The sequence below is a fragment of the Pithys albifrons genome, chromosome 22 (genome assembly GCF_047495875.1).
Source record: "Pithys albifrons albifrons isolate INPA30051 chromosome 22, PitAlb_v1, whole genome shotgun sequence".
In the NCBI taxonomy this organism is placed as follows: Eukaryota; Metazoa; Chordata; class Aves; order Passeriformes; family Thamnophilidae; genus Pithys; species Pithys albifrons.
Window position 1 is genome coordinate 1,741,725 of NC_092479.1, and position 143,005 is coordinate 1,884,729.

General features: G+C 49.0%; 1 protein-coding gene and 1 long non-coding RNA gene across 3 annotated transcripts; one reads left to right on the plus strand and one right to left on the minus strand.

The window, feature by feature from the left end:
• Nucleotides 1–17,015: 17,015 nt before the first annotated feature.
• Nucleotides 17,016–46,183, minus strand: LOC139682019 (uncharacterized). Of its 2 annotated transcripts, XR_011699586.1 has the most exons (7): nucleotides 45,999–46,183; nucleotides 43,230–43,358; nucleotides 36,993–37,084; nucleotides 28,309–28,394; nucleotides 26,203–26,303; nucleotides 24,535–24,674; nucleotides 17,016–19,107 (listed from the first exon to the last, which is right to left on the minus strand). It is a non-coding gene; the product is annotated as an uncharacterized lncRNA (long non-coding RNA). The 2 variants fall into 2 exon arrangements; XR_011699585.1 differs by lacking the exon at nucleotides 43,230–43,358.
• Nucleotides 46,184–54,448: 8,265 nt separating this feature from the next.
• On the plus strand, nucleotides 54,449–104,986 carry ZBTB40 (zinc finger and BTB domain containing 40). The gene is given in 29 exon segments (XM_071576012.1): nucleotides 54,449–55,178; nucleotides 55,771–55,805; nucleotides 55,807–55,899; nucleotides 60,519–60,546; nucleotides 62,117–62,344; nucleotides 62,858–62,921; nucleotides 62,923–62,998; nucleotides 78,667–78,809; nucleotides 78,811–78,839; nucleotides 81,216–81,290; nucleotides 81,293–81,377; nucleotides 91,102–91,161; nucleotides 91,163–91,265; nucleotides 93,095–93,174; nucleotides 93,176–93,230; nucleotides 94,432–94,600; nucleotides 98,711–98,749; nucleotides 98,752–99,108; nucleotides 99,426–99,499; nucleotides 99,604–99,793; nucleotides 100,578–100,709; nucleotides 100,712–100,738; nucleotides 101,159–101,373; nucleotides 102,182–102,227; nucleotides 102,804–102,893; nucleotides 103,894–103,939; nucleotides 103,941–104,061; nucleotides 104,794–104,868; nucleotides 104,870–104,986. Coding segments are annotated over 29 exon segments (3,582 nt in total).
• Nucleotides 104,987–143,005: the final 38,019 nt, after the last annotated feature.

The following is a 143,005-nucleotide window of genomic DNA, read 5'->3' on the forward strand; positions in this document are numbered from 1 at the left end:
TGGGCAGGGTGATTTGACCCTGGCTGCAGCTTTGCCCTTTGGCTCTGTGAAAGTTCTTCCTTGCCTTTCCAGAAATATTTCTCCAGCAGCAAGACAGGATCTAGTCACAAACTATGAAATATGGCAAATTGCTACCCAAATTGTGCCCCCAGATTGAAGCCGCTGCCATGAGAGACATTAGAAACATCTCACTTTGGGGCAGAGTCACAGTGGCCAGCAAAGTGTCAGCTCCCACCTGCATATGAGTTAAAGGCATAGGTGTGATGTATTCCCCAAAGGCTGTGATTCTCCTGTAAAATACAGCATCACTTAGTGCAGGACCTCTTTCCACTTGGAGCACAATGGGTTGCTCTGCAAAGCACCACTGCAAAGGCTGGGTGTGGAAAAACATCACCTGCCTGGCCGGGAAAGGCCCACATAGGTCTTCCTGCAACATTTGCAGATAGCAGCATTTTCTGGGCAGCAGCTGCCCTCCAAGGTGAGGATTTTTGTACACCTGCAAAACAACACTGTCTGCAGTTTAGGGGTTTGTCTGTTAAGGGCTTCTGAGATGGCAAAAAGTGGCTTTCTTGAGTGTGTTTCTCTGTGAGTTTCTGCATGTGACACGTTACTTTTTAGGAGCATGACACTGGCTTAGAGAAATGAATTGGTTGGAAACTGTCACCCCTCACTCCGAACTCCAAAACATGAGGCAAAGTCACCCTGAGTCTGGCTGGTCCCAGCAAGGTGGGTAACTCACCCTTGCCCAGAAGGAGTGTGGCATCTGCTCCCTGCGCTGAGAGACTGCTCTGCTCCAGACAGATCCTGTGTCTGGGACACAGGTTTCACAATCCTGCTTGGCAGATCTGGCTGCAGAGTTGCAAAACACGAAGCTGTGCATGGCAGTGACACTCTAGCAATTCATCTGAGAGCTGAGCTCATTTGCCAGGTCTGCCAGGCTTTCCAAAAGCACAAAGATGCTGATAAACAAGTGGTAAATCAGGAAAGTCCTTATTTCCTACTGAAACAGTGCAAAAACTGCAGCTACCACAATACCCCCAATATTGCGGATGTCAAGGCACGTGCAGGGTGCTGGGTGCTGGCACAGAGAGGGATGGATGGGGAGAGAAGGATCATTTTTCATTTTTCAATACACTTTTCATTAATAAGGCACCTGTGTGAGTGCACCTCAGACCCCCCTGCGGTGGGGAGGGGAGCAGTGCTGTGCTGGGTCGCTGTGCCAGCCCCTTTTCTCAGGCAGGACTGTCCTGGTCTAACATGGTCAGGAGCAATCCCACACAATTATTATGAGCAAGCACTGTTTTCCTTGGAAATAAAGGGCATTCTTTCAAAATATCCCATTTTTATGAAATATTGTTTTTTCTGCAGCCAAGTTCGATTGGGATTTTTTCAAAAATAATATGATTTTCTTTAATCTGAAACTCCCAGAAAACTCCATCAGTAAGAATGGAAAGGGCATGGAAAGAGCAACGTGTTTTCTTTTGACACAACAGTGCAATCAGACTCGGTGTGATGAGTAACCTTGGTTCATTGATCTGAGACCATGGCACAGGGTGCCCACAGAAGCTGGGGCTGCCCCATTCCTGGAATTGTTCAAGGCCAGGTTGGACAGGGCTTGCAGGACCTGGTCTAGTGGAAGGTTTCCCTGTCCATGGTCTGGGGGTGGAATGAGATGAGCTTTAAGGTTCCTTCCAGGACAAAACCATTCCATGGTTCTATATAGCAATAATACTATGACAGGGTAGGAGAAAAACACATTGGAAAAGCAAAATCCTTTGGAGCCAAAGCATCAGTACCCACTACAGCATGCCCAGCACTCTTGCCTAATGTACAGAAACTGGGTTAGGAACATCTCCCAGAAAAACAAAGTAGGAAAAGTTCTTTCTCCTGAGCAAACTTCTCTCCCACACAGGGAGGGACTATTAAACTATTAACTGCTTTTCCAACCACATTACAATGGCCAGTGTCTTTGGCATTAAAATCATCAGCCTGTGCTTTACATGGCATAGTTTACAGGCTGAACTTCAAAGGTCTTTGACTGGTCATTACAAAGTTCCCTAGAAAATTTTAGCATGTGAGCTCAGCATCAGCATCTCATACCAATAAACAAGCTCAGTTCTTGTGCTTTCCATTCCCAACACCGAGAGTGAGAACATCAGGGGTTTCTCTTTCCTATGAAAATTCCATAGACCAGCCAGGTGATTAATTTTCTGTTTTTGAGGAGAGCTTAGTCTGGCAAAGAGTTCAAGGCAGGAGCATTAGCAGAGCTCAGCTTCCGCTGAACCCCGGGAGAGATGGATGTACCTTATCCTGGGGCCCGCTCAGCTGGGAGGCAGCAGTGAAAGCAAAACAGGCTTCCTAACAGGAATTGCATCCTGAGTCATTACTTTCAGATACTTGAGTGCCAGCCAAGGACATACAGGGAGTGTGTCCCAGCACGAGCCCTGTTGATTTTATTGTCCTGTTATTCCACCATGTACAAGGTCACTGCCCAGGGTGCCGGGGGGTGTCTGGGGTGTTGTTTCTGCCCCTCTCATTGTTGCAAGTAGTCATCCTGAGGGAGTGGGGTAACAGCTTTATCCACGTGCTGGGATCACTGACCTGTGGGTCTGTGTAACACGATTTGATGAAAGAAAAACATACATTTTGCCAAGTCTTTTTGCACCATTTGGTCCTCATTGACAACTGCTGACTGCACCCCAATGAGCTACCAGTGCAGGTGGGTTGGCTGGTGGCAGCAGGTCACCATGGAGGAGCTCCTGCCTGCTGAGAGCAGGAGCTCTGAGTTCATGGGCAGCTGTTTGTGGCTTCTGTGTAAATCCAGGTATTGCTTCTAGGTCAACTGGGCTAAATCGGACAGTTGGGTCAGCAGCATAGGCTATGCCTGCCCAGCACAACCTCCTGCCCGGTCCCCACATCCAGTGCCTTGCCATCTCTTGGCCTCATGGTTAACACCAGGCACCCCACAGACCTCACAGGGACTGGAGGTCACGAGCATAATCCTGGATGCACCCCTTGTTCTGGCCTAGCCTTTTGCTGCTGTTGCAGCAGCAGGCACACTTCAAGTGTTTGTTATGGTCCAACACAACAACATGGCATGTCACCTCGTGGTCAAACGCTTATCTCCAAGGGGAACACATCTTCGCTTCATGCTGCTTGTCCCCTTTGTCCCTTTCTTTGCCCAATCCTTCTGAGCCTAAAGTACAGCAAATGCCTCTGCAGCAGCTTGGTGCATTTTTGCAGGGCCTGGGGAACTCCCTCCCCCTGCACCGCGGCCGCTGTGTGTAAGTGTTTTATTGTTTGCCTGTTGAGGTGTGAATGAAGTAATGGGCTTTCACTGTCACTTCATCCATCTCTGGCTGACAGCTTTGCTTAGACACATTGTTCTGTGCTGTATAAACCCTGTCACCCTGCCATCTCCAAACAGACAGCTTCCTCTGGGAAACTGTAATCAAGCCCTCCTGAGCACTCAGCTAGCACTGTCTGCGGCTCGTAAATCATGGCAACTTTCCTGGAAAATCACGAGAGGAGACAGAAGGAGCAACACGCACGCACCCCGCCGTAGGGTCCCAGGGCTGCTGGCAGGCGCCGTGGGCATCGGGGCTTTCCACGCAGTGGGGAAGCTTCGGCTGCTGCTGTGATCATGCCTGGTGGGGCACAAGGACCTCAGTGAGGTGAGGAAATATCTGCTAACCCCAGCATTGCACCAGTGCTTGCAACAGCTGGCACTGTCATAGCATCTCTGATGTGTTTGAGGTTGGACATGCCTATTTGGGGAGCCAGGGCTGATCCATTGGCAGTGGGGGATACTTGATGAGGGTCACCCATGGTTGCTGCACTCAGCCATTATATGGATGATACCATTCCCTTGGTGGTGTTGAGGTCTCCAGATACCAAGCAACAGCCTCACATCTCCAGGGAGGGATCACAAAGGTGGCCGGCTTGCTGCTGCTGAGTGCTCAGCCATCTTGGGGTGGTGGTGGGCACCCCTGAAGCCCCTACTCTGGAACAAGCATCCTCTGTGAAGTAAAATAGGAGTTAGCACCTGGCCTGCAAGATTCAACTGCCTCGGGATCATGGCTTCTCTCCTCCACTCTGTACTCTCCACTCATCAAGTCCCAGCTTCAAACTGCTCGGTTTGTGCATCACCCCAGGCCCCTGGCAAGCTGCCCCTGCCCAGGGCTCGCTGGTGCTCCTGGGAGCCCAACTGTCAGTGTGTCAGCAGCAGGGCTGCCGCATAAACCTCTCAGCACCGGGAGAACAACATGCAGGTCTTTTCTCCATCCACCTGGGTTTAACTACTATGTCAGGATGACAGACGGCTGCTCCTGTTAGTAACCTGTGCTTCTCAGCCAGTTATCTGGGGGATGATGCTCCTCCAGCCTGGGAGCTGGCAGGAGGTGACCTGGTCACTGCAATGAGTTGCCACCACCATCCCTGGAGCTGTGTAGGCACCAGTGTGGAACTGGTGTGTCCTGGTGGGCTGGGGTTGGGGAGAGGTGTTTGAGGGTTTTGCTCTCTCAATTGGACCCTTGTCCAGGGATACTTCAGCTGGAAAAAAAAATGCCTTGTGCTATTTCTCATATTTTATCAACTGGCTTGGGAATTCTATGCATGTGGGAACAGAAGCAGGGTAGGAATGACTGTTCCAGCACTGGCTGGAGAAGGACTGTCCTCCTACTGAAGGGACCAGACTCCTCACTTCCTGACAGACCTCTGTTGCTAACAATTTTGGACAATAACAAGCCTCTATGGACCAAAGTCCTTATTTCGCCCCTTTTATCCTGGAGTCCATCACCAGGTATCAAGCCTCCCTTTGCTTGAGTCCAAACCTGTGGCAAAGGCTCTGAGCTCCAGAAGAGAGATCAGCAGCTGCCTATTTTGCTGCTCTGGCTGTGTAGGAGACAAAGGTGAGTTGCTGGTCCAGCACAGTTGATGGGGAGGCATAGATTTGGCCTGGGATGATGGAGTGTTAAACACCAGCACACAGGAGGAGAGACAGGCCTGAGCAGAGCTGGGAGTCTCTATAAAATACAAGATGACTTCATGGCTCTTTTCAGAGCATGCAGCAGCAGCCTGAGGTTGAGCTGTAGCACAAAGCATTAACCTGGGATTAGGAGGAGAGTAACAATTGCCAGCCAGCATTGTCATCCCTCAGTATGACAGATGCTCACAGACTTTGCGGGTATGGTCCTGGAGGATGGACTGGTGGGGCTGGTGTGTGTGTGTGGGGAGAGGCAGCGAGCCTGGGCCCCGAATTCCCAGCCCAATTCAGGAAACCATCAGCATGATATGCAGCCCTAATTTGGGGAATAAACTTAACAAATAATTCAAACATAAATTTGCTCTTGCTGATTTTGGGCTTTGCACACATTCACTGAGTGGACATGTTCCCCTGGGGCCCCAGACTGAGCTCTGCACTGTCTCTGATTTATAAGGTCCTCTTGGACATGCTAAATATAGTATTAAGGGTAATAAATGTAGATCACTTTCTTAAATATTCTGTGATTTATGCCCAGGCTCCTTCCCTGAGAGCTGGGCTCATAAATCCTCTGCACAGATCTGTCGTGGGGGGCACTTTCCTTGGGTGGGTTGGAGAGTTAAGAAGCAGGCAGGGAGCAGCAAGCATGAAGGGGAGCAGGAGAGAAAAGCCAAGATGAAGAGGGTCAGAGAGAAAGTGCAGGAAGCTGTGGGGAAGGAGGGGGGGTTCCCATTGCCCTTTTGTTGGTGTCTGTGGCACCCTCTGTTGGGCAGCAGGATGCTGTGATGCTTCTGCTGTGGATGTCTCCTCTGTGGCAGGCAGTATGGCTCTAAAGGACTCTATGGGAAGGGTCCTGAAGCTCTGGGCATTGCTCTGTGGGTAAGACAATGCTGCTCAGGTTTGCAGGTTTGCTTGGCTGAACATCTTCCTTTGCTGACTTAAAACCAGTCATATCCTACAGGCATGGGCTTCCCTTCTCCATGAAGCACCCACATGAAGATTAAACAGGGAAGATGCTGATATGAAGGCTGGAGGATGTGCTGGAAGACTCTGGAGCCCAGCTGAAGGGAATGGAAAGTGGCTTACCTACATCCAGCTGTGCATAGCCTGGGAATGGATGTCCCTGGGGATGCTCAGAACAGGTCTCCACCCCTCCCCTGGGGACCATGTTGAGACCTGCACAGTACCATGTCCTCTGCAAGATGGGGCATCTTCCAGAGCCTGGCAGAGACATTAACCCCATCACAGGTTGGAGACAAGGAATGCTACAGGAAAGGGCTGAGGGGTGTGGAAGAAAATGAGAAGATGCTTTCCCTGCAGGGCTGTGTCAGGGGCTTTCTCAGTTGAGTTACTTTCTTCTTCATACTTCCCTTGATACTTGTGTCTATTGATCCAGTCCTTCCTCACTGCCCTCCCTTCCCACCCTGGCCACCTCTTTTCCCTCATTTTAAGTGTGATTCCCTCCCCTTTGTTCTTCATACTCTTCTGGCAAGGTCCAGACACCTGCACACCAGCTTGTCACAGACCTTCACTCTCCTCCCAACCGACTGCTGACTTTCTCTTCCCACTGCTTTCTCTAGTGCCCATTCTCCATCATCATCGTGGAGCACATCAGCTTATCACCCTGGCCTCTCCCTCCCACAGAACCATCCTCTCCAAAGCTGTTGCTGCAGCTTAATCACTCTCCGGGCAGTAGGGGGATTAGCAGCTAAAATCGTGTCTCTCCCCAGGAAGCCAGGCTACCCTTGTAGTTACTTCCCACTCCACCCTCATCCTCAGCCCAGGATGAGCTCTGCTGTCCAATAGGACAGCAATGATGCAGGATGATGGAAAGGGTTGCAAGTTCAGAGGAGGAACCTCTGGGCCAAATAGGAAGGGGACCTGTTTGAAAGAGCGTCCCAAAGGGAGGAGAAAAGGGAAAAAATGGAAGAAGTAAAAAAATAAAGCTGTGGATTGACATCAGTGTGCCCTGCCGAGAAAGGCTCATTTGTGATTGCGGACTGTGCTTCCCGAGGAGGACAAGAGGGTGATTTATCCACAGGAACAAGGGATGGGTCAGACAGGGAGAGATGTGAAACGCAGATTTGGTCATAGAAAATGGTCTGGCCAGCCCTCGGCACAACAAGGAGGGCTGTTGTGGGAGACAGGAGTAGGCAGCCCCATTTTTTGGAGGTGATTGCCCCAGTTTGCCTCCTTAGTACATTGCAAGGATAATCCCAGTATGTGGCTCCACCACCACTCACCCCCAGGCACAGCAGGAGGGCTTGAGCAGGGCCAGAGCTGTAATGACCCTATTCTGCATTGCAGATTTCCAGGAAAAATCCATCATGATTAACACATGAATTTGTCACAATCTAGACTTTCATGACAAAAAACATGACTTTTTGGGTTTTCTCACAACAAGTCATGTTCTTTGTAATCTAATAAGCACTGCTCCCCCACAATCCTTCGCAAACTGAGCTCTGTTTGGTTCCCGGGTCGTTACAGATGGGAAAATGACCAGAGCTGTGAAACATTTTCATGCCATTTGTCAAGTTTTATTAAATGGCTTGGAATATTTTTATTACCAAACAAGGGTTTCTCAGTGGGGCTGGGGATGCCACATGGGTCCTGCTCCATCTCCAGGGTTTTTGTGTGTTTTATGTGACTCTTTTTCTCCTTTTTGCCCCCACAAACAGCCTTAGGGAGAATCTGAGATTTCTCAGCACTTTTGTGTCAAGTGGGGGGAAATCTAGAGGAGCATTTGTATGTGGTCGCGTGAGGTATTTCAGTGCAAAAACATGGACTGAAAATGACAGCAAACAGGCAGTGAGGTACAAAGGCTGTTAAACTATTTCTCCATTACTGGGAAGAGAGAAAAACACCCTACACAGATTTGTTGCCGTTGGTATCAGCAGGGCTGTAAGAAGCTCCCTCGGATGAGGATGGGACACGCAGGTCACATTACTAATATGACACATATCCCCTCCTTCCCTGGCCATCCATTCCCTCTGCTATGCCATTTCATGCCTTGCCACACCATCCCGCCCTATCTTATCCACCTGTTTCTCAGTGCTGGCCTCCTTGTTCCTTTCTTGCAATTAGTTTCTAAAGTCAGTGCAGGGATTCTTGCATGGAGAACACATTCTGTCCAGTCAGAAAGTCTTTTGATCTTAATTCTTACAATGACAGTCAGAAAGAAGAGGCAGAGTAACGTTTTATACGAGCAGACAGTGATACGAGAAGGGTGAACATTTTAAACTAACAGGAGAGATTTAGATTAGATGTGAATGAAGAAATTCTACCCTGTGAAGGCGGTGAGGCCCTGGCACAGGGTGCCCAGAGAGGCTGTGGCTGCCCCATCCCTGAGAGTGTCCAAGGGCAGGTTAGACAGGGCTTGAAGAAACCTGGGCCAGTGGAAGGTGTCTCTGCCCATGGGAGGAAGGGGTGAATTTTAAGGTCCCTTCAACTCAAACCACTCTGGGATTCTGTGAATAATATGAAATCCTTGAAGCTGGTATGAAGTGTACAGTAACAAGCTGGTCTCACATCACAGAATCTATGTGATCAGAGGTTATTTTTAATCCACACCACAGAAAGCCTGTGCACAGTTTAGCTATTTGTTGCAGAAACTTCAGGGATTTGGCAGAGAATAAGAGGGATACAGCTTGGAAAGACCCTTCTGCCACAGGGCTTTGTCATGAGAGGTGGGAAGTCCCTGCTACAAGAAACCATTGCAGTCAGGTTTTGCCTGGGAGACAAAAATGCTTTGGCCAGACTTTAATGGCCAGGCAGAAGGATAGGGGTTATCCTGGGACAGACTGTCCATGCCTATCAGGCCAGGCAAAGCACAGCCAGACCCCCAGCTGACATGGGTGTCTGCAGCACCTCTGTTTCTGTGTCCTGGGCAGTGATGAGTGGGTCAGAATTTAATAGTAAAAGTTCATTTTCCTATCTCTGGGGAATTTTCTTCATGTGATGACAGCAGGGCTGGGCTCTGCCTGGACTGGTACCAGTCCAGATAGACTGAAAGGATGAAGGTGTAGTGTGCACTGGAGTGCAGACAAGGGATCACAGAGGGTCAGAGGACTGTCCGCAAAAAATGGCCCTGCACGTGTGGTATCAAAGCCAGACCTCTGCTCAGTTCCTGTGCCTTAGGGCAGTGCTTTGTCCCAAGCATTTTGCCATGCTAAATTCTGCAGTACCTTGAAGACTGAGGACTCTGTCAGATTAACTCCGAAATCAATAACCAGTAATCCTGTCTGATAATCCAGGGTCTGTATCACGATGACCCTGAGCCTCAAGGGCCAGGAGTGTGATTTGGATAAAGTGATGCTGTGCACAGTGCTGATGGAAACAAGCTGGCTGCTGGAACTCTGCTCATCAGATGCTGAATGTGTTGTGAGCTGTGCAATGAGATTCTTTATCCAGAAACAACATTTTCTTCTGTGCAAGCCTCAAAACAATCATCTCTGTGTGGTTTGCACTCCCCTGCTCAGCAAAGAGCAACACATCCTCCAGCTAACCCATGAATAAGGATGAAACACTTGAATTTATGAAAGTCTCTGTAGATTGGGAGACAGTTTATGGAACCAGATGCAGTATGATATGGGAGTCTGCATGCTAGTTTGCTCAGCAGAAGAAACCAGTAGGGAAATTCAGGCTAGTCTCATAGTGCAATGCAGTTTTTTATCTTACAGATGTTACCCTCCCATCACAGACATATAAAAAGGATCCAGGAAAACCCAGGGAATGGGCTTCTTCCAGTGAATGGCTTCAGGTAGATGGATGGGAAAAAAATTACCAAGTCCTATTTTAGGATTTTTGTCCAGAGTCTTTGACTGTTTCCTAGGTTAAGGTTGATGCTGGGAACACGGCCCAGCTGTGGAGTTCACAGAGTCACAGACGTAGGACACCAAATCCCCCTGGAGCCATGTCCAGTCTCCCTTCCTGCTGCCTGAAGCAGTGATGGATCTCCAAGAGGTCAGTGAATTGTACTGAGTCCAAGCACCTTCTACTCACTTCTCTGCCTTAGATGCTGCATTTTCCTGAGCTGGAGATTGCCTGGTTCTGCCTCAACAAACCAGCTTGCATTTTTGTAGCTGTTTGCTATGTGTTTTCATTTTACAAATTAATATAATTTCTTCCTGTCCTTAGTATTAAGCATAGTCAGCTACTTGCAACTTCACCGACACCATTCGGTGTTGGCAGTGTGTCAGGTTCTCTTCATTTTTCTTTATCAGGATAGTAGCTTCTCTCAGCAGATATGAGTGTGGCCAACTTGCCTGTTTCCCTTCTAATCAGTATCATTTGCTTCTAATCTTATAGGGGTAGTTTCAGGGCTGTTGCTTAAACCACTTCTGTTGTCTTTTATGGTAAGAGAGCAATAAATGTCCAGGCTTCCCTGACAGAAGCCTGAGTACCTGGTTCACTACAACTGTAGTAGTGATGATCTTTCATGACCACTTGTAAGGTGATCCCAAAAGGTACAGTTACAGAAAGCAGAGTCCTGACTCATTCAGTGCCTTTCCTGATGGCTGTTCAGGTTCTCATGAGCCTGACAGTGGTTTGGTGCATGCAGCACCGACACTCCCCTGCTGACGCAGGACATGCTGCCTCCTACCCTGTTGCCATGTAAGTTCTTGGGCTTTTAACTTTTTTCTTTTTATCAGCTCCTGTTTTACACTCAGTAGTAGCATTGGGAAACACAGATATTTCCGTAGGATGACAGCTCTGCCGTCTTGTTTGGGAAGGCAGAGGTATTTTATTGGGAAAGGTGCTGAAAGCTGTCTAAAGGGGCTGCATGCAAGAGAAAACAGAAATTTCCTAGACTGGTACAGCAATGCCTGGGGAAATGTTCCACCAGAAACCCAGGATCTCAACAGGGTTTGTGGATGGAGGCTCAAGGTCTCCACATCAGCCTCCCACCAGCAGCAGGACTGTCTCCAGCACTGGCTGGGGGTGACCATGGCTTTGCCTAGCTGAGACCTGGAAAACTCCTGCACCTCTCTGGGGATGCACTTCCCAGGGCATGGGAAAGAAGACTTTTTCACTGCCCTGCCTGGCCCTACCCAGCCCCAGTATGGAGCTATTGCCTTGGTGCCATCAGTCTGGCTCTGTGCTCTGTGAAACTGCCCCATCAGTGGTTGCTGCAGTTCCCACTAGGGTGAAGTGGATCTGCCTGTTCTGCCATCCAGTGCCTGGGCTGGTGAGAGCTCAGAGGAGACCCTGGAGCCAAGATGACCAGGCACCAGCCCTTGAATATCCCTGTGGCAGGCTCCCAGGGACCCCACAACTGCCACTTGAATGAGTAGAGGTGATTTATGCTGACTTTTCATTTTGTTGTTTAGTAAATCAGGAACTTGGAAATCAGAGTGGTTTCTTGTGTGAGCCTCACTAACGGCCGAGGTTATCACAACAGCTATAAATCCCCCACAATTCTGGATGGGAAATCTCATTATTTCTCCTCTCTCCTCCCCTCCCTGGGCCATGAGACCTGGCAGAGCCATGGGAGAGAGGAGTTGATTTAATCTAGCTCTGGCTAAAGTGAACAACCATGAATCATCATCTTCTGGAGACCCTCTCTTTCACTGAGCCTTGACTCCCAGGGAAGCTGCTGGCTGGTCTGGGAGCAGGAACTGGCTCCACGGCCAGAGCAGAGTGAGGTGAGACATTTTCTGTCCTGGCAAGGCTGGTTGCCATGTAAGAGAGGTGGTAGGAACAATGCTCTTTTACTTGCCTTGACCCCTACTGCATGCGCTCTGGGGACACAGAATGGCCAAGAGAAAGGGTGGACAATGATACTCGACAACCACCATGAGCATGTCTTTTAGGACAGGATAAGGCTGTAAAAGGCCTTCAGCCAGCTCAGATATGAGGAAAACCCCTCATCAACAAAGACAGACCCAAAGGGAATTCCTCTCCTCCCTTCTGCTGCCTCCCCATCTCTCTCTGCACCATGGAGGAGAGTGTATCCTCACCACCCTGCCCCATGGGTCCCACACTCCTGATGCCTGCGCTCCTCCTCCTGCATTCCCTGGCTCTTGGTGTTGCCAACTGGCATATGGGGAGGACATCTTCCTCCTTGCCAGCAGCCCAAGGGAATCAGACAATTTATGACATTCTCTTGCACTTGGGAACCTTCTTGACAAGTTGCACATGTCCATGTGAGGCCTTCTGAGTTGGTACATCTTGTACGAATTGCTGCTAAACCAAGGACAGTGCATCAGCAAGTCCCAGAGCATCTTCTGTGATTCACTTCCTGACACCTTATTTTTGGGTAACAGAAGTGGGTGAAGTGGAGGATACCAAATTGTGTGGGTATCCCCATCCCAACATCTCCTCCTCGCCTGCTCACCGCACCAAACCACCCTTCCTCCTGGTCTCTTTGGTGGACTCCACTGCTGCCTCCCCCAGCCTTTCTGCCTCTCTGCCCCCATATCCCAAGGGGCAAGAGAGGACTGCAGGGAAGGCACTGCTCGGGAGGAGGGCACCCTGCTGGCTCATGTGATGGCTTTATAAGGTATTACAGATTCAACCCATTCCCATCCCTGCTGCGTCTTACCGTTTCCCTGGTTATTTTTGGTTGTTACTGAGCACAGATCTTCCTGTGCATACTTCTGTTAGTAGTTCAGTCACTTCATTCTTATTTTTCTACCCAAGTCTTGGATGCATCATCGAGGCTCAATGACTTACTGCTCTTCAGGATGTTAATTTATTCTACCATCTTCTTCTGACACTCTCGTTGCTCATTTGAAAACCTGAAATGAGCTGACCCAGCATAGCTCTCTATCCCCATCCTCTGTGGGCCTGAACCATCTGAAGAAACCCCTCAGCTTCCTGTTGCTACTTTTTGCCATCAGCCTCTGTTTCTCTCCCAGGTTTCCATCGACTCACAAACATCAGATTTGATGTATTTTTAGGTCTTTTCATTGCTTACTTTTGTACCTTTTTATTTTATAACATTTTTTGCCATTTGCTGTGATGAAATCTCATCCTAATTCCCTTGTTAGGTAATCCCTGGCATGCTCTGCCTCAATTGCCTGTATTAAGGCTGGATTTCCGTTTTCTGAAGTGCCCCATTCTGCTCAAATACATAATGAAACCCTGTCACTTCAGCAAATGCTGTTGATTTTCTTTCCCACATGGACCTTTCTGCTTTTTCTCTTAAGTTGTGAGGCCTTCAAAGCTTCACTGATGGGCACATACACAGCCTCCATATCAAAGCTATGGCCTGAAATTAATTTGCCTTTAAGGCCTTTTATGACCTCTCCTCATTTATTTATTTTGAGGTACGTTCCCACTTTCTAACACTGAGCAGCCTCCAGCGGTTTTGGAGGCAGCCTTCCCCCAATGACTCTGGCTAATTGCGTGATAATCACTGAAAGTTAATAGCTTCACCACTGACAGCATCTTGACGTAAAACCTCCATGCAACTTTGGGGCACAAATGGCAAGATACCTATTAGAAAACCCCAAATAAACAACCCAGGCACTACCTGTAACTGTGTGTGTTGTTGTCGGGTTCATATCAACCTGAACTGGGACCCAAATCTTTCCTAGAGCACTTGCAGTTACTATGGGAAAAATGTCAATTTTAAAAACAGATATTACAGTCAGTTTTGAGGGACACAGAAGCATAATTAAGAATTCAAAGTAGTTTTGTCAGATGGGTGATGGATTCCTTGCCTCCATATTAAATATGTGAAAATGAGTCTTGAAGCAGCAAATATTCCCCCAAATACTGCAGATTCCCAAGCTTTCCAAATCAGAGGAAACTTGAAAGCACAATTATACTTCTGGCTGAAGCATGTGTCTTAAAACCTTCCCTTGCAAAATTATCCCATGTATTCCCTAAAGCAGATCTCATTGGGGCTGTCCCCTCATGCTGCCTGGATGCTGCAGGGTTTGTGCTGAGGGTTTGCTGGCACGTTGCATCTCCAGTGCATTCCCAGCTTCAGTAGGCTGCCAGGTTCCGAGTACCACATCCTGTCTGAGATGCACCAATCAGGATGTGCCTCCCAAAACAGCAACTTTTCTCCCTTGAGGGCTCTGCACACCCGCTCCTTTATAAATGACTTCATCCCCAGTGTACCTATAGGGGGGACACGGCTCCTGCTGTCCTCAGCCCCCACATCGCCCCTGGGCAGGGAGGGCGGGCTGTGGGTTCAGCGCCGGCCGCCAAGCCTACTGCAGCCAGGAGCCAGCATTCCTCAGCTGGCAAACCTCTGGCCCCATGAAAAGCCCCAATTCAACTTCTGCATGCCGAGTACCTGACACCTTCCCCAGCACAAAGAGAGCTTTCTGCCTCACACGCTGGCTGTGGCCGAGGAGACTGGAGGCACAAGTGGCTGCCTCTTGCCCAGAGGGGTCACCGAGCCACATCCTGCACACACCCCAAACAAAACCCACTTGTCCTGGGCAAGTGGAGGAGAACATAGCCTGGGCAGGTGGCTTCCAGCAGGGCTTGTGGCTCCAGCTCTGCCAAACTTCTGGATGCGATGGCTCTTCCAGCTCTCCAAGCCTTGCTCAGGTCAGTGGGATGGCAAGGCTTGAACTGCAAAGGTCTTAGGACCACGTCTGTATCTGGACTCCTGTCTCTGAGCTGCTGACTTGGCCAGGCATGCTGAGGTGACCAATGTCCCCATGTCTCTGTGCTCCTCTACAGCAAGCCCTGAGCTAGGATGGAGCTGGTGGTCATGCCACAACTGACACACTTGTGGATCGAACTGACTTGGTTGGGAGGTGAGGGGTAATCTCAGCACTGAAATAGGGTTTTTGAGGGATGGAGGATAACTCATTTTGGGAGGTATCCACTGAGGAAGATTGGAGAGACTATTGGTCTTCATATTTGCTCTTCCTTTTCCCCAGGAGAAAAAAAGTTGGAAGTGGCCCACAAAAGCTCCCTCACCCAGCAGTGCCTCAATGCAGACTACACAGGATGTAAATTTCTCAGATCAGAGACCCCTGCAACATTCCTGCTTTTCAGACAGGAATTGTCAAATAAGATGTGCATAACCAGGAGAGGACACATTTCAGACCTTCTATTCTGCAGCTGAGGGCCAAAGCCTCCAGACTGTAGCCAGGGCCTCCCTGTCTGTTCCTTGCCTGTGCCTTGGAGCCTCTGCCTTGCTCATTGATGGTCTTGGGTCCAATGCTCCCAGTGCAGGATTTTGGGAAGCTGCCTGGGCCCCCTCCTCAACTTCCCTGTCCACCACAGAAGGAATCCAGCCTTGGAAACCCATCTCTTGGTTTGGACACCTAAACTCAGGCTGTGCAGTGCTGAGCATCACAGAAAATTCACTTCTTGGCTCTGGTCCTGTGAAACCCAGGGTGCATGTTGACTTCAGCCAGCTTCACAGAACCATGGAATCTTTAAAGCAGGAAAAGACCTCCAAGATCATCAAGTCAAACCATTAACCCAGCACTGCCAGGTTCACCACTAAACCATGTCCCCAAATGCCACATGCACATGTTTTTTGAGCAATTCCAGCGATGGTGACTCTACCGCTGCCCTGGGCAATCTGTTCCAATGCCTGACCACCCCTTCTGTGAGGTTCAGGCCCCATGGTCCTTCTGCTTCAGAAGGACAAATCATCCTCCCCACATCTGGTGTCCTGCAAGCCCCAGGCGGTATCCAATGAGGTTCAGTCCACTACAGGAGACCAAGCTGAGCTGGATGCATTTGCATTCCTTCTGAATGCAAGTCAGATGTGATGTGAAACATCATATGTCAGGCAGATTGGTCCAAAAACCAAACCCAAGGCTGCTCTCAGCAAGATGTCCAAACCCTTCCCTGTCTCCCTTAATCATTCTTCATCAGCCTTTTATTGCTCTAGTAAACCCTCTTGCAGAGAGCACACATGGCTTAAAAACCCTAGATCTGCTATAGGCTGAGGAGAAGCAAGAAATCACTGTGTCTAATGAAAGGATAAAAGGCTGAAGTCCTCAACAGGTAGCATGGAAAACTTCCCTCAGATGTGTGTAGATGTTGCAGGTGTCCCAGCACAGCTCACACATCTCATGGCCGTGATCCCTGACAGCAGTGCTGGATGCAGAGTGCTAGGTGGGTGCAGTCCTTTCTGAGAAAAAGAGCCTAGCTCCATCTGGACACAAAAGCTGGGAAGAATCAAATAACTCAGGCTCCAAAGCCTTTCCTGCTTGCCTGATGAATGTGCTGAGGGCCCCAGGCTCCCAGTTCTCAGCAGGGACTGCACCAGGGCAAGCCTCCGTGGAGGCTGCAGGAACTTCTGATGTTCTGAGAAAGCTGGTGAGTAGTGCATGAATGGCCATGAGAATTGGAGAGCACTGCAGCAGCCACTGTCCATAACCAATGCAGTCCAGCTGCTCTGGAAACCTCATCCAGGCGGTCCCTGGATGCATTTAGGACACTTAGGGAATATACTTGGCTATGCTGAAGACTGAAGAAATTCTTCCCAATGAGGGTGGTGAGTCCCTGGCACAAATTGCCCAAAGAAGCTGTGGTTGCCCCATTCCTGAAAGTGTTCAAGGCCAGGATGGATGAAGCTTGGAGCAACCCTCTTTAGACAGAGGCATCACATGGCAGGGTGTGGAATGAGATGAGCTTTAAAGTCCTTCCAACCCAACCCCTTCTGTGATTCTCTGATTCTCTGTTGCTGTCACTCTCAGTGGGAATGGTGCAGCATCCCAGTGCTTGGAGGTGGTAGCAGACATCTCTCCATCTCCTTCCTTTCCTTCCACATCTCAGCATCTCCCCATCAACCCTTTCTTTCTCCTTTTTGGAGCTCCCCCATCCAGCAGCCTTGGGCAGAGACTATAAACAGGATATGTGCTCTCTGGAAATCTGCAAGCAGGAGTGGCTGAAGGTATTTAATCGCATCCCTGCAGTAAACAGGGATAAAGGGGGATCAGCTGTATGCAGCAAGGAGTAAGTATCAGATGAAGTTGCTCTACCATGGCGACTATTTACTGAAACAGGAAACAAATATTTTTTGCTTTTTTGCCAAAGAAAGATTCTTTTAAAAATGTGTTAATATTAGAAGTAAAAATGTATCTTTTAGACATGTTAAGTGGCCACATTCACTGGAGTTTTATTTACTATATAAAGGTTAACATTGGTCTGTTTATCCTACGGACAAGATTTCCAGCAAATTACAAGAAGGGTCATGTAACAGTCAGCTCCTGCTTGCCTGAGCTTATTTGCCAGAACCAAATCCCTGGAGCCTGTGGAGCTGGAGCAGAGAGAAGGGATATTCAAAAGGACTCTGAGAACGGGAGAAAAGAAATAACAGAGCCCTAAGTTTCTTCGAGTTCACTCACCAGGAAGGTGGAGGCTGGGCTTATCCTCATGCTGGGGTGGGGGGGAGCCACAGAAGTGCTCTGTTGGACCCCCACTCTGAGCTGTCCGAGGGAGCAGCCAGTTGGGAGTGAGGCTGAGGAAAACCCCTCGATGGTGCAAGAAAGCTGCTTTCCCGCTAACCCCAAAGAGCCAGTTTAAAGCCTGGATCAGGAGATTTGATCCCTTGGCCAACACTTCTTATGTAATTTTACTATGACTACTCTGCTTGAGATATGGTCGTGCTCCAGAGAAACAGCCAACCTCTGTCCTTCTGGAGCTTGTGCTGAGGGAACACAATCATTTAAATTTTTCCACAGCCATTCTGTTCCTTTCCTGAGGGGTTAAGTTGCCTTCCACCTTGCCCTGTGCCCCATGATCTGGAAGTCACTTGCCCTGGATGGGCTTGACCAAGGTCATCCCATCTTCTCCTTCTGCCAGTTTTGGGACTTAGTTCTGCCTGCAGCATTCCATGCTGCCCTGAGGGGAGCCAATTGTCAAAACAGCTGTGAAAGTTCCGGAAAATTATTCTGTGTTAAAAAATACATTAGAAAATGGGTGTATTATTAATGGCCCTGCTGTCAGCACCATGAAATCCCAATTGAACAGTGAGGCAAGGATTTTCTTTAATGAAGCAGTGCTGGTGCAATCCAGTAGTACTGCTATCTGGAAGAGGAGCTTGAGACAAATTTTTAGCCCTAATAAAGATGAATCAAGGTAAATATCAAAGGCCTGAGATATCTAGGAGGTTGCATTAGCTAATTACTACTTTTGTTATGATTTGCACAGCTTTTTTAACTGGAATCAGTATGACCTTATGAGGGTCCTGGCAGAATCTGGCTGAGGTTTGGAGGTTTTGGTTCTCAGTTGTGAGATGGGAGCCCGAGGATCTGCTCCTGGTAAGTGTCTGTTTAACACCTGGGGACACCTCAGTCACTGGTTGGCATGGACATTCCTCAGTGTTTGGCACCAAAAGGTCTATGTGACCTGCTGCCCTTCACAGCATGAAGAGGCACCCTAGGCTCGACGTGCTGGGTGGTGGCAGCACTTTCATGGCACAGGTGTAAAACCTGGCATTGCCATGGGGGGTGGGAAACACGTCTGGAGGGGAGGGACAGCCAAAGCAAGCCAACACCAACTTATGCAAGTCAAGATAAGGGCTGGGCTCTGCACCTGCCACCATATGTAGTCAGTCCCACATAGCTTCAGGCTTCACCATGGCTTCACCATGGGCTCTCATGGAGTGGGGCATTTCATACCTCCCTGTTGTTTTTCACTATCTATGCACACTGGCAAGGTGTTGAAGCTGATAGATGTTAAAATATCACAAATACACTTTCAGCTCCAAAACTGAAGGCTGGAGGCAGCCAAGAGCCACTCCACAAAGATGCATAGCAGAATGTCTCAGCAGCATTAGCTGTAGCTGCTGCCATAAGCATTGGCTGTTACAAGAGGGAAAACCTGAATTAGAAACAATCATCCAGTTGAGAGACCTGAGGATGGTAAGAGTGGAGACTGCTGTTCCCTGAACACTATGAGCATCCCAGCATCAGAAAGGGATTGTCCCTCTCAGATGAACATTTCCAGGACCAGTCCTCAGGAGGTTCAATTTCTTGCCTTTGTTGCATGGTGAATGAGAGATGTCCTCAGGCTCTAACTTTGTCAGAGAGGCATAAACAACTTTACATGACCTTCATGGATCTATGTTTCCTGTGTTCAACAAGCAGGGAAGCTGAGCTGTGTCCTGCCCCAGAGTCACTGTAAGTGGAGAGGTCCTGAAGGAAATCTTCAGCATGCCAAGTTTTCTTTCTATCTTGTGACAGAGAGGCAGCCTGCATTGTAAAGAATGGGGAGAAGAACATCTACTCAGTTACATCCCAAAACATCAGGTTAATCAAGGTCTGTACCTACTTTGAGGGATCAGCCCAACATGACATTAAAAAGGATGGGTTTCTGCCCTCGTTTTGGAACAGCAAGTTGAGACTTTTGCCCATATGTGCAAATACTTCCTCAGATCTCCCCACATATTTCCTCATACTCCTACATATTTCCCCATATCTGTGAGAAAGGGTTTAGAAGGAAAAAGTTATTTTATTTCAAACAAAACTGGTTTTCACACATTCAGTATTTCACAGCCACCTACTCACAGCACCAGGACAAATGTCCAGCATTCAGACTCTGAGGAGTATCTCCAGGTGACCAATTCAGAGCTCCTTGCAATGACACGGAGGAGAAGGGATGTCCGCTGGCGAGTCCTCACCTCACCTGGACTCTCAGCTGCTGCCCATGGATACATTTAGGACTTGATTTGTGTTTTCATACAGGTCCCCTGTGAGTGGGCATCACTGCTGATTTATGCACTTTTGCTTCATTTTTTAAAAAGACTTTTTTAGACTTCTTTTCTTTGAGCATAGGCTGTTCTTAGTTTTATGCTGTTCTTTGTTTTGGGCTGTTCCTTACTTTCCCAGACAGCAGGTCTTGAAAAGCTACTCACAGATGTACTGCAATCTGAATTGCCTTGGTGCCATCAATGCCTGATATTCTTCTATCCCTTTTAGCCTCTTTTTCCTAGGCTTTGACCCTCATTTATACTGTATGTTTCTACTACACCTCTTCATATGCTCTCAGGCAGATCTTTTAGAGGAGCTGGCATGGCCTTTGCCCTCCTGGCAACAGTCTTTTCTTCTTTCCCAGGGAAGTCTTGATCCATATCTCTTTGACTGCTGGGCAAGGTGAAGCAGCCATGAGGAAGAGATGAGTCATTGGGCTTCCAACCACTAATCCTCTACTGTCCAGCTGGCACAACTACAGTGGCATTCCCCCTCTACTTGGCCATCGCTATCTTCACACTGTTGCTGGAAATAGAGAATTAATAAACTGCAGCTCAGAAATATCGATGAACGTGTGGGTTGGCTGTGTTGGACAGAAGATAATTTGTGGTGAAATCCGCAAAACGTCTGGGATTTGTAAATGTTTTCATGATGACTTGACTCTTTTCCAAACACTCCCATCTACTGACAAACACGAGACATGAATCACTGCACACAGGAAAATCTTTCAAGCCCTTGACTAACTCCTCCCTGAGTTCCACTGCACTGCTAGCTCTGAGAGCACCAGCTGCCCAGGGTGAGGACAGTGACTTCAGGGTCAAGGTGAAGGAGATGCTTGGCAGCCCCATGGATGCACTGTACAGGTTTCTGGGCAGAGGAGGTGAGGACATGGCACACTGGCTTTTCTGGGTGGCAGCTCACAGGACTGAGTTGATGTCAAGGTCAGGCTCCCTGAAACAGTGCAGAGATCACCTCCTTTCCCAGAGAGCAGATTCACTTTCAACTGTTGCAGGCGGGGCCCAGGAAGTTTTCTGACTGATTATCAGCGAGAGTGAGTGATGCCTTTCTGCAGCCTGGGCTGTTTCGACTGCAGAGCTCCTTCTGGGCTGCCTGCAGCATTTCCCATAGTTCTGAGTTTTGGACTCAGTAGTAAGGCTCTGGCCAGCTGGCTTAGCATGAGAAGCCCTCAAGAGCTGCTGTATCAGGGCACCTTTGCCATTTGTCACCCTGCAACCAGCAGGACCCTCAGGCAGGGTGGTGGCACACTCCAGCCAGGCAGTCTGGCTGCTGGAGACCAATCACCTCGCCCAAATCATAAAATACTGAACTGTTGGTTCATAAACATAGGGGCTGGCAGCAGAATGCTGGCTGCTGGCACTCAGCTCATGCGTCAGGGACAGGGTCACAGCTGGTGATACAGGGGCAGGATGTCCAATGTGTTCCTGTTCCTGCCTCTATCCCCTAGTGAGGCCAGGGGAAGACAAAGAGGTGATTTCCTTCCAAGGAGCTTCTCGTCTCTCCTGTTTCCTGATCTCTCCAAGTGGAAAGCATTAAGGTGAATCCTTCCTTGTCAGAGCTCTAATGTGGGCTGTTAGAGAAGCCATGTTTTTCCTGGAGCCCTGAATCCCCTAAACCTGAAAAGCAGCACATCTCCGGGAGATGGACATACTATGGGGTGCCTTGGTGGGTTTTATGGTGTGCTGTGCAGTCACTGAAGAAGGACTGCAGGCAACAGCTTGTGCCCAACATTGCTCCTGGGATGGTGACAGCTAACAGCACATCCTCCTGCAGGAGGGAAATGGATCTGAAGGTCCTCTCCTCTCCTGCTTCTGCTTCAATGAGCTCCAGCACCATAATCTGTGAAGATACAACAAGGTTGTACCAAGGAGGGACTCCTCTGGCTTCACGAAGCCAGGCATTTATGTCAACACAGCCTCTAGCTATGGCATGGAGCACTACAGCTCTTCTTCAGATGGATGTGGGATGTGTTATGTCCCCTAGCTGCAAACATGATGGAGCCCATGCTGATTCTACAGCAATTCCTGGAAAGATAGACACTTATGTGTCTTCCTAAATCACCTTCACTTTCAACATCAGACACAGGGAAATGCCAGGTTTCCCTGTGGGTATCCTCTGCTCTCCTCGATGAAGCCCCTTGGATCCTAGGGCTGGTCTGAACACCCGGCCAGAGGCCAGTGTGTTGTTTCTGCCTGATCCAAGCAATTTCCTCAAAACGGACAAAATATGTCACTATTTTGTTGCCTGGATTCCCCAGAGACTTGATCCCATTCTCCCTACCTGCAGAATTTCCCCTATGCATTTCAAGCATCTCTTTTTCTTGGCTTACAGCAGAGCTTTTTTCTCTCTCTCACTCTTCTTGTGATGTGTCCATCAAAATGGATGAATGAGCCAAACACAGTCTGTCTGGCACAAGGCAATAGTTGATCAGGAAGCAGGATTTCCAAGCACATGAATCACCTGGCTGGCCCAGAAGCCGGAGCTGCTGTCTTGGATGAAGGTGAAAGGCTGAAATGATGTGAACAGAAGGAAAGGGAACTTCCTCTGAAACGAACTACAGACAAACCCATCTTCTCTGTTTTCTCCTTGCAACCCTCAGGTCTGTATTTGCAGCTTGGTGTCTATGTCAACCTTGTACAGATACTTCAGAGATGGACCAGGCACCTCTGAATGGCAAGTAGAGGACAGAAATATCTCTCCCAGCCTCAGCAGAGCAGTCCACACTTGAGATTAGAAAAGGATACCCCACAATTTCTGTTGAAAAACATTACCACTTGTGGGAAAGCCTTGGGAATTTTGTTTTGCTACCTCCCACCTCCTTGTTAGTGACAGGGCATCAGACAGCACCTGCCTCCCTCTCTTGCAGGAGATGTGCCAGGAGAAGAAAAGGAGAACAGAGCAATGTATGGGTTGTCAGATATGTGCCCCCAAAGCCTTGTCAACTTGTTGAGAAAAGCAGTTGTGGACTGCTCATTCCTGGAATGGTTCAAGGCCAGGTTGGACAGGGCTTGGAGCACCCTCAGCTAGTGGAAGGTGTCCCTGCCCATGGCAGGGGATTGGAACGAGATGAGCTTTGAGGCCCCTTCCAGCCACAGCCATTCTGTTATTCTATGATTCGTGGCATTGGCAGTATTTTGCCATCAGATGGCAGAAGTGCTTCCTCTCTGAAAAGTTTGAAATGTTTGGAAAATGCCTTTGTCTGATCTGAACTGAGGCAAACTTCATTAAACCTTTCAGAGAAGGAAAGCTACTGAGATGTTTTCTTTTGGAAATACCTGGAGTCCAAACAGTTTGCTATTTCTGAAACCAATTTATTCACAACTTCCTGCAAACCTGGAAGCCACTGCTTCCTGCCAGCTGCTGTGAAAGGGACTGAGGAGCATGGGAGGTCTGGGACTTGCAGTTGCCTCAGAGCTAAGAGGGAAGATGAGCCAGCAGAAGTGGGAGAGCTCAGAGATACTGGCTTGCACTCAGTCAAATGTGCATGATGCAAGTTCTGTGATGTTGTGCACTTCCAAAAACCATCTGCTAGCAAGCTCCCAGCCTGTCCCAGTCCCATTTCCTAAGGAGACACGTGTCATTTAGCAGACTGTAACAGAGAAGAACAGCAGCCAGGATGGGTAAGCAGTGGGCAGTTAGTGTGAAGGCTCAGCATGTGGCTCCCATACTGCAGGACCAGGAATACTCTTCCCATGCACACCTGGAATTCATGAGTTCAGGGCAATGCCACACAACTCAGACAGGGGAACCTTTATATGGGAAAGTGACAGTGACTGTCATGGGATAACAATCAGTGGTAGGTGCCAGTTGTCTTCCCACAAGGACATCTTTCACTGAATGGCAGATGTGCCCCTCTGACTCTAAAAGTCATGATAAAAGTCCCACAAGGTTTCCTGCAGGGTACTTGCCAAGGGGTGCTATGAAGATGGCCAGGATAAGGACAGAGCTGAAGAGCCAACAGGCCAGGAACAATGGAATATTAAAAATGTAGAGGCATAAAATATGTCTGTTGGTAGTGTTTTTGTCCAATGCCTCTTGAGGGAGTGCCACCCTTACTGGTACGTGCTTTTCCTTATCAGCACATTTCCTTCTTGGGACTTTCATGTTTGATGAGCAGCTTGTATCCTCAGGACATTGTCACTGACATGGCAAAGGAAAGGTCCTTACTCCTGCCATAACTCCAGGGACTGACACAACAATACCAGTCTGTATCCTTGTTTTTCAGGGCAAGTTCATTAAATCAACAGGGACAGTATAACAGCAATGCTGTTGGAAGCAAGTGATGTGTGGTCACTTCCAAGTAACATCCCTGATCACATGCCTGTGGTCATAGCTTCTCTGCAGGTCTTCCAAGAGGTCTTTATCCATGCCCAAGAGTGGGTTTCAGATGAGACTTCAGTAATGACACCAGGCTTCTGGAGAGGTCTTGCTGCACTACAGAGGCCAGATGGCAATTTGGAGAGGTTGGTAAGTGAGGTCTCATACTAACAATAGCCCTTGATGGAAAGAAGGTGCTTGTGTGGTGCTTCCAACCTGAAGGAGGTCACTAGAAGAAATGGTTGGTGAAACCCCATAGGGAACTCATGGTGTATGTGGAAAGCAGGTCTCCCTCAAACATGTGCAGTGTGTCTGTGGGGAGAGAGTCTATTTTCTTGGGATTTGCAATAAAGTTTTAATTTAGCACTGGAATTAAAATTCATTTTATTATGGGGCCTTTAAATATTTCCAGAGCCTGACCTTTCCTGGAGGCTGTTGACTAATTAATGTCTAGTCTGGTGTTCTTCAAACTTTCCACACAGTTCATCTTGTTGCCAGCTGCTTTCAAATACATTTTTCAAGAAATTAGGTTGCAATTAAGTACAGTTATTAATGACTGTTTTTCCTGCCTTTCCCATTGGGTTTGCAACTTACTTTGCTCCATGTGGCAGAAAATGGCCAATATTTCACAGGATGAGTGAAGGAATGCCTAATATGTTCTTTAGACATGTTGATTTAATGCAGTTTCAACTCTGCAGAGCATAGTGGTGATCACCCAACCGTGTAGGAGAGACCTGTGTAGAAAATGCAGAGTCAGTGTCAGATCCCTGTGGGCAACCTGAGAGAGGGGGCAGGGAACTCCTTCACCCTTGGAGAGCCAGCCCATAGGGTGAGCAGTTCATGCAGATGGGTTGGCTGGAGGATGGAGAGAAGAAACAGACCTGCTCCAATGAGGGGAATCACTCTCCTACTTAAATTTCAGGGCATGAATCTGGGAGCTCTGCAAATAATGTGAAGCCCATTTATGTGAACACTCATCTCCTGCATGGTTCTCTCTCCACCCAAGAGGGACCATCAGGGAGACCCATGTGTGGAGAGCGCAGATGGAGCCAAAAGCAGCCAAGAAGGGAAGCAGCACTCCTACGCAGAGCCCAGAAAGGTTTTATACGCTCTCTGCTCTCCGGTGTCGCTGAGGTCACTCCTCTTTGTCAGGCACATGGCAGCAAATCCCTCTCTAAGCCCCAGATCTCCAAGGCATTATAATAATAAAAGCCTGGGCTGAAGCATCTGAGCAAACATATCGGCTGAGCAAAGTGTTTTTCCCTAGCCCTGAGACCCGGTTATTCTGGGAACTGGCAGCACTGAAACATCAAGGCGGCAACATCATCCAGTGAAATCTGCTGCCAGAGAGCTGGTGGGGTGCAGAGGGTGATGTGCAGGTGAGGGAGGCCACCCACAAGGGGGGGACAAGGAGGGTGCATAGCACCTATTTAATTTCCTGACTGGCCTTCAACTGGCAGCTCTGGGCAGCCAAGGCACAGGGGTGGAGGCAGAGGGATGCTGACAAGTAATGCACATGTGCACAGACACAGCATGCACACATGAACAGCCCCTTGCCAAAGGGCTAGGATTTCTCCAGGCCTTTTACAACTCTCTTTTTTCCAGGGTCTCACCCTTTTCCTTTTGCCTTCTCTCAGTGGCCCAAATGCTGTCCATTCCCAGTGGGACAGAGAAGCCCTGTGGACTGGCACCACCTTGGCCATGGGGATGAGCGTGTCCTACTCCCACCACTTCTGGCACATGAGTCCACAGGTTGTACACAGCAGGCCTGCAGACACAGTGTGTCCCACATGGTGACAGGTGTGCCCTCACGTGCACTGGGTGCACTGGTGATGGGCCAACATGGATATTGGTGCTAGAGGTATCCAAACAGCACAGAAGTTCACCTGTGCTCTGCTCCCAAATGCAACAGCTCTGCTCAGGAGAGAACAATGAAAACAAGCCCAGCAGCCACCTGCCTAGAGAGGTGGTGAGGGGCAGGTCAGCCCACAGAGCACCCCTCCTCCCCATGCAGCTCCAGCCACATCTGGGACCTGTCCTCCCTTCTGTCTCATCAGCAGATGCCCACACATCTCAGCCAAGCTGCGCTGCAGCTTATCAGCATCTACTGCTGCCCTTCAGCACCTGGGACCTGGTTTGGGTTGATCTCTATGAGCTCAGTACTTGATGGAAGTACCCTGGAAGCAGCAGGAAGAAGGAGTTAGGAGGGAGGTGGTGAGAGAGGACATGGGGGGATGAGCCACCAGAAAAGTAAGACTTGACCTTGATCAAGACCCAGGACAGGCTGTGGCCATTCCTGGAACTGAAGCAACGCTGGCATCTCCAAAAGGACGAACAACAGGTCTGCTTCATCAGCTCAGCCACTAGAAAGGAGAAGCAGAGCCAAAAATCCAGGAGAAAAATGTTATGCAAAATTGTTCATCTGTTACTGATTGGGAGGCTGAGAGCTCATTTCAAACCACCCAATAAAACTGGCTTGGATGAGAATTTCCTGAATCCCAGATTAAGTGAATAAAGATGTTTCAGGAGTTCAGGGCCACAGTTGGGTGGTTTGCACACAATTTGCTGTTGGTTTCACTCTTTGTTGCTTAATGAAGAACAGAAGGAGGATCTCCCATCTCATTTGACCAAGGGAAAAAATTATTTCTTCTAAATTTAAATTAATTTCCTGTTGCAGGCACAGCTCTGTTTATCTGTCCTACACAGGGGCTCCATCTTGGATTGTGGCTTATTCTGCTCCCTGCAAGGCACTGGGACTCAGGGACTGTGGCACTCCCAGGCTGGTGGCATTGAGGCAGCAAGGAAGGATTATGCATGGCAAAGTTTTTGTCAGAAGCTAACGGTAACAAGTTTTGGAAGCCAAGGTACAGTTCTGAGGAAAAACCTGTGACTTTGCACACACTGTGTGTGTGTCCCTGAATCACTTGGGTCCTTCCTATCGATACACCTCAATGCCACCAGAGTGCTCCCAGTCGTGTCCTTGGAGGAAGCTGTGAGGAGCCAATGGGCTGTAAGGGCTGAGCAGCAGTCAGGTGGGTGAGGAACACATCCCATGCCAAACTCACTGGGGACACAGGGGATTCCCCATCCTTGCAGCATCTGATGCTGGAGAACTGCTCTACCACAGGGCTTGCACAACCCTGAAAATCACTTACTCTAACAAGCCTCTTGTTCAAAGTGAGGGGAATGAGCTAAGCCAAATGCACTTAAGTCTTTAGAAAGCTTCATGGCTTCATCTCTTGCTCCTAAAGACATCAATCTATAGATCTACCTATCTCCCTTTCTTTCCCATCTTCTACCTTGAAAGTAAATGCTGGTGTCCCTCTACAAACTGCAAACCTTTAAGTCACCTGGCACCTGGAGCATTCCTCCAAGTGGCACCATGTGCCTTGCTGGCACTTCAAACTCTAATTAGATGTGGAAATGGGATGGAGATCTCTGGAGAAATGAGACATTAAATTTTAAAGAATGAAAACTAGATCAGAACAAAAGTTAAAGAATTAGAATGAGAAACTTGACTCAATGGCCTATCTCTCTAAGTCTCATCCTACATTTTGTACAAAAACCTGTCCAAAATATTCCCCTTTGCAGAGTGACCAGAAAATCCAGCTTCTTAGGAGGAGTCCAAAGGCTCCAAGGACGAAGAAAGCTATTTGCAGCCTTGTGTCTGGAGTCCTTATAACCATACAGCAAAATGCAGCCTGTCTAGATGGCAACTCAGGGAAAATAACTGTACACAGGCAGGTGATGGGTATGAACACCAAGGAGAGACATGCTTTTGGAGTCTCACAGGAGGATCAGACCGAGTAATACGATGTATGTGAGCAACAGCATATTTAGGCAGGATATCAGGAAATTTTTCCATCTCAGCTGCTACTTTTATTAGGAAAAGTCTCCCGTGGGAAGCAGGAAGCTGCATCACTTGACTCACTCCAAGCTCAGCACTAGATAACATGAAGCAGAGGACAGGCGTGTATTGGTGGAGGCTGATGGCCCAGATGACCTAATGGTCTTTTCCATCACTCTGATTACAATCCAGCCTGGGTAGAGCCTCTTCACTCATCTCCATCTGACTCAGGGTAATGACAGGCTGGAGAATAACATCTGAGTTTGTTCCAGTGTTATTTTCCAGTGTCTTCATTTGAGGTCTCTGGGTAGAAGATGGGTTGCAGCGTGACCTCAGCTGAAGTGACAATATTTCCCAGTCCTCTTGCCAGGTTCTGCTCCTCATAGAGCTTGTGTGTGTCGGTGTGGGGGCTGCAGAGTGGCCTGGGCTGCAGCAGCCAGGTCCTGGGTCAGGAACTGAGCAAAGGAGTGAAGGAAATACGGGTACAAAAGACATCCAGAAAAGCTAGAAGAGCATCTCACCAGCTTTTGCTGAGACACAGTTGTTCCAGAGTTGATAATTTCCTTTTCTTGGCAATTTCTGGGTTCCTGTGGTTGGATGGTGGGAGCTGTGGAAGGAACAAGATATTTAGGTGCAGTTGAACAAGCAGAAGGAACTCAGTGCTTTTTTTCTGGTGCTTGTGGGCAGCACAGGTCTGCTGAGATGGTGCCAGGATAGATCCAGGGATTCATCTTGTCCCCAGAGGGAACCCTCAGGGAAGCCTGCTCCTCAACAAAGCCTTCCTCAGCTCCTGAGACCTCCTCCCATGGTCCAAGCTAACCAGAGCTGTGCAGACTGCCACCTACTTGGCTGATACCTATGTGAGACCCATGCTGGGGTCTTCCCCTCTTCCCTGGGATGAAGATCTGGGTTTATCCTGGAGCGGGGATCTCCCAGCCTGCTGTAGCTCTCCATTCCATTATCCTTAATGTCTGGGAATAATATTTCTTCTTCTCAGCTGACTTCACTCTCTCCCTCCTTCAAATCTCCTTTTTAAACTATTTCATCAGAAATCCACCAGCCTCTGCCCACCCAGCCTGGCCAGGCTGCCCTGTGCTGTTTGTGGCTGAGACAAAGCAACTTATGATTTACCAAACAGGTCACAAAGCCTCAGCCCATCCCTCTCCTGGCCACGTGTGGAGCTAAGTGCAATGTGCAGGGATAAAACCTTACCTAAGGAAAATTGCAGATGGATACTTGGTGGCACAGGAAAAGTCAGGCTGGAGGACTGAGGGACTCGTAGGCACCAGAACATAGAAAAACAGGGACACTTCAGTCAACAGTTAATAATGGCTTGATATCAGATGTGCAGGACACTCTGTGATGATGGAACAGGGAGAACAGGGGCTCTGGAGAGGGTTCAGGCTTCAGCCAAAACCCAGAGAACAGACAGTCCCACTGCTGCTGCAAGGCTGGACAGCATTTTGACATGCACAAGCAGGGAATATCACAGAGGTAGCACTGCTCTTGCATGTGATCTTAGTGACATCATCACCAAAATGGCACATTCAGGTCTAGTGCTTATGCTTGGGAGTGACACTGAAAACTTGGAAAAGACTCGGAAAAGAACTAGAAGATTCTCCCAGGGCTAGAAATCATTCTCAGTGAGAGACTAATGGAACATGATCTGTTTAGTTTATCTGGTTTTTAAGAGGTGATTTAATCATGGTCTGTGAGAACTGATGTGGGGGAATACTTGAGTGAAAAGGGCTCTTTAAGAGGGCAGACAAACATAGTAAAAGATCCAGGGATTGGAAAGCAAAGCTGGGGGTTGTCAGGCTTGAGATAAAGTAACTATTTTTAACAGTAGGAATAACTGACAATTGGAATAAGATGCTCAGAGACATGGTAAACTCTCCATTCCATACACCCTTGGAACGTAGACTGGCCATTCTTCTGTGGATCTAAACTGAGTCATAAGCTATTGGTCCTGGTGAAATTAAAAATGTGAATTTTCAGCTAAGAAAACCTAAGATGACTTGTGGTGGCATGAAAGAGATACTCCATCACATGCTGAGATGGTGGTACAGCCAGGCTTACCTCCCACTAATGTTGACAAAGGCTGAAAGGCACAAACCTGCTCTTTCTTTGCACCAAGTCCTGCCTGAGACTGAAAAACTTCTGCTATTGAACTTCCCTTGCCTGGTACATTCTTACTTGTTGATCCTTTCTTCTTTTCCATCAATGCAATGCTCCTGGGAGCTTGTTCGATACCTGACAAACATAAATAAACAGCTTTCTGCAGCTGAGCAATATTTTGAAAAAACATTTGGAAAAAGTATTTTCATGAGGAGAAAGCTCCTGGGAATAATATTGAACAAAACTTGATGAAACAGGAGTGTCATGGCTGGGCCTTGTGGCAGTTCAGTTGCTCCTTCTTGCATTCAGCTCAGCTTACAGGAGTCAATTAGTGTAGAATATCTCAGCTCAGCCTGACAAGGTTGATAACATGAAGGTACCAATGGCAGGATTCCATGAATGTGCAGACTGTTACTTTGGAGAGGATCCTGGCTGGTGACCCCTGGAGGCAGGGGTCCCCCTTTCCCCTCAGCATGCAATAAATTTCCCCAGGCAGACCCCAGGGTCTTATTACTCCCAAACTCACTGGGTTGCCTCATGTGGAAATTGCTCTAATTCTCCGAAAAGGCAGATCTAGAACAACAGAACCAAACTTTAATCTAGGAGAGCAATAGGTTAGGTTTCTCAGAACAAAACTGAAAATAAGTTTTCTCAAAGAGAACATGAAATGAGGAATCACCATGCCTAAACTACTCCTTACATTGTCTGCTCAAGGATCAGCAGCAGGGATGTTGGGTCCTGCAGATGCAGGTGCCAATGGGGCAGCTCAGGTCTGGCTGTCTCCCCAAACACCCTTAGCTCAGGAACTCCATCTTCCCAGTTATACTGGAGGGTTAACAATATGGTCAGACTCATTTGGGGAATTTGCTCTCCTGCCTCTAGGAAGGAACAATATGATGTCATATTGTGCATGAGTATGATGATGAAAACTGATGGGTTGCAGCTGGTGCAGCAGAAGCCTTTGGCCCAGGAGAAGTCAGTGGTCTCACTACTTCTCCAAGCACCTTCTGTGGCATCACAACAACTCATAGTTTCTAAATTAGGGAGACTGGAAAATGCTGCAGGGGCTCCCAGGGCATTATAACAATCACAGCATCCAAATAATGTAGCTCTGCTTGGTAGGTATGAGCTCCTCTTCCATGTCTCATGGCACTAAGAGGGTCACAGCACTGCCACAATAAGATGTCTTCTGGTCAGTCAGATTAAGCTTTGTGTAGGTGGTCTTTGCACTTTAAACATCCTTTCTCTGATGTGAGAGGGCTCAGACAAGCATCGTGGCAGGAAGGTGGCATCTGAGACTGACATGACTTAAACCACAGGCTCCCCACACGGCAGCCAAGCTGACTGGTGCACTGACTACAGGAAGGCTGATGCAAATAGTAACTGTGGATGCTGGCACTGGCTGGAGAACAGCACAAACATGCAACTGTGCCGGCTGCACCCATCTTCCTTCTCTTTGTGAAGCTTCAGGCCCACCCAAACCACAAGCAGAAGCCACCAAATGTGGCCAAGCAGCCCAGTCAGGCAGTGTGGTGAACAAAGAGCAAATAAGCAAAAAATATTCTCAAAATAGCTTAAAGCTAGATCTTGTTTGTCCAAGTTACTTGACCAAGACTTGTGACTGAGGAAGTCACTGGAAGGAACTGAGATCACCCTGGGAAGGATTTAGAAGAGAGGGAAATTGATCTGAAGCTTTGTCTTGCTGGACAATGGCAGCTTTTATACCTGATCAGTTGTGTTTTGAAATGCATCTCATGCCCAAAGCCAGAGTGGATGCTTTGGTCAAACTGAAATCCTGGGCTTGGACTGCACTCCTCAGCTCACTGCGACAGACAAAGTTTATCTAAAAGTATGTTACCAAAGCCAGAAGTAGTCCTGTGTCCCAATACAGAATCCTGAAGAAATACAACTGCATCCTTACGCACGAGTTTCTGGGCCCTGGGAAGAACGTAAGATCTTCTACATGACTTCTCTGTGAAACTGGGAACGGAAAAATGGAGACAGAGATTTCTTCCTAACTCAGCCCAACCCATTTTACCCACCCCTAGTTGCTTCCTACATATCTTTATGAGCACTTCTTTGTCATGGGGCACTTGCAGAGAGATTGGTATTAGTTGTCTGGGGGGATGATTCATTATTCCAATGTCCTAGGTCTGCCTCAATGTGACACCACGCTTCCTGTTCAGGTGGGAGTCACAGAATCACAGAATGGTTCATGTTGGATTGAACTTTAAAGCCTAGCTCATTCCAACACCCTGCTGTGGGCAGGGACACCTCCTGCTACACCAAGTTACCCCATGACCCAACCAAAGTCTCAATAATCTATTGGTAATATGTTGGAAAAGCAGATGGGTTATTTGCAAAGACCCTGAGGAGAAAGAGCTAAAATTGCAGGGCCTGTATGGGTCTCTGTGGTGTATGGTACACAGCTCTGCTGATGGGTGTGCAGGATTTCTGCAGCACTGGCATATCCCCATTGGACCTGTGCTGGGACAGGTCTTGGCCCTGGACTAGGACAGCTCTATCCAATGCCTGCATTTTCTTTTTTGGAGGTGCTTGGAGCTGTGGCCCACCCTGGGCTGCATCTCCAGCACAGAGGCACAGCAAGGTCTCTGGCTCCAGTATGAGGCAAAGGCGCTTCAGGGCTGTGCAGGCAAGGATTGAGCTGTCAAGGGTGTTCCACGTTTGCCAGCTGAGTGTGGATGGTCTCACTACCTGGACACAGGCACAGCACACACTTCCCATCTGCTCCATCCCTATCAATATGACCTTGTGCTCCCCACGATGAGGGTGGAGGTTATCCTCATAGGCTCATCCCTCAGCCACATTGCTGAGAAGCCCCATTAGCTGAGTGCTACATCCTGGCAAAACCCTGCAGAAAACTGGAACAAGAAAGGGAACAGGAACCTTACTTGGTAAGAGTTAGAGCCCATCTAGCCTGAAACTAACAGAGGCAATAGGAGATGCTGTTTTAGGGGAGCCTTCTGCAGCCTGAGAGTCTTCTACTTCAGCATTCACAGTCACTGGGCTTGGGGACAGCAGAAGGCACAAGCCTGACTGTTCTCTCTGGTATTCCCTCATGAACCTGCTCTCCATTAGCTGGTCTAATCCTTTTCTGACCATGCTGACAGCACCTCCCTCCACAGCTTCTTGTGGCAGCAGATTCTTGATGGTTTACTCACTGGATGAAGAAATCTTTCCTTTTTTTCTGTTTCAGGGTGATATCCTACCAGTTCCACTGACTACTCCCAGCTCTTGGTCTTAGGATTTGATTTCAATTTCACCTAATTCACTCCCTTGGGGATTTTGCAAACTTCAGTCACATTACTCCCAGCTTTCTTCTTTTCAAAATTCCAACCTTTTCATTCTTTTCACATGCTTTTCCAGCCTCGAGAACATTTTAATTATTAATTGAATTGCCCTTAGTATATGAAAATTAAAGCCTCCAGGTTTGTTTCTACCATCCTTAGCTTTGGAGAAGATCTGGAGGATCTTCTCTCAGGGGGGCTAACTGTGGTGAGTGAACATTCAGATGCTTGCAAATATATCCTAAATTATCAAATGCCTTGTTCATGGTGTTGGCTACAGTTCTGGATTTATAGCTTCTTCATAGGGTATTGCTCTTGCTCCATAAACTCGTATTGGTAGTTGCAGATGTAAGTGACCTACTGCTAAAGAAAATGTCAGGAATTCTCTCTTCTTTGCAGAAAGAGAAGACTTTTTGGTTTAACCTTAGGCTGAGGAACAGCAAAATTGTGAAGACAACCTCAGACTAAGGTCAAAAGTCTCACAAGCTGATGTCCCTGATGGTACACTATAAACATGCACTTATTTAACCCTGGGTTCCCTGTAGTCAAGGCTCACTGCAAAGGTTAAGCTGTGTGCAAAGAAGTTGTTTTTTCAGGGTCAGGGTTGAAGGACAGAGCTCTGGTACACCAGCAGGCTGTGAGTATTGTTGTGATGGTTCATCAGGCCATCAGAAGGATTTTGGGACAGAAAAGATGTACATTTATTTGTAAATTTTCTGTTCTCCTGAAATGCTGAAAGAATGAATAAAAATCAATTCCCTGCCATGTTTTCACCTGCTTCAGCTTCTGCAAAAGCACAGCTGATGGGGTAAGGTCATCCTGAGCAGAGCATCAAGTCAAGCATATCCCCAGCTTTATGTTCACCCCACATCTCCTGTTCTGCCTTGGCCCAGGCTTGTACAGTGGCAGCCTCGGAAAGACCAGGCAGAGCTTGCACTTGGCTCCATAGCAGCAGTTTTCCAGTGAGCATCCTGGCAGCAAGATCCCACTGCCCCAACACAGTGCACACAGCACACCATGGGGGAGGATGAGGCAGTTCAGGAGCCTGCTCTTTGCAGAAAACCAGGTGTGCAAGCAGCAGGGAGAGGAACCACTGCAGCATGCAGGGACCATGGCACAAGGGACTGCATTGAACAGATTCATCCCCTCAGGTGCTGCTGTGTCCTGCACACGGAACCACAGCAGGTGAGCATGAACCTGGGGCTCTCTCCTCAGAGGTGTATTGCTCACCAGGGTCATAACTCATGCACAGCCCCTCTGCCATGGCCAGAGATCCCACGGAGCAGAGGGTGGTGGGTGAGGAGGTACCCCCTTGCTGTGCTCCCCTGCTCTGAGACCTCTGTGTCCCACGTGGGTAGATCCAGGCCTGTCCTTGCTGTCCCCATGCAGACCCTGCACAGCATGAGCAGGATGCTGAACTCTCCCTGCACTAAGCTGGGCACAGCAGCCTGAGCTCTGGGACATGCTGACTCACCTATCTGACTGTAGTGGTTTTAGCTAGGCCTCAAATTAGCAGGCTCAGAGAATCTATGTGGATGGGGAGACAGCTCTCACCTGACTGGGTAACCAAGGAAATATTTCATACCAGATGACACAAACATAAGATATGAGGCAGCAGTGGGAGGTGTTAGGTCAGTTCCATCATGGCTGAGGTACAAGCCGGACGTGGTGGAGCTCCTGTCTTGGAGCAGGCCCTGCTCCTGCTGTCCCTACTTGCATTTTGTTTGAATTCAGGGAAGTAGAAACATTTTGTTATTATACTTTGCTTCTGGCTGGGTGTCTTTTAGAGTGCTTATGAATCCAGAGTAACAGACTTTGGGGAGTGGGAGGTTATTTCTTGTTATATATAACTTGTGTAAGTGTGTGTTATATTGTAGTTTTCTCTTAGTTTTCTCTTTTCTGTATAAATACATATAGTTAGTTTCAGCATAAACCTGGTTTGAAAGGGTTTTTTTCTCTCTCCCTCTTTTTCCCTTGGCTGGTTGGGGGGCTGGGAGGAACACCTTTTCTTTGTAGTTGGGCAGCTGGCATTTTGCCAGCTCAACCCAAGATACTGACTCACTTCACAACTAAATTTCCATTGCTCCAAATTACTCCATTTTGCCAACTCAAAAGACCCCCTCCCATGGAGATCCCCTCCCTGGAGCAAGGAGGCTCAGTCCTGCACAGGAGAGCAGCACCAGCACCAAGGGTCACAAAAGTGGCTGAGGAATGACAAATGGGTTCATGCTTTGGCTGCAGATGTGCAGAACAGAGCCCTGCACACAGATACTGCCTCTATTGGCTACCTGCTCCCTAGGCAAGGCAGGGGAGTTCAGGAGCCCCACTGCAGCCTCCAGTGATGGCTTCCAGAAGGAGACTGCCTGAGACAAGTGCTGTCTGACTGTTCCCACTTGCAGCTGCACAGCCTCAGCCCAGAACTCCAGCCCCAGAGCCATCTGAGGACCTGCCCAAGGTGTGCTTTGCTCCAGGCTGGCCACACACATCACCAGTGGAGCACCTGGCTGGTGCTGCCCAGTGCTGCAGATGGGCCTTTCTGCTCTCCCCTCTGGAATGTGGCACATGCAGACACACCTAGCAATCTGCCCTACTGCTCAGGAAGGGATGCAGAGGTGAAATGGGCAGAGTTCAGGAGGAACGAATAGGTGTGTGCCAGCCCAGAGCTTGCTTTGGCTGCCTAGTACACAGGGCTCACCTTGCCTTAGGACTTGCAGTGCACTCTGTGCTCCGAAGCCCATCTCACAGAGATCTCTCACCACCCAAGAGATGCAAAGTCCTCCAGGAAGGTGTCCCTCTAACAGGTTCCTGTGCTGGTTGTGAGGAGTAAGAAACAGCTCTTCCCTTGGGATTCAAGAAGAGGATCCATGTCAGCTCAGGGAGAGCGCAGGACTGGCCCTCCATTTGTCCCTGCTGGTCCCAGGAATGTGGTTTCCTCAGGTCAGCTGTGCTGCCAGTACTGCTGCAGCAGCAAACTTACTGCTCTGGGGAGGGAGGACAGGCTGGCTCATAACAAGCTGGTTTGAGTTGGGTGGTGAGGATCTCTGAGATGCACGTAGTCCCCAGAGCCCCCTGTGCTGCTCCAGCACCTGCCAGCCCATGCTGCCTGGCAGTTTATTGCTCAAAATCTCCTCCAGATCCTAGTAAGATGGAGAAGCTCTGTCCTGTTCCTGTGGGACCTGGCCGGGCTGGGAGCTCTCCTGGGAGGATGACCGAACTCTCGCCATCCATCTGGTCTGCTGTTGCCATGCCTGTCCTCTCATGCAGGTTAGTATCGGGAAGAAACATCCTCAGCTGCCAGGTCAGGACAAACAGTAAAAAGTCTCTGAACTGTAGAGAGGACAACTTCTGATTCACAGCTCCTCCCAAGTGACCCAGGTCGATGAGCATGAGTTTGGCTGCTTCTGCTGACCCATTATGGTTATCTCTCTCTGATCTATACTGTGTCCCAGACAGGGCAGTCTTACCCACACACACATTTAAGGAATTGTTGCTACAGAGCTGTGCAGCACTGCCTGTTGAGAGATCATCTGAATTTGACATTTTGAAATTGAGTTGAATTTGAAACCATTTACCATGACTGACCCACCTCTTTCTAGAAGTTCCCATCCCAAGAGACCAGGCTAAGTCAAGGTCTCTGCTTTTCAACCAGTGACCTTTCACATCCAGGAGCAGTGTCCCAGCCCACCAGAACATGTGCCATTATTCATTCTGGAGTAAAAGATCACCTGAGGTTGATTCACAGGCCTGATGAGAAATTCTGTCTCAGTCACAAAACTTACCCACAAACTTTCTGGAGCGTTGCAAAGTGCTGGAAACCTTTTGTCACCCTATTTCTGAGTCTCCCCTTCATTTTTCCAGGTGGTGCAGGTGCCTGTGAGGTAAAGAGGGAGTGCCAGTGGAGTTTTTCCCAGGAGATAACTGTTCCTGGGTCCCTTACATTAGAACAGAGCACACCATACAGCTGGCACAGGGTTAGTGCTGCCCTGAGCCAGTTCTGTAGGGATAGGTGGTCATGCACAACCTGTCCCCAGCGTGTGGGGACAGGTCTAAGACAGTCAGAGGGCTAAAACACTTCCCTTGCAAAGAGCTCTGTGGTAGACAGACCTTTTCCGTTTCATGAGAAATCCCAAAACAAATAACCATGAGACACGGAGCCCCAGGGGAGAGAGAAGCAGAAGCAGGGAGCGGGCCCAGGCCAGAGCACTCAGCACCATGCACAGGGCAGCCACACAGATCCATGCTGTTTACAGAGCCAAGAATAACTACAGCATCTCTATTTAATGCCACTTAGAAAAGCCTCTTTCTCTGAAATGGTGAGCTTCCCCAAAGACAGGATCAATATTTATAAAAGTCTGTGACTTCCATGCCCTGGTGATTTATGCAGGACACAGGCTGGACAGGACTGCTGCAGCCCTGGCTGGGTCTGCAGGCAAAAACAGTGTCTATCTTTTTGGCCATTCCCAGGAGAGCAGGATGGGCTGGGGCAGCCAGAGGAGAAGGTCTGGGCTGCTGGGCAGGGGCAGCTCACACAGAGCATGAACTTCCCTCCCATGTGAAAACATGATGAATTTTTGAGGCAATTCAGTGCCAATGCCAACCCAATCAGGATGAAGTTGCCCAGTAAACTTAGCTGGTGGTAAGCTGGTTACCCACATCAGAAAGAGCTGGAGGCTCCTCTGTGATGGCAGAGGGAGCTGGGGGTAACCCCCAGACACAGGAGGCTGCCTCTATTCTCCCATGCTCAGGTTTCTGATCAGCTTTCCCCTTTGCACAAGTATGATTTCTTGGCAGACAAAGATGATTTTAATAATTTCTCTTCCCTCATGCCTTGCCATCCCCTCCTCTGTTCTTATCCAGTTGATTGTGACTGCTGTAGAAACCAGATGGGGGTTATATTTAACCCCCTCAAGTCATCCCCACAGCTTAATCGTTAGCACAAAGCTGCCAGCAGACAGTGGGAACAGCAAGCTGTGGATGAGGATGGAGGGATGATCATCAGCAACCTCATAAATTGACTTTCCCTGATAAAAAAAGCTTCCTCTGCAACACCACTTCCCAAAATGTTCTGCCTGGCATTTGGACTGGGATAGCCAAGGGACGATATATAGGGTGCAGGTTGCTAGGCCGGCATCAGTTAGGGATAAGGTCCAGCCATGAGGACCTCTCCCACTTAGTCTCTATGGATCCTACCACAGGATAGGTCCCAGTCCATAAGAAAGGACCCTTGTGAAGTGTTTGGGAGGCCTGGAGGGATGCTTCCCAGGCAAGTGCACAGAGCACAGATTTACCTGTGTGGCTGAGTGATGAAGAACATCCCCCTTGACAAGTGGGAATGGCTTTAAAAAGAAAGACAGAAGATTTAGATCAGATGTTAGGAAGAAATTCTTCCCTGTGTGGGTGGGCAGGCCCTGGCACAGGTTGTCCAGAGAAGCTGTGGCTGCCCCATCCCTGGAAGTGTCCAAGGCCAGGTTGGACGGAGCTTGGAGCAACCTGGGCTAGTGACAGGTGTCCCTGCCCATGGCAGGAGGCTGGAACAGGAAGAGCTTTAAGGTCACTTCAAACCAAAACCATTCTATGATTCTTTGATTAAGCCCTTCTCTTTTCTGCAGCAAAACATTGCTGCCCCGAGAGGAGCTTGTGATCCAAACCATGATACTACCTTGAAACCATCAGGGGACCGCAGGAGATTTCATGCCCTGTTCCTCCAGCAGGAAAAGCAAAGCAAGGTGGTGGGAAAGCCAGGCATGCTCTTCCCCTCCAGCCAGAAGAAGGCACTGGTGTGCAGTTGCCTGCCTGTGTTGAGGGCCAAAAAGGGACTGCAAGGGATCTACCCCAGCAGGAACATTGCCCATGCAGCAACTGGGTTGGGACGTGCAAAGGGGCATGTTCCATGGGGAGTAGTTTGAAGGGAGAGCAACTAAATCAGAAAGGTTGGAGCCCTGCCAGCACCTGCCACCTCTGGAAATAGCTCTTACAGAGCCCTGGGGTCCAGGCATGGAGCCCCCTTCCCTCGGGTTATTACGCAGCACAGGATACATGAAACATGTTGGCAGCGATCGGTCTAAGGAAAGCTGAGGAAGGGAGGGAGGCATATTAATAGGAAAACAAATCAGCACCTGGAAACAAGGCAAACGGACAACATGCAGGGACCCAGACCACCAGGGATGCTGGATTGCAGACAAACCCAGGCACATGCATGGAGGGGAAAATGGACTGTCAGCGGAGCTGGCCACCTGCAGCAAAGGCAGGAGAATGAAAGGAAAACCTTTTATTATCTAAATGGGGACGCAATTTCTGGAAGAACAGACTCTTCATCTCAGGAATGGTGTTTGAAGCATTACAACAGCTGAGAGAGGTGTTGATCAGTGCTGTCACTAGAACGAATTAGAGTACAGAGATACTGGGTTTTACCTAAAGCCAAGGCACAGGAAAAGGAAATATCTACTTGGTTCTGGAGCAGGGAACTCTGCAGCAGCATGGGCCTGTGGAGGGAGAAAAACAGAGGAAGAACTGCATGTGCTCAGTGCCCAGGACAGTCTACAGCTTGCAGATCTTGGAGCAGGGATCCTTCCAAGCCAGGATCTTGCTGCCCTATTAACAGCAGCTATGGATAGGAGGGAGGTTATGCTCAGGCAGAAGAGGAACTGCTAACTGTGGCCTCCTTCAGGAGATAACGCCCCAGCTTTCTGCACCATTCACCATGAAGCCCCTCCTGAGGAGCCTTGGAGATCAGCAATTAGAGAAGAGTTCAAGCTGAGCTGGGCAAGTCCTTCACTATACACGCAGATGGATCTGCAGCCTGTCATCTTGTGACAGCACTGGCATGGCTGGAAGGAGAGACCCAAAGGATGTCTCAAAGATCCCAACAGACGTAGGTACTATGGCAGGACAATAATCTCTACAGCAAGGTTGGCGAGGTCACAGAAAATCAATGTGGCAGGTACCAGTAGTTCCTACCAGCAGCTGAGGGGTCAGTTCTGGGTCACATTTAGGGTGGGATTTTGCTTAGAAGAGGCCAGGCACTAATACCAAGGGACTGGAGAGCTGACATCATGGACAGATGCCTAGGCATGCTGAGTGGAGGATGAAGGCATGCCTGGAGTGGTGCCAGGACTGGATATTGATGCTCAGCTGAAGACAAGTGCTGTGCCCCATTCTGAAAGGAATCTCTGCAGCCTCCTGAAACTCCAACCTGCCTGTGGAAAGACTGGAAGAAACCTGATCACATTTAGAAATGGATCCCAGAGCAACAGCAACCACAGAGCCCAGGAACTGGACTTTCTAGAGGCCACTGAAGAGCAATCTGATGGAGAAGGGGCAGTGCCCTTTGGAAAACCTGATGTTCTCAGCACGTTCTGCTTAGACACTGGACCACCACACTCAGCAACAGTGGACGCAGTCCAGTATCCTGTGGGAACCTGAACACAAGGCTTCTTTCCCCACAAACCCCACAGAAGGGAACAGGAATGGTAAATGCCATAGAGGTGGTCTCCCTTTGGAATCATTGCAATAAAATGCAATGAAGTCAAAAGCCAAGGAAATTGGTGGACCAGGAACTACAAGAGGACATTACAAATGAAGTCTGTGTGCCACCAGTCCAGCTCTTCAGTGAAATTTCTTTGGCTAGTGAAACACAGCAGTGAAGGACTCTAAACCCATTGCCTTCTTAGTGGGAATTTCCCCACAATGTCATTCAACTCAGTTTTGAGGGCAATTTAGCTGGAGCAACAGGGTAACTTACAGTCTCTGAGTACAACTCTGGAATGTGCTGGCAAAGGCAAGAGGATGGGGCAAAAGGGGAATAGAGACTTCTCTACCATAAACCAGCTGTTCCAGTGCAAGGAGTGGGGGAGGATCAGGGTGGGAGGAAATCTGGAGTTTGGTACATGGAGAGTGTACTTTGCTTGGTAACTCCCAGCACGTCCTCTGGGACAGCTCAGAGGGGTTGTGCATGGTGTTACGCTCCATTAGCAATTACTTTATGCCAGCACATGTAAATAGTAATTCTGGCACAGGTTCCAGCAGAGTGCTGTGTGCAGCACTGACCCCCAGCACAGCCTGTACTGCTGGCTCCCTTGGAGGCAAACATCAGAGCCAGGAGATATTTGTTTGCACATGAACAAGCTGTGCGCTCTTGTATCAACAGTGCTTTGGAAACTTAAAGGATCTGTGCAGGTGAAGTGTGATTCCATGTGATCAAACTCTCTGCTTCCCCTCAAGAACTGACTGTGCACCCTAGCCCTTTCCCTGAGATCTGGCCTATAAGAGGGAAGCCTTGGGGTTAAAAAGATGGAAGAAGGGAGATAAAAGAAATCTGCATAACTTGGTATATTCTGTGAAAGGTTTTGCTTGAGCATTCAGGCCAAAGCTACAAACCCCGGATACAGCAAGGTTCCTATGGAAGCCACAAAACTGATGTGCCTCTGCATGGTATGACACGAGACAAATCCTTCGCCCAGAAATCTGCCTCTTCCCAAACTCCAACAGTGCCCTCAAGTGCTCAGAGGAGAAGCCGCAAGCCAGGGACGGAGCTCGCTGACACCCAGACTGCAGTGAAAAGACTGTGAAGGAGGAGGAGAGAGATGTGGCCGCATGGCCTTGAGCTGGGCTCGCTGCTGTCCCTGCCTGAGTTAGGCTGAAATGTCTGTGTCTTTTCCTACTTCTTTTCCCCTAAATGGGCGGATCTGTGCCGTGTGACAGCCTATCTGTCATCAAGAAGTGCTCCAAGAGCATCAAAAGCAGATCCAAAGTCTGTGTTGCCTAGAAAAGATGCACACATCACAATCTTGTGAAAACAGCATGGTTTGGATTTGGCCACCAGAGTGATCCCACCCAGCCAGACCTCCTGGACCCATTCCTTCAGAAGATGTGAACTCTGGAGAGGAGAGGACTGCATCCTTATGTCCCAGCTGCAGAGGAGAGGTTGAATTAAGCAGCAGAAGGGCCAGAAACAGGGAGATGGGGAAGGGTACTTCTGAATCTGTTCTTGTCCCTGTAGCCAGAGTGTCATGGTGCCCCTGACCACTCCACCACAGCCCCTGAAAGTCTGCCCAGCTTCTCTGAAGGCATGTGTGTTGTTCTCTTCCATCACTTCTCATAATGCCACTGTCCTATTGTGCTACTTTAGGCTTTTGTTTTAACTGGGCCTCAAATTAGCAGGCTCAGAGAATCTATGTAGATTAGGAGAGACAAGTATCGCCTGACTTAAGTAACCAAAGAAATATTTCATACCAGATGATGCAAACCTGAGATATGAATATAGGAGTAGGAGGTGCTCTCTCAGTTCCATCATGGCCGAAGCAAAGGCAGGACAGGCTCAGCTGTCCTGCTGACGTGGGCCTTGCTGTGGCTGCCACTACTTGCACTTTGTTTGAATTCAGAGAAGTAGAAACATTTTGTTGTTACACTTTCTGTTTCTTGCTGGGTGTCTTTTAAGGTGCTTACGGATCTAGAGTGATAGAATCTATTTTCAGTGGGGAGTGGGGAGTTATCTCTTTTTATTTCTAACTTGTGTATGTTATACTGTAGTTACTCTTAATTTTCTCTTTTTTGTATAAATATATACAGTTAGTTTAAGCGTAAATGTAGTTTGAAGGTTTTTTTCCCTTTCTCCCTTTTCTCAGTGAGTGGAGGGAAGCTCTAACTCTGTGTTGGGCAGTTGGCATTTTGCCAGCTCAACCCAAGACACCTGTCAACTCCATACACCGATGTCCATCCCTCACAAGGTAGGAGACCACAACTGCTCTTCCAGCAGGCTCCTGTCATCCCATCAGGCCACCCTGAATCACAGACACTGTCCAGAAACAGCAATTTCAGCTCCAGAACCTGTTTCAACCAAGAGCCATCCCTTTATCATCTTTTGCTGCACTGCCTTAACCTGGGCAGAACAGACATTCAGCTTTTTACTCTCTCTCTAATTCTTATGAAAAGCATGTTCCAGGAGCTTGCTGGAAGTACCACAACACAAAGCCAGACACTACACAGGCAGGCTCACAAGCATGTAGCCCAAACCTCACCTCTTTTAGTGCCAGAGCTGCAAGTTTCTCCCTCAAGGACAAAATGACAAGGTACCAGAGGCATCAGGACTCTTCTCTGCTGTCAAGGATGGTCTTGCAGGAAACGTTTTGCTGCTGCAGAGAAGGCACCTGCTGGCAACACACAGATCCAGCTAATCATGTTCTCAGATAGCACAAGATGGCCCTGCAGAAAGCACAGATCTGAGACTGATGGGGATGGTGTTTCTCGTGTAGCAGTCACTGTCCTTCATCTCACCAATGCTCTGTGGCCAGGGCCGGTCTCTTGCCAGGGCAACCTGGAGCAGGTCATCATCACAGCCAAGGCATCACCTCCAGGTCAGCTGCTGTCAGCAGCCACAGAGCAAAAGCCACTGGTGACTCCTCGGGGCTTGATCATCACCTTGCTTTGCTCATCACCAGCCAGTGGAAAAAAAATAACCAGATCTGGGTCCAGCACTTTCTCACAGGGACCCCTTCAGCACATAAAACAGGAGCACTGGTGGAGTGGGCACTGACAGCTGTAGCAGACAGCCCCATGCAGGAGACTGGCAAAGCACCACAGTCTGAAGAGGCCCCCAGGAACCTCCACAGCTCCATGAGAAAACAGCCTGTCTTGCTTTTGTTGCATTCATCGAAAGTGACCTTGAAATCTACTGCTGCTATGCCATTTCTATTGTACTGGCAGAATAGCTGCCATGCCATTCTTGGCCGAGAATCCCAGCCAAGGGGCATTTCCCTGGCAGAGCATACAGGCCCCAGAGCACAACAGGTCTCATCATTGACAACGAGGGTTTCTAATTCATATCCATTTGTCGGCAAGCTGACCTGCCTGACCACATGCCAGGCCCAGAATTTCATCTGCGTCTGTGTGGAGAGGGTTTGGCAGTTGCCAGGACCCACAGTCCCAGGCCCTGCTGCCTGCCTGCTGCTCCTATACCAGGTCAAACACAGCTTAGGATATCACCCTCCACACCTCTGTGCACTTATCTGGCAATTAGCACTTGTTTATGCAAATGAGACAGTTCATCAGCTCTCCTCCTCAATCTATTAATAGATGGAGCAGATAACTCCCCTCCAGGTTTGGGAATGTGAACGTACATGCCTGAACTTGCTGCTCTCTGCACTGCCTGGTGAGGCTATTTTTTCTCTAATTTTTCATTCAAAATACAGCCATTATCTTTCTGCTTCCCCAACGACACTAGTCAAACCCAAAACTTCCCCAGAGCCCTGTCAGAGCTGACAGAGGGACCTGCCGCTTTCAGGTGTGCAACCGTGCAGAGAGCAGAGAATGCCTGCTAGACGTTAGCAAATGGGAAAGGGGTCACATCTGTGCCGGCCCAGGCACGGTCCCTGCACAGCTGTCGGTCAGCAAGGCCAGCGGGGTGACTCGGTGGCCTCTGACTGTCTGCTGCAGTGGCTGTTGGTGGCAGGGCCAGTCCCACCCACTGGGGCCATCTGGAAGCTCTCAGAGCTGCTGAAACGAAATGCACCCAGAGAGCCCGTGTGAGCCGTGGGCTGGATCAGGTTACTGACAGAGGGGCAGAAAACACACCAAGGAGCAAGGGGCACCCCAGCTACGGCAGAAATACAGATCAGGGTCCTGTCCCCACCTCCCTGAGCGCAAGATGCTGGTGCACGGACTGTCAGGACAGCCTGTTCCCACCCTGCATCCTGCATGGTGTCCGTCAGCATCCGGGGGCTCCTTTGCCCCTTACATGTCCTGGGGGCAGCCATACATGCTGGGGGCCCTACCTGCGACACACCCCCCCTCACCACCCCAATTCTAGACCTGCTGCCGTAGGTGACCCTGGTCCCGCAGGTGTCCTCCCCAGCCACCTGGGTGGTGCAGGACCCCCATGAGCTGGGCGGGCTCTCCTCGGGGTGACGAGGGGAGGTGTAGGGACCCTCACTATGGTGAGACGCCACCAGGAGGGTGCAGGCAGCAGTGCCAGCAGTGTGCCAAGAAGCCAAGGGCTGGAAACTGGGCAAGCAGCTGATGGAGCAGCAGATCAGGACCCACAGCCAGGACGGTGTCCCTCTGCCTCACACCCCTCAGGCAGCCAGCGCCCCCAAAGTATGCGCAGAGCCTGGGCTGGAAGGTCCAGCACTGCCCAAGCCTTCCTCTGGCTCAGGCCAAGGGCAGGGGACTGAGGTGGACATGGCTCTGCCTGCCCCAGCCCGGCAGGCCCCTCACAGCCAGCTGCTCACCCACAGCCCATGCCCTGCCACCACCACCGCTTCCTCAGGAAACGAGCCCCAGCTCCAGCGCAGCAAGGTGATGTTTAATTACAGAATCAGAGAAACAATCAGGCTGGAAAAGACCTCTGGCATCATTGAGTCCAACCTATAACCCAACATCACCTTATCAACTAGACCATGGCATTAAGATCCACGTCCAGTCTATCCTTAAACACCTCCCGGGGCGGTGCCTCCCCCCGGTCCCGCAGCTCGTCCCTGAGGGCCCGAGGGGGGCCCTGACCGGGCGGCGTTGCCGGGCCCGGCTCCGGAGCCCTCAAAATACACACACCGCGTCTCGTTCGGCTTCAGGTGCAAGGAGTAGGTTTCCATAAATCTAACACACCAAGGCGTAAAAAGCTACAGCCATTATGAAGTAAAAAACCCCCACATGACCCGCCTATATAACCCATTCTCCGCCTAGCTAATGCATATTTATTTCGGTGATACGACTTTACGCACTGCTTGAAACACAGAGTTCTTTCCTTTATTAAACAGTTTCTATTGCAGAAGTTATCCGACTGCATCAGTTACCTTTACAAAAGCTGAGAAAAGTCAGCCTGGGGCAGGTAGTTCGGCTGAAGGCTGCAGGGCGAGAGGCGGCCCGGCCCGGCCCGGCGATGGCGGCGCCGTGAGGCGGGAGCGGGCGGGGCCGGCCCGGGGCGGCCGCGGGGGCTGAGCTGGCCCTGCCGCGCCCGGGCCGCCGCCGCCGGGGCTCGGGGAGGTTTTGTCGCGACCCTGCGGGGCTGCCCCAGCTCCGGCCACGGCCCTCGCGACACCACGTCGCTGCCAGGCCCGCGGGGATGGGCCGGGTCGCCTCGTCCCGGGGGCTGGGCCGGGCCCTCCCTCGGCCGGAGGGACGGAGCGGACCCCGCAAGCCTTTCGGGCGGGTGAGGGCCCGGGGGGCCCTGCCTGCAACCTGGCCGGAGGGGGACCCCCGCTCCCTTACGGTGGGAAATCGAAGTGAGCCTTGTTGGTGCTCCACGGGTGCCGAAAACCCTCTGTCCCTCTCATTTAAAACATCACGCGTGTTCCCTATGCCAGAGGGTGATCCCATCGCTGCCACGGGGCAGGGGCCTTCCTTTTGCAACCTGCACATAGAAGATGCTTCCACCAGAATTTCGGTTCTGCCTGGAAGCTAAAGCTGGCACTGACCCTCCAAAGGTGTTTGTCACTAGCTCTGCGTTAGGGCCTCTTTGAGCTGTGTCCTTGCTTGGGCACAAGCTGTGTAATGTTTTTTAAAGGTAGGCTTGGAAGGGGGTTGTTACAGGTAATTCGACCGAATTATTGAGTTGAAGTCGTTTGAGTAAAATTTGAAATTGATTTATTAATAGGCAACTAAGCAAAGGTCACAGTGCTGGGTGCAGTCAGGAGAAACTTCCCCTTTCTCCCCAACTGGCAAAGAGTAACAGCTTAGAGTCTCAAGGTATAGTCCTTTTACTTCCTCTTTTCAGCGGGGGTCTTTTTTTTACATTACAAAATACCTTTGAGGAAGTTCCTAAATAGTCTACAATCTCATAGGATACTTGAAGCAAAAATATTTCAATTCTATTTTTGCAATACAGCCTTAGTTCCTCAAAACCTGCCAAGCCTTATAAATTTTATTTTAAAGCCTTTATGCCATAGCAATACTCTTTAAGCTCTATTATTATTCCTTTTAGTTGGTTTCGATGAGCAAATTTACTTCAGGTGTTCATTACAGGGGTTATGTTTTGCTTTGATGCCTTTGGCCACAAGAGATTCCTCTGCCATCACATCCACTAATCAGAGCTGTTCCCTGAGATGATCCATCAAGACTGACCCTTCAAGAGACAAATAAGTGAGTTTTTTGCACAATACCAATAAAGGAGAGGTCTGATGCATTTTCCCGTGTGGTCTCCAGCTCGATAGAGCTGTTGCAGAGGAGCAGTGGGACGGGAGCAGCAGGGCTGTCCCTGTGCTCAGGCCAGCTCGGGTATGTTACAGGGGGCTGTGGTCAGTCAAGTGCAGCTCCTCCTCCCCACAGAGCAGCGGCGCCGTCTGCGGAGCACTTTCCTCTCCTGTGCTGACACACCTAATACATGGGGCAGACATGGCATAATGGATTCTGCAGGGTTTTGCTTAAGAGATGCCAACTGTTTGAGGAGGAATTTGGGTTAAAGGCCCCCTTCAAAGACGGGGTGATGCAGGAACAGCCAGCCTGTCAGAGTACAGACTGGAACAGAGGTCCTCACCCAGCTTCTATGCCCTGCTCATTTGCTTGTTTCATCTCTTTCCACTATATTTTAACTGACTAACATACACTTAAAGAAGGTGTCAAAGATTTGCTTGTTTGTCACCTAAAAAGCACCTCAGCATTTACAGAATTCTTCCAGGAGGTGGAGGAAGTGTGTTGGCTTCCTGAGGTAAACCCCACTCAGCCTTCACAGTGCAGCATCTTCCTCTTTTGTGTCTTAGGGTGGCTGCACTCACGTTTGAAGAATTGTTGAAGGTCCTTTTGTGTTAATAGAATTTTGTGGCTGAGAAGGTGCCTCGGATGGCCCAAAGCAGGAGGTGACAGTGGTAGAAGTCCAGGTGGCCTCACAGACTCAACTCACAGTAATTCTGTACTAAGAAGTCTGAGGGAATCAGAGCCATTCTGGGGTGACCATGCTTGAGAAGTGTCATTTTCACGATTTTTTTTCTTCCCTGTCTGTTTAAATAGGCCTTTGGATCCAGGCACCTCAGGGGTGTGATGAGCTATGTCTGCCCTTGGCTGGAGGAACAGATGTCTCCTGTGCTTCTACTGATGCAAAATGGGTCACAAAAACTGGTCAAAGTAGTGTAATTCTGTTTTTTAACAAGTCACTAATAAATTGCAACACACAGTCCTCTCTGATGTAAACCTACCCGACAAACAGCAGTACAGATGTCCAGCTTTTGTTTCTTGAGGATGTTAGGAGAACCTGCAAAATATAATTATCACTTTCAGTGTTCTTGGGAACAGTGATCCGTGGCTGAGCAGTGACTGGAGCAAACTGGCAGATTTTTTGGGTTCGTGCAGGTTTTCCACTGCGTGATTTTACTCACTTCTTGGGGCAGCCGTTGGTTTGAAGAGTAACAGAAAACATTAAAGAGTTGAATCGGAGCTGTTTGTTTTTCAATCTATTATATTTCTATTCTAAGCATCAGTGCAGACAAAATGTGTGGGGTTTGAACAGTATATTCCGCTGCCTTTAGAGACTGTGGAGCGGTGAATTTAGTCAAAGTGTTGCTTATTTTCTTCTGTTATCAGTCTGCACTGATGTTCTGAACTGCAACAAAATAGATTGAAAAACAAATTGGTGTGCCCTGGCTCCTCGTGCTGGATTTTACTTTATCTTCTGGGTGAGCTGCCTACTCTGCCCCTTTGGAGCACCCCAGAGACAAGTAATGACCCCTCAGCCTCTTTTAGCACTTCAAAGACTGAATTACTTTTTATGGGAGAGGTAAGAAAATTGAATTGCAGTCCTTGATTTTCTGGCTTTCCAATAACCCTCACTGTAGGATCATCATCTTGGTAACAAGAAAACAGGAAACTGGTAAACACACAGAGAAAGTATTCAGATTGTGATTTAAGGCTGTCACTGCCCTTAACTCCTCAGAGCTAAAAACAGAACATTATCCCTCGCTCAGAGGCCACTGTCATGCCTAAGGGGCAGCAGGACCTAAAAACAGGAGAGATGATTCCCAGCTTTCTGTCCTGCTGAATTCACTGGTTTCCATAAGAATTGTGAAGTGAGTCTTCGAGTGAGTGCAAATGGGCCGAGATGGAGCGAGCCCTTCTCACAGGGCAGGGAGCCTTCCTGGGCTGGCACCTGCTGCAATGACCACTTTGGATTTTAGCTCCCTGAGCAGAGAGCTGACTGTGGAGAACAGGAGAGTCAAGGGGTGCCTCCCGTCAGCTCCAGTGCAAGTGGCAGTTACTTAAGACAGACATGCTGGATTCTTCCATTTTGCTTATCTCTTTCTGCCCACTTTTTTCCTTCCTGCTTTGTTTTCACCTTTTAGAGCTTGCATAGGGCTTACTTCTGCTTTTGCATTGGATATGCAGGTTGATTTTATGCATCTTCATTATCCATGTGGGCATTGCAAGTTGGCCATCTCTGCCTGGCACCGGCTTGTGCTGAGCTGTGCCAGGCAGTGCCAGGCTGTGCCGACAGCAGAGGGAGCAGCAGGCTGTGGGTTTGTGCCTTTCAGAACCACTGTGCTGGGAGAGCTTAATTTATTGGCAGTGCAGCAATGGTAGTTGTTCTGGAGTTTATTTTAAAGCTACGAAAAGTGTGCTCTGTGAAGAATCTCAGGCACGGAACACATCCTCAAGCTGGCCACTGAGATCGATGCAGGAAGAGCTTTTGGTGTAATTTATGGCAGCAGCTGTGTTGACCAGCACCTTGTGAAAGTCCCTAGTTATGGCAGTGACAGACATAGAGAATCCTTCTGCTAAGGCCATAGCGATATTGAAATCCTTTCTGTGTCTTGTGATGGGTGTTCTGAAGGTGTGGGTACTGTGGCAGCAGGAACTGCCAGGGAGGGATAATCTCATCCATGTATCTTTGGAGGACCTGTCTCTGTGGAGTCTAATTGCTAAAATGCTCAGTCCTAAATTTCAATTATCTTTTGATGAACCTGGTGACGTGGATGGCTTTTGAATCTCTTGGATCTAGATGAAGTAATTATATGAATAATGAAGAGAAGTAATTTAATTTGGGCACTCTTTTTAGTTATATGGATAGAATCGGGTGTCCCTCTTTCCTCCTTCTCTGTGAAGGGTTGTTGCTCTCAACGGGTATTTTTCCTGTTCTAATATAGGTTAAAGAAAAAGACATGATCCCCTCAAGCTGTGGAGTTTTGTGAGGGCAGAAATACCTGGGGAAAGGCAGAATGAGCTGAAACTGAACAGTGAATGGTAATGTTTGTGGCAGACCTGTTCTGGACCTCCTCTACTTGGAAGGTTCAGGAGGGACCTCTTTGCCCAAGTGAGTGTCCTGAGAGCAGTCACAGATGACAACTCTTACTTAAGGATGACAAGGGGACATTTACTGACATGTTGTTGTCAAGTAGAGCCTTAGGAAATTTAGGCACTGTTGAAAATTTGGCTTAAACTGATTATTTCACACTCTCATTGGAAGTCAGTAGAAGGAAAACTCCTAAGCCATCTTGGTGTTCTCCCTGGAAAGCCAGCAGGACGGGGTTTAAGATGTCCCATCAAAGGATTAATTTTGCAAAGCCTGTTTGTTGTGCAGCTCCGATGGGCAAATGCCGTCTCCTTTGTCTCCTTTGTAACTCAAGTGAGTGGTATTTTGGAAGAGGGCTGCCTTGATTTACTGACAGTATGTCCCAGGAGGCAGATCTCTCAAGGAAGAGAAATGCATCCCCCTCCTAAATAGCGAAATTTTTTGAAATTATGAGCCGTTTGAGTGAAGTATAAAAAATAACTAAAAACAGATAACAAAACAGAACAAAACCCAACCCAAACAATAACAGAGAAAATGTCACCTAAATCACTTTTTCAATTCCGTGCCGCCGAGATGGCAACAGAGCCCTGCTGTGATCACGCCATGGCGGTGTCGCCGGGGCGGTGGCGATGGTGGTGGCAGCCCCGCGGGGCAGTGACCGGCACAGGTGGCCGTGGAAGCGGCGGCGGCGGCGCAGCCCGGGCGGAGCGGCGAGCTCGGTCCCGACCCGGCACGGGCGGAGAGCCGCGGGAGCCCGTCCCGGAGGCGGCGTGGCGAGCAGCGACAAGGCGGCGCAGGGCCAGCAACGGGGAAGCGTCGGGCCCGACAGCAGTGGGAAAACGGTCAGAGGCGAATCCACAGCGAGAGAGAGCCGCGCAGCCCCACTGCGCTCGCATCCCTCCTCCGAAACCAGAGCGAGCGAGTTCCTGGCGTGCTAGCATCTTTATCCTCAAGTTCTCGTGATGTTTTAACCTCGTAGGACCCTTGATCTCTCCCCGCCCCCTGCCCCACACAGTAAAAAGGGAGAGGTGACGGGGGAGCAGTACCCCACCGTGTTTCTCTAAAACCACGTGATGGTATGAAGAAATTCAATAAGGAAATCTGCTTCACTTAGCTAAACCATAACAAGGGCAGGGCTCATGCAGCTGAGGTGTCAGGGGTCCCGGGAGCAGTGTGCTTAAACCATGTTTTACCTAAGTTTGAAATTCATAACAAATCTCCAGTGGGCCTGGCTGCAGAGAGGATGCAGAGAAGCAGCTTTAAGATGAAGATGTGGCAATTGGCCTTTTCCTACCAGTGGTGCTGGCAGAGGCACATGGCTCATAGTGTGTCAGCACTTACTGCTTCTGAGTTATCAGTTGCCTGCCCTCGGAGATTCCCAGTTTGCCCAGGCCCCCAGCCAAATCTCCCAAAAGTCATCTAGAGACTGGCTGGGAGGTGAAGCCCAAAAAGCTCAGGTGAGAAATGAGACATGTAAATTAATAGAATAACTGTGGCGGTGAAGGGTCATCCCCCTAAAAATCAGTTCTTATCATGACTGGACATGTTGCTAGAAGAGAGTCTTTAGCCAAACTCAAGTTACTGAGACTGGAAATCTGGGAGGCAGTGATGGGTGAGGAATCAGGTTGCTAGTGTGGTCCCTTCTGGTTCTAAGCTTTGAATAAAAGCCTGAAGTGTGCTCTGAGCAGGGGGCAGTTGCCTTGAGGCTGGTCTTGGCCATTCACCCCTTGTTAAAAATGCCTGTTCTCTTTGGCTGTACTGGATTGTTTGGTACCTATAATTAAAGAAGTAAAATGCATTTAAACAAATATGTCTGTGCTTCAGACAGGTTTTCCAGTGCTCTGAGTTGCTGTAATAAAGAAGGGGACATGCCACTAGGCTGCTTAGAGCTTCACTGTTTTGAGCTGTCATGAGCAAATATGTCTTCTATATTCCTGCCAGGAACTGAGGGAGAAGACAGTGCTGCTGCTTCCTCCAACTTGCCACACTGCAAGCAATAGGTTTTGTGCAGAAGGCTATTCATGGCAAAGGGAGCAAACGCCTCTTCCAGGACATTGATGTTTCCTGCTTGTCCTTTTGTAGGAAGAGCCACAGTTATTATTATTTAATCCGCAGACCCAATTTAATCTCAGACATCGGGAGTCCTTCAGCTCCAGAGAAGGAGTGGGTGGACTAAAACTGCTATTACACTGAGCCTGCCAAAAGAATCAGGACTTTCTCTTCCATGACCAGCAGCGACTCCACTAATGGTAGCTTGGTTCCTTGTGATTTACAACAGTGTGGGAGGAGAGCAGAGGCCACATGTTGAACAGGCTGGAAGTGCAGGTGGCCAGCCCTATGCACGGGTGAAGGCATGCAAAGATGAGCTGCAAACCAGCCAACCTTTTGTAGAGATGTGCCTGGAGAAGCTCTGGCTCTGGAAAGCAGTAGGGTGGACTATCATCCCACTCAGGTTTTCATGCCTTCCAAAGAAGGACCCATCCACCCTGTGCTCTTGCTTCAGAAGTACTCACATGAGGAGCAGGACACCTCTGCTTTGACATGATGTCAAAACCATCTATGATCTTCCTCTGGTGATTGAAAAACATATTCCATAGCACTTCATCTCCCAGGGGAGTTCTTGACCCTGCAGGAGAGTTCTCCTATATGGGTAGGATCCACCAGCCAGTTGTTCAGCTATCTGTTGGTCTGGGATGAGGTGATGACTCTTGGCTACTTCTGTCTTCCCACAGCCACCACAGGCAGTGCCATGCAGAAGGACAGCTGGGCTCCTGCCTGCCTGTGGACAGGAAGTCCTACTTCCCACAAAGGCTGAGCCCCAGAGGGATTGGTGCCTTGAAGAAGCGACGTGCCAACTCAGCCTGTGCCCAGTGTCTGCTTGTGACTTGCAGTGCTGGGAGTTGCTCCAAGTCTGCTTTCCTGTGAGGCAGCACTTCAAGGTGGTGTATGTGCATCGGCTCCTTAAAGCTCATGCCCTGGTGACAGGCAATATTACTCCTGTTCTGTGCAATGAGTGCAAAGATGTTAAATGTTGAAGGTCATGAAAATCATGGCCATCCAGGTGCTCTTTCTCTAGTGCTCATGCTGTTTTGTGGCCTGCACCAGTGTTAGGCATCCGAGTGAGTACATAAGGCAGTTACATTTTTATCTTGTCTAGCTTAGATAAGAATCTGAGGTATCCTGCTGATAAAAATTCTGTTGGCAGATGTCCTGTCTGTTTTTCCTCCTGCAACAGAGTGGGAAGGGAGGAAGTAAAAGGCAGGCTCTGCTAGAGGAGATTAGGGCTGTGGACTTCTGCAAAAAAATTACAGCCTGGGGGAAAAGAGTTGAAAATTGATGAGTTGGGTGTGCTGAGAAAGGGGCACTGAAGGCCCTGGGCTGGAAACAGACCTGTGTCTCTAATGTTCACATGGCCCTGCTCATCTTACCAGTGATGTAAAAAAAAAAGAATTAAAAAAGAAAAAAGAAAATTAACTTGTCCCAAAACCCTTACTGCTTTGCAGATCAAAACTAGCACCTCAGATTCTCCTCTGTGTTTGGTAGATAGGCTGAACAAGTCTTCCTGCCCTGCTTCCCCATTTGTCCTTTCAGAAATGAGCTGCTGAATTCAGCATCAGCTCCAGCTCCTGAATGCAGGCACAGCCTGGTACTGCAATGCCTGATCTGGTGGGAGCTCACACCTCCATGAGCTGGACAGCACGTCAGGGAGGTTCTGCTCCCTTTTTATAGTTCGTGGGACTCAGTACTCAGTCCAAATCTGATCGTGGAGGTTTGAACACTATCTAAGCTCTTCAGGTCTCAGGGTAGACCATTGAATTTATGGAGTGTGAGTTCAAAATAGGGATCTTGCTGTGACCACAGAACTGCAGCACAGTAAACTACTAGAATGTGTAAATTGAAAAGTAATTTTTTTCTTACTCTTTCTTGCTGTCTTGCAAAGCAAAATGCTGACAAGATCCATTTCCTTTTCACTCACTGGGTTTTGTGAAAGCAGTGTGAGACCACAGGGAGAGGAGGCCAGGAGGTGCCATGGAGCTCCCCAGCTGGCAGCTGCTGCCCCAGCTGTACACCCTGTGCAAGGAGCAGCACTTCTGCAATGGCACCATCTTTATTGGGAATATGCACTGCAGGGCACATGAGGTGGTTTTGGCTGCTGCCAGCCTGCTATTTCAGTCCCTTTTGGACAGTTCAAATAGCACCTCCATCGATGCTTCTGTGGTGACACCTGAGGAGTTTGTGCTCTTGCTGGAGATGATGTATAGTGACAAACTCCCACTGGGAAAACACAATTTCACCAAAGTTATCTCTGTGGCAGATAGTCTGCACATGTTTGATGTGGCTGTTAGTTGCAAAAACCTCCTCAGGGACCTCATAAGCTGTTCTCTTCAGGACCAGGTAGTGAAAAGAGTCTCCAGCCAGGCAGCAGATTCATCTGAAATTGAGGCTGAAGCTAATAACACACCCCAGTCTGGAAAACTCAAAGGAGGAAAAAGAGATATCCTCCTCACTCAGAGAGTTTTCCCTTTACCTGGCCCAGTAGAGGCAGAAATGGAAGCAGATGTTTCTCCTCCTGGCCAGGAACTTACTATGAATCACACCTGGGTTCACCAGGACTTCATGTCAAGTGGCTCCAGGTCCCTCCAGGAGGATTCAGGCTCTGGCCCTGACCTGCCTGCCCATGCTAAGTGGAGTGGCTGTGTGGAGGGGTCTCCAGAGCTTGGAGAGCCGCCAGAGGGAAAAGGGCAATTGAGAGATTTGGGTGAGACTTCACAGGTCTGTGCACAGCATTGCCTCTTATTTGCAACACATCAATTCACATTTTCCTCTTATGAGTCATCTTCTCCTCTTTTTAGTTTGCCCTGGGTTGGGAGCAACATAAACATGTACCCCTGTTCTTCAGGGATTTTCTTCCTTTGGCTTTTGTGTTGCTTTACGCTCACCACTTTGCCAGAGTGGTAGTGAGCAAAACTTTTCTTGCCCATGCGTGTGAATGCATCTGCTGTGCAGTGGGGTCCGTGTTTGTGCAGGACACAGGACAACAGACAGTCTAACAGCAAGTGAACAGAGTTGCCTGCTAATGCTACCTTATCCTTTAAACTCCTAGTCAGCATGGGAGGAAAACAAAGGCTGTACTGGGTTTAAAATAAATGTTCCATTTATAACTGGCGTTAAATAAACTGTTGGTTTTCCCTCCAGGCTGTGTGATATCTTCAGAAGGGATTTGTAAGTCACAGTTTTCCTATTATAGCAAATGTGCTGGTTACAAACTGGTGCCTTTCAATCACATCTTGCTTTCTGCAAATCCCTTCAATTAGCAAATAACCCATCTAGTTTCTCTCTCACTGCAACAGAGAGCAAAAGCTGTAAACTGGACTTCTTTCTTCAATAACGAAAGTGTTTTCTCCAAGGCCCCTTCTGATGCCCAGGCTGTGCTGAAAAGACTCAAAGAGTGTAGAGAAATTGATGCCTCTCAAAAGGAGGTAGGTGTGTTTACTTCCATAGATGATACAAGGTTTTTATTTCATCTTGCTAAGGGCCAGAATGGTTTGTGCCTTTTTTAGGAAACTGTTGCACAGGAAACTGGTGCCCAGTTGTTTGAAGGGCAACATGTGCTCACCTGAGCTCCACCCTGGAGAGAAGCATCTGCAAGTGCAAGCTGCTCGTTCACACAGATAAAGAAGTATGTCCTGCCCTGAAGACATCCTTGTGTTGTATGAGAACTCTAGCACAGATTTCTCTCCTTATGTTCATGGGATTTGCTTCAGGAGCTGTATCGACTTGTAAACAACTGACATATGAGATCCCAGTATAGATTTCCCAAGCCCTTCGCACTGTCTTACTGCTGCTTGGTGGCTGGCAGAGCTGCTGAGGGGGCAGTGGAATGGGGAGTGGCAGGGCAGTGCCAGGTACTGCCCCAAGGCGATTCTCCTGGCAATATGCTGCCTTAAGAGCTGTCAGGGCTGGTGAATGATACTTGCTTACTGTTGGAGTGGGTAGCTGAGTGTAGTGCTTGGAAATGTGCTGAAGGGTGCTCTGGGCTCAGAGCAGTGGTGGCCAGGTGCCAGCTGTTGTCCCAGCTCAAAGCCACCACAGAAGCAGCAGGTGATGTCCATATTGGAGTGACAGTAGAAGCAGTAGGACACAGAGCTTGGGAATTATTGTGGTGGGTCCATGTGAGCACTTGTGCCACCTGCACTGGCATGGTCTGCAGAAAAGCCATGGCCACAACAGAGCAAGGGTGGGACTGTGCTTGCTGTCCTCAGCCCGGCATTTCCAGTAAAGTGATTTTCATACCAGGCTGCCTGAACTGCCCTGCATGCCTTTCTGCAGGGGTAAAAATTAAAGTGTGACTGTTTCATTGCTGGTGCTTCCATGGCTCTGTGGTTATCCATCCTTTGGAAGCTGAGCAGTGCTATTCTGTAGTTTGAGGGCTGTGATGCTCCCACAAGTTCCCATGTGCTTTCTAGCTGGAAGCTGTCTGGATTCAAGTCCTTCCAGTAGCACTGTGACCACAGGGCATGGGACATTTTGACTGTGGTGGCATTGTGCTTATAGAAGCCCAAGGCAATGTGTTTATTAGAAAAAAAAAGCCCCAAACATGTATGACAGCAGGGAGGAGAATTCCCTTGAGTTGGGGAGTGCAGGGTTGTTTTCTGCTGAGCCCTTAAATGTTCATGAGTTCCTTTAGCTACTGGTTCTCCTGATGGTGTTGAATGTAACATCTTTTGGCCTTTAGGAGACAGATGTGGGTCCTAATTTGTGTTTGCAGCAGCAAGCCCAAGCCTGGCTGGGCTGACAGGCACCTCTAAATGCCCTGCTCAGAGAAGGATTAGGTTTTTGTACATTTGTTTGTTGCTGTGATCAGATATATATGTCAGGTTTAAGGTTTTACTGTTCTCCACCCTTACAATTTGATCAGAGCTGGAGTGAATGCTGTGCAGTGGGGATGGGCACAGCCAGAAAGGACTTGGCAGTTCCATACTCCTGTGCCAGCAGCCACCACCTCTGTCTCCTGCCTCCCCTTGCTGCTTGTGGCAGGGCAGAGCTGTGCCAGCAGAGTGCCCAGGCAAGGTGAGTTGCAGTTTCTGCATCGCACAATGGCCCCACTTGCTATTGCTTTGCAGTCACTGCTGTTTCATGTTCCTTCAGCACCTCAGAACCAGCAGGGAAGATTTACAGACCCATTCCTGGCCTTTTGTGCTCCCAAAAGAGCTGTTGCAGCAGGAGCCAAGTAGAGAGGTTGTGGTGCTCAGAGCCAGTTTGGGTGTCTGACTGCAAAGCAGTAGCTGGACGATTTTCCTGCAACTATAAATAAATGCTGAATAAATGAGAAATGGATTTTCTTTAAGCCTTCCTGAAAAATCACTTCTCAGCTGTGACAAGCATGAAAAGTGTCAGCCCCAGGGCAGTGGGGGAACAGGCTGAAGCCTGTTGTAAGCAAGGGCTTAGCCAGATCTGTCCCTCTCTGAGCTCCCCTCTGGGATCAGCAGGACCTGTGGGCACCAGCACTGACTCTGGGCTCTGTTTCTAGCACACAGAGCAGCTCTAACCCACAAGAGCCTGGTGTTTTCTTTGGGGGGAAACACAGTGGTGTGTTTTTAAAGTCATGCATGAAGTGCAAGTTCAGCTCCAAAGAGCCCAGCTCAGATGTGTGTAATTCAGGCTGAGGTTGTACCAGTGGTGGATGCCAGTGGATTTCTTTTCCTTACTCCTTCTGTTCTTTTGCTAGTCATTTGCTTGAAGTCTTGAGTGCCTCTGGGCAAGTAAAAGCAGGTCTGGAAGCTCAAGAGATGCTGTTTCTTTGCAGAAGGCATTCCTGGGTACGCTTGCCCTGCTGCAGGGAAGATTCCCATCCCTTGGGTGCTTTTGCTTGGGAACCTTTTGGGGGTGGCTGATCTCTGAGCAAGCAGTAATGTGCTTTGGGCTGCAAATCCCAGGCAATGGAAGGGTTCACGGGGGTTTTTCAAGCCTGCCTGTTGGCAGTAAGGCTGTACTGATGTCCAGGCTCCTCTGGTTTCAGTGGGATTTGTCCTTGGATACCTCTATATTTCTGTTCCGTTGCTGTTGAGCTCATCCCTGCCTGGTGCCTTGTTCCCTGTAGCACTCCTGTCTGCTTCCCTCTGCTGTTCCTGCCTATTTCCTCCTACCTCCAGTGGAGACTTGTTTGATTGTGGGATTTTTTCCCCACAAAGGTGTGTGGTGCAAGGCTGGTTTTGTGAGAACTATTGTTTCTCTCTGTGCTTGGTGTTCTGTTCTGGTCTCCAAACTGAAAATACAGGTGAATTGCTTTTCTGTTTAGGGAGATGTGATTTTTGGGGTTGTTTTTCTTTTAGAGTTTTTCTGTATGTCTCGCATAAACTATTCCTATCTAATTTGGTTCCAGCTTGGATGAAACCTGCTTGGAAATGAGAACTAGACTGAAATTGCAGTAATTTGGGGAATCATAGAAGAGCTTTGCTGGTGTCAAGTCTTATCTTCCTGTGCTCTCTTAGAGAAACTCAATTCAAATTATTGCACAGCTCATTTGTTCCCTGTACTGCTGGGTTCAGATGAAGTGGGGGAGCACTGATGCTCCCACACAGAATAAATGTCACTGTGCTTGTGGATCATTTCCATTGCCTGTGGGCCTGTCCAGTCGTTGTCGTTCTTCATTTGCAGCTGCAGGGATTTCTGGATGTGGCAGAAGAAAGAAGTTTCTTGTTATCTTCTGCATCCTGATTAGGAGTGAAAGTGTGTGAGGCTTTTGGTGACACAGCTAGACTACTTTCTTCCCCCTGTTCTGGTGTACTTGTGTCAAAGTTTGGGCTGAGCTTTTGCTCCTGTTGTGTGATGCAAGCAGCGTTTTCCATGGAGCCTTCCTGGGGTCTCCCTCATCAGTCACATACAGATGCAGGCTTGAAAAAAATCAGTTTAGGCTTATGAAGGAGAAATGGGAACATAGTTTTTTTCTGATTTTTATATGCACTGTGATAGTTGGTTAACTTCATAGTGGGGTTCCAGCCATGGAGCTTCTCTGAGGGCCAGGTGTGTGGAGCCACTGCTGGGGCTGTGCGTGCACCAACCCTGTGAGCAGTGGCTCAGTCTGTGCAGGTTTGCCATGGCTTTTTATATTTTCTTCACCTTCTGCACATAGAAAATTAACCAGGATATAACCCAAGGCAGCGTTGACTCACAGAAGACTGATGGTTGTGGCTCTGGAAGGTTTCCCATGGTGCCCAGCCTCCTGCTGTGTACCTGAATGTCCCTCTGCTCATGCAGGAGGGGAGCCAGCTTCTTCTGTCACACTGAACAGGTGCCTTCCAACCTGTCTCTTGCAGATCCCTCCCCACCACCCTCTGGATGCTTACATTCCCTCTAAAGCCAATTCTTGAAGGAGATCACTCAGAAATAGTCACTAAAGTGGCTTTTGCTGGGATGTGCTGTCATGGTGGGATCAGAAACATGGATAAGGCATGAAAACTATAACCCTGCTTGTCCACCTTCAGGGAGGAGCTGGTGGCCAGCTGGGCTAGTGATTGCCCTGCCCTCCCTCTCCCCTCACATCCCTCTTTAGTCTCAGTTATGGACCAATGCACATTGCCTGGGGGATGTACATTACTTGCCCATCTGGTTGAGGTCCTCTCTGGAAAAACATGGAAGATGGTGGAGATAATATGGAGATAAGAGACCTACCTCCTGGACCCTTACTTGCAGGGATTCTCATTCAGAGCTTGCCTTGGGGCTGCTGTGGATGGTGGGGAGGTTTGAGATGAACTGGGAAGGGTGTTCCATAGTGTGTGACCATTGAGGTTCTGAGTCAGGAGTATGGTGACCACCAGAACTGACATCCTCAACTGGGACCAAGTTTCTCAGTCGCCACAGAACGTGTTTGGAGGCACAGCTCAAGCTGAAGCTACGTCTTTGTGACTCAGTTTTCCTGTGCAGACAGATGGTCTCTTGCTCCTGTCTGGAAGCTGGATGTGTGCTAATTTGTGCCAACTTAACCAGGAGGAGTTTTCCAGCATCCCAGGCAGTGGATCAGGCTGTAATGTGGGGGCATATTATGATTAAGTGGAAGCTGGGACTCCACCTAGGATCAGTATTTCTCCATTTTTTCCAGGATCTTTGTGAATTGTTAGTGCTTCAAAGTAAGTAAAAAATGTTTTGTGTGCTCTTTCACAACAATGCTAAAAGGCTGTTGTTCCCACTGAACCATGTGTCCAAGGAAAAGTCTTCTGGAAAGAGCCTATAAATAACAGAGCATTTCAGTTACTGAAAAGTCATTTCCATTAACCAAACCCATATACTGAGGAAGGGATGTTACCTGGGGATCTGAGTACCAATGTTGTGCTAATTTTAGTTAAAAACCCCCCAAATGAAAAAATATGTTGCAACAATGCAATTTACTTTTCATCCATATTAGTGCAAACATGGATTTGGCAGGATCTGAGCACCTTTAGAATGGTAAGAGTGGAGGTATTTTGTGTTTTACAGGCTTGTTTTGATCCGGAAGGGGCCAGGCATGCAAACCTTGAGAACAAACATGATCTGGTTATCAAGTCTCATTACAAATTAATGTTTGCATTAAAATAATACCTCTAAGTTTGTTCTTCAGCTCATCTGTGGCATTTCCCTTCTTCTTTATACCATCATGTCCCCACTCTCTGTTTGGCAGGAAAACTGAGTGGGAAGAGCTGTGACTTGTGCAGGTTCCCCTCTGCAGATGGTCATTGCAGTGGGTCGTTGCAGTGCCTTGCTGCCCTGTTTCTCTGAGCATTTACACCTGCTGGGAAAGCGAGTCTGCTGTCCCCTGGCATGGCCCCAAGCAGTTGCATTCAGTCTTTTTATCATTGGAATAAAAATGACAATGACAGCAGAAAATGGCTGTTCTCCCTGGAGCAGGGCTGAACTCCCCACTTCAAAGGTACCTTTATAGCATCCCTGGAGTCTCCAGAAAAGGCCGCCTGCTCTGGAAAGCTGGCATCTCTCCTGGAGAGTTGGGAAGCATGTGTCTTCAGGGACAATATTTACAGTGTTAGAGGACTCTGGGGAAATGGGAGCAAGAGTTCCAGCTTATTTCTTTGCCTTTTATTTCCGTAACTGTACAGGCATGTTTGCCTCTGGTTACTGTTTCAGGTCACTGAAGTAGATTTTGGAGCTCTGGGTTTGATTGCCTGGCATGCTGGGAGCCCAAGGCACTCAAGAGTTTGTGTGCCTCATCTCCAGAGCTTTCTCTAGGAGACAAAACTCCTTTGTGACTGAGGATGGAGATTTCTGAAAGTCCCACTTGAAATGCTCTCTGCTTTCTGTGCAAGTGATCCCTCTTTGTTCTGCAGTGAGATCAAGTATCCCTTGCCCTAGCCTTGGCCTTCCACAGTAGAGGTGTTTAATCCATGGTCTATCAGATCTCTTACAGTTACTGGCCTTTGGCTATTTGGGGAAGACATGAAGAGATGTTTGGTGCTGAAAGCAGCTCCGGTTTGTGGTGTTTGCTGTACAGGTAAGGGATGGCAGCAGGGCTTGCTGCCCTCCTTCCCAGGGCTGGTGGACACAGGCTGGAGCTTGGGTTCAGTAATGTGTATCTATGTGGTTATTTTTTTGGTTCTGTGTAATTTTTTGTCCCCTGAACAAAGCCCCAAGATTCTGCTTGTTGTGTCTGTTTGTATAGGGCAGTTCACTCTGCTATCCAAACCTTCTTGCATTTCTGTTCTGTTGCAGGTTTGGCTGGCTGTCCGGCCAAGGCAGGGGAACAATCACTGTTTGAGAAGTTGCTGAGCAAAGTGAAGAATGCTCTGCCAAGGTCTGTTCAGCTCCTGGATGCTCACACCCAGGATGGTCACGGCCAGGATGCTTGGCCCCTGGACACCCAGACCCTCGTGTCTTTTCTGAAGCTGTTTCAAGACACGAATCCCAGGCCAAGAGCGGCTTTGCTGGAGAGGGAAACAGGTAGGAAACTGGGTGCAGCTTCTTCCAAAGTGAATGGGTAATCTTACAGGCAAAGCAGAGAAACGCTGCATCCTTGGATGCAGGAGGTTTATCACGTACTGGCCAAGATCCTGGAGCATTTCTGCCTGCAGCAGTGGGTGTAGCTGTGCAGGGCTCTCCCTGTCACTGCCTGGAGGGCTGGATCGATGGCTGGCAGCCAGTATGGGTCAGAGCACAGCTGAGCCGTGGGACTGAAGGCTTCTTTCTTAGTCTGACACAAAGCAGTGGCCTTGCAAACCTGGTGGTAACCTCCAGCTTGCTTTATGGCTTTGTGCTCTGTTAGATAAATCAGACATTTTCCTTTCATAGAGTTTAAAGAGAATAGTAAAGTGGTTTTCCTCTGCTGCTTGTGCTTGGGATAAGCTTTGCTATTCACTTAGATCTTTCACAGAGTCTCCCTTGCTTCAGCAGCCTGTCAGTTCCTTCAGACTGACTTGTTTCTTCTCTTGTGTTTCTGAATCCTTTTCCCCCCAGAGAACACAGCCAAGGAAGAGATGCTGACCGCTCGCTTGCTGGGCTGCAGGGAGGAGCTGATACAGAGTGACACAGCTGAGCCCCATCACTGAGTTCTTGGAGACAGCAGAAGAGGGATTCCTGACAGCCTTGAAGAAGCGGGTAAAGAAACTCTGAAATGAGGCAAACTGGGGGCGAGGTGGGATGTTGATGGGATGCAAGGCAGCATCACATAGTTGTTTGCCTCACCTGGCAGTTTCACCTGCCTTCTGCACAGCATGGACTGCACGTGTGTGTGGTCTCAGGTCCTTCTGTGCTGGACTGTGGGAATAGTGAAAACTGAGCAGTGAAAGTAACCTCAAGACCAGGACTAGTGTCAGATTGTCTCTGCAAGTGGAACATGAGGCAGAGGAGGTGCCTTGTAGCCCTGAAAATACCTTTTTGGGAAAACAGAGAATGCTTTGTAGGGGAGTTTGAACAGAACCACTCTGCTACCTGCTTGCCAGTTTCTGGTCATCAGCTTCCCTTTCAGCTGACTTTCAACTTTAAATCTTTTTTTGTGACTCTTACCATACAATTGTCTGCAAGAGGATCACATCAACTAACTGCCTTGGTTTTGCTTTTTATGTGCTGAAGGCAGCAGTTGGTTTGGTAGGACTGTTGCTTTCCTTTCCTGTAAGCAGCTGCGCTCTGTACACTGATTTGCAGAAGCCATAAAGGACAAAACGCTGTGTATAACCTGCTTTCCTTTTGTGCCTGGAGGGAGCTGGCTGTGCCCTGTGCAGCTGGGACTTACAGGGTGCCCTCACATGCTGCGATCAGGACACAGCTTGAGACCTGTCTTAGTCTGTCACATCATTTAGTTTCTCTGATGCAGGATTATAGTGAGTTGTGCTCAGTGGCATGAATGATCTCTGCTTTCTGTCTGAGTGAGCCTGACCAGAGCCACAACAGGTGGGCTAAGAACCTCTGCCCAGCTCATAAACCCCTCAATTAAGGTGTCACTTGCTTCTCGTCCCTCACTGGGTCCAGTGTGTAGCATCCCTGAGCACAGCCACAGACTGGAGGAGGAGGCCCAAAGAGGTGCTGCCAGCAGGACTTTCCCGGTCCTGGGGTGTGACTGGGGGCTGATGAGTTTTCCCCTCTGAAAGCACATAGCTGAGCCTGGAATGGGGATGTGAGAGGAGACAACCAAGTGTGAGTGCAGCAAAAGACTTGGCTGAGGACTTTGTAGCTGTCAGCAGAGACCCATGCAGGGGGCCTGGAGCTGAGCTCCAAGCCCTGGAAGCTTCATGAGCAGTGGGAAAATTAGGATTTTCATATATGCCTATTCATGTTGCAGTGTGGCCTTTCTTTTAAAGATTGCAGTTTTTCCTGCACTCTTCTTTTTGTCTTCATGGAACTAGGTTATTAAAATTCAGCCATGTTTGATTTCTCTTCTCATTGAAAAAAATACACACAACCCCCCAGTAATAACCAAAACCATTCTGCCATCATAATTCTGCTTCTCGGGCACAGGATACAGCCTGTAATTGCATCATCACATGCTGCAGGGCTCCTGCCTCCTTTGGTGGAGGAGCAGTGTTATTTCATGTTTCTTTTAATCCTTGTCAGTCACTGTGTGCTTCGTTTGCTGCAGAGCCTCCAAACCCTGCTCTGAATACCAAATGCTCCTCCTCTTTATGGGATCCCTTCATGCTCTTGTTTCAGCCCACAGTTTCCCATCAAATAATGGATGTATTTGGGGAGTGTTCTGGTAAGGATGGGGGCAGAGCTCTGTCCTGCTATGTCACAGGAAAACAAAACAGAAGTTGTCAAGGGTAGATTGATCTTAGGGGCTTCCCTGGTCTTCAGGCTTGATTTGTTTGTTTAATTTCACCCTTTCCCCTCAGACAAGTAGAAAAGTGTTTAATTATTCCAGAAAAATTGATTAAAATGGCGGGCCCATAGCATATGAGCAGGTGGGATCTCTTGGATCTCAGGGATTGGGAGCAAGAACATGGAATTACCAGCCACTCTGAAAGTTTCATCTTACCTGATTCAGGCAGTGCTGCGCTGGAGCTCTGGACTGGCAGGGGTGGGGTCTAATTCTTCAAGGGTTCATAAATTTGAGGCTTTCCTTTTTCTTCTCACAGTAACTGCCTCATTAGTGACACATTTATTCAACAAGACAAGCATGAGTTTCTCATGTAACAGCTTTTTTTTGTAGGCAGCTGGGTCTTTCTGTGCCTGGTCTGAGCTGTGCATGAAGCAAGTTTGATTTCCTTTGCTGGATAACTCATAAATTATGTTTTGTGAAGCTTCTTTGTAAATCTCTGTTTTTTCTGGGTGTCCCAGTTCAGCAGGTGGGACCAGTTTATCACTGTGTGGGTGTGACCAAAGCTGTGTATTCTACACCCTCCATTCATTTGCTGTGAACTGTTAACAATGGACCATGTGCAGCAGCTGCCCAGGGCACACCCAACCCCTCAGGATGTAAGCTGGGTGTTAAAGAAGCCTGTGAGACAGGAGCTGGGATAACTTCCCTCCAGGAAGTCCTTGGCACCTCCATGGGGTCATGTCTGATAATGGGCCTTAAGGATTCCAAAACACCCCCTAACTCACAGAGATCACCCATTGTGGAACTCCCTGCCCTGGGGGAGGTACTGGGCGTTCCCACCTGGACCTGAGGGGATATAATTTTGGGGTTTGAAGACCTCTGTGACCACTCATTGGAGCCAGATGGGGACCAGACCCTCGACAGGACTGCGCCCACCACTCTTGATCAGACTGTGACTGTCATCTGTACCAACAGGTTTTCCCCTTTTATTTTGGACTCGGGGGAACCATGTGGGGCTGAGCACAGGGGCTAACGAACACCATTCTGTTTGCGCCCCAGGGTGCTGGGTTGTCTGCTGGGTTTTGTTAGTTAAAACCAATTTCTCTTTGTGTCATTGTATTTATTGTCATCATCATATCATGGCCAGGCTTTGCGAATGAAGATTTGGGAAGGGCACTACCCACACTTGCTGCAAGCTGCTGGTGGATAAAAAAGCGGATACGGGATAGGCAGGTCCGGTCACAAAAGGCACAGCAGAACATCTCCTTAGGCAATATTGGCAAGGAACGGTTCTGTCTGCGTTGTCTTTTCTCCTCGAGATTGATTCTGCGTGTGTTCTCAAAGGAAGCAGCAGCGTCGTAACTGGTGTGTCTCCATGAATCCTGACTGGAGGCCAGAGTGGACCATTGGTGGCAGTCAATATGGCCAAGGCTGAGGTGTTGTTTCAGGGAGTCCTCGTACCTCTTCTTCGGGGCTCCTCTCTTGAGGCAGCCGGTGGCGAGTTCACCATAGAGCACAATCTTCAGGAGGCAGTGGGTGATCCTCCATCCTGGAGACGTGCCCTGCCCAGCGCAGCTGCTTTCTCATCAGCATGGCCTCCATACTGCTGACCCCTGCCTGTTCAAGAACAGACACATTGGTCACGTAATCAGACCAGTGGATGTTTAGGATTGAACGGAGGCAGTGGTGATGGAAGCGTTCGAGAAGCTGCAGATGGTGGCCGTAGATGACCCAGGATTCAGACGCATAGAGAAGAGTAGACAGTACAGTGGCTCTGTAGACACTGATCTTTGTACTTTTCTTCAGGTGTTTATTGAAGCAGGCTCTTTTATGGAGTTTTCCGAAGGCTCTGTATGCCTTTGCCAGCCTGCTGTCTATCTCCTTGTCAATCTTACCCTCAGAGGAAATGATACTTCCCAAATAGGTGAACTGCTGGACTGACTTAAGCTCTGATTCACCTCTGGTGATGTGGGGATGATGAAAGACTTGCTGAGGTACCGGTTGGTAGAGAACTTCTGTCTTCTTCAAGCTGCCTTCCAGCCCCAAAAGCTCAGCAGCCTCTGCAAAGCAGGATGTGAAGTGCTGCAGAGCTGCTTCTGTGTGAGCAATGAGGGTGGCATCGTCAGCAAAAAGCAGCTCATGGACAAGGTGCTTCAGGGTCTTGGTGTGGGCCTTCAGTCACTTTAGGCTGAAGAGGCTTCCATTGGTACGATATCAGATGGAGATGCCGTTTTCTTCATCGAGGTCTGCTGTGGCTCTTTGGAGCATCATGGTGAAGAAGATTGTGAATAGAGTTTGTGCAAGAACACAACCTTGTTTCACACCATTGGTTATTGGAAAGGGCTCAGAGAGTGCATCGCCAGATCTGACTTGTCCACGCTGATCCTCATGTAGCAGGATGATCATTTTGAGGAACTTGGGGGGACATCCTAAACATTCCAAGATCTGCCACAGGCCTTTTCTGCTCACAGTGTCGAAAGCTTTGGTGAGGTCAACGAAGGTTACATAAAGACCTTTGTTCTGTTCCCTACACTTCTCTTGCAGTCGTCTGAGAACAAATTCCATGTTTGTGGTGCTCCTATTGGCTCTGAAACCACACTGGCTTTCAGGTAGAAGATCTTCTGCAATAGTGGGTACTAATCTGTTCAGAAGTGTTCTTGCAAGGATTTTACCAGCAATGGAGAGCAAAGCAATACCTCAGTAATTTGAGCAGTCTGATTTTTCTTCTTTCTTCTTTCACAGGGTGATGATGACTGCATCACGGAGATCTGGTGGTAGTTTGCCTTGTTACCAGCAATGCACAACAAGCTCATGGAATGTGGCATGGAGCGCTTGACCTCCATGCTTCCAGATTTCAGGTGGAACTCCATCAACCCCAGACGTCTTGCCAGTTTTCACCTGTTGTATGGCCTTGAGTATCTCTCCCATAGTAGGGGCTGCATCCAATTAATTTTTCACTGGTTTTTGTGTAATGTGCTGAATTGCAGAGGCTTGGACTACATGGTTGGCACTGAAGAGAGTCTAAAAATGTTCAGAGCATTGGTTCAGGATGGAGGTTTTATCTGTTAGAAGCATTTGACCATCTGCACTGAGTAGGGGTCTTTGAACCTGGTGTGCGGGTCCGTACGCTGCTTTCAGGGCCTCATAGAATCCTCTGTGGTCACCCAAATCTGCACATAGTTTAGTCTTTTCTGCTGTGTTGAGCCACCATTTGTTCTGGATGTCTCCAAGTTTCTGTTGGAGCTCACTGCATGCAAGACGAAAGACAGTTTTTCTTATATGGCAAGATGGCTGAGCAAGATGTGCTTGGTGAGCAGTTCTCTTCTTCTTCAACAGTTCCTGTATCTCTTGATTGTTTTCATCAAATGAGTCTTTGTTTTTCTTGGAGGAGAACCCTAGGGACTCTTCAGAGGACTGCAGGATGCAATTTTTAATATGTTGCCAAAGTGCTTCCGGAGAGGGATTTATGGGATTACCTTTAAGTCTAGTTTGAAGGTTTCCCTGGAAGCTGTCTCTCACTGGGCTGTTTGAAGATTGTTGACTTGGAGCCTCCTCCTTGGAATGCCGCCTCTCTTAGGTTTGGGCTTGAAGTGGAGGTTAAGTTTGCAGTGCATAAGGTGGTGTCTGTTTGACATTCTGCACTCGGCATCACTCGAGTATGACGGACATCACCAACATTTCTCTCTTGCACTAAGACAAAGTCAATGAGGTGCCAGTGCTTGGACTGAGGATGCATCCAGGTTGTCTTCAGACTGTCCTTCTGTTGAAAAATAGTGTTGGTGATGGTGAGCTGCCGTTCTGCACAAAGCTCTAGCAGGAGGCGTCCGTTGTTGTTGCAGTTTCCAATGCCGTGCTTGCCCAGTACTCCATTCCAGGCTTCAGAGTTTTTACCTACTCTGGCGTTGAAGTCACCAAGGATTATGATCTTATCATCTGCAGGAACATTTTGGGTGAGGCGTTGCAGGTCAGTGTAGAATTTGTCTTTTTCCGCTGGGTCAGCTTGGAGAGTTGGGGCATATACGCTAAAAAGACCAACATGTTGCTTGTTGTGTAGAGGAGGCGTAAGGACATGATGCGATCGGAGTGACCTGTCGGCAGATTTTCAAGTTTGGAGGCCATGGAGTTTTTAACCATGAAGCCAACTCCTGAAAGGTGTCTTTCAGTTTTGGGTTTGCCTGACCAGCAGAGTGTGTAGCCAGCACCATGTTCTTTAAGGCTGCCCCTTCCTCGTGAAGACGAACTTCACTGAGAACAGCAATGTCGATGTTGAGCCATGACAGTTTGAGGGCAATTAGAGCAGAACGACGCTCAGGACGTCCACTGTCCATAGTATCAAGCATGGTTCTGAGGTTCCAACATGCAAGTGTTAATTTGAACACACCTTTGCAGGCAGGTGTATGCCTTTGAAATCTCTTTGTTCTTGTTTGACCGCATGGAAGATGCTGGTTGGCCACAGTTATCCAACCGGGTGTGGAGATGAGCTTTGTTTTGGCCACCTTTGCTAAGCCCCTCTCCATGTGGAGCAAGCAGCGCTGTCCCTAGAAAAGGCTGCTTGGTCGTTCAGGATGCTGCCCCACAAGACTGTCATCTCTGGGGTCAGTCTCTAATGACCCATATCCTGCCCCGCCTGCATGCAGGGTTGGGTCTGCGGCTTCCAGCTGCTTCCTGTTGCCTGCCATTTCAACCCTCACCTGTCACTACAGGGCTTTGCAATGTGGGTGAACCCTTCGAACCTGTGCAATGGATTGTTCAGGTGAGGCACAGCGTGCGCAGAACCGGCCCCACCCTTTACTCCTGAGGTTCATCTGCCATGGCCTAGCGAGCTTGGACGGTGACAGTGAATACCTCAGGATGTAGGTTTGGTTAGAGCATCCTTCTCTTAGATGGATGGCCTTAGAGGGCTAAGTGAGCTCCATCTGCCCGGGTTTGGGGTTGGAGTTGTCCTTCTCCTAGGATGGTTGCCAGACGGCTAGCGAGCCCATCCTGCCCGTGGACATGTTTGTCTGACCCTTCAGCTGAGACCTGTCTGGCATGGGAGACCCTACCGGCAGCACAAACCACTGCCAGCATAGCTCTCAACCTCATGAGGGCACGCAAGCTTCTCCCCTGCAACAACGGGGTGTCCCCGAAGATAATTTATTGTAATATTTTTATTAAATTGTAACTCTGACTTATAATCTCTCCTGAGCTGTGTTCATTTCTCCTGTTGGTTTACCTTTAAACCAGCACACTGAGGAACTTTGTAACCCAGCCTTTCTCTTTTTTTGAGTGCCTAACTTCTGTGGCTTACTTTTTGTTTCTGTAATGTGGGGAGGTGGGGTGGAGGACTTGGATGCAGATTATCACTTAAAAGAAGTAAAGGTGGATACAAAGGAAGAGCACATAACCTTTCATTCATGGTGTCCCATGGCTTAGGTTGTTGCAGTATTCAAAGTGACCACTTCACAATACAGCCGTGAACCCAGAAAATCAAAGTAGAATGGTAGAAACATCATCCCTCTCCTGTCCAGCCTCTTTTCTAGAGGGAACCTGGGTATTTTCAGCTATGTGCTTTTCCTGCCCTTTGGCTCCAGTGTCTGCCCACCTGGAGGCTCAAACCAAGCTGCTTCAGAGCTTGAACAGGTGTCAGTGACAGTACAGGTGAGGTTGCTGGCCTCTGCAGGAGGGATCTAACTGAATGCACTGGGGATGAAGAAGTCCTGCTGCAAGAAAAATGGGGGGATATTTTCTAACTGTTTCACCTGATGTTGTCAAAATAAATCTCAAAATATCACCACTGCATCTGCCCCTGCCAATGACATCATTTCTGCACCTGTCAACACCTGCCTGGGAGCAGTGGTAGGTTACAGTGTGAGCTCCCCAAAGGATGCTGCTCTTGTACATCTTTTTGTGTTCTCAGAAGAGGACTTCAGACTGAGGGATCCAGAGGCAGCTCGGTGTGAATTGAATGGGAGGATACATCAACAGGTTTGCTAACAGAGTTTGGGCTATAAAAGAACAGATCTTTAGAAATGAGAGAAACTAATTAAGAAGTTCAGGTGTTCATGAGAGCAGAGGAGGAGCTGTTGGATTAATTTCTTTCATGTTAAAGGTAGGAGAACTGTCTGAAGTTTGCATGCTGAATGAAAGAGGAGAACATCTATGAGAGGTTACAGACCTGAGTGAGTGAATCACTTGATGTAGAATTTCAGGACCTGCAGGCCGAAGCGTCTCGACAGGCAAAGAAATGTACTGTATAGCTGTGAAGAGGCTTGTGGCACCTCAGGCTGCTGGGCATCAGGGCAGATATGATGTGGTGGGTTGGCCCTGGCTGGACACCACTAAAGACGCTCCCTCCATCCCCACTGCAACTGGACAGAGGAGAGAAAATATGAGGAAGGATTCATGAGTTGATATAAGAGCTGGGAGAGTTCACCTACTGATCACCATCACAGGCAAAACAGACTCAAAAGTGGGGATATTAAGTAAATTTGTTACTAACAGATCAGAGCAAAAGAGTGAAAAGTAAAATAATCTTAAAAACATGTTATCCCCACCCCTCCTTCCTTCCAAGTTCTACCTCCTCCCTGCAATGGTGCAGGGATATGGGAATGAGGGTAGTGGTCAGTTCTTTGTGCTGCTACTCAGGAAGAGGAGTTGGAGTCCTTGACCTGCTCCCCATGGGATCCCTGGCATGGGAGACAGTCCTGCACGAACTTTTCCAGCGTGAATCCATCCCATGGCAACAGTTCTTTACAAACTGCTGCCACATGGGGCACTTTTCCACAGGGTCAGTTCTTCAGGAACAAGCTGCTCCAGTGTGGGCCCCCCCCAAGGCCACAAGTCCTACCAGGGAAACCTGCTCCAGTGTGGGCTCCTCGCTCCACAGGTTGCAGGTCCCTGGCAGGACCCTGCTCCAGCATGGGCTTCTCTGCTCCCTGATGGCCCTCCTTGAGCTGCAGGGAGACAACTGTTTCACCATGATCTTCACCATGGGCTCAGGGAACCTCAGTTCTGGTGCCTGGAGCATCTCCTCCCCCTCCTTTTCCACTGACTTTGGTGTCTATATTGTTCATGTATTCTCACTCCGCTCTTCCCTGGCTGCAATTCTCATCTGCACAGTAACTTTCTTTCCCTTCTTAAATATGTTATCCCAGAGGTGTTACTGTCATTCCTGATGGGCTCAGCCTTGGTCAGTGGCGTGTCCATCTTGGAGCCAGCTGGCATTGGCTCTGCAGGACATGGGAGAAGCTTCCAGCAGCTTCTAACAGAAGCCACCCCTGTAGCTCCCCCTCTACTAAGACCTGGCCACAGAACCCAATACACATGACAAGCAACAGATATTTGTCTGACCAAGTAAAGAAAAAGGAGAGGAGATGCCCTGCCAACTCTTGTCTGGGCCTGGGACCTGATCCAGAAGAAACACAGAAACAGAAAATTCCTGCATCTGAAGGAAAATCACAACTCAAAGGACATCCCTCAACAATCAATTAAGACCAATTTGATGCTTTTTATGATGGTATGGCAAGATGGGTCAGTGAGCGGAGGGCAGTGGATGGCCTCTACCTTGACTTCACCAGGGCTTTTGACACCATGACATTCTTGTAGGTAAGCTCAGGGAATGTGAGTTAGATAGTGGAGTGTGAGATTGATCAAGGACTCGCTGAATGGCAGACCTCAGAGGATCATGATCAGTGGAGTAGAATCTATTTGGCGACCTGTAGTAAGTGGCATTCCCCAGGGATCAATACCTGGATGAAGGGATTGAATGGATCCTGAGCACATTTGCTGATCACATGGAAGTGGGGGGAGTGGCTGATACATCTGAAGGCTGAGCTGCCGTTCAGCGGGAACTTGACAGACTGGAGAATTGGGCAGAAAGAAACCCAATGAGGTTCAACAAGTGCAAGGGCAGGTCCTGCACCTTGGGAGGAACAACCCCAAGTACCAGCACAGGTTGGGGTCTCAATTACTAGAGACCAGCTCTTCTGGAGAATTAGACTGTAGTAGAGACCAGAGTGTCTTGGTGAGTGACAAGCTGTCCATGAGCCGACAGTGTGCTCTGGGGACCAGGAGGGCCAATGGCATTCCAAGGTGCATGAGGAAGTGTGGCCAGCAGTCAAGGGAGGTGATCCTGCCACTCTACTCAGCCCTAGTGAGGCACATCTCAAATCATAGAATCATAGAATCGATTGGTTTGGAAAAGACCTCCGAGATCATCGAGTCCAACCCTTGGTCCAACTCCAGTCCATTTACCAGATCATGGTACTCAGTGCCACGTCCAATCTGTGTTTAAAAATCTCTAGGGATGGTGAATCCACCCCCTCTCTGGGCAGCCCATTCCAATGCCTGAGCACTCTCTCTGTAAAGAATTTTTTCTGATATCCAACTTAAATTTCCCCTGGCAGAGCTTGAGCCCATCGTGCCCCCTTGTCCTGTTGCTGAGTGCCTGGGAGAAGAGACCAACACCCACCTGGCTTTAACTTCCCATCAGGTAGTTATAGACAGTGATGAGGTCACCTCTGAGCCTCCTCTTCTCCAGGCTAAACACCCCCAGCTCCCTCAGCCTCTCCCCATAGGGCTTGTGCTCCAGTCCCTTCACCAGCCTTGTTGCTCTTCTCTGGACTCGCTCCAGCACCTCAATATCCTTTCTGAACTGAGGGGCCCAGAACTGAACACAACACTCAAGGTGTGGCCTCACCAACGCAGAGTCCAGGGGAAGGGTCACTGCCCTGGGCCTGCTGGCCACGCTATTTTTGATACAGGACAGGATCCCATTGGCCTTCTTGGCCACCTGGGCACACTGTTGGCTCCTGTTGAGCTTCCTGTCAATTAGTACCCCCAAGGTCCCTTTCTGCCTGGCTGCTCTCCAGCCACTCTGTGCCCAGCCTGGAGCACTGCAGGGGGTTGTTGTGGCCAAAGGGCAGGACCTGCACTTGGCCTTATTGAACTTCATCCCATTGGAATCAGCCCATCTCTCAAGTCTATCCAGATCCCTCTGCAGAGCCCTCCTGCCTTCCAGCAGGTCGACACTCCCTCCCAACTTGGTGTCATAAGCAAATTTGCTGATGATGGACTCAATCCCCTCATCTAAATCATCAATAAAGATGTTAAACAGGACTGGACCCAATACAGACCCCTGGGGAATACCACTGGTGACCGGCCACCAGCTGGACACAGCCCCGTTCACCAGCACTCTCTGGGCCCGACCCTCCAGCCAGCTCCTAATCCAGGAGAGGGTACACCTGTCCAGGCCATGGGCTACCAGCTTTTCCAGGAGTATATTATGGGAGACAGTGTCAAAGGCCTTGCTGAAATTCAGATAGACACATCCACAGCTTTCCCCTCATCCACCAATCCACCACGTGGGTCACCTGACCATAAAAAGAGATCAGGTTGGTCAGACAGGACCTGCCCCTCCTAAACCCCTGCTGGCTGAGTCTAATCCCTTGTCCATCCTGAAGGTGCTGTGTGATTGCACTCAGGATGAACTGCTCCATAACCCTGCCAGGCACGGAGGTCAGGTTGACAGGCCTGGAGTTGCCAGGGTCCTGCTTGCAGCCCTTTTTGTGGATTGGGGTGACATTCGCCAACCTCCAATCATCTGGGACCTCCCCAGAGAGCCAGGACTGTTGGAAGATGATGGAGAGTGACTTGTTAAGCTCTTCTGCCAACTCCCTCATCACCCTGGGATGGATCCCATCTGGTCCCATAGACTTGTTAGGATCCAGCTGGCTCAGTAAGTCAGTCACTATTTCCTCCTGGAATACAGGAGGGGTATTCAGCTCCCTCTCCCTGTCCACCAGCTCCAGAGGCCAGTTGTCTTGAGGGCCACCTGTCTTACTGGTGAAAACTGAGGCAAAGTAGGTGTTAAGCACCTCAGCCTTCTCCTCATCTTCCTTAACTATATTTTCCTCCAAGTCCAACAGAGAATGGAGGTTTTCCTTGCCCCTCCTTTTGTTATTAATGTATTTATAAAAGGACTTTTTGTTATCCCTAACTGAAATAGCCAAATTTACTTCAAATTCCACTTTTCTTTCCCTAATTTTTTTCCTGCATGACCCAGCTCTATCTGTAAATTCTTCCTAAGTAGCCAGCCCTTTTTTCCATAGTCTGTAAACTTTCTTTTTATCCCAGATTTCTTTCAGAATCTCCCTATTTAACCAAGCTGGCCGTCTTCCCCCCAGCTGGCCTTTGGGCATACTGGGACAGCCTGTTGCTGTGCACTCAAAATTTCCTGCTTGAAACATGTCCATCCCTCCTGGACCCCCTTGCCTTTAAGGGTTGTTTCCCAGGGGATGCTCTGAATCAGTTTTTTGAATAGGCCAAATCTGCTCTCTGGAAGTCCAAAGTAGAGGTTTTAATGATGGCTCTCCTTACATTCCTGAGGATTGAAAATTCTATTATTTCATGGTCACTGTGCCCCAGGCAGCCTCCAACCACTACATCTCCCACCAGCCCCTCTCTGTTTGTAAACAGCAGGTCTAGTGGGGCCTTACCCCTGGTAGGCTCATTTACCAGTTGATGAAGGAAATTGTCCTCTATACACTCCAGGAACCTCCTTGACTGCCTCTTCTCTGCAGTATGAAGCTCCCAGCAGATATCTGGCAGGTTAAAGTCACCCACAAGAACAAGGGCTGGAGATTTTGAGACATCTGCCAGCTGCTTGTAGAACAATTCATCTCCTTCATCATCCTGGTTGGGCGGTCTGTAACAGACACCCACAAGGGTGTCAGCCTTGTTGGCCTTGCCCCTGATTCTGGCCCAGTGCTGTGGGCCTTCCCCCCCAAATGCTGTGTCCAGTTTGGGCTCCTCAGGACGAGAAGGACAATGAGCCACTGGAGTGGGTCCAGTGGAGGCCAGAAAGATGGTGAGGTGTCTGGAGCATCTCTCTTATGAGGAGAGATTGTGGGAGCTGCACATGTTTAGTCTGGAGAAGACTGAGAGGGGATCTCATTAATGCATAAAAGTATCTTAGTCAGGTGCCCAGAGTATGATGCCAGACTCTTTTCAGTGGTGCCCAGAGACAGGATGAGGAGCAATAGCACCAAAGGGTGTTCATGAAATTTTTTCTGCCTGACCTGGGTTCTTTATTTGATGAGATAAAATTTTTTTTTTCTGCCTTCATCTAGATCTAGAGCAAAACATTTGATTCTCATGTGAGGAAATTGTTAAACTAGAGGGAACAGTGATATTAAAAAACATGTAGTTTATTGAGAGAAAACTAGAGGTTGTGCTGAAGACAGGATGGACAAGTTGGAACAAGGCCACCAGTGGGATTCATGGCACTTACTTAATATTAACACTAATGTTATTCACACAAAAATACCAAAGCATGCTTAGCAAACCTGAATGATGACTACAGTTGGGATCTTTTGTCCACACAGAGTAGGATCTTCAAGAGAGAGAAGAGCAAACTGTGTTCAGTTTTGGGCCCCTCATGACAAGAAGGACATGGAGGGGCTGGAGCATATCCAGAAAAGGACAGTGGAGCTGGGGAAGGGTCTAGAGCACAAGTCTGATGAGGGGCAGCTGATGGAGCTGGGGGAGCTCAGTGTGGGGAAAAGAAGGCTCAGGGGGCACCTTCTCATTCTCTGCAACTCCCTGACAGGAGAGGGAAGCCAAGGGGTGGGTAGGGGGTGTTGGGCTCTGCTCTGGGGAACAGGGCACAGGATGAGAGGAAATGGCTTCACGCAGTGCCACAGGAGGTTTAGGTTGGATATTAAGAAAACTTTATTTACTGAAAGGTTATCAAACACTGTCACAGGCTGCCCAGAGCAGTGGTGGAGTCACCATCCCTGGAGGGATTTAGAAGACATGTGGATGTGGCACTTGAGGACATGGGTTAGTGGTGAAAATGGTTGTGGTGCTGGTTTGCCAGTTGGTCTTGATGATCTTAGAGGGCTTTTCCAACCTAATCAATTCCATAATTCTATGAATTGCATGGCTGGATGTCCCAGTTTCCACCAAGGACAGGGTTGATTTTTCCCAGTAGCTGTTGAGGGTGGGACCTGGAGCCACATGGGTGTGGCCAAGACATTGGGTTATTCTGTACTATCTTAGGTCACAGCCAGGGGCCAGGCAGGGACTCTCTCTCCCTTCTTGGAACAGGGACATTCCTTTTATTTCTGGGGGAACGAGCAGTGGATGGAGTGGTGGGGTAATGCTGGTCCCAACCAGATGGTCTGTCCACCACTACTTTTCAGTATCTCAGTCTTGGGGGAAAACCAGGGGTGTGTGGTGTTTTGTTCTTTGTCTCCGAGGCTGTGCAACACTGAGTCAGTCAGCAAACATTTTTTCGTGCATATCACCCTTTTTTGTACACTTTTGTTACTAATATTGTTGCTGTTACTGTTTGTTTTCTTATCTCATTGCTGTTCCTGGTAAACTGTTCTTAATTCAGGATCTCTGTCTTTTCTCTCTCTCACCTGAGGGGGTGGTGGGAAGGAAGCAGCTTCATGGGGCTTGATTTCCATCTGGGCTTAAACCAGGACGCTGGGGAACTGCATAGTGAGAATTGACTGACATGGTGGTATGAAGTGAAGGGCCGGCTTTGGGTGCAGTAACAAGAACTAAGGAGCTAGTCTGAAATTTCTGTTCCAGTCTGGTTCAAAAAAAAGGTGAATTCATGTTGCAACATGACAGATCTGCAATGGGAAGATCAGGGGAGTGGAGAAACTGTTTTATGGGAGGAGCTGCCTTATTTAGACAGGGGAAATGAAGACTGAGAGGGAATATGATTGTGCTTTTATAATGAAATTGGAGTGGAAGGGTGGGATAAACACCTCAGAGAGTTTGGAAGGCTTTTAAAGCTAAAAGATAATGTTGGCACATATATGAACAGGTATACACTGGCCATGAATAAATTTCAGCTGAAAATTAGAAAACTTAGCAAGGGAATGAGACTGTGAAGGATCTTTACAACCAGGGGAAAGGGAGCAAAAAAGTTTTAGGACAGATCTTAACAATTTTATTGATGGGACTGTGTAGTGTAGTACTTTTGTCTGCACAGAACTGAGCTGGTGCCCTGCTGAGGTTCTGCTCAGAAGCACAGCATTGGTAGAGAGGAGGTCAACCTGTATTTATCAGCTGCCTCTTGTAGGGGTGACTGTAAGTGCATCCCTTAAGGAAGGTGGTTTAGAGTTCTCCCTTAAAGAGAAGAGAGTGTGTGTGGTGTGGGGGGGGTCCTGTAACCAATGAAATACTTTGGTGAATATGAGGTGAATGGACTCGCCAATAATGTTGGATGTGAGAGGATATAAAAGGTGTGGATGTTACTGAGAATAGAACTACTATGAACTGCTATCAACTACTATGATCTATGAGGAAACTGTCTGCAAAACTATCTTGAATAAACTCTTGTAAGCCTTCTGATCAAGCCTTCTGATGCCTGCTGTGCCTGAGCTCTTCTGACCATCATTCACGCTGCCCCCTTACTTGGGATAAGGGCAACCCCAATAGCCTCTCCCTTGTAGGTATTTTACTGGTATCCTAGAGCTTTTTCAAGCTACAGTGGTTGCATCTCATGTAAGAGATGTCTCATGTGGCCTCATCATATAAATAATAAATCAATTAATAGATGATTATTTAAGTATTGAGAGTAATTTTTTCTGTCCATCTGTTTTTTGATGGCAAACAGAAAAATTGGGGAGAAAAGGGAAAAGAGACTGTCAATGTTAAAAATAATTACTAAAAATATTAAATGAAATGTTGGTTTGAACACTGTCTTTAAGGCTATTTTTGTTTCCTTTAAAAAAATAGTTTTTGCTTGTCATCCACTTCCAAGAGCTGGACTTGGTGGAAGAACCCACCAGGGTGGTCTACAAGGTGATGCACATCAGTTACACTTTGGACATGTTCAGGTGTTCCTGTAACTTGCACCCCATAACACCCCCCAGTTAAACTGTGGAAGCAGTGGGGATGGATTTATTGCAGTACTGTGACACTCTTCCTGTTTTGCTGATCTCAGTTCAGATCCAAGACTTTGTAGGAGGCTCTCACTGGTGGGTTTGTAGCTGTTTCTTTGTTGCAGATAGTTTTGGGTTGCTGTGAAAGCAGCTCTCAGAGGGAAGCCATGGACAGCCTACTCAGGAAGGTGAATGAAGAGAAAACCATGAAAGTGGAAAGCTTTATCAGACTTCTGGGGGCTGTGAAAGCATCATTCTCTGGGCTTCATGGGAACAGCAAACATCTCTGATAGCAAAGGTATGGGTAGACTAAACTTCCATTTGTGACTTATGGTATTGACTGGTTTTCAAAGCAAGTAGCTAAAAATCCCTCAAAGTTGTAGATGTCTTGACATTGAACACAGACAGTCTCTTGCCTGGAATTCCTTGTGATTGGGGAAGATGGGGCTGAGGTTTATTTGGGTTGTGCTCATGTTCTCGATCCAGGCAGCGATTCAGCTCGTGGTCTCCTGTGTGGAGCAGAGTGTGCTGATGGGAATCCCACACTTAATGTCCCCATTAGACATCATTCTCTTGGATAGTCAGGCCCCTCCTCCTGTTTATTTTGGTGGAATTCTATTGTTTGCTGCCTGCCTGTGGTGGTTCAGGGACTCAGAGCCCCCATCTTTACCTACTGGGACAGCCTTCCAAGTTTGGGTGGGTTTAGACATAACTTGAGCAATTCACATTGAGAGACTCTAAAGCCACATAAAAATTAAAAACTAAATTAACATGCAGTGAAATGTAAATGAGTGTTTAATAGAAAGCAAAACAGTGCTTATAATGCTGATAATTTCCTCTGTAGCAGACATTCCCGACAGGCACTTGGCTTTGTCATTTGTTAAGCACGATTGCTTTCTCGAAACATAAGACTCCCAGCATAGTTAATTATCTTGTGGTAATACCCATTCCAAGGAGGAGCATTCCTTAATTACACAGAGCTGAATCCCTCAAATTGCAGCTTGAACAAACAGAAGCACAAATAATTCTTATCATGTAAATGAAGAGGGAGGGAATGATTTGATTCTACTGGAAGCTGATGGATTTTCTGATGGCATCTTTGGTGTCACAGTGCTGTCCTGCTAATGGAGAGTAGGAGGTCCTGCACCTGGCACAGGGCATGCTGTGGCTCTGCAGCTCACCTTGGCATAGCAACAGAGCTGAGAGTGCATTCATAACAACTCAAATTTGTGTCACAAAATCAGAAACATTCCAATGGGAGAAGGAGAGAAGTAATTCATCTTTGAAATTCCCTTGGCTTTGCTGGGGATCAGGACTCATGTCTCCAAGAAATCTTTGTTCAGGAAGCTTTTCACAATAGCTCAGAATCTCCACTGATTATTCCCCAAGCCTGCCATTGCCTCCCTCCCCATTCCAGAGAGTTTTCTGTCCTTACCCAGCACTTCTGGGTCCCAGAGACTTTATCTTGGTCCCCCAGCTGTGTATGTTTAGCTGGTTTTCTCCCAGGTAATTCTGTGAGAATGATGGATTCTTCTAGTTGGTACTGAACCAGAATGATCAAGAGACAGAAGTACACAGAAAACCCCATGCACAGATGTCTTGAATGAACTGCAGGGTTTGGTTTCTCCTACAAAAGTATGACCATCCATCTTCTTCAGTTTAGTAACTTCAGTGGTGAAAAAATCCTTCTCAGATTTGTCTATTTGGCATTTTTTAGTTTTATTTATCAACTAATCACATGACAAGTACTGTGATAGATTACTTTTGGGACACAGAAGATTTTTCCCAAGTCTCTTCATTATCCTGAATAAACACTGTTACTCTTCCTTGACTTTGTCCATTGTGTTCTAACACTGTAGTGTCTTTAAATGAATGGCGTGTTACTCTGGAGTCATCATTTTTCTGATTCATCAAGGCAAACTTCAGCAGATCCAGCTTGGAATTACATAGGAAAGGAGAAAGGAATGAAGTTAAAGTTGTGGGTTTTGGCATAAGGGAGAGAAGAAGGTGCTATAACTGTTCTGCAACCTCAAGTCTGGTTTGTGTGCCCTTAACATTTTCACCAAGGGCAACTGAGCCCACAAAGTTCTCAATTACCTTTGACCACCTGGGTGTTTGTAAAATGTTATTGTGTTTGATAGTCATACCAGGGCATGAGAGAAACACAACCCAGGGCATTTCAGAGCACTTTCTTGGTTGAGTGGATCATACACTCTGACTTACAGGCCTCTTATAATAAAACTACAATTAAGAGTCAGTAATGGGGTCTTTGTGATTCCAGGGCATCAGAAAAGGCTGATGAACATCTCAAGGTATTGCCTTCACACACAAGGTGAGATGTTCATCTGCTGAACATGGCTGAAAACTGAGACCTTCTTCTTCTGGGCTCAGATGAGGACTAAGACTCAGGAGACATCTGGGTGTCAAAGATCCATTTCTCTTAGGCACATGTAGGCAGAGGATGTTCTGTGTTGTCTTGGCTTTGGAGAAGTTCTGTATTGTTATGCTCATCCTCTGATTGAAGGTGAATCGAGGCGTGCTGAGCATAAGGCCCTGAGCATTGGTGGCTCAGGGAGAACTGTCTGTCTGGGCTTTTTTGGTCTCCCCTGCCTCTGAAGCCCTTTGGGAAGATGTTGCAAACTAAACTGTTCCTTTCTTCTTTCACTGAATTCAGGGCAATGGAGCCCAGAGGTTTATGGAGCCAAACTGTTACAACAATAGCAAGAGAACTTTGTAGAGTTCCTGACAGACACCAGGTGCTGCTGCAAGGCATCTCTGTTGTACAGAGCCTGGCTCCTGTGGAGAGAAAGGTGAGCAGCCTCCTGCATGTGTGCGAGCAGATACTGAGCTTTAATCCCCATCTGGGATCCCTGTCAAGTCCTGAGGATTTGATTTACTACCTGCTATGCTGGGTTTGGCACAGTCCTCCAGGAGGACTTGGCTTAATGATTTCTTAGTATCTTGTAGTGGGAGTGAGGCAGGTAATGTTTGTGAAGTTGAAGATTAGGGACTAAGAGTGGCTGATTTGGGCTCTGAGGAGAGATGTTTGATTCAGAGTGAGCTGAGGGAATGGCTGATGTGTTCAGGTTCTGGACTTCTGAGTGCTCCCCACTTAAGTTGAACAGTGAGCCAGGTCTGCCACACATGGGAGCAAGGGCAGGCTGGGTCTTGGTGAGCCTTGGTCATGTCCTTGGGGGGTGCCTATATCAGGAATTAAGAGTGTTGACATTCTGGTCTGTGTTTTTGCTCATGCCACCTGTGAAAGATTTATTCTTTTCCTGCTGAATTCCAGGGAACAAAAACTGATAAAGTGAAGGCTTCATCCTTGAAGACAGAGTTTGCATAAACTAAAGTTGTTTGGGTCTCTCCTATTGGTTGACAGGAGGTCTCCCATCCAAGTACTGTCCAAGCTCGCTCAGCCGTGGCAGATGAACCTCAGGACTTAAACGGTGGGGCCAGTTCTGCGCATGCTGAGCCTCACCTAAAATCCACTGCGCAGGCTGGAAGTGTTGCCCGTTCACAGAAACACAAACCGACAGAGTATCAGTTTATGCGGTGCTTTATTTGCTGGGCCCGGGAAACCTGGGGACTATTGTCCTAAGCCAGGATTCCAACGAGCCGTTCTCGAAGACAGCTTTTATACTTTTTCTACAGCGTTGTACGTGCACAAAGACACACGGTCTCGTTCATAAATCAGTTACATAGGTTATATGTATACAATTGATGTCCGTCTCCAAGGGTTAAAAATCTACCACGCTCGTCTAACACAGGATTCTGGTTAATTAGGCCCCCATCACCAAACCTTTTACATATGTTGATTCTAATCTTATCTTTAAGCAACAGTTTGTTTTCTTCCTCAGGTTCTATTTACTTCACTGATCGCTTTAATTATTGTCCTGCTGTTCCTAGCAAGTTCCCAATAGTTTCTGGGCCCCCACTACTGTTTCAAGTTACCTCACCACAGGCCCAGTTAAACCCCGTAAACCTTAGCATAACTACTTCCACAGTTAGATTTACAAATATATTTGTAACAACTCCCCCCTTTTGAGCATCCTTCGAGCTTCTTTTTCGCAAGGATGCTCAATCATTCAAATAGTTGCCTCCGAACAGGGCGGAGGAGCTGACATATTAGGCTTCAAAGCTCCTGGTATAATCATTTCTTTCTGAGTGACAGCCTTGATTACTTGGCGTGTGTGCTGACTTTCTTTTAGAATCATTCCTAAAAGACACTTATAAACAATTAAAACTGCCACAACAATTATTACGATTGATATTGCATACTGTATAATCGAGGAGAGCCAACCAGAGACCTGGATTCCTAGGGAACTAAAGATTTGTCCAATCCAGTTATGTTCTGCTTCTTCTTTTACCTCACATACCTTATTTTCGATTTGTCCCAATTGGCGAATGTCATTCTCGACATCTTGAGTAACATTAGGGATGTGTATACAGCAGTGCTCATTTCTACCATGCAAATACCCACAAACACCGTGTTCTTTGAGAAGTATCATGTCCAAAGCCATTCTATTCTGTAAAGTCATCCTAGAAGTAGCCTGCAACTGGATATTTATAGCTTAGAATCCTTTCCTGGTTACCGCTGCCAATCTTTCAGTTTGACCCATTAATTTAAACAACATCTCCCTATTCCGATAGGAGGCAACTGGTGCAAACAAAGATTCTAGAGCCCACTCAAATTTAACTCCCCCTGAGGGTTCATGCCAACCTTCTTTATCTAATCCTAAGTCCTGCAAATCCTGATCCACACTTCGTCTACTTCGTAGTTGTTTTTCTTCCTTAGTTAATTTTGATTCCTTCCAAAAAGGGCATAATGTAGGAATTCCTAAAGTAATTTGTGTAATCAGTCCATCTAAGGGCAAGTGAGTTGTCCACTGCCCGTGTCCTAGTACCCATACTAAATTTCCCGGGCTATGTACAGTTGAGTATTTACAATTAACAGCCTTCTCTTCCTGCTCTATAGTAATATAATGTTTATATCTTCTACACTCACATCCCCACTTCAATACCATTTTTACGGGAACAAGTCCTATCTGATCCTCCGGAGTGTCGCATGTAAATACTTGGGTACAATTCCATTCTTCTAGCTGCGTATGAAAATACCTGGAAGAGGTTTCAGTGGTAAAAACCTTTAGGTGTGACTGATCTTCTGTTCCCGTCCACTGTATACACCACTGCACCTTGCCAATATAGCTATAATGCTCCGAGATACTAGAACCCCAAGTAGTTTTCCATTTTTTTCCAGATATCAACATCATGAGTAACGTTCCGGCATTCTATAGTATATTGTTTTTCCCATTTTATATTTTGTCGTGGTGCCCCAGTACGGGCGTGATCACAGGGTTCATCAAAAGGGGGTTCGATATAACATCTACCTGTGTCCCTTTGCCATACATAATACGTAGGTTTCCTTTTGCACTCTGTTTCTGTCATTACCCGTTTAGTCAAACATATATCAGCCCCTTTCGATTCTGGTCGAGGTACTTTTCCAAATACTTTATGACATGTCCATGAAAAATTCTTGCCTGATAATGGCATAACGGTTACGGCGATTATCCCCCACGGAATAGGATCACTTGCAGTCCGGGGCATAAGTAAACAGGCGGTAATCTGAGATACATTTTGTATCAAACCAAAATCTCTAATTAGACCTATCACTAAGTTTTCACGATGTCTATATTCCTTTTCCCAACCTACCCCTGAATTCGGGGAGTCAGTGACAGGTTCCTGATCAGAGGAACCTATCACCCGTAACTCTACATTTCCCTGTTCCCTACTACTTTGAACTGTTTTTGTACATGTATAGTGTCCCATCCACATTTTTGTAGCTTTCGGTATATGCATGATAGAAATGCCCCTTCGCATCCTTTCATCCCAAGTCACTTTTGAAGTCAATTCTTGATCGTCATCGGCCCCATCCCATCGAGCCTTCCATCTAGCTTTAATTTCTCGGAAACCAACTCTCTGATCGCAAATAAATAAACAAGTTAGATTGACAGCGTTCCCTTCACGTACAGTTACATAAGATCTTGGAACTTCAACCGTTACCACCCCTCCCACTGGAACAATCCACCACCATAATATCAGGGCTGACTTCACAATATTAATCGGGTGGGTGACAGTGGTTCTACTGTCCATTTCAGAGGAACCTTTTTCACCCTGGTGTAATGGATCCAGTTGTCGATCCCTTGAACCTTGACGGCGGTATATGTAGTCATAATCACTTGGTGAGGTCCGTCCCATCTCTCCTTCAACGGCTCCTCAGACCACTTTCGCACATACACCTGGTCACCCGGAAGAATATCGTGTGCTGGATTCTCCAGGGGTAAAGGTCGATTCCACTGCAACGTCCCTCTGATTGCTGTAAGAGTTTTATTCAGAGCCAAAACATAACTAAGCAACATTTGATCCCCAGTTAAATGAGGGTCCCCCTGATATGTAGCAGCATGATAGGGTTTCCCATACAAAATCTCATATGGGCTAACTCCCACCCTTTCCCTGGGTTTAATTCTGATTCTTAGCAGAGCTAAAGGCAATGCCTGCGGCCATTGGATTTCTGCTTCTTGGCAAATTTTTGTAATTTGATTTTTCAATGTTTGATTCATCCGTTCTACCTGTCCGCTAGACTGAGGCCTCCAAGGGGTATGTAAATCCCAGGAAATTCCCAAAACTCTAGAAAGATCCTGAACAATCCCAGCCACAAAGTGGGGTCCCCTATCTGATGAAATTCCTAAAGGTACTCCAAACCTCGGAATAATCTCCTTTAACAACGTTTTAACCACCTCCTTTGCCTGATTAGTCCTGCAGGGAAAAGCCTCTGGCCATCCTGAAAAGGTACACACATAAACCAACAAATGTTTAAAATGTTGGGCTTTAGGAAACTCAGAAAAATCCACCTGCCAATAATCCCCAGGCTGTGGCCCCACTTTAATTATACCCATTTTTACCTGTTTCCTTACCACTGGATTGTTTTTAATACATACCGCACACATGGCATTGATCCTCTTTGCTAATGTTAACATCTGGTTTGAGAATATTTCTTTCCTTAAAAATTTTACTAACGCCTCTGCACCCCAATGGCACTTATTGTGTTCCACTTCAAGCACCTGCTTCATGATTTTTACCGGCAGTATCACTTGACCAACAGGGGTTACATACCATCCTTTGATATTCTTCCGTGCACACATCATTTGTGCAAGTTTCTCGTCCTCTGGAGAATAATGAGGCACTGTCTCCATATAAGATGCAGCCGGGTTTTCCCGGGTTGGTAATAATGCCATCTGAGTCTATACTTCCCGGGCAACCTGGCGTGCCACCTGGTCTGCTTGTTGATTACCTTGAAATTCTTTCCCCGAATCGTTTTGATGCCCTTTAACATGCATGATTGCTACTGCGGTAGGCTTATAAATAGCTTCCAACAACTGGAGGATTTCTTCTCGATGTTTTATCGAAGACCCCTGTGAATTAAGCAGTCCACGCTCTTTCCACAGGGCTCCATGCACATGCACTACTCCAAAGACATACTTAGAATCGGTCCAAATGTTCACCCTTTTTCCTTGGCTTAAAATTAGAGCTCGCACCAAAGCCCAAACTTCAGCTTTTTGCGCTGAGGTACCCGGTGGTAGTGCTTTTGCTTCCACTATCTGTCGCAGGGTGACCACTGCATATCCAGCATAACTGGTGCCGTTTTCCACAAAGCTGGATCCGTCTGTGAATAGTTCCCAATCAGGGTCCGGTAATGGTTCATCTTTTAAGTCCTTGCGACTAGCGTAAACCTGTTCAATCACTTCGACACAGTCGTGCTCCAATTTCCCTTCCTCCTGAGTAGACATTAAAAATTCTGCCGGGTTAAGGTGGTTGGTTAGCTTTAATTCGATATCGTCCTGCTCCCTTAGCAGGGCCTGATATTGGAGCATACGACTTGAGGAGAGCCAATGTCCCCCCTTTTGTTCCAACACAGTAATCACCATGTGGGGCACATAGACTGTCATATGTTTTCCCAAAGTCAATTTGCGAGCTTCCTGTATCAGTATCACGGTAGCTGCTACCGCCCTCAAGCACCCCAGCCAACCACTACTCACTGCGTCCAGCTGTTTAGAGAAATACCCCACTGGCCTCTTCCACGACCCCAGTTTCTGGGTGAGGACTCCCAACGCCAGCTGCTGTTTCTCATGCACATATAATTGAAAATCCTTGGTCAGGTCGGGCAGTCCCAAGGCCGGCGCTTCCTTAAGGGCTTGTTTCAATTCTTGAAACGCTTTTTCTTCTGCTGGCTCCCATGTAAACACCTGCTTCTTTACAGCCTCCTACAATGGTTTAGCCATTAGTCCATAGTTAGGGATCCACAGCCGGCACCATCCAGTCATTCCTAGGAAAGATCTTAACTCATGGTGATTACGAGGCACTGGAATGTCACAGATTGCTTTTATGCGGTTCGTTCCCAATCTAGTACCCCTTGGGAAATTTCACAACCCAGGTAGATAACTTTCTGTTTTACCAACTGTGCCTTTTCCCTAGAAACTCGGTATCCCGCTTGCCCCAACATGTTCAATAGATCAATAGTCAGTTTACAACAGAGTTCTCGTTCTGTAGCTCCCAGGAATATATCTCTGTGTATTGTAGAATTACATATGAAAAAGGTGAATCTTTTACCTGGGTAGTTCTCCATTCTTCCAATTCTTTGGCTAGCTGATTACCAAATATAGTAGGTGACGATTTGAATCCTTGAGGCAGTCTGGTCCAAGCCAGTTGGCACTTCCGTCCCGTGTCTGGATTTTCCCATTCGAATGCAAAGATGTGCTGACTCTCAAGTGCCAGGGGTATGCAGAAAAAGGCGTCTTTCAAGTCAATTACAGTAAACCACTGAAATTTCTCAGAGACAGATGTTAACAGCGTATACGGACTAGCTACCACAGGATATATATCTTTAGTGATTGCGTTAACTGCCCTTAAATCCTGCACCAGTCTGTATTTTCCATTTGGCTTCACTATTGGAAAAATAGGGGTATTATATTCTGATTCACATTCCCTTAATATTCCCAATTTCACAAACTGATCAATCATTGGAGCTATTCCCTTTCTTGCTTCAAGCCTTATTGGGTATTGCTTCACCCTTACTGGTTGCGCTCCTTCCTTCAGTTTTACTACTACCGGCTCAGCCGCTTTTGATTTACCAGGGATCCCGTCTCCCACACCCACGGAGCCACAGCCTGCTCTATCACCTCTGGTATCGTCTCTGGTTCTACTTCCTTAATCATAAACATTTTGCTAAGTTTTCTTCTGGTATTTCCAATTTTACCCTATCCTTATCAAATATTATTCTTGCTTGTAAAACCGAAAGCAAATCTCTTCCAAGTAGTGACTCTGGGCTGTTCGGCATATATAAAAAATTGATGATCAAATTCTTTCCCCCCCCCAAATTTAATATCAAGCGGCCGCAGGAATGTCTTTTCCTCCCCTTCCAACTTTTGCACTTCTTCCTAATATCCTCCTGCGATTGTCCCATAAATATCAAGGCCAGCTGAAGTTTACCAGATTCTGACTCTACATCCAAGTTAGTATATTTTCGAGCAGTATCCTTCAACCTTTCCAAAAAGTGCCGACGGAGATTCCCCCTTCTCCTGTCTCACCGAGTATAGCTTTGACCAATTCAAAGTTTTAGGAATACCATCACAAATTCCTTCAACCAACATCATCAAATCATCAAATTGCTAGGTGAAAACGGGACCTTAACTATAACCCTTTCACTATCTGCCCCCACCGCCTCCCGTAGAGGTGCCGTCAATTTAGGTCGCACGTCCCCCTCCTTCCCCTTTTGCCTTCCCCGGCGTGTGCGTCCAGCTAATGGGGTTCTTTGTACATCACCCCTATTATCTAGCTCCGACTCTTCGTCTGAAGAGGAGGGAGCAGAGGTCTTTTCTTTTCCTATTTTAAGGCTTTCAAGAGAGGGACACGGAGGTGCACTAGGGGAGACCAACAACGACACATCTTCCTCCGGGGGCTCAATAAAGCGCAACTTTCGCTCTTTACAACCCACACATTCATTATTAATAGTTTCCAAAACCAGCATACCACATTCTTTTAACCATTCAGTTTTTCCTTTTAAATGATAAAACAAATCTAAGTAAGGTATCTCATCCCATTTATCATTTTCCCTTAAGAAACCCATCAAAGGGGAGATAATCTCCGTAGTCATTGTACCATTCCGCGGCCATTGCATTCCCCCCGTTTCATATTCTGGCCAAACATGATTACAGTAATCAATCAAGTTCTTTTTCTTCATAGTTTGTTCAAAATTCCCCGTTTTCCAGTGCTTCAACAAACACCCGAGGGGGGAATCCTCGGGAATATCCTTATCGTTAGAAGACATTATCCCACAGCTCCCGAATGACAACATATATAACAGAAACACGTACGACGCTGCGACTAACCACCAACCTATATCCCCAACTTGCCAATTCTAGTCGCTATCGAATGGCAAGTACCGGACCTGCACGATTCCTATGTACGTGTCTTACGGCCGGTGCCTAGGCTTCCAATACCAACCAACCAATCTTACCACCCCCATTCAGAATAAAGCCACCCCCCTTTCAAAATAAAGCACCTTCGGGCTCACCTCTATGTAGTTGTCCGACGGGCGCGGGGCCGGGCACGAACTGATGACTCCCCGAGGAAAATTCTCGGTGCCGGCTTGGAGTGGATCAGGACGCGAACCGCCCCAGCAACCCTCGGAGCCCCACGTTGGGCGCCAGAAAACTGTTGCCCGTTCACAGAAACACAAACCGACAGAGTATCAGTTTATGCGGTGCTTTATTTGCTGGGCCCGGGAAACCTGGGGACTATTGTCCTAAGCCAGGATTCCAACGAGCCGTTCTCGAAGACAGCTTTTATACTTTTTCTACAGCGTTGTACGTGCACAAAGACACACGGTCTCGTTCATAAATCAGTTACATAGGTTATATGTATACAATTGATGTCCGTCTCCAAGGGTTAAAAATCTACCACGCTCGTCTAACACAGGATTCTGGTTAATTAGGCCCCCATCACCAAACCTTTTACATATGTTGATTCTAATCTTATCTTTAAGCAACAGTTTGTTTTCTTCCTCAGGTTCTATTTACTTCACTGATCGCTTTAATTATTGTCCTGCTGTTCCTAGCAAGTTCCCAATAGTTTCTGGGCCCCCACTACTGTTTCAAGTTACCTCACCACAGGCCCAGTTAAACCCCGTAAACCTTAGCATAACTACTTCCACAGTTAGATTTACAAATATATTTGTAACAGAAGGGCCCACCCACGTGGGGACAGCCCTTCCCAAATCTTCGTTCGCGAAGACAAGCCACACACACATTGGTTGACAGCCTTTGGAGGACTGCTGAAGGAGAGAGCGAGGAGAAAGAACCAGGGCAGAGCTTGAGACCTCTGCCTGGGCAGTTCTGGCCACACCTCCCTAGGTAAACATCACTGGCAGGCTGAATAAAGGTGAGAAGACTCGTGCTCTGGGCGGGGCTTGTTTCTAAAAAAGCACAGCAGGGATGCCTGCTGTCAGCCATGCCTGGAGGATGTAGTCCCTGCCTCCGGGGAAGTGTCTTGAGTTGGTAAAACAACCTATATGAGTAATCCTTGGGTGAGCGAGGGATGTTTGCAAGTAGGGCTCCTGTTTTCCTCCTCTTTCTCCCTTCTCTTTGGGTACCTGCTATTTGGTCACTTCTGTTAATAAAGATACTGTGTTTCTGAACTCTTGACGGTGCCTAGTCTCCCTTTTCCAGCATCTTTATAACCAACCCTGTTACAGTGCCTTCCAATTCAGAATATTCTGTGGTTCTTTGTGATTCTGTGTCTAAGTGTGATGCAGGAGACAGGTGAATAGGGTCTGTTAGGGCCTCGCTGTGGTCTGTCCAAGGCAATGGAGCAAGCTGTGTGTCTTGGTTTGAGATAAGCAACCGCCAACCCCCCCAAGCACAGAGAGAAAAGCCTCCCTCCTAACACCAGGGAAAGGGAGGAAAAGAGAGGGGAAAGGAAAAAAACACTTCAAACCACATTTATACTAAAACTACATATATTTTTCACAGAAAGAAAGAGACAAGTAGAAGAGAGTACAAATGTACACTCACACAAGTCTGCAACAACAAAGCCCCCACTTCTTAACGAACACACAAATTCTACTGTCCTAACTACACATTACTTAAGAAAAGACTTATTCCCCAGGGAGACAAACTCGAGCAGAAAGGAGAGACCCAGAACAACACATTTTACTTTCCTGAGATACCCTGTGAGCCAGGGTGGGCCTGGTCTCCTCCATCCCCCCTGGGACAGCATCGTGCGTCCTCCCAAGAGGAGGCTGAGAAGCGACTGCCTTAACCACTCCCACACTGGTTCCTACTTCCCTGGAGATGATGTCATAATGTGGTATGGAATACAAAATTACTGGCTAGAAGAGGTCAGCTGTTAGCTCAGCCCAGCTCAAGTCAGCTGACAGCTTCAGCCTAGTCCAGACTTCAGAGCCCAGATCTAGGCCCACCTGGGTGAACCCATAACACTGTGAGGCAGGAGGCCAGCGGATTTGCTTCCAACATGTCGGCAGCACTGGAGCAACAGTCCTTGTCCGTCTGCTGTTTGGCAGCTGCTGATGGCTGTGCAGGAACCTGCATCCCTGAACCTGCTTATGGAGGAGATTTGGAAACAGCCTGGTGTAGAGTTCTTCTTCCAAACAAATATCCCTGTATGCTTTTCCTGATCTTCTCCTGCTGCTGGCAGAAGCTGCTTTCTAACTCCTCATCCTCTCCCTGGCCAGTAACCTCTTTTCTTCCAGTGGGTCTCAACACCTGTGTTCTTAGTGAAACATTGTTGGAAAAGCACTGCCTTTGGCAAACATGGCTGCTTTGCTTGTGGCTCTCTGTGTTCAGGTTCATAATAAGCAAACTTTTGAGAGCTGCTCACCATCCTGAGGTAATGGCCCACTGGAGGCCCATGAGCCTGAGACCCTGGAGTTCATCAATGGTCTCTGTGCAGCCCCTACCCCGGCCTCCCCAGAGCTGTGGCCTCTGACTTTCAGTTTCCTGCTTTAAAACCTGAACAGTACTTGTCCCCCAAAATTGTTTTCAAAATCTTACACATGAGTAAGGAGTGCTCAGACGGGTGGTGTCTTAGTTTAGAAGACAACTAAGATATTTATATGGACTAGAAAAGAAGGGCTTTCCCCCAAAAAAATCACCACAGCTTTGAAATTTAGGAGTTTTAATCAGAAAAATGAATAGGAACAAAGGATAACAGTTCTTAACTACAAACATATATATATAACTACACTGTACCCCCAAAGGAAAAAATAGAACAAAACCCTTTATAAATGAAACTGAATTTTTTGTCTCAGTTCCCTTTGGTGCAATTGTATTTATGGACAGCAGCAGTCAAGTGAGTCACAGTTTCTCTGGTAAGACAAAGGTGAAAGGTAGTCTGTGAAGCGCTGACTCCTCCGAATGACTCATGTGGAGAGATGGAGGCCACAGAAGAGGATGGGGTGTAACCCCCTGGCAGGCAATGCAGAGTCTTCTCTTTGTCCTCTGGTCAGGGATGAGGGGCTGGGGACAGGGGCTGGCAGTGGTGGTGCTCACTCCTCTGCAGATGGAAAGCTGGCTCTGGAAAAAGGGATCTGTAGTGAGAATCTGGGACAGTGGCCATGGCTCTCCTCTCTCTCTCTCTCTCTCCAACGAGCAGCACAAAGCACCAGAGTTTGGCTGGGGTTGTGGGTGGCCAAAACCAGGGCAACTCAGCTCCCTCCAAACACCTTCACGAGTCCAGCAAACGATGGGTTCCACTCACCACAGCTGGCTAAGGAAAAAGTGATGTCCCCCTGCCCTCCCGAAAAACCTCTCCCTGCCCGATCAGCAATCCAGTAAAACAGTTGGCTACTCCTTTTGTTATCTAGTGGCATGGGAGTTGGGCATTAGCTCCCAAATTCTGTGTTGGTAGGGAGAGAGAATATCTTTAACATACAACAGGTGGTCTGTGGGGCAGGAGGCTTGGCTGTGCAGAGCCGGGCAGTGTGTGCTGGTCCTGTGGGCACAGAGCTGGGGATCACCTACAGCCAGGTGTAACTGCTTCTATCCAAGCTCCTCCAGCCCCTCTGTGCTCAGCCTGGAGAAACCAGCACCTTGGGCCCACAGTGCATCCAGCCAATTTTCACATGACTGTCCTCAAATGAGGCAAATAATGCCTAGGAATGCCTGTTCTCTGCAAAAGTCATGATCTCTGTAACTGGGAGAGGGAAGAAATCCTGAATCTTGTGAGAACCATGCCTGCCTTTTGATGTTGTCACTGTCTCTTTTAGCAACATGCTTTGGAAAACCTGATCTTCTCACCCAAAGTTGGACAAGCAGTGACAAGGAAGGTCTGCTGGGTGTTAGTGCTGCAATTAGTACAACCAAAGCTTGATTTTGTAGTAATCTGCTGTTTTCTGTGCCCTGCAGTCACTCCTGCTGCTGACAGCTCAGTTTCAGGTTCTCCTTGGGTTTTTCTTTTTAATACTTTGTATTTTCACCTTCAGTGACCGCCATCAAGAGCACAGCCATTGAGACCATCCTGCAGCATGGCAAGCTGATCTCAGAAGCCATCCAGAAGAGAGGACTTGTAGGGCTTGACTCTGGGTGAGGGAAGGCTCACAGAAGCAGTGAAAGAGGTACTAGGGGATGCTCTTGAAGCTGGTGTGGTTTGAGGCTCAAAGGGTGGACAGGCCCTCATATGCACTGAAAGCTATCTGTGGTAGTCTTGGCTTCAGTTTTAGCTAAGCCTCAGTTTAGTAGGCCCTGAAAATGCTACGTAGATTAGAGGGGACAAGCATCACCTGATCTAAGCAACCAAAGAGATATTTCATATCATCTGATGTCACAGCAAGCATAAAAACAGGTGTAGGAGGGGCCTCAGTTGGTCCTGTCACGGTCGACGCTGAGTGAACATGGTTATCACCATGCCGTAGCATTGGGCCTTGCCACCACTTCACAGCTGTTTAGTTCAGGAAATAAACTTTTCTTTGTCATTGGTTTTTCTCCTCTCTTGCAGTGTGTCCTTTGGGGAGAGACTGCTGGGGTGTTTTTGTGGTCTGAGTGATTGAAATCTGTATTATTTGGGTGGGCGACTCAGTGGCTGTTGGTGGTGATGGTGTTTTTTTCACATTTGTATATATATGTTTTATATCATATTCTGTTTCTAATTCTCTCTCTTTTGTGTAAAACTAAAAAACTTGCCCTTTTGGGTTTTGGCATTTTTCCCCCTCTTCGTTTTTCTTTCCCTCCCTCCTTTTTCCTTGGTGGGGGGGTGGATTTTCTCTCTCTCTGTTGGGCATTTGGCATTTTGCCAGCTCAGCCTAACACACCATCCCAAGCTGGATGTGCCTCTCTGTTGAAGTGAGTGTGTTGGATATTTTATTGGCTGTTTTATATAAACGAGGGCCTACAGGAACACTGGAGAGAGACTTTTTGCAAGTGACAAGGAGGAATGGCCTTAAGGTGACAGAGGGCAAATTAAGAATAAATATGAGTTGTGATGAAGAGATCTGACAAAGCACAGGTTTATGAGTGAGATGAGCTAGTAATGTTGCCAGGTGTTGAAGAATAGACTCATTTTCCATGCAAAGGTGGTTTTAAGTGGGTTAATACCAAACAGAAAGTCTGAGAATTTAATCTCTTGTAATGTTTTTAGTCCTGAAATTCTCTCAAATCAGGTACATATATCAGTGGAGAGGAAAAAAACGTTCTGGTTTCTCAAAGCAGGTTCCCAGCAGTAAAGATGAATCATGAAGGATGTGCCCTCATTCCCAGATCAACCTGGCCTTTCACAGCCCAAAATCTCTGTCATGTGATCTTGTCTTATTATTTCTCCAGCTGCTGAGTATTTCTGCTTAGAAGGAAAGTTGAGAGATCTCCTTAAAAGCAGCCCTGAGCACAGCCCAGGAGAAGTATGTCCTGGCCATGAAAATCTGCCAACTGCTGTGCAATGTCCATGAGTCCTTCCCAGACCTGCAACCAGTGATGCAGGAGCTGGGCTGTGTGGGTAAGAGAAGCACAGGCCTCACCCTTCACTGGGCTTTTACACATGGTTGAAGATGGCAGTTTGGTGATGGACCAAGTGTCCTGGTGGCCTGACACCCTGATGTTGGGGTTATACTTGCAGGAGGATTTCTAGGGGTGATCTCCAATTCCAGGCACTGGAGTGTGTGTTTCTCCTGCTGGTAACATGCACTATGTTAAACTTTTGGGTTGTGGAGCCATAACTGACCCAATACTGGTGTTCCTTAACTGTGTTTGCATTTTTCCACCCCAGCCCTTGCTCTGGAGGCATTTAAGCAGCTTAGTTTTGTAATTTGTATCTATATTGGATTAATTTTCAGAACAATTATCCTTAAGCTGTGGAGTTTTGTTGGCTCTTCCTGTGCTGCTGGATCTGTATGAATGTGGACTTAAATTACAGTCACTTGACTTTCTGTATGTATGTGTGGATTTTTCACAGGCTGTCGAAAGGTCATACAGAGCACAGTTGTCTTGTGCAAAATGACCATATGATGGTGCAATTTGTAGTCTCAGACTATTTTCTGAGTTGATTTTCTTAGAATTCTTGAATTTGGCCTTGTTTTGTATGTCCTTTACAGAGCAAATGCTCCTTGTGAGGATCTGTGCTGGTTTTAAAACTCAGTGGAAAGACCAAGCCCACTCAAACCATTGCACCCTTCCATAATGGAAGAAAAAAATACTAAGAGGATTACAAGTTGGAGTCACAATTTACTGAAGAAATTGCAATAAACACAACAATAGTAGTAAAAGATTGTACAGAAGAGGGAATGGTTTAACCAACAAAGGCAAGCTGTAACCTGCCCAGCCCTGGACAAAACCAAGATGAAGTCTGTTCCTGTGCTGTGTGCCATGTGCCTGCACGTCCCCACTACAGAGAGCATCTTGGGCAACTGCAGAACAAATGCAGAGCTCTAACCACGTGTCACCCTTTCCTGAGCTGTGGGAAGCTTTCCAGCTGAGCCAAATTGTGTATTTGCATTTGAAGGAAAAATGTTTAACTGAATTTGGTGCTCTAATGACAGGGATAACAGAGGCCCAGGAAGGTAACTGTAGGTGTGCATTCTCCTGAAAATGATGCAAATGTGGTTTGCAAATGTGGTTTGCTAGTTCTGTTTGCTGCATAGATTTTCATGGCATCATGTTTCCCAGAGCACACAGATTCTTGGGGCTGCAGAGTCCACTGGGATGTGCACAGTGTGGTTTTTACCCAAGCACAGGTGCTGGTTCAGCTCAATTCATCCCTATTTCCTCGAGATGCCAGAGCTGCTTAGCTGGTGGTCAGTGTGGAAATGTCAGCAGATTGCTGGGGAGTTAGAATAAGCAGGTTGTTATTAATGTCTCATCTTTTTTTTAGGGAGAGAAGGTTTAATGACTTTGAAAATTTGGGTCAGGACCAGCAGTCTTAAAGAATGAACCCAAGCCTTGTGGCTTTGAAACTCACCACTGCTCTGTGTTTGGCAGGGACAGGCAAAGCCTGTCCACCATGTGCTGGGGGCAGCTCACCCTCTGCACCCTGGGTGTGTTGGCATGCCTGCAGTCTTGAGCAGTGAGGAAACGTTGCTGGTGTGGGAGGTGGGATTGGGCGACTGGGAGCAGGGCACAGGTAGAAGAAATCCAGGATCTCAATGACTACTCTAGCTGTAGGGCTTAGATGGTGTCAGGACATGCTCTCCTCCCCTTCCTTGCCTCAGTGGCCTCCTGAGAGATATCCTACACTGAAGAGCCAGTATTCATGCCCAGTTCAGATATAAGTCCTCTCTTCTAACTCCATCAAGAGCTGCCATCAATCCAGCTGGGCATGTTCACCTGGTCATGGCTCTGAGTTCCAGAGAAGAGGTGATCTTTTCTTATCTGCCATTCATTCTGTCTCCTGATGCTACAAGCACTTGTCCCACTCCCCTTGACCCTGTGTGACTGTGGGATGTGCCAGGGCAGATGCCCTGATGACTCTGGACTAAGTGGCCAGCAGTTTGTGTGTCTGTGAACAAACAGCCCACACAAGCTCCTGGGAACCTTGTAGTGGGAACTAGAGAGGCCTGGGGAGCTGGTGCCATGGCTCTGACAGACACTGCCTCTCTGGCAGCAATATCAAAGAGAGCAGATTGCTGTCACTGAGTGTCTTTGCAGGGCATCAAGCCAAGGTTGAGATGAAACCAAGCAAGAAGCAACATCAAAAACAAAAGCCCCAGAAAATGGTATTTACTTGGCAAAAACATCTATTCTGGATGAAGTATCTGGAGGAGGATTGTCAGGTACCAGCCTCTTTCTGGCATCCTATGGATCTTTGCACTGGACCTCCATATCTTAATTTTGAGTTCAGACTCCTCATCTCTGACACTCCTGCTTACTGGCCCCAAATGTTGCAGGTGACTTTATGGACCAAGAGCCATGTTGCTCTTGGCATGAGATGAGTGATAACTGTGTGGGCCTCATGTCTTAGGAATGTCAGCTTCCTCTTGAAACTGAGGAGACCTTACATTTCTGAGAACATATGTGCTACATGGAGATCTGAATAGCCTGCATTTCCACTTGAAAACAACAGGTTTTGCATCTCTACTGCAAAAAAACCCTCAACAATTTCTGATTATTTAGGTGAGCTGAAGTACTTGGAAGGCACAGAATATCCCTGCAGAGGAAACTGCATCCATTCCCAACCACACTCAGCACTATCAAAGTAGTGGGTTGGTTTCTTTGGTGGAGGTATAACATGGAATCTCTTGGCTTCTCCTTGGGTTTCTGCTGTAGTTGGAACAGTCACTGTTGGCAGCTGGTGCATGAAAAGATGGGGTTTGGCTCTTCCAGCCAGTTCCATAACCTCCCCTCTAGCCATCTGCCTTCCAGGGCTCTTTACTGTCACTTCTTGGGAGATAATATGTGTCAAGATAGGTCTCACTTTCCAGTCTCAGAAATATGTCAAGAACTCTACAAAAAGGCATTTCTTCTCCATGGTCATGTGTTTAAAAAAATACAATTATCATCTGAGATGTTTAAAGATCCTTCTTTGCTTGGGTCAGAAAAACTGACAGTGTTGGTTGCAGGGATGTAGGAAGAACCCTTAGAGGTTACAGGTCAAAGCAACCTTGACAGAGCAGGACAAACTGGAAACCAGTCTTCCAGTCTGGTGGAAGTTCTCCCTTGGCGTGTTCACAGGTTATGGGTCATGACGTGGCATCTTAAGATTTCCAGGTCTTTTGGAATATGTAATCTAGTCTCTAGCTGGTTGGAAATCTGGGGCAGTAGTGCTGGGGTGGAGGGACACTGCCGAGCTCTTCCCATAGTGAAGAAGGCAGAGATGAAGTTTTGCAAGCACAAGCTGAATTTCCTGTATATTTGCAAAGGGAGAAGTCAGTGCTGGTTTCCATGGCCACACAGTTCCCTAGTTCTCATTATAGCAAAGAAGACAAATGTATCTGTTTGTATTTTGATTTCTTCCATACATACATTCCCTGTGGATCTTTTCTGTAGATTGAGACCCTGGGTGAATTTTCCAGCTTGTGCTTTGTGAGATGATGGTGTTACAGGGACAGGGAAAGCATTAGGCTTTGTAAGAAATGAACGTAATGAGCAATTTAAAATACCTCAAGGCCCCAAACTGAAGACTCAAAAGGGTCATAGCAAGATTATCTGTTCCCTTTCAAAGAGTTTGTCTTTGCAAAGTGTTTCTGAGAGTTCTTGTAATTAAGGGCTGGATATCCACTCTCAGTGGCAGATTTAGACAGTATCATACCTGAGGCTCAGGTCTGCAAACATTTAAGTACAGTTGTAACTTCATGTGTCTGAGCAGGAGGCAAATGCTTGGAAGCTACAGTTTGAGGAACAAGCTCTTAGGAAAATCTGACCCTGGCTCTTGTCCTTATGTGCAGCCCTTCGTATGTGTGGTGGGGAAATTCAAGGGTCACTTTTTATGCATCTTAGCATGCATGGCCAGGGCAACCTTTGGGCAGAGCCATGAGCCATCATTGTGATGGGACAGCACATCTGGTCTGTGTCTGTTGCTGCTGTGCAGGAAAAACTGCATTCAGGAGATGGGAGACTGAGGGGCAGGTACCCAGTCCTACTGGTCACCACCAAACAGTAATTGCTATTTCCATAGGTCTCTTAACTAAGGGAAACGAGGAGAAACCTGGGATCAGAACTGGAAGGTGAACAGTGAATCCCCAATTGAAGCTCTGGACAAAGATAAGGACAAAGCAGGAGGTGCTGGTGCCAAAGAACCAAAGGAATCACAAGACAAAGCTTCTTACAAGAAGTGTTTTTTCTGCAAAACCTGTGATAAGATCTTCTACTAGCACCTGAAGGTGCACATGAAACACTGTCAGGTGGCCAGAGGAAAACACATCCAGTGTAATGTGTAATGTGAGGTCAAACTGACCAAGAAGGAGCTGGAGAAGCATCAGTTAGAGGTCCATAGAGTGGTGGGGATGGCCAAGAACAAGAAGCAGCTCCCTGTAGTATGTGACATCTGTGGAAGAGAGTTTGCTCATGGCTCAGGTAGCGATGGTGGCAGCAGGGTTGTTTAGGCAGAACTTTGGACAATGTAATGAAGTGATAGTCTGAAATCTCCTCCTCCTCCCTGCAGCTCTGTGAGTGCCATGTGTGAGAAATGCAGCTCAGCTCATTTCTCCTGCCCCACTGAGCGCAACCACTTTCTGATTAGTTCTTCCCTAATTGGTTTTCCACATGGCTCATCAAGGAAAAGTGGGGCTACTGGCAAATTTAAAAGCCTCCCAAAATAATCAAGCTGTTCCAGTTCCTGGCTGATTTAGCAGGACAAGTAAGAGAAGCTGAATTTCTTTGCTCTTCCTGAGGCAGCTCACAACGTCCTGGAGGACCTCCAGGCTGGAGGACACCAGTGGACCCTGATGTCACTGGTGGACCTGCAGTAGGGTGGAATGGTGCCTCTGCAGCAAAGCTAGGCAGGGCTGGCACCGTGTTCCACCAGTGCCACCCTGGTGTCCTGTCTGCCTCTCTGGGAATGCTTGGAAGCTGACAGAACACTGTGATGAGAAGCCCATCTCCTGCCAGGACTGTGTGGCCAGTTTCGCAGCCAACTCCACACTGAAGAACCACCTGCAGCTGCACATGGCAGACCAGCCCTTCATGTGCAAGCATTGCCTGATGACCGTTGTGCAGGCCTCAGCCCTTGCCTAGCACATCAAGAAGAAGCACACTGAGGGTGAGCTTCCCTGCAGGAGCCTGGCCAGGGGTTCAGCTTGCTCCATCTACCCCACTGTGCCCTGTTCCGCCCTTTGCCTCCTGGCTGCTTCTCCATCCCTTGAGGGACTTCTGGGCATTGGGCTACTCCCAGACCTCCTTCACCTCCATAAGTTTGCCTGCAGCTTCCCATTCTGCCTTTTCCTCTTCCCCTTATCCAGATCCTCAGATCAGCCATGCAGTCCATCCCTTCCTCCGTCTTTCTGTGGTTTTCTCCTGAGTAGCTCCTCTCTGTCTCATCATACCTAGACTCAGCAGTGTGTCCTGCCTTTGGTTATCCTAGTTTTCCCTTCCCCTCCCTTTGGCTGAATTTCACATATTTTTCATGCCACTGCTGCCCCTGCCCCTGTACTCGGTGCCGTGTGCTGCTGGGACTGGGGCAGGCATTTTCCAGCTCATGGGCACAGCAGAGGCATTGCTGGGCTTATAATAAATATGGTTGTGCTCCACGAGTGTGATGTAGTTGGGCAATTGATTTTGAATATGAGACACACCACTGTGCAGTACCCCTGAAAGTGTGTAGTACCTCTGGATACCTGAGGTCTGTAGTAATTTAATCCTTTTTGCATAGGCGTGATTTTCTCCAGCACCTCCAGGACATTTTGGACCTTGTGCTGAGATGCTCTGGCTGCCTCAGGAAAGCCTGTTCACTTCACAGTCTCTTCCCTCTCCCTCTGAAATCAGGTGTAATCCAGACAGAGCTGCTGTGCTGTTGGGTGCAGGGCCTCCCTGGGGTGTCCCTGCAGGGAAGATGTGCAGCTGCCAGTACTGCAGTGCTGTGTTCGTGCAGTCCATTGCTCTGTCCCACCACGTCTGCACTCCCACAGGGGACAAGCCTTATGTCTGCCGAGAGTGTGGGAAAGGCTCTTGCCAGGCCAATGAGCTGTCCACCTCTGGACCTTCCACAGTGAATGTGGCCACCTGCCTCCCCAGTGTGGGCAACCCAGCCTGCGAGGCACACCTTTCATTGTGTCATGGCAGCCCCATGGCAGCGTGTTACTGGTGTCTGTGGGCTGACTGGGGGTCTCATGGTGGGAATTTTTCCTCTCAAGAAAAATAAGACTTTAGTGGTTTGATGCTCTGAGTAGGGTTATCCCAAAACTAATGGCAGACGTGGCTTCCAGCAAACAGGCTGCTAGAAGCCCACCGTGGAAAACTGTTGGTGAGCAGGAACAGCAACACCTATATGTAAATCCCAAACTCCAGTTCTATTTTCACCTGGAAAGTAGCAAACATTTCCTTCCTTTTTTTTTTTACTGTCTCTTAATTCTTCTTTTCCCTTGATTGCTTTGCCCTCTGTGGTTTGTGGTGTGTTTCTGGGTGGCAGACATCGAAGATCTCTACAACTGCAAGAAGTGCCGGATGAGCTTTGCCACCCTGCAGGAACAGCACAAGCATGTCCATGAAGCCACTTCCTGGGAATACCATCCCTGCCCCACCTGCTCTAAAATCTTCAGTACCCCATTGCTCCTGGAGCGCCACTGGGTGACCCACATCTGGGGAAAGCCCTTTACCTGTGGAATTTGTGACAAGGCTTACCAGGTGAGCTGGTGCAGCCAGGAGCTGGTCTCTTATGCCAAGGTTGCTGTTGCCCGATCCTGCACCAAGGTGTCTCTCCAGGCCACGTGCACCAGTTTGGTGTAGGCAGAGGGGAAAACTGGGCAAAGGAGTCAGAGTCTGTCAGGAAAAGGCAGGACCCTAGAGAGAGGTGGCCTGTGACTGCAAAGGACTACATGTCTGCCCATCTAGACCCTCAGGAACTTGTGTATCTCAATCTTCTGGCTGCCAGGAGGTGTAGGAATAAAAGTAGTCATGTTGCAAGTGGCATGCCTTGGAGGGAATGTGTGTGGAAGCCCATTGCTACAAGGGAACAAGAATTGACACCAAAAGGAGACCTGAATGTCAGGGATTCAGCCATGTCCAGCTCCTCAGGGACAAGGGAGAAACAGAGGGAGGTGTTAGGGTGTGGGAGGAGAAGCAGGCCTTGTACATGCTGAGCATAACTCCCCTGTTACTGTTGCTTTCTAAGTGGTTTCTTGCTGTTATGGTGCTCCTGGCACAGAATCATGGGAAGGTTTGTGTTGGAAGGGACCTTAAAGCTCATCTTGTTCCACCCCCTGCCATGGGCAGGGACACCTCCCACCAGCCCAGGTTGCTCCAATCCCTGTCCAACCTGGCCTTGGACACTTCCAGGGATGGGGCAGCCACAGCTGCTCTGGGCACCCTGTGCCAGGGTCTCCCCACCTTCACAGGAAAGAATTTTTTTCCCAGAATTGTATCTAAACCTACTCTTTCAGTTGAAAGCCAACTGCTTTGGGTTGTTAGCATGATTCTATCCTTGCCATTGCAGCAGTTTTCAGGGTTATGGTATCACAACCAGACCCACCTCTCTGAAAGCACATAAAGAGAGCACAAAGTTAGTGACCCATTATTAGTGACATGGTAATTGCTGGAAGAGAGAGAAGCCTAAACTCAGGTCAAGTCCAACCATTAACCCAACACTGCCATGTTCACCACCAAAACATGTCCTCAGGTGCCAAATCCACTTCCAGGGGTGGTGACTCATCACTGCCCTGGGCAACCTGTTCCAGTGCCAGACCATGCTTTCCATGAAGAAATTTTCCTGAATATCCAATCTAATCCTCCCCTGGTGCAACCTGAGCCCGTTTCCTCTTGTCCTGTCACCTGCTACCAGGGAGAAGAGACTGATGCAGTAGTAACTCTGACAGAACAAGGCTGCACATCCCAATTACCTGCAAATCACCGTAGATTCTTGTGTCCTGTTGCAGTCTCTTCTGTCAAGTCTCACCTCAGCATCCTGCAGTTCACCAGCTCCTGGCCTTATCGCCAAGGATGCTCCTCATTCCTGTGTGCACGTGTGATGGTGCTAAAATATTACAGAGCTTTGGTTTGGAAGGTCTCATGTAGAAGACCCTGATAGTAGGTTTTTCTGTTCTTGGCTTCGTTTGCAGATGCAAATTTCCATGAGTGTGTGTCATGCAAGGAGCTGTTCCCCACACTGGCTCCCCTTCAGGTGTGCATGAAGTGCAGGCACTCAGCCTGTCACCTTTGCTGCTGTTCCTATGACCTTGTGAGCGGTAACAGCTCCTCTCAGTGATGTCTGAGCCATAAGTAGGAGAGTGAGAGGGACATGATAAGGAAACAGAGTGTGAGGGAACAGAAAATATGGATGAACTGGAAAAACACTGGTATTGGTGAGGCTGGGACATGTTTGTTAAGCTTTTGGACCCACTGGAATCATGGACAGTTCTGGGTTTGCTTGTTACCATAGAGAAAAGAGCTGAGGAGACATCAGACTGAACCCCAAGCACTAAGGTCTGGGGGCAGAGCTAATGAGAGACTGGAGGAAAAGGGAGTTTAGCACCATAAACATCAGAGAGGCACTTGGCCTTGGGGACATCACATCAAGGACCCCCTGAGTCATAGAATGGTTTGGGTTGGAAGGAACTTTAAAAATCATCCAGTGCCTCACTTTGACAAGTTTCAAGTTGTGAAAGTAGAGTGAATTGGTAGACCAGGCTACTATGAAAGGTGGTGCCTTGCAGGATACCAGGAGAGAACAAAGATCAGGAGACTTTGGAGGGGACAGCTGACGACAGCCTGGGGAGTGAGGAAGAGAAGACCTAGACAAAGTTCTGTCTTAAGGGAGAGAGCTCCTGAGGTGGGTAACAAGTTTGCAATAGCAGGAGCAGGTGGTGCAAGCCAGGCCAGCAAGGAGAAATGCTGGATGGTGTGAGTGAACAATGAGAAGGGATTCCTGTGAGCAGTTGCAGCTGTGGCTGCAGATGCACCAGCCTGGCTTCTGAATGCCAGTAATGCAGAGAGTAAAACCATCCTGACAACCAGTGGAACAGCCAGGAGACAGGACAGTGGCTCATGCCAGTCCCTGGTGGGTTTCAGCCCTGCGTGTCCTGGCTGTTGCAGCTCCCTGTTCCCTTGGGCTGGCCCTGGCTATCCCAGGCCAGGCTCAGGGCAGTGCTTCTCCCCCAGGCTCACAGCTGTTCTGCTGCTTGTATGAGTCAACATCCTTCCACTCCCCAGGGGCCCTGCAGAGCCATGTCACCAGTCAGCGCTTCATGCAGACAGAGCACTTTCACCTGTGAGTTCTGCAAGGAGCTCTTCCTCTCCCAGGATGAGCTGGAGGGGTACTTCAGCACTGGGCATCCCAAGGTGGTCTTCTCCTAAGCCACCATGGCCCAGATTGTGCAGGTAGAGACTGCTCTGTGTCACAGCCCCTCAGGTTGTTCAACTGTCCTACTATTTAGGCTGCTGTTAAGGCTCCTTCAGTGCTGCGGGTCCTGTCACCCCTTCTGCTCCCTGATTCCCCATTCTTAGAGGTGTCCATGATGCAAACCCCCAGTCCACAGTGCTCTGGGATTTGTGCTGGCATGAGGAGTGCTTTGTGGAGGGGAAGCAGCTCAGTTGTGACTGTCAGGAACTGAGGAGGAGGACTGGCAGTGTATGCAGAGGTTCCTGGCTGCTCAGAGGTTGTTAACACCCTGATGACACTCAATGAGACTACAGCTGTTTTGTTGGAGGCTCGGTGCTAGGTTTGAACCCAGTCTTTTCCTCTTCAGAATCTCAGCCCTCAGTGTAGAACAGTTCCTTGGATGAGAGAGCCCAGTGTGCAAGATTCCCTGGGATGGCATTCCTCCAGTGGATAATCACAGAGTGTTTACTGTCTAAAACTGCTTGTGGAGCTAAATTACAGCAATTTTGTGGAGAGAAATATTTAAATTACTCTCCTGTCTTCTCTTGCATCACCGGTGTGTGTGGTTTAGCGTTTCCCATTAGTCTCAAGCCTTTTGTAATTGCGTACCTGTGGTGTGATGCTGAGTGTCACCACCTAAGCTGAGGCTGGGGAAGATGTAGGCAGCAAAGGGATACTGGAAAAGTGGTGCTGTACATGTCTGACTCTTACACCACCTTCCTTCTACACAGGTGATTCAGACATCAGAGCAAGGAGCAGCTGAGCACATCATCTCTTCTGATGACGTCCCACTCACTGCCTCCCAAAGTCTTTGTAATGTTGCCTGAATTCCCCATGAGCCAAAGTGGTTCCGAGCTGGTGGCAGTGACTATGGAGTACTTGTTTGATGACTAAGTAACTCTGATTTGTGAAGAAACCAACTGAGAGGCAGTGGAGGTGCCTGTGACTGGCACCTGGTGTCCACTAGACTTGTTCAGGGGCTCAATGTGCTGTTCCAGACGGGAGCTTTGGGGTTTATTTGGGAAAGCAGTCCCAGGCAGACAGCAGGCACAGCATGACCAGGGGTAGGAGAGGTTTGTAGACATTCATTGCCTGTGAAGTCTCCCTGCAGTCAGCAGCTGCCAGCTCAGGTGAGCTGGGCCACTTGTCTCTCCCAATGCATGAGAAATAAAACAGAGGAAAAGATGGGGAGTTAGGTGTTACCCTCTGCTGCTGTGAATAAAGGGGATGGAACTAGTGCAGGACAAAGCTGGGGCGTATGGATATGGGAAACCAAAACAAGCTGTCCTGAGAATTTAGGATGGAGATTTTTGTGGCTGAATCGGTGATGTACTCACAGGTATCTTCTCTGCAGGATATGGAAGGGCTGCTTTGTATCTTTGGCTCTCACCTGTACTATTGTGTGGCTAAAGACCTCCTCCAGCATAGTGCTGACCTTTGGGTCTCTCTTCTCCAGCAGGGACTTCCTGGGAATTCGGCTAATTTACTTTAGTGCTATTTAGGTGCCACTTTATGCAGCACAGGTCTGATCCCATCCATATGTTTGCTGTGGCTGTCTGTTAGGAAGGAGGGTCCAAGGTAGGTCTGGGCATCCTCTGCAAACAAACAGCCCTGAGATCTCCCACCACCCTCTTTATTCACCAGGAACATGCTTAAAAAGAGGAAGATGTGCCTGCATGCCAGGGTCCCTCAATCCTGGTGTCAGTGGCTTGGCAGTAATGAAGGTGTTTGTGTGGGATAGCTGCTGTGACTGCACATGGACATTACCCTGGCACATGGGGCACTGCTTTGTAAAATGCATTGAGGTACCCCCTGTAAAGTTTGCTTCTCTTTCACCAACATGATGACACAGCTTTATTGCAGCACGCCGGTCCCTTTAAGGCTAAATTTCATAAAGCTTTTTTATCTGCAGCTTCCTAAAATATAATCTGATAATTAATGGTTTGCTGAATCCATTATGAAGTGCTGTTAGATAGATGCAGGTTTCCTGTGGCTCTGAGGGTACTGGTAGCATTTATCTTCCTTTCCCTCATACCAGAAGGTTGAACTCTGCCACTGCAATGTTTACACAGGGAGTGGTGATCCTGCCGGATCTCACAGCCTGGGAAGTGCCCATTGTGTCCTGCTGCCCAGAGCCACAGGAGCGCGGGAGGTCAACAGACTGGAGCTTTCCAGCATCTTGTGCTGGCTGCTCACTGCAGAGATGGTGGCACAGGAGTGTGCCCAGGTGCCTGTGCTAGTGAGAAAGTTTGTTCCCGCTATAACTTGGAAGGAGGAAGAGAGCAGCAGAGTTCCCAGGGAGAGCTTGGGGGAGCTCATTGCATTTTGTGTGTGGCAGCAAGTATATGACCCTGCTGAAGTGCTGCACGTGTCTTGAAGGGCTCCCACATATGATTTGTCCCCGCAAGATTTTCAGGGATGGTGACATGGAGGCAGCATAAGGTTAAGTTGCCACTGAATCCGGGGATGACCAGGAGGTGGAGCTCGAGGCCTTGAGGATCAGTGCTAAGTGGCCAGGTGACTGCACCTTTGTGGAAGCTCCTCTCAGCCTTCCCCGACTCCTGGGCTGTCAGCCGTGCAGAGATCTTGAGCCACTTTCAAGCTGAAGGAGAACTCAAAGCTCTGAACAGGTCACCTCCAAACTCTGGATATCACTGCTGGAGCCTGAAGCTGGATCTTGGCCACCTGTGGAGAGGGTAAAATGCACTTGTTATTGAAGAGGTGAAAAAGCCAGGAGGAGAGGGGCCAGAGGGGAAACTGCTGGAGCCCTTCTCATACCTGCCTGGACACTGCGTATGGCACGTGGGATGAGCATGGGGATAATGACAAAACAAGCAACTATGGCTTGATGGTTTCAGAGCAAATGGCTTGGGAGGAAAGTAGCGGATTTTGTCCCACAGGCTGGTGGAGTTGGAAGCTGTTCCCTCTTTTCTGACTCCATGAGAGCTGGGAGCTATGGAATCCTGCACAGGCTGTGGGGTTGCTCTGGAGTAGGGAATGGACTACCCATATGATGCTTTGCAGGTGTCCTGGCCTTTATTTGTGAGCCAATATCTGCAGGGAGAGCTAAGGTGAAGCTGATCTCCCTTTGTTCCTAAAGAACAGTGGAGGGATGGTAAAGGTTTACCAGGGCTTGTGGAGTTTTCCTTTTTTCTGTCCCTCTCACAGGGCAGAGGCAGCTCAGCCAGGGCAGAGTATGTATAGAGGCCCTGTTGGCCATGATCCCTTTGATACCTGATTGTTGTCACAGCTGGACGGGGATGGTGTAGATATCACTTAAGGGGTGGTTCAGGCTCACCTCTTTTGTCTGGGGCCATCTCTCCTGCCTTTCTGCCCAGCAAGATCCTGTGTGGATGTTTCCTCAGCAGAGTCCTGCCAGCACCACACACCTAGTGGGAGCTCAGTAGCTTGACAGAGCCCATCAGGTATCTTCCATATAATAACTCACATCCCCCTGTTCCAGTTCCTTTGATAGATGAGATATGCACAGCACAGCAAATTGCAGCATTAGCAACACCTCTGTCCTACCCGGGAGGGAGATGCATTACTCAGGACACATCCTCACCTGGTGTGCACCATGCTGGAGGTGCTGATCATTGGTGATTCCTTGTTATCCTGCGTGTTCTTTTTTTCTCTATAAAAACAAAACCAGGAGAAGGAAAGATGTAGCTGCAGAAAAATTCACTGGAAGAAAAACTCCTTGGGCTTGAAAAAAAGACTTTTTCAAGTCTTCTCCTGGGTGCTGGGTGACCCACTGGGTCTTTGGTCCTGTGATCTGCTTGACTTTGGTACCATCCTCTAAGGAAGAAGAGAAGCTATTGTCATGTGAGGCTGGAGCATGGGGCCATCCTGCTCTTTGCTGTGTTCTATTGCAGCTGCCAGATGCTTTTGTGGTGGTGACTATGTCATAGCTTTCTTGCTGCATGATGGCTTCCAGCTCCTCTTTGTTGCCCAAACTGTGTGCATTAGTGTACATGCACTTCAGCTGGACTGCTGATTTCACTCTTAACTCGGGCTTTCCACCCTTAGGCTTATCTCTGGAGAGCCCAGTTTCAATCCCATCCCCTTCAAATCTAGTTTAAAACCCTCCTAATCAGCTCTGCCAATTTATAGGCTACAGTCCTTTTACCCTTTCCTAGACAGATGAAGCCTGTGGATTTGAGGAGACTGGGTACTATGGAGTTTGCCCCACGGTCAAAAACCCCAAGATTTCGATGGTGGCACCAATCCTTGAGCCACCTATTGATAAGATGGGCTTTCCTACTCCTCTTTAATCCCAGCTAGCACAGGAACTGAGGCAAATACCACCTGTCCTCATGTCCCATGAACTGATTGACCCAGTGCCTTGAAATCCTTTTTAATTACCCTGGTACTTCTTCCATTAATGTCATCACTGCCAGCCTGGATACCAACAGTGGATAATAATCTGAGGGCTGAATTAGCTCAGGAAGTCTCCTACCAATATCCCTCACTGTGGCCCCGGGAAGGCAGCAAAGCTCCCTGTGGGATGGGTCTGGTCAACATATAGGGCCCTCAGTTCCCCTCAAAAGGGAGTCACCAACTACAACTACCCTTCTTTTTTTTCTTATGGCTGTAGTTGTAATCCCTCTGGTAGACAAGGTGCAACCAGGAGAGCCTTCACACAGATCTTCCTCTTTACTGTCCTCTACTTGACTTTCTGGCTCCAGGGCCTCATATCTGTTCTTTAAGGGCATCCAGGGAGGTGATGGGGGTCCAGAGTGGGTTCTTTTAGCTCTCTGATTGGGGACCTGTTTCCATTCCTCCTCATCCACTCAGATTGCTCCATCTGCCTGATGGCAGGAGGGGCAGAGCTTCACCATCTCCTGCTGGACTTCCTTAGGTGTTGAAAGGGTGCGACTCCACCAGTCAATTTCCCTTTCACTTTCCCTAATGCTTCTTGGCCTCTCTACCTCCTCCTTGAGCTCTGCCACCAGGCACAGCTAATCATTCACCTGCTCACACCGGATGCAGGTGCCTCTTGCACAGTCCTCTGGTACTAATGCCAGGCTCAAACATTCTGCGCAGCCACAGACCTGAACAGCTGTCTCCTTCTTGGAGGGTTCTGTCTGTGTTAACACTCTCCTAGGGAGAACAGCAGCAAACGGCTTTCATTTTTTTGGGAACCATTACTGGCTTTAGTTGAGTTGCAGGGCAAAAAAACCCCAAAGCTCACCTGAGAGATGGCTGTGTCCTGCCTGCTCGTCCTGCCTGTGCAAACTGCCACACTGTGCTCCCTGGAGCCCTTTTTAAAACCCTCTCTAGCACCTGCTACTGAGCCTGTCCTGCCCCTCACTCACCTGAATCGGTTCCCAAGGAGAAGTCAAGCCTGAGCAGGAATCAACCCTGCTCAGTAATAACTAAAACATTACTATATTAACACAGTGCATGCAAATTCAGTGCTCTAGGCATTCTTTTTGGGTTGACTTTCTTATTATTTTTAAATCCAGCCTGTTTGTAATTAGGTGCAAAGATGCTGCTGCTCACTCAGTAGTGAAGGAAGGAGGGGGCAGGAGCAAGGAGGGAGTTTCAACATTCCTTGAAGCCTTTTGTGGGCAGAGAAGGAGGAGGATGGGTATCAATGGTCTGAAAACCCTCTGTGTGTTTTGGGCAAGCCATGGCAGCCCCAACTGATGCTGATGTCTTGGCAAATTTTATTATTGGTCTGGCAGGCTGTCAGCATGTCCCAGTCAGGCACTGGAAAATGAAAGTGATGCCTCCAACAGTTTCCGTCCAGCTCAGCAAACTCAAGTGCCCTTTCACAGCACAGACATGAGACACTTGAGCAGCCAGAGTAGTTCTCCCACTTTTTACTGGTTTACTGCTGATGGTGAGAGCTGACACATTTCCCCAGGACCTGGGCTTTGTAACCTTCTGTCCTGGGAGGAGCAGGCTGGCTGATGGGGGGCCTGGCTGCCTCCCTAGCATCGATTCATGTGCCTGAGCCCCAGCAATGTCAGTTGCATGAGGACTCCTTGTAGTAATCTCTACAATTCCCAATTTCCTGTGTTAACACAGTAATTCCTTTTATTGGGTCTCCAGCCAGCTTTCTGCACAAGCTGAAGCTCTCACTTTGCCTTCCCTACACCCTTTATGATCACTGAAAGCAGGAAATCTACCCAGATGCTGTGTAAGTTGTGGTACAGAGTTTTCATCTACAATGGGAGTGGGTCAGACCATGCCACTTGTTTCTGTGACCTACAAGGAAAGCCCTTGCTGATGAGACAGAGGCTGGAGGAGCAGTATGGAGCAGTGGGGGTCTGAACTGCCCAGCAGGCAGCTGTATGCAACTCAGCTTTGCTAACTGTCAGGCTCTGTGCCTCAGAAGAGGCCACACTGGCTGCATAGGGGCAAGAGGGGTCTGGCCAGGATGTCTAACAGCATTCTGAGGGCTGCTGGTCAGAACTGGAGGCATGTGGAGCCCTGAGTGGTGTTTAGGGGCTTTAGGAGCTTCTTTTGGCAGAAGTTAGGAGGCGTTTCCTGTTGTCCCTGCTTCGAGCATTGCTGCAATGAGATGTTATCACCTACAGCTGCTCACCCACAGCAGTGTGTGACAAGTAAATGACAAACTGAAGGCTGCGCAGGAAACAACTACCAGCACAAGTCAAGAGGTGGGAAATGTGCCTTAGAGCTCAGTGAGAGCAAAGGAGCTCACATAGTGCAGTGTAGCTGCGGAGTGACCTGGTGGCAGGTTCGTCCCCTGTGCCTGGGGATGGTGTTCACTACCATCTCTGCACTCTGGAAAGTGCTGAAGGGCATCTATGGTAGTTAAGGCCCGTTTGTGCTGAGCACAAATGGCCTTATTTCCTTTGAACACTCTGGAGATGCCCAGCATTTTGGGCAGTCCAGACAGTGACCTTTCCACTCCTAACACAAGCAGTCAGTCCCTGTCTTGCTCCCAAGGAGCTCAGGCTCAGGTTTGTTGGCCAATATTCCTCATCCTGTGGATCAGGAATGCTTAGAGCCCTGCAGCATATGGGAAGCCTCATCTGGGCAGGCTGGCTGCTTGTGTTGTCTGTGCTTCCCAGACCTTCTCCTGCTGGCCCCAGAGTCTCCTGCAGATGGGAAGGGCTGGCTGGGATGGGTCTGGTGTGCACGTCCTTGCTTGGAGCACAGAAGAGCTGCCAACAAATGGGTCTGTCCTGATAGATTAGATCTATCCTGAGGCTGTGCAAAATCGTCTCAGCCCACAGGTCTTCCCACCACTGGAGGCTTCCTGCTGAAGGTGGAGTTTCCTCTCCTCCTCTTGGCTGACATATGGTGAGCAGAGCTCTGCCTCAGGTTTCAGGCTGCCTGGGGAGATAATCCATGCCCCTCCAGCTGTGCTGAACCTGCTTACGGGTGTGATGATGGCTTTCCTTAACATTTGAATCTGGTTTTCTCTGCCCAAGAAGGCCAAGGCCATATGTCACCTACTCCATGGCCTTGGTCTTCTTGGCCAGCATTTTGGTAGGGAAGAGTTGACTTCTAGTCCTCACCAGCCACCCTCATCCCTCCACTTTGCTGTTCTTCACCTGAACTAGGTCTCCCTGCAGGATCACCCCAGTCCTCCACTCACCTTCTCCTCCTCTGTAATCACCCAGAGTTTCTTCCCCAAAGCTCATCCTGTGGAGGTGGCACATCTTGATGTGTGCCTGCCCCATGCATGGCTCTGCTCTCTGTAGAGGCTACATGGGGAAGCACATCTGTAAAGTCTCCAATTGCAGGTAAATAATTCCAATTCTGACCTTCCCCAGGAATCACAATGAGGGTTCTGTGCTGGTTGGAAGATGGGTGGAATGGCTGGAAGGACCCCACAAACATGGGGGTTATTCCCTTTATCCAACTTGTGTTTTTATTTTTTTCAGCTGAGAGGCTCCCGTGAGACACTGTTGAGAGCAGAGCTGCCCCACCAATTGACACTTAATGCTATAACATCACATTGGTTTAGCATGGTACACTTCAGAACTGAAGTTGTTTCTTTTGTCTCTTAAGTATTTAAAGCTGTTGTTATTGAGCTGTCCAGTGACACATGGGGCCTTCTCCAGCAGGGTTATGGATAATAGTGAGTTTGATGATACGCAGGAGCAGGTCAGATGATCTCTGTGGTGTGTGTGATCTCCCATTTATCAACAGCCGGTCTCTGTGAGCAGTGAAGTCCCTCTGCAGCTCTCTCCAGCCTCTCACATCAGCTAACCCAGATAATCCTTTGCTATCAGCCACATCTCAGTAGATCTATTAAACATACACGAGTTCTGGTGTCCTTGTGCATAAGCAGGGTATGTTGTAAGATTTTAAATCCTCCAGTGTAGGATTCTGTCAAAGCTTTATTGAGAGTCTAAATAAATAAACCCCTTTTAGTCATCCATTTCTTTATGGTTCTGAGGGCTTTTCTGTTTTAAAGGTGAGGCAATGCTGTTTCCCCAGTGGACTGGTTCAGATTGTTGGTGGTACAGCTGTCCAGGAGCTGCTGCAACTGATGGGACTCCATGGTAGATGGTTGGATTTAGGATCCCAGGAGCCTTGCACAGGTGAGATTGGGTCTCCTTACAGCTCTAGTGGAGGATGAGAATAGGTCAGACTTGCTTTGGGGGTTCACAGTGACTTATTTTGTGATGAAAAAAATCAAATCCTCAGCTCCATCATGTGTCCAGCCTCTCTGCCTGTGTCCCTGTGGGATGGGTACAGATGACAGCCAAACACTGGCACACTGAGGGCCAGCAGAGCAGGTAGCACAGAGAGCACATTCCTGCTGCTACTCCTCACTGCTCGGGTGTCAGTACCTGCCCCCCATCTGCCTGGCTCTTTCTGCAAAAGACTCTACCACTCCTGCATTCCTAATGCAAACATTGCAGGAGGATGATTCAGCACTTGGCAGAGAGTTGCAGATGCTCCAGAGATTATTTTGAGCATCTCAGAGCGTCTCTGGGAAGAAATGGGCTGATCAGGGTCCCTGCATTCCTCCCTGTGTCAGCTGCAGCTCTATGCAGGGACATGGAACACAGCCCTGGGCAAGCCCAGCACGCTGTGCCCATCTCTGAGCCTGCCTGGCTGCTACTTTCCCCTTCCCAGAAGTCTTCAGTCCCAGCAGGGATCCAGTGCTCCCCTTTCCCCTCAGGGAGCAGGCAGCTCATGTTGCCAAAAATATCTAACAGAATTTCCTTTTTCTGTGTCACAAGCTCATCTCTGGGTTTTGGTGTAAACGTGGAAACTGCTGTCTGCCATGATGGGAAGCAAAAAGAATCCCAAAGCAGCTAGAATCAATGGGCTGCAGCTTAGAGGGATGAGCAGAACCCCAGGATACTGATGGGCTTCCCTGGAGAACACTGGCTGGACCCTGAGGCCTTGGACATTGGCATCTCCAGGAATCCCTGACCCCCAAAGCACCTCTGCTGCCTTGGCCCTCAGCCCTCTCTAAGCCCTGCACTGACAGTAATGCCTTGAGGGAAAGCATGCTGCTGGTGCTCGAGACTGAAACAAGGGTTTGGCAGCTTCCCCTGCAGAAGATACTTGATTCAGGGGCAGTGATGAGGGCTGGAGGAAGCCTCCTTCCCTGCACTGTGGGGAGCCATTCCCATCCTCTGCTCTCCCGCATTTGGGGCAGGCCTCTGCTCATCGGTGGGCTACTCTGCCTTCTCTTGGCCCTGCCTGCCATGCCGTGTCCCTCCCTTGCCTTCACTTGGCAAGTTTTCCTTCATGCTCTGTGTACTCTGTACTGCATGGGCTGGACAGACTGGATGAGGTTTCCCCTCCCAGCCATGTGGCAGCATGGACAGAATAACTGTCTGCTGAGACCATGTGGCTCCTGCTTTGTCCTGGCATCGCCGGTGGCCCTGTTGGCACTGAGCACCAGGGAACCAGCCTGGTCACTGTCCTCTGGAGATGAGAGGGAGGTGATGAAGGGGGCCCAAAACCTTCCAGCTATCTGCCCAAGGGATGGTCTAAAAGGGCCTCTCACATGCATAGGTGCCCTGATCCACCCACCTGGTCTGCTCTGCATGGCTCCAACGGGAAAGGGGAGGGCAGGGAGGTGCTTCCATGAGGTCACCTGGTCTCACAGGAGGAGCAGAGTGAAATGGCTGTTGCTGGGCAGGGTGATGGAAGAAGAGGATTATGTCAAACAATATTACCAGGGAGTGTTCCCTTCCCTCTTACTCCCCACTGCTTTTTTTTTTTTTCTTTAAGCTCAAATAATGCAGAACATATCCATGGAGACTTTGGCTCAGTTTTCCCCAAAAAACCCTTTCGTCTGTGATGAAGCCTGAGACATCTCCAGCACAAAGAGTTCTGGTTTTTTTTTAAGTTGTTAACACCTTAAAAGTGGGGTTTAGGAGAAAACGACCTTCGGTGTCAGTTATAATCTCACTGCACAAGTCTCTAATATCCCTTGTTCACACAAATACATACACCCAGCTGCCTCCAGAGCATCCTTCAAGGAAATCAATGAGGAAATGGGATTTGCCATGCTGGTCCCGCTTGCTCAGGGTCCTGCCTTCAGAGGTGACAGGACTCATGCACCAAAGGTGAAAATCCTCTGCCACCCACGCAAACACTTCTGCAGCAGCCTGAGGGAAAGAGAAATCCCTTCAGAACACTGTATCCCCTCAGATTTTAAGTAAGTGTTTTGGCCATCCATCTTGGAGAGCCAAAACCCTGTTACACTGCTGCAAAGCCTATAGTACTGTGTGTTGTCCAGGCTGGAATGAATTTAAGGATCAGTTGGCAAGACTCATGTCAGGCCCCACATGTCCAGGGGAGCAGATCCAGGAAGCTCCAGCTGTGAAATCACAACCTCAAACACGGAAAAACAGAAGCAATATCTGATGGGTACTGTTAATGTTGATGTCACCCATAGGAGAACACCAGCTGTATGTCCTGCTGTGCCTCCGTGTTGTTGCACCCTGCAGCTTGACCAGCTCCACCAGTGTGACATCTCTGAGTGCTCAGTGATGTTGGGAGAAAAAGGCCCAGCAAGGATCTGAGGGGTGGGTTATGGTGAACAAGATGATCTTCAGAATTTCCATCCAAACTCAACGTACTCTGCAATTCTGTGATTGCAATTTTTTGTCATATCTCTTCCATTTCCCCCTGAGGATTGAGTCCATGGCTTTGACTGGGTTTCCCTTCTCCAGCACAGAGCACTATCACAGAACTATAGAAGGGTTTGGGTTGGAAGGGACCTTAAAGCTCCTCTCATTCCATCCCCATGCCATGGGCAGGGGCACCTTCCACTATCCTAGGTTGCTCCAAGGCCTATTCAACCTGGCCTTGATTGAACACTTTCTGGGATGGGGCAGTCACAGCTTTTCTGGGGAACCTGTGCCAGGGCCTCCCATCCTCCCAGGGAAGAATTTCTTCCCAATACCTCATCCAAATCTATCCCTCCTTCGGCTTAAGGCCATTCCTCCTTGTCCTGACACAACATGTCCTATCACAACATGCTCTCCAGCCTAAGAAACCCCTAAACTCAAGAGTGCTGCTTCCATATGTCTGCTTAATTAAAAATGGACCAAACCCAAACACCTTTGGTGTGGGCTCCAGTGCAGTCCTAGTGTCAAGACAGAATGGAGCAGGGCAACTCAAGGGGTGCAGTTTGTCTTGCCTGGTTCCTGAGGGTGGAATACCTGACTCCCAGTTATGCCACTTGTTCAGAAAGATGGGTGTGTGGTACTTTGGTCTGCTCCATGCAGAGCCAGGGAGGTTTCCTGTGGTTCAAGGGACCATTTGACTGCTCTGTGCCCAATGCAATATCCCTATGAGAGCACTGTTATGACTGCCCCTACCTTTATGTCAAAATGGTAGTTTCTTACCTCTTTCACAGGTCCCACCAGCTCTGTCTTACTGTGAATATGATTTGGACGAGCTCTGGAGATAACAAATGAGAGGTTCCTCCATCCTGGAGCACACTTCCCTCTTGTCCCAGTGATGTTAATCTGACTGAGAAATTCCAGCAAGTATGCAGACATCCAGCTGGATGGGATTCCCATCCTGCCTGCATTGCAATTTTGGGGCCTCAGGCTTGTTGTCCCAGAGCAAGACGCCACAAGGTAGGTCACAGAAGTGGTGGGACCACACACCTGAGAAGTGCATCACTGTGAACATCCTAACGGGGCAGGCAGAGGTATGAGCACTTCTCTCTGTGTTCAGCCTCTATGCTTGGCTGTGGCTGTTTGCCAGCCTGAGGCTGTCCTTCCAGGAGTTTCCTTTCTTTGAGGAAACTGGTGTTGCTTAGTAGTGCTTGATGCAAGTCCCCCTTTTCCCTGTTAAGGTCGACCATCCTCTCACCCATGTGGGTGCTGTAACTCCAAAGTCACATACTCCATCTGTGACACAGACACAGCAGCTCTTGCTGCCTGCAGGCACGTCCCAGCATTCACAGAGCTGTTTTAACTTTGCCCTTCTGCCTTCTGTTCACCAGCTTCCAGATTTGTGCTTTCTGGTTCTCTCCACATTGCTGTTTCCAGGGCTTCTCCAGCTCTAGGATGGTGTCTGGCCTTGGATGCAGGACTTTCCCACTCTGCACTGGCTCCAGTCTGTCCTCAATGGGAGTGGATAAAACTCTCATGGTGCCTGGGCTAGCAGCCTGGCAGTGTTTGCATGGAAAGTGCATTGCTCATCCAAGCTGTAAACACTCTGGTCACTGCTATTCCTGCCAGGAGCCATGCAGTGGGTTAGCTTGAGTTTCTTTCTTTTAGCAATCACAGAATCCCTGAGCAGTTTGTGTTGGAGGGACCTTAAAGCCCATCTCTACACACCCCCTGCCATGGGCAGGGACACCTTTCACCAGACCAGGTTGCTCCACGCCCTGTCCAACCTGGCCTTGGACACTTCCAGAAATGGGGCAGCCACAGTTTCTCTGGGCAACCTGTGCCAGGGCCTCCTCACCATCATAGGGAAGAATTTCTTTCTAATATCTGATCTAAACCTAGTCTCTTTCATTTAAAGTTATTCCCCCTTGTCCTATCACTTTATGTCCTTGTTAAAAAGTCCATCATGCTGCTCAGAGCAGGTACCCCAATGCTGCTGACTCACTTCTGGTCACAAAACTGGGCTGCAAAACCCATCCCTTTATGTCCCACTGCTCCTGCAGTGCTCCTGCCTGCACCTCCACTGAGCAAATCCAGTCCACTTGCCACGTTTCCTCTCCAGCCGGACACACAGAGGCATGTGCATCTTCTAAGGACAGCTGAGATTTCTGAGTATTGACTTCATTATTCAGTGATTAATATATTCCAAGTTCATTATGACATGGGGGTGCATTAATAATTTATAGTATTGCATTTTGATTTGACACCTTAGCAACCCTTAAAAGCAACTTGTGCCATGGATTCTGCTGAAATCTGGAAATTAAATCTGGAAATTTACCAGTGAGTTGGCTTGAGAGGTAGGGCAGTGGCCTGATGCACCATTGAAAAAATAATCTGATAGGGTCTCTGAACAGTGCCTGCACCCCAGCGTGGTGAGGCTGTGCCCATGACCAGGATGGTGACACTGGCTGGGGTGACACTGTCCATTTCCACACATGACAGGAGCCTGGTGCCTGGTGTGGCTGCACTGACCCTCTGTCATTCTTCTTGAGGCAGCTTTTGCAGAGTTTTAAGTCGTTTATAAAGTGATGGATCCTGACAGCAGAGGGGCTTCCAGGAGTGTTTCTGGGCCATGGGGGCCCTTAGCTCAGAGCTTCTCTCCGTGCTACCGTCCCTCTGTGCTACCTACCCATCTGTCCCAACAGACCATCCCAGCCCTTCCTCTTGCTCCTCCGGTGGAGGGAGCTGGGAATGAGACACAGTCACTTGTGTCTTTGCCGTCCCTGCAGGGAATCCATCACTAAGCATTCATCTCCATCCTCAGCCTCACCTGCTATTATCAGCAAACACTCCAAGACCTGTTTGTCTGAGTCTCTTGTAAGGGTGAGGGGCCCCATTGATCACTTTATCTCTTACCTCTGCTCTTAGCAGACCCCTGGGGCAGTGAATTTCTCTTGACCATGCCTTGAGTGTTTCAGAGGGATGGACTGGAGGATGGATGTTTCACTCCAGACATTTCTGTCTCAGGGTTTCCCCCTTGAACTGATACTGGCAGCAGCCTTAGCCCCTGAGGACCCCCCAGGTCCCCTTTGAGAGTGTCATCCCCATGCCCTTTTTTCTCCCCTCGTTCCCAGCCCAATTAGCCGTTTGTTTAAGGTACCGCAAACCTCACTTGATAAGTTTACCTAATTGCTTCACTTAAGTTAATTACTTCTTGGCTGAACAAGAAAGCAACATAATTGATGTCAAAGCATATTTGTCACTTAGATTAATGTCCTGGGAGAGGGGGATCTTGGCCCTCTGCCCCAGCACCCTTCAGTCCTGGCTGCAGCCACAGAGGCAGCCAACAGTAGCCCACTCCCCACGGCTCCCCATGCCTGCAGGAGAGTGGGTGCTGCACCTCAGGCAGCCTTGCTGTACTTGTCTGCCCTCCTGAGCAGGTTGCAGCATGTTGGTGATGCTGCCTTCTGGCCCCAGCTCTTGCCAGATCCTGGGAGCAGGCAGCAGTTTCCAGGCAGTGACAGTAAATCCCATTATCCAGCACTGCCTGCCTGATGCACAGGCAAGGGAGGTGAGGGCAGGGAGGCTGCCCAGTGCACAGGTAACGAGACTCATTGCTCACAGTGCAGGCAGCAAACGCCTTTTGCATTAACCTATTGTGGGCAAAGGGATGATTCTCATGGATCTGGCCTTCTTGTTATGCAGAGCAGCATTGTGGACACACCCACAGCCAGATCCGGTCCAGATCCTGCACAAGGCTTAAAGCTAAGCCCCTGCTCTGGCTGCATGCAGGCTGTTTGGGCCAGGACACATCCTCGAGAACTTCCCTGAGTCCTGGCTGTTCACTGGGAGTTAGGATAGCCGGCAGGATGCTGGGCTGAGCTCTGTCCTGCTAAATAAGTTTGCACCCGCTTCTTTCTTTTGAAGGGTTTTTATTTCTCTTCCTTTACATGTGAAAGGATTTGAGGCAGTAGGTTAGCTCACAAAAAGCTTTCTCTGGGAATGTCTGCCTGCCGGACTTGGGGTGAATACCCTGGAGAAAATGCCTCCCGCTCCAGTGAAATCTTCCTCCCGTGACCTGCACCAGGAGGTGAACTTTTGTGCAAGAGAAAGATAATCCCCTTCACTCACCGGGACTGAAGGCGCTGTGATAAAAGCTTTATTCAAGATCAAAGACATATGCTGCCTTTTTTTTTTTAACTACTACCTTAAACAAAAAGTTTAGTTTATGCTGGAATGAAGCTCAGAGCAGTGACAGCTCCGTAGCTCATCTTCCCGGCGGGTCGGTGCCGGCGGGGAGTGGGAAAGTGTGGGGATGGAAGGTACGGGCACCATTATCCCAGCACAAAGAGGGATCGGGAGCTCCGCTCCATTTCGCAGTGCACGGAGCCGCACAGGGTTCAGGTTCCCTTTCAGTCGGAGGGATTAACGGGCAGCTGGAGCAGGCGGGGGGGAGCCCAGGGAATGGTTTGCGTTTGATCTTGCTCAGCGGTTTCTTCTGCGTGAGTGTCCGGCGGGGACTTTGCTCGGGGGTCCAGGAAACCTTCTGCGCCGGAGGGGACATAAAGGGCTGGGGCTGTTCTCGGGGTGAGCTGGGCAATGGGTGATGTAGTGCTGGTTTGCACTTCAAAAGCCATGAGATAGGCTTCCAAAATTATGGGCTCAGCTACAAATTGCAGGTTTTTTTCTTCATTATTGGAGCACCAGCCCTGGAACCTTTTTTATTGCTTTCTGCTCAGCTGCAGGCATATCCCTGCAGCCAGCCAGGGTGGTACTCAGAAAAGATCCACCCAAAGTGTCTCTTCTCAGGGTGCAGAATGTCCTGTATCCTCAGGACTTCCCACGCTCTGGGATAACCTGCAGTTGAGGACACCTTGTGTGGTTGGGTGTGTCACAGGACACCTGACTGCAGGACTCCTCAACACCCGTACCCCATGTCTCCAGACACCTTTGGTGTAAGACACGCCATACCCCATCCTGTATTACAGAAGAGCAGCTACAGTGTGAGAAGCTCAATTGCCAGGACCACGTGTTTCAGTCAGTGAAATAAGTCCCACATAACCCCGGTTTCACCCCAGCACTGATTTTCACATCACAGCCGTGCAAAATGGCAGAGGATCTCTCACTTCCACTGCTACATCCTCTCTGTGTTTAGCCCTTTGTAAAATGAGGGATCACAGGTCGAACTGTGTGCTCAGGATAACTCCTCTGAAGCTAATGGACTTATTATGGTCCCTCATTTCAGACCTAAGCTCAGCAAACCTGGTCTCAGGGGGAAAAAAATATCTCTCCAGGAATGAAATTTACTCTGTCATGTGCGACACGTTTTGCGCAGAGATAAAGCTCCCTCTGTGTGGCTTCTGCAAGGCCTGGTCCCTGTACTGTCTCCAGCTCTCCAGGCACTCCTGGGCAGGCAGCCCACAACCCAGATTCAGCTCTGCTGCACCTGGAGAAAAGTGCTGGGTCCCAACTGTGCTGAGCCAGGGATGTCAGATGATGTTTGCCAGCTTGTTCTGGAGAAAATCTATCAATCCACAGGCCAGGGCATTGGAGAAACTTTACACTGTTAGAGAAATGAAATGATTTAGAGAATCAGGGTTGACCCTGATGTATGCACTCTCCAGCATCCTCCAGCTGGCTCAGGCATGACTGTCTCACCAGATCAACATTAGGCTGGGAGAAGATCCTCCCCAGAAAGACCAAGATGCCAGGAAGGGTGGAGCAGCATCTGTATGGCTGATAGGTTGCCACCACCTGCAGTTTGAAGCCTCCTTTACCTTATGCTCCTGCTGCACAACCTTCCCCTGCACCCACAAGCAGATGCCAACTTGGATGTGTGGACATGCCTACTGAGGTTGAAATGAGAGAAGGGGGAAGCCCAAGGGACTGGCTGAGTTTGGGATCTCATGGCCCAAGCAGAGAGAAGAGGTTAACCCATAAAGGTATTGGAAAGGGGGACATGCAGCCCATGAAGATTGTGCCAACCAATGTTTGTGCTGCTGACAAATATGTTTGGAGAGGCTGAGATAGAGATTGCTCCTGATCCCTGCTGGGGATCCACAGAACAGAGTGGAAAATCAGCACAACATTGTCATAGAGGACTCCTCCAGAGCTAGGAGTGACATGGACACCAGGTCCCACTGAAGGGTTGCAGGGCTCTACCTTGCAGCTTTGAGGTCTGCCTTTAATTAAAAGAGCTCATCTGAGCTGGGATAGTTCCCAGAGCTTGGGGAGGACTTTCCTTCCCTGGAAAGAAGATGCAGGAGGTTTGTGATGTGGGAAGCGTCTTCCTCTGAGATGGGCCAACACCAAGTTCTTCTGCTGTGGCTATGAGGTGGAGCAATGTCCCACTCCATTCTGGGCAGCAGCTTGTGCCAGCAAGGCTGCCAAAGATGTGGCCATGAGTCACACAATGCTGTCTTGAGAGCAGTCAGGGAAGAGGTGGGCAGAGGAGAGGGGCACTACCCATACCTCTGAGGGAAATTGTCCTTTTCTTTAGCGTCAAAGCTGCACTGTCAAAGGGGTCGTTCTGGACACAGGGGACCCAGCAGCACAGCAGCTGATGGAAGTGCACTCACTGGGTAATCCAAGAGCTCTAATGATCTGCCTTTGATCTACTATTCAATGGGGAGATTTATTACAGCTTTCATTTCAAGTCAGAACTGATGAATTTCAGTGGACCTGTCGAGTGGCTGCAATCTGGAGGCATTTGTCTTTCAGGAGGAAGAGACAGTCTCCTCTCTTTGTCTCTTTGAAATGATGGGGAGAGACACAGTACCCAGCTAGTGAGGGTCAAATGATACCTGCTGCATGGCAGCAAGGTCTGCCTTGCTCAGGGCAGGGTCTCTACTCCAGCTGTGGCACAGCAGCTGCCTCAGGGGCTCTTCTGCTCTGGCACAAAGTTAATCTATTTAATACATGTTGCTCTCTCTCTTTCCTGCTTGTGCTTCTGCTGAGATCCAGCATCATGAGCTTCCAGGGCTCTTTCCCTGCAGCCACAGATCCTCTGAATCTGGATGAAGATGTCTTCTGGCTTGGCTTGTGCAAGGGAACTTGGTTGCATTGAAACTATTTTCTGCAATTTAATCAAAATCAACACATTTTGTTTCTGGCTGCTCTAGGGTACAGGCTTTTCATGTAGGTGTAGTTTACATGTCCCATCTAACCATATTTTCACTTGGCACCTCTGCTGCTGCAGGTCTGCAGCTGCAGCTCCCTTTTACAAACCTGTGCCTTCCTACAGCACAGGAAAACCTGGGGATCTTTACTAAGCAATGTGAAATTTATCATTGCCAACAGCCACAGAAGGGCTCTCAGGCACTATTTGCAGCCTCTTCTCAGGCTGCTCCTTGTCAGGGCTAGCCTTGGGCACCTCTTGGTGCTGCCGCTGCTGGTCCCTGCCTGTACCAAGTGACTGCAATGGCATGAGCATGTTAGATGTTGGCACTGGTTTGCGATTTTCTCTGAGAGATGCAGTCCCAACATTTAGCACCTGCAGCTATTTCTTCCAGTCTCCAGAACTGGTCCTATTGCTTTGGTTCACCCTCTACCCCATCCAGTCCACATCTCTCCCTCTGAGGAAAAGGCTTTTACTTGGTCAGAGCCTGCACCTTCCTGATGCTCTGTCTCAATGCAGCAATGTGTGCCCTGGGTGCACTGCACAGGTGAATACACCATCTGTGCAAGCTCCCACTGCTGTCCTGACCATACCTGTCACCTTGGTCCTGCACCACTGGTTCCCCTGTGCAGCTCTGCATTGTGTCCTGACACGTTCTGCCTGGCAGTGGCACTTCTGCAGGGCTGTAACTCTCCCTCCTGTGCACGGACAACAAAGAGGCTCTGAGGTGCCTCTATTCCTGAGCAGGGATGGGCTCTCCTGGGATGGGCTTGGCTGCCTTCCCCGCCTGATCTCTGCTTCATGAGTGGTTGTCTGAGTACGTTTCCAGCCCTGCAGACTCTGTATCAAGTCCTTGGTCCTTTGCTCCAGTGGGACCTGTGGTGGCAGTGAGAGATCTTTCCTATCCCTTTCTTCCTTGGTCACTTCAAGGACCTTGCCTGCAGAAGACCCACGGGCAGGGCAACTGCAGGATACTGGGTGCCTTGGGCTCCCCTTGGCCATGCATGGTCTTTTGGGACCCTGCTGCTTGTCCTGGCCACATGCCCCAGGGAAGAGCCAGTCCCCAGAACAGCACAGCTCTGTGGTATGCTGGGGCTTGGGTGAAGACCTGGGTACCAAATCCTGATGCAGCCAGGGGCAGCAGAGATGCACATGGTCCATGCAGAAAAAGAGCAAATACTGTACGGAAATAGCACCATCCCAAGGGGCTTTGGGAGGAACCAGGATGCAGCCAGAGTGCTGAAATTAGCCATTTCCATTGCACAATCATAGAATCATGGAATGGTTTGGGTTAGAAGGGATTTTAAGGCTCTTCTCCTTCCAGCCCCCTGCCATGGGCAGGGTCACCTTCCACCATCTAAGGTTGCTCCAAGCCCCATCCAACCTGGCATTGAACACTTCCAAGGAATAGGCAGCCACAGCTTCTCTGGGAACCTGTGCCCAGGCCTCCCCACCATCACAGGGAAGAATTTCTTCCTAACATCCAGTTTAAATCTACCCTCCTTCCTCTAAAGGACATTCTACCTTGTAGAAAGGGTGATGGGATGGACATGGGACTTTCTGGCAGCAATTCCTGGCCCAGCTGGCTGCATCTCTCTAGCTTTGGTTTGTTGGTTTTGGCTCTGTAGCTGGATAGATCAAGCCAATTTAAACCCCTGGTGCTGAGCTACACCTTTCCCTGAGTACATTTCATGGTGTACCTCAGCCTCCTGCTTACACTGACACTACAGATGACTTGCTTGGTGGCATCATGCCATGAGCCCTCTACCATGCACCCAGGACATGCCCAGCACAGTTTGGGTGGTGTATTGTCTCACTGTGCTGTGTCTGGGTAGCACATGGTGACCTGTGGAACCCTGAGATGAGGAGGGTCCTGTGCAAGCCAGTGCCGTCTTCCAGCACAAACCTGAGCTACACACATGTGGTATAAAGCCCATGTGTGCATGGCATGTGATGTGGTCCCAGTGCCTCATTCCCATTACCCACAGGCAGCACAGCTGCTATGTGAGTGTTTGGGTGGCAGTGGCAGCCACCCGTTGTCACTCTGTCCCTAATCCATCCCACAGACAAGAGGCTGCCTACCAGCCTGGCAGAGAGTGCCCAGAGAGCTGTCACTCCCTGCCAGGGATTGCTAACAAGCAGCCACTGTATTGATTGGCCCTGTCACTGCATGAAGGGTATGTCATATGAGCAGCTTCTGGCATTAGCAGTCTGCTCAGGTTTTGGCTGCATCAAGGGCCACCAAAATCCCCAGCCCTGTATGTGCAGCAGGGACACGGCTGGGGCTCGTGGCTGTACTTGGCAATTCCTACCCCAGACAGCCAGACCACAAGGATGGCTGAGGTAGCCCTTAGCAGTGCAGGAGTGGGAAGGAGAAGTCCAAGATGGTGTTGTGTCCCAAAATTCAGGAGATGAGGACATGCTTGGAAAGCAGATCTGGTGAGCACTGTGTGGACACGTGGTAGAGGTGTGGAGGCTTCCAGCTCATGCTTTGTGTCTACTTGATTCAATAGTGTCTTCAGTGGGACCAAGAATGCAGGAAGGCAGCTGGGGCTGGACAGTTTATCTTGGTCTCCACAGACAATGCTGGTTTGCTAATCTTGCAGCCATTCAAAATCAGCTTGTGCAAAAATACCTCTGGTAAAAAATAGGATTCCGGAGGTTTCAGATTTCTAAAGTGGCCTTTCTTTGGAAGCCATCAGATTGGAGAGGCTCAGGATCTCTTTGTTCAGAGCTGATCTGTGCTTCAACAGGTAAATGGTGATTCTTCTGATCCTGCCTGGAGATGCCAAACTCATTCACAGTCCTTCATGTGCATGTGGGAACTGTAGTGTTTGCTGGGCTCATGCTGTTTGCAGGTGTTATTTCTGCTTTTGGAAGGAGAACAGTGATGCAGGACCTGCGAGAAGAGTTGGCATGTGCTGCACCAGCCTATCTATGTAGCATCAGGCTCTGCACCAGTCTCTCCAAGCTCTGCTTGCTTGCATTCATAGGTTGTTTATTCAACTCTTGAATGGGAAAATAAGATACATGTAGTTTTCTTTCTCATCTGCCCTCTCATTAAGATAATGCTGAGCAGGAGAGCAGATCTGAGCGGTGCTGTCGGACTTCATTATGGGGATCTATTCCAAAGAGATAGGTAGCTCTGGAAGCTCACTGCCAGGCCATCCATCACACCAGACCCAACTGTCCCCAGGCAGATAAAATGTCAGACCCCAGCAGAGAGAGGTGAGAGTGATTCCCTGGGCCCAGCACAGATCAAGCTACTCCCATCATTAATCCTTCCAGAGAATGTGGCTCTTTTCTTTCATAATGGCCTTAAGATGAAGGAAGGCAGATTTAGATTAGATATTGGGAAGAAATCCCTCCCTGTGGGGAGGCACAGGTTCCCCAGATAAGCTGTGGATGCCCCATTCCTGGAAGTGTCCAAGGCCAGGTTGGACAGGGCTTGGAGCAACCTGGTCTGGTGGAAGGTGGAAGGGGGTAGGAAGAGATGAGTTTTAAGGTCCCTTTCAACCCCTATGATTCTTGGATAGCATTGAAGAAATCTTGGTTTCCTACTTACCTGTCTGCATTCCTTGTGCAGTCACCCCATTTTTGTCTCTCTAGCTGCCTCAGTGTACCCTGGATTATTCACCACCAGACACCAAAGCTGATGCCAAAACCAAATGGATGATAAAGCTGTTCATAAAGACTATGTCACTATTTCGCCTCTCTGAAAAACCCTTCCTTTGGGCAGGATGTTGAAGCGATGCTCTGCAGGTGGTTGTCTGTGTTGGTGTGAAGGTCCTGTTGGAGCAGCAGCTGGTAAATCCTTGCCAGTCTGCAGAAATTCAGATTTGTTCTTCCTTCCCCATAGGGCACAGACCAGATCCTGCCCTGAAAACAACTCATGACTGGAACTTCTCCATCCATATCCATCCTGGAACCCAGGCTTTATGCCCTGCCTTAAGCACAGCCCACAGCAGAGGGATTAGTTGGGAAAGACCTCCAGAAGGAAGGCTGTGACTGTGGACATGGAAAACAAGGACACAAACACCAGCACAATCAGCAGCAACTTGGCCCATGGTCTGTGAGCAAGACCCCAAGGTGAGAGATCACCCTGTAACCACTGCTGCCTCCCAAAGGCTGTTAAAACTGGTTTGTTGTCCCTGCTGCTGGCACTGGGACATTGTCATCCTGTGTCCCCTTTATCGTGCACAAGGAGTTCTGCTCAGAACCCTTGGACGCTGATGGGTGCTGGGGGTAAGTAGATGAGTTCATCTTGAAAATGGCATTAAAGAAATCCCCTTCATGCAATCTCTCAATGAGATTTTACATAAATTTCCTGCTTTTGAGCTTACCAAGAGGATCTTTTCTGGTAAAACAAGCAGCTATAAATGGAGAAGTCTCATAATCACTTCCAGATGAGAGTCTTATGGGATGTGGTGCCATCATGCCAGTCCCTGGACTGACACTTGTTCATGCCTGGGACATGAATTTCCCACACTCCCCCTCCAGCCCACTTCTCCCTGTGATCCCACAGGAAAACAATCCTGTCCTCCTCAGGGGCTTTTCAAATCCCCAAGGAACTATCCTGAGAAGAGTCTCCCATGTCACACAGGGTCCCCCAGACTCAGTGATAGGGTATATATGGGGAGCTGGAACTCACGCTGGTGGGACCCTGTCCACTCTTGCAATGCCCATGTGCTGTAAACCCCCCCCAGACTGGGGCTTGGAATGCAAGAAGTGCTCAGTGTATCATCATCTCTGAGCCATTACAGTAGAAAATGGTGACATTTAAAGCCTTTCTCCCTAAGAGGAAGTGGCACTCACAATGAGAGGTTAATGATGGTGGCTGTGCCCTGCTGACTCTGGGCTCTGCACTTCTCTGCCATCCTCTCTGCTCCTCAGTTAACGCCATGGCTGGATGGCTGGGCTGGGCTGTGTTTGCCAAGACAGGAGGCAGCGGGGCAGGGATGGATGGGAGGAGGCACCAGCTGCTCCTCTCGTCACATGGAGCAGATGAAAGGAGTGAACCTCCATGTGTGTGATTTGGGAACAGAGGCCCTGCACTGCCTCCTCCTCTCCTGCTGCAGCCGCGGTCTGAGCCAAATGTTCCAATGGCAGCAATAGGGAGCTCGACAGCTTTTGGTGTTGATGCCTGGTGAGTTTTGGTGCTTGGGTGAGTGATGGAGATGTCTGGCCCAGCTGGGCAGGATGCTGCTGCCCTTGCCTCCGGCCACCCCAGTTGGCACTGCTGGTGTGTGTGTAGGGATGGTGAGCTGCCAGGCAAAAGCAAAGCAGTTGCAGCCTCTGGCATCCTCTTAGAAAGATGGCAACTAACAGTCCAGAGCTGCAAGAAGTTTTGTTTCTGGCTTGGCTTTCTGGCCATTCCACTGCTTTCCCACCCAGACTGCTGGCAGTCAAGTGACAGGATTTCTGGGGGAATGCAAGGGGTTGGGATGAGACCTTGAAAACCAAGATCAGAGGTTTGAACTTCCAGCTGAGGCAGTGCCTTTCTTGATCGGATGTAATCCACCAGTTGCAGACCAGGTGGCCACCTGCTTGTCAAATTTTGGGAGGTTTAGGCTGGATATCAGGAAAAAGTTCTTCCTCCAGAGGGTAGTAGGCACTGAACAGGCTCCCCAGGGCAGTGGGCACAACCCCAAGGCTGCCAGAGCTTGAGGAGCATTTGGACAACGCTCTCAGGGATAGGGTGGGATTGCTGGGGTGTCTATGCAGGTCCAGGAGTTGGACTTGATGATCTTTCTGTGTCAATTCCATGAGTCCATGATTCTATGAAACTATGAAAAACAACAGTTGTGGATGTGCCCAGTGGTCCCTGGGCATTGCTTTTCCTTCCAAGTCAGAGGCTGGTGACCCTTGGCAAACTGCAGTTGCTGCCTTAAGTCCCCTCCCACACAGGGGGTTTGGGGTTGCATGACAGAAACACCTGCTCATAACCCTAGCACTGGCCCTACTTCCTGCTCCTGCCTGAGAAGTTATGGTGCTGGGCTCTACACTGCACAGGCCACAGGACCTCCAGAGAATCCCCACTCCATCCAACACTTTGGTATTACACTTGACCAAGGCTGGGAAATTTAGTTACATGCCACAAAGTAACCAAGGTGGTGGAGAAAAAAATTCTCACTCTGCACCCTGATAGTGTGTTTGCTAGATGGGATGTATGTCTCCTTGTGCCTCTTTGTCAGAAATCCAGGAAAAATCACAGTAAGGAGCTAATGATTTGGAGGACACACTCAGCCCTGAATGCTGTGACCTTTCTTTTAAAACCCTCAGCAAAAGCCTCTGCTCAGCCCGTGCCATGTGTGTTGGAGATGGCAGGAGTTCAGCTCTCCACCTGGATTGGTGCAATTTGCATTAGCCCGGGAAAATGTCACAGGTAACATGCTCTGGGGCAAGTTCTGTTCTGCCTTCTTGTGCAGTTCAGTGGGGAATTGGCCACACTTTCCACCTCTGACCTGCTCCCAACCCCTCTCAGAGCCCTGTGAAATCTGTAGCTGATAGCTCTTGGCTCAAAGACATTCTGTGACAAGATGCAAGAGTGTGACTAGTGCCACTCTAAATCCCATCACATCAGCTCAGGAATGAAAGAAACAACTCTATCCAACAGCATCTGTCTGCTCAAGGATTCGGGCTGGCAGGGAAACCTCTGCTTAGAGATTTAGGAGAGGAAACTGGATGTCCTTGCTTGTGGGGCAGGGGAAAGAGGGAGTAGTGTCTGACTGCCTCCTGGAGAGCAGACATGTTGTGCTCAGCCTCCCAGGAGAGGGGAAAGGAGGGGAGAGAAGGGCAAGGGAGGGCAGGGGAGGGGAAGGTGGTGCAAGAAGGTAGGAGATGAGAGGGGGGGACTGATACTCATCCTTAGAGACAGTATTTCTGGGCAAATGCCTGGTTGGACTGAGCTGGAGGTGGATGTTAGCCCAATTTTGTCTGTGTTGAAAATATCTGCTAATGGAAGATGCTGCAGCTGTTCTTGGGGCCAGCTGGTCACCACTCCACTATGCCCAGTCACTGGTTTCCAGTGTCTTAGGGGGCTTCTCTTAGTTCCACCACACTCTGTGGCTCACAAAAGCCATTAATACCTCCAACACACGTCTTTGGGATGGAAGGCACCTTGGATTCAGGTGAGGAGAAGCCTCTTCTGGAAATGATCCTGTTTTTCAGTGCCAAATGGTCAGAGGTGGTCTGTCCAGGGCTCCTGCTGGCACTGCTGCAGCTTTCCAGGGATGGGCTGGGGATCTCCAGGACCCTTCCCTGGGGCTTAGCTACCTCTGGGATAGCAGGATGCTGACTCCAGTCTGTCTGGAAGGTACTTGAATAAAGCATAAAAATCCTGGGGCGGGGACTGTCCCTGCTTTTGTGGGACTGATCCTGGCTCTGCATCCCCTCAGGGCTGTGATGAGCTGCATGTCCTGAACATCACATCGATTCTGGGAATGGCCAGTCCCTGGCCTGGGACTGCCGTCGTCACCGGGCTGGCTCTGCTAATGAGGCCGTGGTGCTGTTGGCTCTGAGGGTACAGACATGGGGACAGCACTGACCTGTCTTTGCTGCCATCCTTGAGAGCACCAGCCCGACCCCCTTGATGGAAGCTTTGAAATGACTCGTTCATTTAAACTAATGCAGTAAGAGCCCAGTTTGAGTGTGGGCTTTGTGTGGGAGCAAACTGCCTCTGCTCTCTGGAAAGACAGCATTATGCTGTCTCTCGCACTCCAATATGCTAATACACCAACTCCCTGCAATTTCATTTTCAACAGGGACTAATTTAAAAGAAATGACCAGCCTGCCAGTGGACTTCAAAGATATCTTTTGATGAGTTTTAGCAGCTTCAGCAAAACTCTAATTTGAATTTCAGTGGCTGCCGTGTGATTTTCTCAGTGACAGTTAAGAGAGATGATAGCGCCAGCTCCATCTGTCATTGGAGCTTCTTCTCTTTCCTCTTTTCACTGATTTGTTACAGAGGGGGGTAAAGGAGAGAGGGGAAAAGTTGAAAGAGAGGGTGGCTAAATTCTGGTGCCCTTGTGCAGAGTAACACAAAGGGGAAATGTGGAGCTGGGAGGAGGAGGCGATGAGGGTGGCTGGGCAGCATTCCTGCCACTACAGGCAGCATCCCAGCACAGGCAACATCTCTGCCCACACAGGCAGCACGCTCAGCAGCTCCAGGGGTTTGACAAGATGGTGCACTAGCTCAGGCAGCCTGGGTTAAACTGATAACGCCACAGAAATGCTTTCACAGGGAAATTAGCAATTGTTTTCTGTCCCAATGAGGTGCTGGGCCGACAGCCCAGCCAAGGTGAGACGTTGCAGCAGGGGAAGATGGCAGGCACGTTTTGGGTTCATCTATCAGCAGCTGCCCCCCTGCCATCTTGCACCCTGGGTGCTGCAATCCCCTTTGTGTTCAGTACATTTTACAGAATCACAGAATATGCTGAGTTGGAAGGGACCTACAAGGATCATCAAGTCCAAACCTTTAGCCCCATCCCCAAGAGTCACACTATATGCCTGAGAGTATTGTCCAAATGCTCCTCAAGCTCTGGCAGCCTTAGTGCTGTGCCCACTGCCCTGGGGAGCGTGTTCAGTTCCCAACCACCCTCTGAATGAAGACCCTTTTTCTCTTTCATTTGGGTTTGCAGCATTAGACAGAAAGCTCCAGCAGCTGGAGTCATGGACAGGACTGGGACATGTCCCTCATTCCCTGTGCTGGTGAGACAGGGGACAGAGCATCACTGGGCAGGGGGGCCAATACAGGGTCTGTCTCCATCTCCTCCTGTGTCAGTCCTCCACCCCACCACTGCAGGCACCACTCCCTAAAAAGGCAGCTGAGCCTCCTGGGTGGATGCTGCACAGTTCCTGCTCCTTCTCTCACGTCTGGAGCTGCCCCTGTTATGGTTGTCACCCGTGATTTTATGCTGCCTCTTACATCTTTAGCTTCCCTTGTCAGACACAGCTTCATTGCTGGCTCCCCTGAGCCCTGGGGAGTCCTCTCATGCTGAGCTGGCAGCTTTGGGGGCAGAGGCGCCGCAGCCTTTTGTTCCCAGAGACCCGGATTTACATTCTCCTCTGATGCCCGTGGACAGAGCCACGGCCGGGCACACTCAAGGCCAGTCCCAGCATCTGAGCTTACCCTCCTCGCACAGGGAAGCCCTGGCTCGGATGACAGGAGCCACTCTGGTTTGCTCCGGCTGCTCGGGGCATCCAGACAGCATGGGAGCAGCTGTCAATCCCACTGTAAGCCCCAGGCAAGCTGCTCAGGACCTGTTCAACTCATGTAAAATCTGGGATTAGAGACTGGTTCAAGTGCCCCTGTTCCCAATTACAGCTGCTCCAGAGACCTAGGCCAGGAGTCACGCTGGCAAAGCCTTCTTGATCTGTGGGACCCTGCATTGCTCATTGGTCCTGGGAATGGGACGATCACAGTTTGGGGTATTTTGCAGTGAGCATCCTGCTAGTGTACACTGAGGACACCCTGATGTCAGGTGCCTGCTCTGACAGAAGAGCCTGAATGTGCCCCATTCCATAATCCATCCCAGCAATGTACTGCCAGTGCACTCTGGAGCTCTGCGCTCCCAAATCTCTGGGAGCCCAGCACTGCAAGCGTCAGTACCAGGAAGTGCTTCTGTGGGACATGCTGGGCTTCCAGAGTGGGCAGGAGCACCCCAAGAGCTGGAGGTGGTATCTCTCTGCAGGCCCTGGATGCAGAAGGGGCTGGAGATGAGAATCAAAATCATGCAGTATTCTGAGCTGGAAGAGACACAGAAAGATCATCAAGTCCAACTTCTGGCCCTGCACAGGACACCCCAACAGTCCCCTGTTCCTGAGGGCATTGTCCAAACACACCTTGAGCTCTGGCAGCCTTAGGGCCATGGCCAGTGCCCTGGGGAGCCTGTCCAGTGTCTGACCACCCTTGAGAACCATCCTTGGCTGGGATTGGTTGCATGGATACCATACCAGATTTGTGGGGTCTTTGCACCATGTGAGAAGATGATGCAGCAAGGAAAAAGACAGGAGCAGTGAGGAAACCCTGCAAAAGGACAAGTGAGAGTGCTCTGGACAGCAGCCACAAGGCCAGGGAAGGGTTGTGTTCTGTGCCTGCTGAGCCTGGGAGGTGTTTGGGCAGGGACTGACAGTCCTTACAGTGGAGGCAGTGGCACTGCCCATGTTTCTGAGCATTCCCCTCTTTCAGCTTAGCAGACCTACTCCTGCTCATGGATACAGTGCTCTGCCACTGCATCCCTCAGGTGGTACCCCAGGAGGATGTGCAGATGCTGCTCATCCCTGCTGCTGTCATTGTCCCCTGCTGCACAGAGCCAGGGTCAGCTGCCATGCAAGCCCCTGTGTGACAGTGCTGCTGAGGCTCCCCGGTGGGGATCCAGCTCCCAGAGTCAGCCTCCACTCTGAGAGCCTCCGTGAAATCACTTTGACACTAGGCACTTCCTAATAAAGCTGTCACAGACACCCCCATTATCTCCCAGCTCAGCCCCCTGCCCTCTGTTTAACCAGATAATCTGCTTTTTAAAAATACCTTTTCCTCTGGCTCAGTGGAAGCTCAGGTCTGTCCCAGTTCCTTGTCACCAAGGCGCACTGAGGAATTATCAGCACCCAGGGCTTTTTATTTTCCTTTGTCATTGTGCGATACTGAAAAGTCTATTTTGTGGCTAATTATGCTGGCATCTGCGTGCCTCTCTCGGTGTGCATCTGAGCCTGTCTCTGATGCAGTGGAATAGTCTGTGTGGGGAGGCTCCCCTTTCCATTAGACATGGAGAGATCAGACCTGAAATTTGTCCCAGCCCTATGCACAATCCTTTTGTCCCCAACTCCGGGAAATTCCCGTTTCTCTCCCACAGCCTGGGGGATGAGTGGGTTTTAAGTCCAGCAGCAAGGTCTGCCACCAGACAGTGACTATGGAATGTGTCAGGATTTGAGAACATTCTTGGGATCAATCTGCAAATGTCATCGTGGCACCATGGTCATTCCTTTCTTTCCTCCAGCCTGGTCATGCCCCCCACTGTCCCTACCAGCAGCCAGTGCCTGGGTGGCCATGGGGCTGTGGGCAGTCAGCGTAGCCCCACAACACTCCTCTTGCCCATGGTCCCAAGGGGGACCCAAGTGGGGCAGTGCTACTGCAGATGTCACAGCCGATGACACTACAAAATATCACTGCCCCTTACACTCACCCCAAGGACCATAGTGTGAATCTGTTCCCCTTCTGCTCTGTGACCAGCCAAGGTACTTGCCCATGGTGATTGTAGGCTCAGGCACAGGTGGACAGCTGGGGAACAAACAGCACAAATGTTGTTCCCACCTTGTGGAGGAATAGGGCAAGCACTAGACGTGCTGATCTCCCAGGAAGGGCCAAGATTCTCTCCACTGTGAGGTCTGACCTTCAAAAAGGCTTTCTGAGCCCAGCAAGTGTTTGGGCAGGGCAGAGTCTCCCTGGGCTGTCCTCAAGGCTGGTATTTCCTCTCTGAATTGGACAGAGCATCCTGGCAGTGACCTTTCCTTACCTGGCCTGGCTCTACCAGAAAGGGACAAGGTGGAAAACTTCATCTGTGCTTTCAGTCTTGAATTTTTGCTGAGAGTAGGGGAGTGACAGGACAGGCCACCCTGAGCCCCACCATTCTCTACTGGTGGTGTTGTTCACGCTTGGTATGACACCTGGTCATCATCTGGAGACCACACTCAAAAACCACTGGGCATGAACTGGCAGACCCCAAAGCCTGGCTTGCAATTGGTAATGCCTTGGTTAGTCCCAAGGGACAGTGGTGTAAAGCACTGTACCATGCTCTGAGGGTCACATGAAAAGTGACATATCAGCCTGCAGAAAAGGCTGATTTATATTCCAGGAGTGAGCTACCATCTCCTGGGAGAATGATGTCTCTAATCCCTCTTGCCTTGCTGAGACAGAGCACCTGTAACACCCACAGCCCTCACAGAGCTGGAGGCAGCTCCAGCTATAATTACCCAAGTTCACAACAACATGTCCAGGGTTAAACTGATGCTTTGGAGAGCTACTGGAGCAACACTGCGGATTTTTGTCAGATAAGAAATGTGACATTGTTTTGCAGAATAAAAAAGAGCCTTATCAGGAATGTACGAGCCCAAGAGTTTGTTCAGCTCTTCAAGCAGCTGACTCTGTTAGTGGCCAGGCTTGGTCGTGCCTGGGGGAAGCTGGGTGCTGTATCCCAGGTGGGAGAGGTGCTGCCCTGCAGCAGAGACAGGTCCCAGCACCGCTCTCTTGGGTGCCACGGAGAGGCTGAGCCAGGAAGCATGAGCCTGGCCTAGAAAAAGTGCTGTTAGCCTGATGCTGGCAGTTCTCTGATGGCTAAGAAAGGACCACACCATACAGGACCCACAGCTGGAAATGCCTCTGAGCTGCTGCATCCCTCTGAAGGTAGGACCATGGTGCCCTGCTCCTGATATCTAGGAGCAAATTGGTAAGGAACCATGGAGAGATATGGTGCGTGAGAGGATGAAAAGAAGGAAATTAAAGAGGGCAACGCAACAGCTAAGAGGAGTATCACATGAAGCTGGAAACAAGATGATGTGTTTCCAATGCCCCTCAGTCGACACAGGGCCTGGAAACAGCGACAGTGAGCTCTCACCAGGGGATGGTATCACCACTAAAAGGGAGGAAATGAGTTTTTCCACATGCATTAAGACAAGACACGCCAGCATGAAGGCAGATGTTCCATGGACCCAGAAATACACAAAGAACTGCTGCATCCTGGTGTCTCATCACAGAGGATATAGCAGAAAGTGAAATCATGAAAATGATAATGGGTGGAGAACGATTTCCACATGAGATGAGAGGAGAAAGGATCTATTTAGTTTGAGAAGTGATGAATGAGAGAGAACAGGAGAGATGGAGAGAATAATGAAAGGGACAGGGGAGACATATCCACCACCCTCTCTCAACAAAGCAAGAAGTGCCTGGGGAGCTGAGAGGGCCCTTCTGATAAATGGATGTGCAGGAAAGAGCTTTCTACAGGGTTTAAGTGATCTGTCCCTGGGATCCAGAGCAGCAGGAAGCAGAGGACAAAGTACCAACACCTTTCTGCTGGTTCTGCCTGCAATGCCTCCGTGTCCCTTCACCCTCCTGCCAGCATTGGGCAGTATCTGATCTGCTCTGTCTCTTCCCAAAATTGAAGAGATGCCCAGCAGCTCCTAATGAGGTGTTGTCCTCTGGTGCAACACCGAGTAGGTTGTGGCTGTGGCTGCTCATAGCACAAAGGCCTTGTGATGGCCACAGGCCTCTGACACATTGCAGACAAATCAGCCAGGTATGAAATGCAGCAGCTCTCAGACAGCACTGGGCATCAAGTGAAATGACTGTGACCTAAACACAGCGGACACATCCATGGGGATTGGAGTGCCCCTACCCCAGCTGCACATTCCCACCTCCCTATGTTGCACCTTAAGGCAGTGAGTGCAATTTGAGTTGAACTCAATGACAGTCCCCTGTGGAGTCCTGGCCACTCAGTGCTCTGGAAATTGGAAAATACTCCCTGAGATACTGTTGGGTACTCCAGAGTACTGATGGTGGGTGATGAGGAGCTGACTGTGGTGGAGCTGCATTGCACAGAGGCTCAGAGGTGGGTGTGATGTGGAAACTGATATCCAGAGGATCCCTATAGGATTTAGGAGCAGTCAGAAGGGAGTTACCCATGCAGAGTGAATGAGGAGATGGAAAACAGTATTAATACCATCTTTTGTGTATTCCTTCTGTCCCCTGTCCCCAGTGTCAGAAAGCAATATGTCTCCTGGGGCTTCCATGGGAAGAGGGGTTGCTCTGTCCCATCCCTGCTGAGAGGGGATCTGCCAGGTCCCTGTGCCCTCTCCCTGCAGCACTACTCTGCTGGGCACACAGAGCATATTGGGCATATTGGAAGCCAGTATGAGGCTGGTGGAGAAGCCAGTCCCCAGCCCTGTACCCCTGAACCTGCCCAGTGACAGTGACAACAGGACAGTGATGCTGTGAACAGTAACATGATGAACAAAATAGACGTGGAGTTCTCACAAGGCTCCACTAGGATCAGTTTGGGTCGTTTCCCTGGGTCTGCTTGTGTGACAGTCCAAAAGGCTCTGCTGCCACCGGGAGGTGCTTTTCACAGCATTTCCATTCCAATCCCTGTTCCCTGCTGGGGACCGCCTGTGTCCCAGCCTCACCGTCCTTGTTTGGGCCAGATGGAATAGGTGGGGAAGGAAAAGACCCCAGGGCTGCTTCTCCTCACTACATCCCCACAGCAGCCCCTAAGGTTTTCTGAGCCACGCTCTGCTAAACAGCACTGCCTTATCTCACCTTTGTGCAAGGCACCTTCCCTGCCCCATGTCCTGGCTGTGCTGGGGATAGCAGGGCCAGGTGGCTGCAGATGGTGATAGGTCCCCCCCAGCACCCCACCAGCACCGAGGAGCAATGCTGGCAGAGACTTCGGGGCAAGCTGTGGGGAAGCCTGATTGCTGCTGCCTCCAGAGCTGTGTCCTCCCAGGATGAGGTGGGTGGATCAGAGTTCAGTTTCCTGACAGGTCTGGAAACAGAGCTTTTAAATCAACACCTGGGACCTGTCCAGAATGACACTGTCTTCTTTTTCCTTTCTTTTTTATTTCTCTTTCTCTCCCTCAAGTTTCCACAAAACAAAAAGTCAGAAGAAAAACTCTGGAAGGGTTAAAAAAAATGTGTAGATGTAGTACTTAGGGAGATGGGTTAGTGGTGGACCTGGCAGTGCTGGGTTAATGGTTGGACTTGATGATCTTAGAGGGCTTTTCCAAACCCAGTGATTCTATAATTCTAAGTTGGTTTGGGGGTGAAATGAATGATTTTTGTGCTTCAGCATCACTTAAGGCTCAGGGCCCTCAGGAACACAAATACAGAGGCAGGGAGCTGTTTGAATTTTAAAGGCTGTGCACTTTGCAGATGCCATGCAGAGGAAGGAGAGCACACAGCCAGGAAGTTTCACAAGGGCATCCATTGCACCATCAGGCATTTGCCAGCCACAGCCTGCAGCCATCATCTCCTTACCTGAGGACACATGTGCTGGAGCTTCTCACTGGTGACCCCCAAGTGCTCCTCTGGATCCACTAATGGGCTGGGGCTTAGCCAGCATGCAGGACTCTTGCCAGCCCCTCATCTGTATCGAGAGGGAGGGCAGGATCCAGCGCATCCCTGTACTTCCCTTCCAGGAGTGCCTCCACTTTCCAACACTGACAGAGTAATTGCAATATTGTCATGACATGCAGCAGATCAAAGGCTGTGTACAGGGGAGGTGGCCGTGGTGGTAAGAATGACATGCAGTTTACATTTGGAAAGCACTTAAGAAGCAATTATCCAGTGCTGGGAGCCCTGGCCAGAGAGTGTGGCTCATGTATTTTAATGTGGATTTCAAAGAGATGAAGATTGGTGCCCAGTGGGAGGCCTGGCAGTGCAGAGCAGCTGCAGAGTACAGTTTGCTGCAGGCTGGGCTTCACTGCAGTGACCTCACACAAAGCTGTGGGCACAGGCACAGGTAGCTGCCCTCAGCCCTGCCCTCAGTCTTGCCTGTGATGCTCCACTGCATCCAGACATCCCTCCACTTCTTCTCCTTGCAGTGTCCTCCTGCAGGTGGATGGATGAGGGGTGAGGAGGAGGAGTAGATGGGAATCTTGGCATTGACCCTGGGCCGAGCCTCTCTGGGACAGCTCTTTGTTCATGAAGAGGGAGATAGGGTTGTCTGTAAAGGGCTAGGAGACTTTGATGAACCTTGTGAACTCCTTCTACCTCAGGATATTCTATTCTATTCTATTCTATTCTATTCTATTCTATTCTATTCTATTCTATTCTATTCTATTCTATTCTATTCTATTCTATTCTATTCCATTGTCTTATTCTATTCTGATTCCATCCTATTATATTCTATTCTAATTCAGATTCTGGTTCTCTGCTGTTTTGGATGGGATGCTGGGCTCTGCTCTGGTTGCAACAGCCAGCTGGACCCATACCAGCCTTCCTGCTCTGGCATGGGTGCTCATGACCTTCCTTCTGCCAGTCAGTGATCATGTTGCTGATGGGAAGGGTCTGACTCAGCCTCCCCTGTTTGCAAATCCCAAAGCAGCTGCAGCTATGATAAGTTTGGCTTACGAGAAACAGGAAGAGTGACTTCTTGCACAGGCAGACAGTGATAAGACAAGGGTGAATGGTTTCAAATTAAATGAGAAGAGATTCTTCCCTGTGATAGTGGGGAGGCCCTGGCACAGCTTGCCCAGAGAAGCTATGGCTGTCCCATCCCAGCAAGTGTCCAAGGTCAGGCTGGATGGGGCTTGGAGCAACCTGGGATGGTGGAAGGTGTCCCTGCCCGTGGTAGCGGAGGCGATGGAATGAGATGGGCTTTAAGGGCATCAACCCAAACCATTTTGGGATTCTATGATCTCTCTGCAATGAAATGGGGTCCCTCCTGCGCACCCTTCTGATGCAGTGCACAACCTTCCTCTGGGCCAGCCACACTCCCAGGTTCCTCCCTGGTGCCATCCCTGGGCTGCAGGAGGGCAGTCATCCTGCAGACCCATTTCTGCTTAGCAGTGGACATTGCTCATGGAAGAGAGAGACCACTTAGAAGAGGCAGCTGAGTCCTTGTTTTCTAAATAGAATCATATAATTGTTTAGATTGGAAATGCTATCATCAACACCACCATGTTCACCATTAAACCATGTCCCCAAGTGCCACATCAACAAATTTTTTCAATGATTCCAGGGATGGAAATTTCACCATTGCCCTTGGCAGCCTGTTCTAATGCCTGACCACACTTTCTTGGAAGAAATTTTCCCTAATATCCAACCTAAACCTGTCTTCACACAACTTGGGACCATTTCCTCTTATCCTGTCCCTGGGACCAGAGCCCAACTGCCCCTGGCTCCCCCATCCTGGCAGGGAGTTGCAGAGAGTGAGAAGGTCCCCCTTGAGCCTTCTTTTCTCTAGGCTGAGCCCCCCTAGCTCTTTCAGCCCCTCCTAGTGTTGCAGACCATCTCCAGCTCCATTCCTTCTTTGGACACGCTCCACTCCAGTCCCTCAATGCCTTTCTTGTTGTGAGGGGCCCAAACCTGACCCCAGGATTCAATATGCACCCACCAGTGCCCAGTACAGGGGGATGGTCACTGCCCTGGTCCTGTGGCCATATTATGGCTTGTACAAGCTGTGTGCCATTGGCCTTCTTGCCCACCTGGGCACACCTGGACACACCTGGGTTCATGTTTAGCCATGGTCAACCACCACTCCCAGGTCCTTTTCCACCCAGAAGCTTTCCAGACACTCTTCCTCATGCCTGCAGCACTATATGGTGTTGGTGTGACCTCAGTGCAGAAGTTGGCACTTGGCTTGTTGAACCTCATGCAACTGGCCTTGACCCACCAATCCAGCCTGCATGATCCCTCTGCATGGACTTCTTGCCCTCTGACAGTTCCATGCTCTCACCCAGTTTGGTGTTTGTAAATTTACTGAAGGTACACTCCATCCCCTCATGCAAGTCCTTGATAAAGACATTAGACAGGACTAGGCCCACTACTGAGCCCTGGGGAGCACCACTAGTGACAACTGGGACCTCCCCAGTGAGCCAGGACTTCTGATAAACAGGAGAGTGTCTCAGTGAGTATGTCTGCCAGCTCCCTCAGGACCCTTGAGTGGATCTCATCCAGCCCCATAGCCTCGTGAGTGTCTCTGTGGTGTAGTTCACTATTGCCCCTCTTATTAGGAAGGCATCATTCTATTGTTCTCCCTGGCTCTGTCTTCCAGCTCAGGGGGAACAGCCTAACACAGAATAAACGGGTTAAGCAGTAATGAATAAATTATCACTTGTAATTATCACAGAATCCCAGAATGGTTTGTGTTGGAAGGGGTCTTAAAGCTCATCTCGTTCCACCCCCTGCCATGGGCAGTGACACCTTCCACCAGCCCAGGTTACTTCAAGCCCCGTCCAGCCTGGCCTTGGACACTTCCAGGGATGGGGCAGCCACAGCTGCTCTGGGCAACCTGTGCCAGGGTCTCCCCATCCTCACAGGGAAAAATTTCTTCCCAATATCCTTATCTAACCCATCCCTCTTTCAGTTTAAACCCAGTTTAACTTTTTCATTGCTGGCTGGAGCAGCAAAGAGCACAGCAGATAACCCCTACCCTGATCTGGCCCTTCAGCATGTGTGTGTGAGGAGAGAAAGGACAAGGAGAGGACAAGCAGGTGCAGGTGGCATCACACCATGGATAGATTTTGGAGTATCTCCAGTGCTTGGGCACCCCTGTGCAGGCCTCTCATCCCCTCGGCAGGACCAGACAGAACTTTTCTTTCACTGTGTGCAGGAATGTCCAGACGTGGCCGCCAGCACCAGCTCCAGACCATGCTGCAGCTTGATGTGCTGCTGACAGCCCTGGGCTGTTGTTGCACAGCCCTGGGGCCAGCAAGGGCAGGCTCACAGCCCCAGCACAGCGCTGGCACTGACTCCGGGAGCTCTGCCCCTCATCCCCACCAGCTCCTGTCCATCAGCCCTTCCCCGGGGGCTTTGCCGCCCTGGCCTGCACCAGAGCCTGCTGCCTTTGACAAGGCTGTTCAGGGAAGGTCTGACAGCTCGTTTCAGGGGGAGGGGCCATGGGGGTCCACAGCGTCTCACTGCAGTGCTTGAAACACTTGTCTGCCCCCCCACCCCCTCCCAACCTTACTGAGTCCATGGGGATGCTGTAAACTGAGCTGAGCACCCACAGCACAACTCTGCAGGCGGTGAGCACACCCTCAGCAAGGCCAGCCTGCAGCCCAGCTGGTGTGCTGCTTTCTCCTCCCAGCATCATCTTCTCTGCTCTTCGAGGGCCTTGGGTTTCTGGAAACACTTTGAGCTCTGGGGATGCTGCTCTGCTTTCCCAGGGGCTCGGAAAATCTCACAGGATGTCTCCAAAGAGGCACAGCAGCTCCTGTCCTTGCTCCCCTTCACCTGTTGGAGCATGGAATGGCTTTGTGGGAAAGTAAACAGTTTTATGCTGAAGTGGGACAGATTGAAGATAATCCCAGAGCTACAGAGACATTAATTCTGATTCCAAATCACAATTCTGACTCCAGTCTAAAGCTGTTTGTTCTCTATTGCTGATCCCATGCACAGTAACACCCACTGCAGTGCCTTCCCGCTGCCCAGGATGATAGTAGAGGAGATGCTGGCATCAGCTCTGCTGAAGGGAAGGAGATGGGGACAGTGGATCCATCAGGGCCATGCAGATAGTCCCTGGCCCAGTCCTTAACTTCACCCATTGATTTCTGAGCCTTTTCCTTGATGGTATGTATATCTTATCCACATTCACAAAATGGTTTAGACAGGAGAAATGTTCCTGCTTAGGTTTAGGTTTATATCCTCCTCACTGAGGAGATTGTCCCCTTCATGGGAGACCCTGGTGCCAGGCTGGAGCCCAGTCTTTAAGACATCTACCACTCCTGGGTGTAGGCTGTCCTCAGCTCCACTCTTCTGCTGCATGTGAAGTACTTACAGTGTCTTTGGGAGTGTATAAGACAATTTTCCAACCCTATGGGGCAGGACAAGGGCATTCAATGTAATGTCTGTGTGGAAGAACTTGAGAGGTGGTACCCTGGCCAGGACGTCTGCTGTCTGTGCTTTAAGGCAAGACTTGAGGGGGAAACTTGTAAGCAAGGGAGAGAACAGGACCCAAGTCTCAATCTGCTGTGCAAAGGTAGTTCTGTCCTCTCTGTCCTCTTCCCTGCTCTTCAGTGCACTTTATTCAGTCATTTTATTTAATAATTTTAGGAGCAGCAGCATTTTCTTCTGGGTAGAGGCAAAATGTGGTTCTGGAAATCATCAATTTTGTTCATGTTATGGATGGTCTGCTGTGCAAGACTGAGCTTCCCAGACAAGCAGGGACATACAATTTTTACTTGCTGGTTAGGGCCTAGTATGCTTCACTCTGACATGCCTCAGCTCTGTATTCAACATCTTTAATGGGATTTTGGTACCACAAAACCAGCATGATTGGTGCAACCAACCTTCCTAGTCTAAGGCACTTGGTATAAGGCCAAGACAGGCTGGAGTCTTCTGCAACTTGAGAAAACTTGAGAAGCCAAAGTTTCTACTCTCTCTAAGCACACTTAGATGATCCCAACTCCTGAGCAATCTTCTGAGTTTTGTCTCCACACCTGACCTGTCAGAGACCTCTCTGGGACAAAATCTGTCTCTTCAAGACCCACAGGAAAGTGATCTGCTGCACGAGGGTCTGTGTTCAGGCCTCACTTCAGGACATGCAAGCACTGCCCAAGGGGTGCTCAGTCGTGCACCTGGGAAAAACCTCTGCCAAAGGCTGAAGCCCAATCTGGAGAGGCAAAAGCTGAATTCCCTTGGGAAGAGAGAGGTGTGGCATTTCTGCCCCATACCACCTGTCAGTTTGCTGGTCACTTGTGCTGCTGTATACCAGGAGTGTTTCTCCTCTTGGCATCCTTCTCCAGCTGCTGGGGTGCAGCCTGGTCCATGGAGAATGCTGGAGTTCCCTCGGAGTTGGACTTCCCTGGCTTGGGGAGAGAGTTTCAAGCAGCTTTCTCACAGCCACTGTAAGTTGGAAGTTGCAGTAAAAAGGCAGGTGTCAAGGCCTTATTTTTGACACTGGCTGGTTCTGAAGCATTTTATTTTTCTGGTAGCTTTCAGCTGACTGAGGCTGAGGCAGCTAATTATGAGAGTGTGGCAGAGAAACCTGAGACGTGGGAACACCATGGGAAAAAATGGAACATAAAAAAGACATGGTTTAATCAGAGAGGACTGAAAGAAAGAGAAATCTCAGAAAAGCTGGTGACTGATGT